The sequence below is a fragment of the Chanodichthys erythropterus genome, chromosome 16 (genome assembly GCF_024489055.1).
Source record: "Chanodichthys erythropterus isolate Z2021 chromosome 16, ASM2448905v1, whole genome shotgun sequence".
Taxonomy (NCBI): domain Eukaryota; kingdom Metazoa; phylum Chordata; class Actinopteri; order Cypriniformes; family Xenocyprididae; genus Chanodichthys; species Chanodichthys erythropterus.
Genome location: NC_090236.1, coordinates 439083 through 580550, shown reverse-complemented (window position 1 = coordinate 580550; position 141468 = coordinate 439083). Strand labels below are relative to the sequence as shown.

General features: G+C 37.8%; 3 protein-coding genes and 40 non-coding genes across 46 annotated transcripts in view; 1 reads left to right on the top strand and 42 right to left on the bottom strand.

Moving 5' to 3' along the window:
• The window catches only part of mov10l1 (Mov10 like RNA helicase 1), a 54172-nt gene extending 39478 nt beyond the window's left edge, over positions 1 to 14694 (bottom strand). For 2 of the 3 annotated variants that reach the window (XM_067362184.1, XM_067362185.1), the window contains exons 1-5: positions 12895 to 13133; positions 12628 to 12815; positions 8814 to 8973; positions 7248 to 7360; positions 3528 to 3715 (exon numbers count right to left, since the gene is read on the bottom strand). In XM_067362184.1, coding sequence (XP_067218285.1) covers positions 3528 to 3715; positions 7248 to 7360; positions 8814 to 8973; positions 12628 to 12815; positions 12895 to 12991 — 746 coding nt within the window. In that variant the 5' untranslated portion in view covers positions 12992 to 13133. Of the gene's footprint in view, positions 1 to 3527; positions 3716 to 7247; positions 7361 to 8813; positions 8974 to 12627; positions 12816 to 12894; positions 13134 to 14601 lie in introns of those variants that run through there. The other variant, XM_067362186.1, reaches the window with a different exon arrangement.
• LOC137002500 (zinc finger protein ZFP2-like) lies at positions 13911 to 17067 on the top strand. The gene is made up of 2 exons (XM_067362201.1): positions 13911 to 14114; positions 15650 to 17067. The coding sequence occupies exons 1-2, from the start codon at positions 14039 to 14041 to the stop codon at positions 16912 to 16914; spliced, it is 1341 nt and encodes a 446-aa protein (XP_067218302.1). The 5' UTR covers positions 13911 to 14038; the 3' UTR covers positions 16915 to 17067.
• A 15419-nt stretch (positions 17068 to 32486) lies between these two features.
• Positions 32487 to 39126, bottom strand: LOC137002502 (zinc finger protein 180-like). Of its 2 annotated transcripts, XR_010891879.1 has the most exons (3): positions 38911 to 39126; positions 38026 to 38078; positions 35728 to 35863 (listed from the first exon to the last, which is right to left on the bottom strand). XR_010891879.1 is itself a non-coding variant. In XM_067362204.1 (2 exons), the coding sequence occupies exons 1-2, from the start codon at positions 39050 to 39052 to the stop codon at positions 34752 to 34754; spliced, it is 1254 nt and encodes a 417-aa protein (XP_067218305.1). In that variant the 5' UTR covers positions 39053 to 39126; the 3' UTR covers positions 32487 to 34751. The 2 variants fall into 2 exon arrangements, 1 of the variants encoding a protein (XP_067218305.1); XM_067362204.1 differs by lacking the exon at positions 38026 to 38078 and having other exon boundaries at positions 32487 to 35863.
• Positions 39127 to 57624: 18498 nt separating this feature from the next.
• On the bottom strand, positions 57625 to 57743 carry LOC137003944 (5S ribosomal RNA). The gene has a single exon (XR_010892043.1). It is a non-coding gene; the product is annotated as a 5S ribosomal RNA (ribosomal RNA).
• A 1793-nt stretch (positions 57744 to 59536) lies between these two features.
• Positions 59537 to 59655, bottom strand: LOC137004015 (5S ribosomal RNA). The gene has a single exon (XR_010892108.1). It is a non-coding gene; the product is annotated as a 5S ribosomal RNA (ribosomal RNA).
• Positions 59656 to 61447: 1792 nt separating this feature from the next.
• On the bottom strand, positions 61448 to 61566 carry LOC137004014 (5S ribosomal RNA). Its single transcript, XR_010892107.1, has one exon. It is a non-coding gene; the product is annotated as a 5S ribosomal RNA (ribosomal RNA).
• Positions 61567 to 63359: 1793 nt separating this feature from the next.
• LOC137004013 (5S ribosomal RNA) lies at positions 63360 to 63478 on the bottom strand. The gene has a single exon (XR_010892106.1). It is a non-coding gene; the product is annotated as a 5S ribosomal RNA (ribosomal RNA).
• A 1798-nt stretch (positions 63479 to 65276) lies between these two features.
• On the bottom strand, positions 65277 to 65395 carry LOC137004011 (5S ribosomal RNA). The gene has a single exon (XR_010892105.1). It is a non-coding gene; the product is annotated as a 5S ribosomal RNA (ribosomal RNA).
• A 1797-nt stretch (positions 65396 to 67192) lies between these two features.
• On the bottom strand, positions 67193 to 67311 carry LOC137004010 (5S ribosomal RNA). Its single transcript, XR_010892104.1, has one exon. It is a non-coding gene; the product is annotated as a 5S ribosomal RNA (ribosomal RNA).
• Positions 67312 to 69108: 1797 nt separating this feature from the next.
• On the bottom strand, positions 69109 to 69227 carry LOC137004008 (5S ribosomal RNA). Its single transcript, XR_010892102.1, has one exon. It is a non-coding gene; the product is annotated as a 5S ribosomal RNA (ribosomal RNA).
• A 1794-nt stretch (positions 69228 to 71021) lies between these two features.
• LOC137004007 (5S ribosomal RNA) lies at positions 71022 to 71140 on the bottom strand. The gene has a single exon (XR_010892101.1). It is a non-coding gene; the product is annotated as a 5S ribosomal RNA (ribosomal RNA).
• Positions 71141 to 72934: 1794 nt separating this feature from the next.
• On the bottom strand, positions 72935 to 73053 carry LOC137004006 (5S ribosomal RNA). Its single transcript, XR_010892100.1, has one exon. It is a non-coding gene; the product is annotated as a 5S ribosomal RNA (ribosomal RNA).
• Positions 73054 to 74848: 1795 nt separating this feature from the next.
• On the bottom strand, positions 74849 to 74967 carry LOC137004005 (5S ribosomal RNA). The gene has a single exon (XR_010892099.1). It is a non-coding gene; the product is annotated as a 5S ribosomal RNA (ribosomal RNA).
• A 1794-nt stretch (positions 74968 to 76761) lies between these two features.
• LOC137004004 (5S ribosomal RNA) lies at positions 76762 to 76880 on the bottom strand. The gene has a single exon (XR_010892098.1). It is a non-coding gene; the product is annotated as a 5S ribosomal RNA (ribosomal RNA).
• Positions 76881 to 78673: 1793 nt separating this feature from the next.
• Positions 78674 to 78792, bottom strand: LOC137004003 (5S ribosomal RNA). Its single transcript, XR_010892097.1, has one exon. It is a non-coding gene; the product is annotated as a 5S ribosomal RNA (ribosomal RNA).
• A 1785-nt stretch (positions 78793 to 80577) lies between these two features.
• Positions 80578 to 80696, bottom strand: LOC137004002 (5S ribosomal RNA). The gene has a single exon (XR_010892096.1). It is a non-coding gene; the product is annotated as a 5S ribosomal RNA (ribosomal RNA).
• Positions 80697 to 82494: 1798 nt separating this feature from the next.
• On the bottom strand, positions 82495 to 82613 carry LOC137004001 (5S ribosomal RNA). The gene has a single exon (XR_010892095.1). It is a non-coding gene; the product is annotated as a 5S ribosomal RNA (ribosomal RNA).
• A 1797-nt stretch (positions 82614 to 84410) lies between these two features.
• Positions 84411 to 84529, bottom strand: LOC137004000 (5S ribosomal RNA). Its single transcript, XR_010892094.1, has one exon. It is a non-coding gene; the product is annotated as a 5S ribosomal RNA (ribosomal RNA).
• Positions 84530 to 86335: 1806 nt separating this feature from the next.
• Positions 86336 to 86454, bottom strand: LOC137003999 (5S ribosomal RNA). The gene has a single exon (XR_010892093.1). It is a non-coding gene; the product is annotated as a 5S ribosomal RNA (ribosomal RNA).
• Positions 86455 to 88250: 1796 nt separating this feature from the next.
• LOC137003997 (5S ribosomal RNA) lies at positions 88251 to 88369 on the bottom strand. Its single transcript, XR_010892091.1, has one exon. It is a non-coding gene; the product is annotated as a 5S ribosomal RNA (ribosomal RNA).
• A 1804-nt stretch (positions 88370 to 90173) lies between these two features.
• LOC137003995 (5S ribosomal RNA) lies at positions 90174 to 90292 on the bottom strand. Its single transcript, XR_010892090.1, has one exon. It is a non-coding gene; the product is annotated as a 5S ribosomal RNA (ribosomal RNA).
• Positions 90293 to 92093: 1801 nt separating this feature from the next.
• LOC137003994 (5S ribosomal RNA) lies at positions 92094 to 92212 on the bottom strand. The gene has a single exon (XR_010892089.1). It is a non-coding gene; the product is annotated as a 5S ribosomal RNA (ribosomal RNA).
• A 1803-nt stretch (positions 92213 to 94015) lies between these two features.
• Positions 94016 to 94134, bottom strand: LOC137003993 (5S ribosomal RNA). The gene has a single exon (XR_010892088.1). It is a non-coding gene; the product is annotated as a 5S ribosomal RNA (ribosomal RNA).
• Positions 94135 to 95926: 1792 nt separating this feature from the next.
• Positions 95927 to 96045, bottom strand: LOC137003992 (5S ribosomal RNA). The gene has a single exon (XR_010892087.1). It is a non-coding gene; the product is annotated as a 5S ribosomal RNA (ribosomal RNA).
• Positions 96046 to 97842: 1797 nt separating this feature from the next.
• Positions 97843 to 97961, bottom strand: LOC137003991 (5S ribosomal RNA). Its single transcript, XR_010892086.1, has one exon. It is a non-coding gene; the product is annotated as a 5S ribosomal RNA (ribosomal RNA).
• A 1800-nt stretch (positions 97962 to 99761) lies between these two features.
• LOC137003990 (5S ribosomal RNA) lies at positions 99762 to 99880 on the bottom strand. The gene has a single exon (XR_010892085.1). It is a non-coding gene; the product is annotated as a 5S ribosomal RNA (ribosomal RNA).
• Positions 99881 to 101744: 1864 nt separating this feature from the next.
• Positions 101745 to 101863, bottom strand: LOC137003989 (5S ribosomal RNA). Its single transcript, XR_010892084.1, has one exon. It is a non-coding gene; the product is annotated as a 5S ribosomal RNA (ribosomal RNA).
• Positions 101864 to 103656: 1793 nt separating this feature from the next.
• LOC137003988 (5S ribosomal RNA) lies at positions 103657 to 103775 on the bottom strand. The gene has a single exon (XR_010892083.1). It is a non-coding gene; the product is annotated as a 5S ribosomal RNA (ribosomal RNA).
• A 1797-nt stretch (positions 103776 to 105572) lies between these two features.
• LOC137003987 (5S ribosomal RNA) lies at positions 105573 to 105691 on the bottom strand. The gene has a single exon (XR_010892082.1). It is a non-coding gene; the product is annotated as a 5S ribosomal RNA (ribosomal RNA).
• A 1792-nt stretch (positions 105692 to 107483) lies between these two features.
• LOC137003985 (5S ribosomal RNA) lies at positions 107484 to 107602 on the bottom strand. The gene has a single exon (XR_010892080.1). It is a non-coding gene; the product is annotated as a 5S ribosomal RNA (ribosomal RNA).
• Positions 107603 to 109399: 1797 nt separating this feature from the next.
• LOC137003984 (5S ribosomal RNA) lies at positions 109400 to 109518 on the bottom strand. Its single transcript, XR_010892079.1, has one exon. It is a non-coding gene; the product is annotated as a 5S ribosomal RNA (ribosomal RNA).
• A 1863-nt stretch (positions 109519 to 111381) lies between these two features.
• LOC137003983 (5S ribosomal RNA) lies at positions 111382 to 111500 on the bottom strand. Its single transcript, XR_010892078.1, has one exon. It is a non-coding gene; the product is annotated as a 5S ribosomal RNA (ribosomal RNA).
• A 1782-nt stretch (positions 111501 to 113282) lies between these two features.
• On the bottom strand, positions 113283 to 113401 carry LOC137003982 (5S ribosomal RNA). The gene has a single exon (XR_010892077.1). It is a non-coding gene; the product is annotated as a 5S ribosomal RNA (ribosomal RNA).
• Positions 113402 to 115271: 1870 nt separating this feature from the next.
• LOC137003981 (5S ribosomal RNA) lies at positions 115272 to 115390 on the bottom strand. Its single transcript, XR_010892076.1, has one exon. It is a non-coding gene; the product is annotated as a 5S ribosomal RNA (ribosomal RNA).
• A 1779-nt stretch (positions 115391 to 117169) lies between these two features.
• On the bottom strand, positions 117170 to 117288 carry LOC137003976 (5S ribosomal RNA). Its single transcript, XR_010892072.1, has one exon. It is a non-coding gene; the product is annotated as a 5S ribosomal RNA (ribosomal RNA).
• Positions 117289 to 119155: 1867 nt separating this feature from the next.
• LOC137003965 (5S ribosomal RNA) lies at positions 119156 to 119274 on the bottom strand. The gene has a single exon (XR_010892061.1). It is a non-coding gene; the product is annotated as a 5S ribosomal RNA (ribosomal RNA).
• Positions 119275 to 121138: 1864 nt separating this feature from the next.
• On the bottom strand, positions 121139 to 121257 carry LOC137003953 (5S ribosomal RNA). The gene has a single exon (XR_010892050.1). It is a non-coding gene; the product is annotated as a 5S ribosomal RNA (ribosomal RNA).
• A 1864-nt stretch (positions 121258 to 123121) lies between these two features.
• LOC137003946 (5S ribosomal RNA) lies at positions 123122 to 123240 on the bottom strand. The gene has a single exon (XR_010892045.1). It is a non-coding gene; the product is annotated as a 5S ribosomal RNA (ribosomal RNA).
• A 1864-nt stretch (positions 123241 to 125104) lies between these two features.
• On the bottom strand, positions 125105 to 125223 carry LOC137003945 (5S ribosomal RNA). The gene has a single exon (XR_010892044.1). It is a non-coding gene; the product is annotated as a 5S ribosomal RNA (ribosomal RNA).
• Positions 125224 to 127022: 1799 nt separating this feature from the next.
• On the bottom strand, positions 127023 to 127141 carry LOC137004016 (5S ribosomal RNA). The gene has a single exon (XR_010892109.1). It is a non-coding gene; the product is annotated as a 5S ribosomal RNA (ribosomal RNA).
• Positions 127142 to 129006: 1865 nt separating this feature from the next.
• LOC137004009 (5S ribosomal RNA) lies at positions 129007 to 129125 on the bottom strand. Its single transcript, XR_010892103.1, has one exon. It is a non-coding gene; the product is annotated as a 5S ribosomal RNA (ribosomal RNA).
• Positions 129126 to 130920: 1795 nt separating this feature from the next.
• Positions 130921 to 131039, bottom strand: LOC137003998 (5S ribosomal RNA). The gene has a single exon (XR_010892092.1). It is a non-coding gene; the product is annotated as a 5S ribosomal RNA (ribosomal RNA).
• A 1870-nt stretch (positions 131040 to 132909) lies between these two features.
• On the bottom strand, positions 132910 to 133028 carry LOC137003986 (5S ribosomal RNA). The gene has a single exon (XR_010892081.1). It is a non-coding gene; the product is annotated as a 5S ribosomal RNA (ribosomal RNA).
• Positions 133029 to 141468: the final 8440 nt, after the last annotated feature.

Here is a 141468-nt window from a genome sequence, read left to right as displayed (position 1 = left end):
TTATAATTAATAACACTGAACAAAATTATAAAACGCAACACTTTTGTTTTTGCCTCCATTTTTCATGAGCTGAACTCAAAGATCTAAGACTTTTTCTATGTACACAAAAGGCCTATTTCTCTCAAATACTGTTCACGAATCTGTCTAAATCTGTGTTAGTGAGCACTTCTTTGCCGAGATAATCCACCCACCTCACAGGTGTGGCATATCAAGATGCTGATTAGACAGCATGAATATTGCACAGGTGTGCCTTAGGCTGGCCACAATAAAAAGGCAGTTTTAATTTTGACCTTCAACTGTCTGGAGGCCATTGAAGTCAACTATAAGGAGAATAATCCTGGAATGTTTTCATCAAAAACCTTAATTTCTTTTCGACTGAAGAAAGAAAGACATGAACATCTTGGATGACATGGGGGTGAGTAAATTATCAGGAAAAGTTTATTTGAAAGTGAACTAATCCTTTAAACTTTATTTGCCACAACCAAGACTAGTGTTATCACGGTACCAAAATTCCAGTAGTCTGTACCGATACCATGACAATTTTACGGTTCTCTGTACCAATTTCGATACCACAGCAAAATCTATTGGAACTATTTTACTATATAGCCTATTTTAAAAACATTAAATATGATTTGGAGTGTGTGTATATATATATATATTATATATATATATATATATATATATATATATATATTATATATATATATATATATATATAAAATATAGGCAACCTCAATTAAATACATTTTTAAATATAAAATAAAAATAAATGCTCAAACATCCATTTTGAACTGTTGAAAAAAACAGCATATGCTGGTTTTGAAGCTGGTATGCTGGTGAAGTGTTGGTCCTAAACTGGTTCTGCTTGTCCATGCTAGTCCTAAACTGGACCTGGACCAGCTCAAACCACCATACCAGCTTCAAAACCTACCTTACCAGCATATGCTGGTTTTTCAACAAGGGTAACAGACGTGCGCGTTTATAAAAAAATTTGCTATTCTGTCAGTGAAACAACACACTTCAGCCTGTAAAACTATGAAATATCAGTAAATAATGGTAACTTAAATAATAAGAAAGTTAAATATTATTCAAAAACACATTTGTTTTTTATTGCCACACAAAAATGCGTCATATAGCCAAAGTCCCGTTATTCTATAGTCTTTGATATAGTCTGCTCTGCACTTGAGAGGGACAGGGACACAAGCAGGAAAGAGACCATTTCTCTTTAATAATATCTTAATGTTATCTCATGATGTTACAAGCAACTGACACTTGTTGTAAAAGGTCTGAAGAGCGAGTTTTATCCTCCCCAGGAGCAAGACATTCAGGCTATGTTTGATTTTGCGCTGTCAGAGAAAGCGAAAGCGAAAGTAAAAAAAAAACAAACAAAAAAAACACGCTATACACGCTATACAAATAAACCTGACGCACCTTATCAAGTCTAATAACAAGCACAAACAGTGTTAAATAGAAATTGACGTGCAAGCAAAAAGCTTTGTCCTACAGAGTTTTTTCTTCTTTACCGCAGTAAAGAATGCGAATATTAATAGGCCTAAATGTGAACGAAAGAAAGAAATGTTTAATCCCCTGAGTGAGTGAAAATTTGGGAAAAGAAAGAGATTTCATGTTCAGTGGAATAACTAATGGAATATTGTTAAATTTCTTTGATAATCAGGTGACCAGATCACGATTCGCAGAACAGAATACAATGCTTAAATTTATGGACTCACGTCTCTCTCTCATTCGGCATGAACTAAAATGTTTCCATGGCTGCGATGTCACATTTAATTGCGAACCTATTATTTCTTCTGTAAACAAAGCTTTGTGCTTCACTCGTGTCATATTCACGTAAATACTGGCACAGCCCTATCAGTGGGTACCGAATATACCCGGATTCTTGGTACTACTGGTACTACAGAAATGCGGGTATCGTCACATTTTCAAAATTTCAGTACCGACTTGGTACAGAAGTACCGGTACTTTTGACAACACTAACCAAGACTTATTAAACATATGTAATGCGCATAAACGTACCAAGATTTTTTTCAACAGCGATATTTTTCAAAACAATTTCACACATATAATGGCGGGAACGCTGAAAATTATTTTAATATGCAAAACTGTTACCCACTCATAGCAGTGGCCGTTTACCTCCAAGTCTTGAATGCAGCATGTGTTCAAAAGAGAAGGTCAAAAACAGGATTGAAAATAGCCTATTTCATTTGTTTTATGTAAAAATCTTGATAAAATTATAATTGGACCTCAGAGAACATTATAAAATAAAAAATAAAAATGAATTTCATGACCCCTTTAAATTGTGTCACAATTTGAATTAGTGATACTTAAAGGTACAATATGTAAATTTTTTGCAGTAAAATATCCAAAAACCACTAGGCTAGTGTTATATATTTTGTCCAGCTGATTACAAACAATATCTCTAATGTTTTCAACTACTTGTAAATCATGAGAAAATTCCCATTCTAAACAGTGACACGGGGCAGTGCAGTCGCCTGTCAATGACGTCAGTTAACTTTGTTACCGCCTTTACTGACGTAGAAACCACATGACAACAGTGCCGTGGACAAATGCAGAAGTAGTGTCTAGCAAACCACTAGCTTGCTTCAAGCAGTTCCTTATTTACTTCTTGCACGTTTTATGGTGGATTGTGTTACTTATTTATGGAACATAATTACTGTTTACCATCTGCCGCTGGTTCTGTCGACAAGGACAGCTCCCGTAAACTCATGACCGGAAAAGCGGAAGCGGCGCCAGCAACTGTGTCATAATAAAAGTCCTGCTGCTCGTGAGGCGTGTGTTGATCAATCGTTCCAGTTCCTCGTTCAGCTCCCGCAACACTCGGTCCTGCTCTGCTTCATACTACAGTAACGTTAATAATCGCATCCACGAACATGAGTTCTTCCAGACTCCAATCCCTATTCTTTTGCACCATCCTTTGAGATGGAGACCACATGTCCCAAGTTTCCGCTCTAAAACTTGGCGTCATCAAACTACGCCTTTGTTTTGAATAGGCTTCTAGCGACCTCTAGCGGGAAAAAATATCACAAATTGTACCTTTAAGTAAAATAATCCCAATTAGTTTTTCAGCCATCTTGACAGCCAAATTAAGAGGACAAAATATGTATAAAACGTCTCATGTGAGTGACAGGTTGCCCCTCCCTCAAGTCAGAGAAGGGATGTCATTGCAAGAGGGATGGGAAGTTATTTTGATTAACAATTATGAGGGACATGAATTTGAAGAAAAATAATGATGTGCACAGATAAATCATTTATAATAAACACTGCAATATTTTGATTTCATGGTGAGAGTGCTCAGAGACCAAAGTGGAGTTGCACACTCCCATTCTGGAAAAGCATTTTACGCCATTTCTATATTATATTACTAAACTCAAATTCTGTGACTGGGCAGCAAAACGCATCTGAAATTCGGCAGTTCTCTCAACTAAATCCAGTTAGGTGCAAATTTAATCATGCAGGTCTCCTCATGAAGGAGCAAGGGAAGGTGTCACCTGTGCTGAACGGGCGTCATGCAGAGAGCTCTCCAGCTGTACAGTGACTGACTGCTCTCCAGCACCACCACATTCACCACGTCACCGCGAGCAGGTCTGAAGCCTGGTGGCACGATCAGAGACTCCAGGCTGAAGAACACGCTGTCTTCCACAACACCACTGTTGCCTTGTGTTCTCGTCACACTGACCTGAGAGACAGACAGCAAGAGAGTCCTGAGGAAGTCACACCTGACATGTGCTTTAAAATGAAATGCTCAATAAAAAAAAAAAAAAATATATGACTTATTAAAATTAAAATCCCATTCTCGTGATGAACTCCGGTTTCTGCATTTTTTTTGTCAAGTCACCATTTTCATCGCACTTTATACAATATGGATTATTTCAAAACAGCTTCATAGTAATAAACAGGAAAATCAATAACGCAAACTTAAAAATATGAAATTCAAATTCTGCTGTAAAGCAATAGTGTCATTATTAAGAAATTAAAATTTGTGCTCAAATTTTTCTGAATGATTTCATGCATATAGTCCTGTTAATAGTGTCCTATGTGAACATGTTCTGCATTTATTTTCCCTTCTTAAATGTATTTGAATGTGCGGCAACTATAGTTGCCGGTGGGCAAATATGTTGTATGCACCCCTCAATGTAAAATTTGAATAGGAGGAGAACATTTATGCATCTAACTCAAAATAACTGCTTTCAACAGATCAACAGATCAATCAAAGTTGAAGAACATTTGATGCAAACACAAAAAAGCTGCATCTAGCTTATAATCTCTTGAATATGAAAACAAAACAAACAACAAATCCATTTGTTTTAAAGTGGTGGAACATAGTGCAGAACAAAGTGCAGCTATTAAGTTGCTCCAACAAAGCATTGTGAATCAAAAAAAGTTAAATTACATTGTTCATTAGAAAAAAAATACTCCTATATGTGATCCTGGACCACAAAACCAGTCAGAAGTCACACAGGTATATTTGTAGCTATAGCCAACAATGCATTGTATGGGTCAGAATTATTGACTTTTTTTTTTTTTTTTTTAAATGAGAAAAATCATTAGGATATTAAGTAAAGATCATGTTCCATGAAGATATTTTGTAAATTTTCTACCGTAAATATATAAAAAAAAATATTTTTGTGAATTGATAAAAGTTGCCAAATGAAGTCCTTAACAACGTATAAGGCGATTTTCTCAATATTTTGATTTATTTTTTTTGCACCTTCAGATTCCAGATTTTCAAATAGTTGAGTCACAGCCAAATATAACAAACCATTCATCAATGGAAAGCATATTATATAAATCTCAATTTTAAAAAAATTTACCCTTGTGTCTGGTTTTGCAGTCCAGGGTCACATATAACAAACAAAAATAAATAAATAAATTAATTAAAAAATAAATAAACAAATAACAATATATGTCAATATAAAATATTATGAAAGTAAAAGGCACTAAACAAGACCAATAACCTTGATTTATTAACCCATTAAACACAGTATACCCCATTTCCCCATAATATATGTACTTACAAGTCATTTGCCCACCGGCAATTATAGTTGCCGCTTGGACTTTTGACTAAGTATACAAAAAACTATAGATCTCTTGTAAGATTTGTTTTGTTTGGATGATTCTAGAGACCCTCATGATTATATAGATATACATGTCAACAAAAAATTCTTAATATTAACATGAAAATTACTTTTCTTTGGGAGGGTTTGCCTTCAATATGCTTCCTGGAAGTAGGGGTTGGAAGTTGATGGCCTCATGTCACATGAAGGAAGTGAATACCTTTTTTTTGTTCTTGAAATCCTTTATTTTGTTGTTTTCTTGCATGTCATTGAGACATAAAACATGGAAAATACAGGTCATTTTCCTTAAAAAAGGAAAATGACAACCATACACTGTGGCAACTATAGTTGCCGGTGGGCTAAAATGGGTTTTAAAGGGATACTCCACCGTTTTTTCATATTAAACTATGTTATTCCCTTAACTAAGACGAGTTGATACATACCTCTCTCGTCTCAGTGCGTGCACTAAATCGCTCTGTCTTGCAGTGAAACTTTGTTAGCACTTAGCTTAGCCCAGTTCATTCAATAGGGGCCAAGCAGAGAAGCTACCAAACACCTCCAAGTTTTCCCTATTTAAATACAGTTACTCGAGTAGTGTAACTCGACCTAGGACGGTGACACAAAACAAAACGTTGCGCTTTTCTAAGCGTGTAAAATGGATAACTATATTGTATGGCGGAATACCATAGCAAGTGCTCGGGAGCACTTTGACTTGGCGCAGTAATATCTTCACTCGTGAAAAGTCCTCTCACCGGCCCCCGCTCCCTCTCCTGTAAAAGTCACGTTGGTTTTATTGACGGAAATGAGAGGGAGGAGAGGGAGCGGGGGCCGGTGAGAGGACTTTTCATGAGTGAAGATATTACTGCGCCAAGTCAAAGTGCACTGGGCTAAGCTAAGTGCTAACAAAGTTTCGCCGCAAGACAGAGCGATTTAGTGCACGCACTGAGACGAGAGAGGTATGTATCAACTCGTCTTAGTTAAGGGTATAACAGTTTAATATGAAAAAAACGGTGGAGTATCCCTTTAAGAAACAAATTCAATTTCAGCTATAAAGCAGCTCGAGAGAAGACAACAGTTTCATTATTCATCGCAATTCAATTCAGGTTTTACACTCATCCTATAGTATCAGTGTAAATCAAATCTATAATATTACTAAATATTAAGTGTCCTTTAAACCCCAAAGGCAAGTTTGTCAGGGTTACCATAGTTTTTGACCTATGGATTTCCAAGCACTGACATTTTACAAAATAAGCCTTGTGATCCAGACTAATTCACTCCAAATTTCCAAGAACCATGGCTTTGATAAGACAGGTGCATTTCGAATCCACTTATTGGTTCCGGTATGTGCACATTTTAATGTGATTTTAAATGGAGATGCACTGATGTATCGGCATATTTTTGGTCAATTTACAACCATTGGCATATCGGCTATAGCAAGAAAAAGGCCGATATAACAAACTGTACAAGCTGTACAATGTCTGTTGCATAATCCAACATTAATCCATAATCTAAGATTCCTACTGTGCTGCTGTCTGCGTTTTAATGTTAATCAAACAACACACAAAAAAATGGCTCACTACTTTTGACTTTTTCTTTTTTCTTTTCTCTTAACTTTTTCTTTTGTTCTTTGATTACAATTAATGAGACAAACAGCAGCAGGTTTATTAGCCTGCTGTAACTTTAAGACCAAATACACAGATCCAATATACTGATACACCTTTTCTTTCTCAGCTGTTTATGTTCAATTAAAACAAAACCAACTGTGTTTATGAGGATTTTTTGACATCATTTTGTGTGTATTTGTCCGTTCAGGCGCAAGGAGGAGCAAAAAAGAACTCAATTCCATGTTCCTGCACTATATTAGAGGCAATTCCAGCATAGAAAACATGCGCGCGAGTGCCAAATTGAGGTCTCTTTCACTTCTCTTTGCATTTGAATGATTTAAAACCACATTAAAATGGACACAAAGGAATCGATAAGTGGAATCAAAATTTTAATTTTATAACAAGTATCCAATTCCAGAATTGAAATCGTTTTTCGATTCCCAAAACTACCCTAGTCAGGACATCACTAAATGTAATCACTCTTTTCCAAGTCTAGAAAGTACAGATTCTTATACAACAGTCCCACATGCACAGTGTGATAATTACTCACCCCATCCATGCGGCGGTAACGCAATGGAGAAACTGCTTGAGCCTTGCTGCTGCATTCTGCAGGGCTGATGACATACTGCGCCAGCACCCAGTCTCCCTTCATTGGCTCGAATCCTAAAACACACACACACACCATCAACATAAACGCTGTGAAACTGATTTTAAAATCACTGTTGCATACCTTTTTTTACCATCTTATTTTTGTATTTTTCCATATATTATTTATTTTTATTTTTTTGTATATTTAACATATACAAAATTATTTTTGTTTTCTTTCCAGATTTCCCTCTTTTACACTCAGCCAGGATCAAAACAAGCTTTTAAAGGGAACCCCTGGTATTAAGACTTGTATGGCTTAATATAAATGTAAATGATGTCTCTTACTGAAATATGTAGTAGAAAACCAATGAAAGATTTACGTTATTTAAAAAAATCCATGACATATATGGGGCGCCATTTTGTTTAGGTGCACAGTGCGTTCTATGTCGATGACATCAAATGGTTGCACTCAATGAGCTACTGACACTATCCTGTTGCTATTTTTACTGCAACACAACTCGGAATATAATATATGATGCCACATTGTGCTGCTTTTGGTTTTAATTTTCAGTCAATGGGCAAGTAAAGCAGAAAGCATATTGTGATTATTGGATGGGAGGCACGCTACACAATGTTTGGGAAAATTGTTCAAGCATCAACTGAAAACAGCATAGACTAAAAGATAGATTTTTGAGAATTAAAGGAACACACCACTATTTTTGAAAATAAGCTCATTTCCCAACTCTCCTAGAGTAAAACAGTTGAGTTTTACCGTTTTCTAATCCATTCAGCCGATTTTCGGGTCAGGTGGTAGCACTTTTAGCTGCAGCTTAGCATAGATCATTGAATCTGATTAGACCGTAAGCATCGCACTCAAAAATGACCAAAGAGTTTCGATATTTTTTCTATTTAAAACTTGACTCTTCTGTAGTTACATCGTGTACTAAGACCAATGGAAAATGAATAGTTGTGATTTTCTAGGCCGATGTGGCTAGGAACTATACTCTCATTCCAGCGTAATAATCAAGGAACTTTGCGTCTCTCACAAATGTCTCCATGGTTGCAAGGCACGCTCCCTGTGCAAGCAGGTGGTCACATTGGCTATGTTGACGGAAGTTAGCCTATTTTCAGGCGCTGCGTAAATGTCATTGTGCCTGCTGCACCCATGGTACAGCAGGAAAGTTCCTTGATTACTACACCGAAATGCGAGTATACTTCCTAGCCATATCAGCCTAGAAAATCACAACTTTTCATTTTCCATCAGCCTTAGTACATGATGTAACTACAGAAGAGTCAAGTTTTAAAAAGGAAAAATATCAAAACTCTTTGGTCATTTTTGAGCGAGATGCTAACGGTCTAATCAGATTTTGGACTGTGGAAAATGTTTTGTGTTCTGAAAGTTACAGATACATAATAAAAAGCCCTTTAAATACTCGCACACTGAGATAAAATGTCGGTCCGTGAGCTGCAATAAAGGCCTGTCACAGCATACTATTGAGCATTAAAGCAAATAAACTGATCTTCTGACCTTCACAGAGAGCAGATCGTGGGAAATATGTTGTCTGGTTTATAAGTCCTCCATCTCGATCACATGATGTCACTGTTCCAATCAGAGGCCTGGGTTTAACAGAGTCCTGTGTGAGTGCTTCTGATCCTCCACTTTCCCACATGTCCTTCTGTCGCTCCACCTGAAATCAACAAAAAGAAATTGTACACATTATTTAGATTTTTATAAATGTATTCCAAAATCAACAACATTTCAAAATAAAAAGAAAAAAGATGCTCATAATATTACTGCTTTCGAGAAGAAATTAATGAACAACATCCAGACTGCATAATCAGTTACTTCACAAGCTCATAACTAAGGAAATCTCTAATAAACCAGTGATTCTCAACTCTGAGCCAGCATGTGTGTGGTTTGAATTAATCTGTTGAGTGCATGATTCAGTGACTCACAAGACACTAGCTGTGATCGAAATTGGGCACTCGTTCACTCATTTACTATTTCCTATATATTGAATGACACAAAGTAAAAATTCTATGAGAAAAAAAAAAGATTTTCTCTAAATATTATAAAAGAACAAAAAGCTTACTTTTGAAAAAAAAACAAAAAAAAAACAAGAAATAATTTGATGTAATTATTTATTATTAATATGCTTAAATAGCATATAAAAAAGCACTTTTTTGTGCTTTTAATAAATTGTTCATTTGTCCCCTGTAATATTTTCATTGGGCAATTGAGTTTTCATGCAGCAATAAATCCAGATTTAAAACTTAGAGACGCCTGACATTTACATGACAACTGTTCATTTGTGTCATGCCAATGCTGACATTCATTACTTGCACTTTATCCAAAATTTAGAGAGGTCACAATGAGCTCAAAGTGACAAAAACCTTTCTCTCCTTTTTCATGATTAAGTCATGTTGCTTTGTATGTCATATGAATTTTGTTGTACAATTATTAATAATTTCTTTTCAAACTACCTAGTTCTATCAATGAATACTTAGCGAGCAATCATAAATAACTAGCTACCCACACAAACATGCACAAATTTTTTTTGTAAACAATGTTCACCTCTAAATTATAGATTTATTTCTGGAAAATAATAAAAACATTAGAAAAACACATTATATACTATTTGTCAATTAATGCAGTATGCAAGTTAAAAATCCAATTAAAATCCAAAGAATGGAGACAGATTAGTGCCATTTGGAGGAAGGGCTGCCGGATTAATCGTATTTTAATCTGATAATGATTTCTGTTTCTATTGATAGATTTAAAAAAAAAAAAAAAAAAAAAAAACATTGAAATATTGGGTGCTTGTTATTTGTCCTGAAAAACTTCTTTAATTTAGACATTTCCAATATCTTGCATTGGTAACAAGCTTCAACTACCTTTCCTGCTTGGGGTTACCAGATGTCAAGAGCATAAATACCCCAAACGGGACTTTTCTCTTAAAGGATTAGTTCACTTTCAAAAAAAAAATAAATAAATTTATTAGCATCCCCGGAGCCGTGTGTAATATGTTAATGATGGATGGATATAGATGGAGGCACTTTCTTCAGCTCATACTCATTGGCCTCGATCACTGCCATTATAAAGCTTGGATGCATACAGGAAGGATATGTATTAATATTTGTCCGATTGTGTTAATCAGAAACTAGGGTGGCTTGAGGGTGAGTAAAGCTTGGGGTAATTTTTATTTGAAAGTGAACTAATTCTTTAAAAGGATATATTTTCTGCCCAGTGTTTTACTTAATTTTCCAAATCTGGCAACCATGCACACCAGCTCTGATGACACTTGCTCACAAAAGCACTGAGGATCTGAAAACGCCAACAAACATGTTCATTGTGAAATTCCTTCATGAGGCAGTGCGTACGATTTTCTGCTACTAAATCTGTGAGCGAACCTTCTCTGTAACAAACTGTAATAAATTCAAACAGGATTCTTGACCATTTTGTTTGCGATAATGGTTGGTGAATGCATGCGGTCTGTGCAACCTCTGTGCTACAATGCAAAGTAAAAATTTAACAATTTGGAATTGTTGAAATTTATATTAGTAGTTTCACTTTTTCACAGTTTTGTTTTCTTAAAGGTGCCATCGAACGTTTTTTTTACAAGATGTAATATAAGTCTAAGGTGTCCCCTCAATGTGTCTGTGAAGTTGCAGTTCAAAATACCCCATGGATTTTTTTTTTATTAATTTTTTTAACTGCCTATTTTGAGGCATAATTAGAAATGCGCCGATTCAGGCTGAGGCCCCTTTAATTGCTCACGCTCTCCACCCCCTCCCGAGCTCTCGACTCTATCATTGCATAAACAAAGTTCACACAGCTAATATAACCTTCAAAATGGATCTTTACAAAGTGTTCGTCATGCAGCATGTCTAACCGCATAAGTATGGTATTTATTTGGATGTTTACATTTGATTCTGAATGAGTTTGATAGTGCTCCGTGGCTAACAGCTAATGCTACACTGTTGGAGAGATTTATAAAGAATGAAGTTGTGTTTATGCATTATATAGATGGCAAGTGTTTAATAATGAATATAGCGACGGCTCGTCTCCGTGAATACAGTAAGAAACAATGGTAACTTTAACCACATTTAACAGTACAATAGCAACATGCTAACAAAACATTTAGAAAGACAATTTACTAATATAATTAAAAATATCATGTTATCATGGATCATGTCAGTTATTATCACTCCATCTGCCATTTTTTGCTGTTATCCTTGCTTGCTTACCTAGTCTGATGATTCAGCTGTGCACAGATCCAGACGTTAATACTGGCTGCCCTTGTGTAATGCCTCGATCATGGGCTGGCATATGCAAATATTGGGGCACACATATTAATGATCCCGACTGTTACGTAACAGTCTGTGTTATGTTGAGATTCGCCTGTTCTTCGGAGGTCTTTTAAACAAATGAGATTTACATAAGAAGGAGAAAACAATGGAGTTTGAGACTCACTGTATGTCATTTCCATGTACCGAACTCTTGTTATTCAACTATGCCGAGGTAAATTCAATTTTCAATTCGATGGCACCTTTAATGTAAAGCAGTTGAAAACTACATAGCCACAATCTGTTTGCAGTGTTTAACCATTTAAAAGATGAAAATGGCCAAAAGAAAAAAAGAAGACAATGAGCATGCATTATCAGGAGTCATACTAATGGTAAGTAGTGTTCAATTAACTGTTATCAATACAAATTATTTTTCTCCAATGTAATGCAATGGTTGCCTCTATAGGCCTATTTATTTATAAACAGGGTTGTGCAATGCCTAGCAGCTTTAAGAACGTTGTTTTCAGACATAATTACTTTCTTTCATGAGATTTTGCATTTGGATATATTAGACATTATCAAAGACTACTTTTTGACAAAGTTTAGATTTTTTTTTTTTTTTTTTAATGTTGTTGCCCTAACTAATCTCACTCTGTCAGAAAATGTTGTTTTCACATATATGTTTTCAAATTAGAATAAAGGTGCTGAGATATGTTAGATTAAACTGTAAATATTTTGTTTTATTTGAACAAACCAGACAGAAAACAGGAAAACGTTCAAACAAGTTTGAAAATGTTGACTGGCACTAAATGTTTAATGCATGCTATTGTTTTACTGATATAAGGTCTTCTTACCTTGACATTTTTGTCAATTCAATTCCATAGAAAATTTGGTATAACCAGGTATAAGGTCTTATTACTCAAAGAGACTGTTTTAATGCTTTATTAAACCAATTAAAGAGAAAGAAGACATAAGAACAGAAGATATTTAAGTCAGATTGCCAACTGTCAATTTGTACCCCTATACTAATGGTCATTCGTGGACTCAGATCTCACCCTAAGCGCTCTCCACTGTCCATGAGCTCCTTCCCGGACGGCCAGAGCCTGAACTGTATCTCCCACACACAGCACGACTCCTCCTAACACAACTGCTGATGTGAAATACACAGCATGATCTATGAGACCATAATCCGCGCAAAGATGCGTCACGATGCCCGTCTGCACCTGTCGGATCTGCGCCACACCTAAACACACAGCAAAGAGCTCAGTCTCACACGGCCTACTTTAGAATATCAATTACGCTGTACACATTTATCCACTAACCCTCAAAATGAGGATCCTGCTCCTCCTCATCCTCCAGAGCTCTTCGCCACAGAGGTGAAAGCAGCTTGGACATGAAACACTGCACGACGCTCACCATGATTAGGCCTACGGTCTGTAACCAAACAGAGCTGTAGGTCACGAATATCACTTCAAAAATAGCCTCAAATATTGTTGTTTAGAGTTCACAGCACCAGATGAAGGACATGTATGTCCTAACAGAGAATTAACGTCGCACGTGTGACAAGTATACGCTTGATAAAGCTAGTACGCGAAAAACACGTGACGTGACGATGAAAATTAAAGTTTGCTGCACACTCCTCCTCCCACATTCTGCATAAAATATGGGTACAGAAGTGTTCAGGCTCAAATATGAATGGAAAAAATGATAATACATTTTTTTTTGTTTGTTTTTTTTAAATAGGCATACATATAGCCTATTTATTTGTCATTTCATCAGAATATCAGCATTTGTGAGAGTCAAAACAGTTTTGTTGTTGATTTAATTTTGTGTCATTGGAAAATAGTGATCTGTGACGTATTATGTTGAATATCAAAGGTTTTTTGTGTCTGTATTGTTTTGTTTTATTTGAACAAACCAGCCAGAAAAAAAAAAAAATTACAAGTATATTTTATAGAAAAAGATTAGATCAGTGAAGACATTGGGATGAGATTAATAACAAATTATATAACAAATATAACAACGAAAAAAAGATAGGATCTTGTGGCTTCAACATATTGAATGAGTTAATGAAAGTTTAAGCAGTCTTTTAAAAGAAGATTTAAGAGTGTTTAACATACTGTACTGAAAATAACATATTTTCAAAAGATATCGATTTAATTTTAAGAAACAGAATTTAAGAGTAGACCTATTTATGTAGTTGTTTTTGTTTTCTTTTCCCCTTCACTTTTCATGACGTATGAGACACACCCGCTTTTCCCCAAACGTCAATGCTCCGCACTCCATTTCAGTAGGTGGCGGATATGCAAGATAAGCTGATTTGCCAACCGACATAAAACACAAACGAAGAAGAGGAGTAAGGCGAACAACAACAATGTACAAGCTTCGAAGCACAGATTGGAAATAAATGTTTAGTAAAAGTTTTACAGAGCATTGATGAAATCTCAAGAATAGTGCAATGTAAAAATGGAGCATATTAAATTGGAGATTGTGGACATGAGTGAGGCAGAACCCGGCAGAGTGAACACCGAGGAGCACAGAGGTTGGTGATCATTCTTGAGTCTCCACTAATTACTGCTGAGGAACATCAAAAGCATGCGTTCACCATATTTCTTCTAAATTAATTCTAAATTTTAATTTCCTTCCAACATTTTCACTGGCCCCATCACAAAGTAATAAAATACAAAAATAATATTATTTTTATAAGTTTTGACCTTTTATTCTAATAAGGTTATTACACCTAAATTTTACTAGTGAAATTTCAATTGAATTTGAATTCAATACCACAATAATAATAATAATAATAATACTGGTAACACTTTACAAAAAGGTCTCATTTGTTAACATAAGTTAATGTAATAACTAACATGAACTAACAATGAACAATACATTTGTTACAGTATTTATTAATCATTGTTAATGTTAGTTAATAAAAAAAAAAAAATCTGTTTATTGTTTATGTTCACAGTGCATTAACTAATGTTAAAGGGTTAGTTCACCCAAAAATGAAAATGTCATTAATTACTCACCCTCATGCCGTTCCACACCCGTAAGACCTTTGTTCATCTTCAGAACACAAATTAAGATATTTTTGTTGAAATCCGATGGCTCAGTGAGGCCTGCATAGCCAGCAATGACATTTCCTCTCTCAAGATCCATTAATGTATCAAAAACAATAAGTTCATGTGAGTACAGTGGTTAAATATTAATATTATAAAGTGACGAGAATATTTTTGGTGCACCAAAAAGTAAAATAACGACCTGTATTGTGATGGCCGATTTCAAAACACTGCTTCATTAAGCTTCGGAGCGTTATGAATCTTTTGTGTCGAATCATGATTCGGATCGCGTGTCAAACCGCCAAACTGCTGAAATCACGTTACTTTGGCGCTCCGAACCGCTGATTCAACACAAAAGATTCATAACGCTTCGAAGCTTCATGAAGCAGTGTTTTGAAATTGGCCATCACTATATAAGTCGTTATTTTGTTTTTTTGGCACACCAAAAATATTCTCGTCACTTTATAATATTAATATTGAACCAGTGTACTCACATGAACTGATTTAAATATGTTTTTAGTACATTAATGGATCTTGAGAGAGGAAATGTCATTTATGGCTATGCAGGCCTCACTGAGCCATCGGATTTCAACAAAAATATCTTAATTTGTGTTCTGAAGATTAACAAAGGTCTTACGGGTGTAGAACGGCATAAGGGTAAGTAATAAATGACATTATTTTCATTTTTGGGTGAACTAACCCTTTAACCAATACAACATTTGATTTCCATAGACCCGGTTTCACAGACAGGGCTCAGCCTAAGCCAGGATTAGGTCTTAGTTCAATTAAGGTATTTAAGTAGCTTTTATAAACATTCACTAGAAAAAAACATTACTGGTGTACATCTTGAGACAAAACAATGGCACTGACATATTTAAGACATGTCAGTGCAAATTGCTCTCAGCTGAAACAGCTCAAACATGCATTTTTGTCTAGGACTATCTTAAGCCTTGTCTGTGAAACCAGGGGAAAATGTAGTAAATGTTGAAATTAACATTAACATTAATGTTCACTTTAGGTCTGATGGAGGTAAAAGAGGAATGTCAAAAAATAAATGAAGTGGAGGGGAAACATCAGTATCCGGAACCTCATAATTTTAAACCTGGAGAAAAATCTTTGACTTTTGAAAATAATTATTTTCAGTTTTTGAGAAGAAGATCTCAAAGAACTGAGGTAGAACATTCTTTCACATGCAAGCAGTGTGGAAAGACTTTCATTCGTAAACAACTCCTTGTTGACCACATACGAATTCACTTGGGGTTGGAGCCCTTCACATGTGATCAGTGTGGAAAGAGTTTTGTGCGTAAAGCACTCTTGAATGATCACATGAGAATTCACACTGGAGAGAAGCCTTTCGCATGCCTTCGGTGTGGAAAGAGTTTTTCTGTTAAGGGAAACCTTAAGATTCACATGGAAATTCATATTGGAGAGAAACCTTACAGCTGTGATCAGTGTGAAAAGAGTTTCAACCGTAAAGGACTTCTCATTGATCACATGAGAAATCACACTGGAGAAAAACCTTTCTTATGTGATCAGTGTGGAAAGAGTTTCATTCGTAAAGCACTTCTGAAAGATCACATGCGAAGTCACACCGGAGAGAAGCCTTTCAGTTGCTCTCAATGTGGGAAGGGTTTCTCACTTAGAGGAAACCTTAATTGTCACATGAGAATTCATACTGGAGAGAAGCCTTACAAATGTGATCAATGCGGGAAGAGCTTCACATTTAAAGGAAAACTTGAGCATCACTATAGAATTCACACTGGAGCGACACCTTTCACATGCAATCAGTGTGGGAAGAATTTTGCACAGTCAGACAGCCTTACATATCATCTGCGCTCTCATGCTGGAATAAAGCCATTTAAATGTGATCAGTGTGGTGAAGCATTTATTTTGGGATCACGTCTGAAAAAACATATGAAAGTTCATGCAAATGAGAGGCCTTACTTTTGTTCTGTGTGTGGAAAGACTTTTTCACGACTGGACTGTTTTAAAATGCACCAGAAAGTTCATACTGGGGTAAAAGCTCATGTGTGCTCTGAGTGTGGAAACAGCTTCGGCAGAGCCGGCGACTTGAAAATTCACCAAAGAATCCATACTGGAGAAAAACCGTACAAGTGCTCACATTGTGACAAGAGATTCAATCAGTTAGGGCAGCTGAAACTACATGAGCGAGTGCACACTGGAGAGAAGCCGTACCAGTGCCCTTCGTGTAGGAAGGGTTTCACCTCATCAAGTGCTCGACTGATTCATGTGAGGAAGCATTGTTCAAAGTTGTCAAAGTGAGCCATCTGATTTAACCCAATTAATTTTATATCCACAACAATGAGCAGATGATGAGCAAAGATGAGCAGTTACATTCAACGGATATTTGCTTTTAAAAAAATTATTATCTGTATTGGTGAATTACAAAATTGATCTAATTAAATTTATTTTGGTCATCCCAATATTTCCACGGTGTCGTCTGTTGCAGTGTTTCCCTTCTCTTCTCCAACCTTCTCCTGGAGTTTTATTGCACTACAGTTTTTGAATGTTTCTCTGGTTTGTACAGCAGCTCTAGAAGAAAATTGTGTCATTGTCCAGCTTAAAGGGTTAGTTCACCCAAAAATTTGTTCGAATTAACTTCGTTAATCTTCGGAACGCAAATGAAGATATGGTAGTTGAAATCCGATGGCTCCGTGAGGCCTTCATAGGAAGCAATGACATTTCCTCTCTCAAGATCCATAAAGGTACTAAAAACATTTAAATCGGTTCATGTGAGTACAGTGGTTATATTAATATTATAAAGCGATAAAGAATATTTTTGGTGCGCCAAAAAAAACAAAATAACAACTTATTTAGTGATGGCCGATTCCAAAACAATGCTTCAGGAAGCATCGGAGCACAATGAATCAGTGTATCGAATTATGATTTAGATCGCGTGTCAAACTGTCAACGGCTGAAATCACGTGACTTTTGGCGCTCCGAACAGCAGATTCGATACACTGATTCATTTATGCTCCGATGCTTCCTGAAGCAGTGTTTTGAAATCGGCCATCACTATATAAGTCTTTTTTTTTTTTGGCGCTCCAAAAATATTCTCATCGCTTTATAATATTAATATTGAGCCACTGTACTCACATGAACCAATTTAAATATGTTTTTAGTACATTAATGGATCTTGAGAGAGGAAATGTCATTGCTGGCTACGGAGGCCTCACGCAGCCATCGGAATTCAACTAAAATATCTTAATTTGTGTTCCAAAGATTAACGAAGGTTTTACGGGTGCGGAACAGCATGAGGGTAAGTTTACTTAACCCTTTAAGTAAATTCAGTACTGATTCATTTCAGTTGTAGAAATCATTAGTTATTCATTTATCTATAGACCCTTTTACAGCCCACGTGATCACATAGTTGCGCGCGCATTTTGGCAACGGAAGTGGTGTTGTTGCCTATTGGTTTTAACGTGTTAGCAACTCTGAAAGTTTTTTAGGGCTCTCAAGTGTAACGCACTGAGCGTGACAGTCACTCATTTCGGTCTTTTGTCACGCACTCCCGCCACACATTGTATTTCTCACGCAGAAAAACTAGTTTTCATAATTTAATATGCCGCTACGCCGGGCAGGAATCAAGCGCGTCTCCCCTGGAGTAGCCTGCCACTTATCAGCCAATCAAAAAAAGAAAGAGGCTACACAGTAGCCAATCAGAAAATAGCACTATTGTATCTAGGTAAAATTTAACGCAACAACCAATGAAAAAAAAAACATATCCTGGAATTGTTCACCATCATCCTCGTTCACCCACAGAGGAAAACACTGGAGCTCTGAGCATCACTTTGAGCACAGAATAAGTCATGATCTCCTATTTTAATGTTACAACAAATTCACAGCTTGTTTGACACAAACAATGACAACTTGACTGCTGTTTCCGAGTGTGACTCTGAACTTAGTCAACAGTTTTACAGCCTGTTCACTGAAAACACCTGCTCAGTAGTCTAGACCTAGTTATATTTTCGTTATCACACGATGACTGACATTTTGTCACATTAAACATCTCTCTCCAAATAGGCTTAATATTTTTATAAGCACTAAATAAATTATTGTGTATTACATCGTCGATGTTATTGGTCACTTTAAAAATCATGTCATGTTTTTGGATATTTGTTATTCTTGCCTGTCTTTAAAACTTGAGAGCCCTGGTTTATGTATATATATCTGGCCACTGTATTTGGGCATCTGCTAACGTCTTCTATCCACTCGACTACACGGATCTGATAGCCGGATACCATTTGATAAAGTCAACTTTTTAAAATAACTTTATCTGTCTGTGTTGCTTAATCCGCTCGCGAAGCTGTAGATATATCACTTTCGGAGTTGCTAACACGTTAGAACCTATGGGGAACAACACCACTTCCGTTGCCAAAATGCGCGCGCATACGTTGCTACGTCATCATTGTGTACAAACAGTAAAAGGGTCTATACAGCAGCTCTGGAGAAAACAGTGATGCCATCGTCCAGCTCAGTTCAGTTCTCATACAATGGTATCAATGCAGGCAGATCACTAATATTTTTGAATATTAAGTGTCCCCAGCTTAGCAAGCCAGAGGCAACAGTGGTAAGGAACCCAAACTCCATCAGGTGAAAAAAATCTTGGGAGAAACCAGACTTAGTTTGGGGGCCAGTTCTCTGGCCAACAATCTGTTTGCCATTTTGTATGTCAATAAAATAAATAATATAAAATGTTGGGTAAACAATCGTATGACTTCTGAATCTCCTTAATTACAGTTACTTAAAATCAGGCATACACACACAAGAGCTGTTGTCCAGTGCACACTTAAAGACTCAGTGAGTCTCATTCTCTAAAAACTGTGTGGATTATTTTGTATTTGTATTTCACAGATTCTTAAAGGGGTTCACAAACTTTCAAGCAGCACTGTATATAAAAAAGTAAACCCTTGTTGAATTCTATGGTTTTACGTTTTTTTTTTATAGTGTTTGTTTTAATAGACTTTTATTTCACATCTAGTGTCATTTTACAGCTCACAAACTGAATGGAAATATGATCAAAATGTTCAAGCATTCTAAAATTCCACTATAACTTGAATGTACTAAGGAGAATATGTTAATATTCTTTTCCCCCTCCAAATTACCATCTATTTGCTTTCAGGTTTTATGATGTCCGTTTTCTTTAAGTTGTTATAGTGTTTTTATGTTAAATGCTTTTGCACAGGGTGAGATAAATGTGACCGTTGATTGAGAAGAAAGGCTGTACTCTGCTCCTGCACACTGGTATCTTTGTAATACTGTGGACTCTGAGAATGTATTTCATCTTTCAATGTTTTGTTTAATAACTTTATTTTGCCATAAATCTTTATTCATTTTTCCTTTCATTTTATCACTGAATTGTCACCTTGGAATTATAAGGTTCTATCTGCATTCTGAGCAGTTTTGAGATATTGAGTTTCAAAGTTTTTGCATCCCATATAGTAAAAATTATATGGGGAACAAGCCTCTTTCATACATGAAAATGACAGTGTTGTGGCAAAAAAATCGACAGCAACTCACGGTGTAAGAAACAAACTCAGACCCAAGAGCCTTTTAACGTTTTATTTCTTGCAAGAAAGATTCAAACAGTCATGACAGCTTCACTTGGAAACCACAGGGTGTAAGAATAACACAATCCTTTTCTTGGGCACCTTTATACTTCCCCTTAACTCTTCAAGGGTAAACTCTCCCTTCCAAATATAGTCATTCTGACCCTTTGTTCCTCCACGAATGTCACTTAAAGATGTTCTTTTTCATATCTTAAAGATGTTCTATTAAAGATCATATCTCTGTCCAGGATATCTTGTACAGATCATAGGTCTGTGTTACCCAAGACAACTCATATCTTTTAGGTAAAAGTCTAACCCACCCAGGTGTATATCTCCCAGATAAGGTTTTGTGTTTCTGAAGATACATAGCACATTATTCAAAAATATGAGTATTACTTAGAAATTTTAAAATTTCCACAATAACAGAGACGTATTCTAGATGTATTCTAACTGTACAATATCAAAATCCTCTCAAATTTGTAAATGGGGATTTTTGGAACGGGTCAAATGCAGATGGAACCTTCTATTGCTAAAAAAATCACTTTTCGCATGGAATTATAAGGTTCTATCTTGCAAAACATTAATTGATGCTGCAATATGTAAGATTTTTGCAGTAAAATATTCAAACACCATATTTTTATATTTTGTTCAGTTGAGTAATTACAAAATCCCAAACTATTTGAAAATCGTGAGAAAATTGCTATATAGGATCCGTGACGTGTGAGTGTCAATGGCGTCATATCCGCGTTAACCTTAGTTACCGCGTAATTCAGTTTTTTAAATTGTAAAATGTAACATTTCATCTCACTTAATGTAGTTTATACACTTTAATCCAGTATAGCGTAGAGCTTTATAGCTACAGCTCAATACAGAGTACACAGGATGGATCAGGAGTTTACAACATAACATTTTTTTCAACTGCTTACACACATTTTTAAAACTTTGCCTCTTTTTTTTACATCTTAAAAGCAAACATTTGTCTTATGTTGCAAACACCTTTGTCATAATATTCTATTTTTGGATATATCATATACACACATTCAAAACTTAAAGCTCTTCTTTCATGAAATCTTATGCACATTTCTGTACAAGAATGAAAGTAATTGGCAGAGAGATGTTGAAAAATTCACATTAAACATGAAAGCAAGATTGAAACAAACTATTTTTTTATGTTTTTTACTGTAAGCATTTGTGGTTGTGAATACAGTATTACACTGTACAAAAAAAAATAAATAAAAAATACATCAACCGTGTGCAGCTGGACAGAAACAATGGTTGTGTTTGAAAAAGGAAATCAAGATACTTCATGTTAGATGATTGTGTGTTACATAGAGAATTGTGTGTTGTGTTTTGCGAAAAGTGTTTTATGAAATTGAAAAGTGAGTCGAAGGCCGAGAATTGGCGTGTTGTTATGGTGTTTTTATTACGTGACAAATAAGGATTTTGTGTGTAAGCAGTTGATATTGCCTATCACATTAATCTGACATTGCTAGCTTTAAATCTAAATCGTTATCACAATGCATTAGCATTGCGCTAGCCTGTTAACTTATCATCTGTGCTTACCATCTTTTTTTTTCCTCTCGCGCACTTCTTTTTCTTAGAGTCCATCAAGCAACTGTGGTAAGTCAGTCAACAAACATAAAGTGAGTCATGTCATCTTCTTCACTGCCTGTCGCATGTTTAGCATAGCCTTCTCTGTCAGTGACGAAGGTTTCACATGTCATAAATGGAGGGAAATAGTCAGGCTGATGGAGAAGATTTAAAAATTAGAGACACACATCCAAACTTTATTCAAGGATAATAAGAATGCAGGGGCTCTAGATACTGTTTTAGATGTGACTAGCTTAGCAAACCCCATACATTGTTCGGTTCTGGCTGTAGAGTAGTGATGTGTCGTTCTTGAACGATTCGTTCATTTTGAACGAATCTTTAATGTGACTCGGGAAGAACGAGTCGTCTCGGGGGGTGATTCGTTCAGTCGCGCATGTGCAATATTCTACAGGTTATGTACTGCTAGTAGTAGTTCACCTGATGATTCAATTGATTAGTTCATTTCATGAGTCTTTCGGGTTTTGAGTCGTTCCTTAATCACGTGACAGGCCCATACGCGACCAATGCATTCTGAGCCGGAAAGAGAATTGATTAGTTCTTTTTATGAGTCTTTCGGGTTTTTGAGTCGTTCCTTAATCACGTGACAGACCCATACGCTATGCTGCAAGCACATTATATTTATTAGTAAATAACGTTAACTCTCCAGTTTTGTTTGAGTTTGTGTTACAACTGTTAAAGCTGAAGTTATCATAACCTTGATGTCTTAAACTAATAATTCAAATTCAAAATGTTATTTGCTTTTAATTTATGTCATTATGTCCTTTTTGAGCAATCTTCTTATACATATATTAGACTAATATGTCAAGTCTGACTAGGAAAAGCAATATAACAGCAAAATCAAAATTGGAGTAAAAATGAACAAACTATAAATACTTTGTATTGTAGGTTTGGATTATTATATTATTATATAGCTTAGTGTTTATTTACAGATAGACAGTCAAAAAGATAAATTAATCAATATTTTATTTATAACAGGACTTTATTTATTTATAATAACACACCACAGATCCCCAAGAAACAGTAACAAAAACAGTGACAGAAATATCAGAAATAGCGTGGGTCTGTCACGTGATTAAGGAACGACTCAAAACCCGAAAGACTCATAAAAAGAACTAATCAATTCTCTTTCCGGCTCAGAATGCATTGGCTTGGTGTATGGGTCTGTCACGTGTTTAAGGAACGACTCAAAAACCCGAAAGACTCATGAAGAGAACTAATCAATTCTCTTTCCGGCTCAGAATGCATTGGCTTGGTGTATGGGTCTGTCACGTGTTTAAGGAACGACTCAAAAACCCGAAAGACTCATGAAGAGAACTAATCAATTCTCTTTACGGCTCAGAATGCATTGGCTTGGTGTATGGGTCTGTCACGTGATTAAGGAACGACTCAAAAACCCGAAAGACTCATGAGATGAACTAATCAATTCTCTTACCGGCTCAGAATGCATTGGTTTAGCATGGGACTGCCTGTCACGTCATTAAGGAATGACTTAAACCCGAAGACTTGTCAGACAAGAGGTGAGGTGAGCTTAATCAGCTTGTCATAAACTGAAGACCCAGGTAAAGAATGAATTAATCATTTCTGAATCTTATAGCATTGTAGTTTTGTATTGTTTGTAGTGGGATCAACGTTTGCATAAGTAGTAGATGTGTTGGGGAAGTAACACGTAACATTTTAATTACATTTTGCTAAAATGAACGAAATGAACGAAATGACTCGAAAAAAGATTCGTTCATTTTGTTGAACGAGACTCAAAAGTCCGAGTCAGTAAAATGATCCGAACTTCCCATCACTAGTAGAGCCCATGCACCATCGTTGGTTTGATTGGTTTGTTTCAGGTTCACGGGCCGTGAATCGTGGCCAATCAGAGTCAGAGGAGGGCGGGACGCCGCCTTCCCAGCTAACACACGACGTAACAGTTACGTAATGTATTCGTACTTTTTGGTAATGTCGTGACTTACTGACAACGTAACTACGACGTCGCATGCCAGTAATTTCATTACCTTCAGATTACCATCTCACAACGGCGTCAGTATACGTTCTCCTAACGTTATAAGATTACCAAGAACGTTCCAGATACGTCCTCTATTCATAATATATTGGTAATTCCATGACTTACTAGTACCGTAACTACAACGTTGTATGCCCGTAATAATATTACCATCAAATAACCATATCACAACGTCGTCAGTACGTTCTCCTAACGTTACAAGATTACCAAGGACGTTCCAGATACGTCCTCTATTCGTAATATAATGGTCATTCCATGACTTACTGGCAACGTAACAGCAACGTCATGTGCTCGTAATTTCATTACCATCATTTACACATTCTTTATATGTTATTATTACCAGAATTTGCAATATAAAACGTGTAATTAAATGTCAGACACAAGACTGAAATGTCCCCTTAAGAAAAAAAAAATGTTTCTTTTCACCAAATCAGAGTATGACTGCTTTACAGCGCGCGCCTCCACAAATGGAGTGCGCGCGCGTGCCCACAGTATGTTGATAAGAGTGTAAAGTTAATTTTTCTGAGAGAAGAATTTATTTTTCCGAGGTGACAACGAATAAATGGCTTTTATAAAAATGTATAAAGTTAACTTTGGAAAGACGCAAAACCTTTTTTTATTGTTATGTTTACGTTAGTGCAGGTGGCCGTTAGAGTTGCCATGGCAACCGGGAAAGCATTCAAGCTGCATTCAAGCAGCGTCAACGTTCCTCCGTGTTTCTCGTCAGTTTTATAGCAATAAAGTTCAACAACTGCGTCAGATTGGTTAAGTAACATTACCCACAGTCTACTTTAAGTACTTTTGTTAATATTTTTACCTCTGTGATTTCCTTGATCGTCTGAAATATATGTTAGCAAAATGTTACGTTAGCATAGCATATGTTTTTAATGATACTGAGAGCAAAACGTCTTGAATGCTTTTATTTTATGTTTCGCTGTAGGCTATATGTTTTTATTTATAGTTTGAGTGTATTTCATTATTTTTATTTGGAGTTTTGTTCATGTTCTGTGTGTTTTTCAAAATAAATGAATTGAATTCATTTCGAGTCTGCATTCATCGCAGCTGTTGGAATAGCCTTTACATTAGTTTGGGCAAATGAGGACATACATTAGGTTAAACTACTGCATAGAAAAATAAATAAATATAAGAATTACCAACTGATGACCAACACACAACTATTGATACACAACGTTGCCACGACGTCGCAGTTACTAACTGGCAACGTCACAAAGTTATACGTTGTGGCGACGTATAGGCACCTTTCACTTTTCCGGTTGCCACGCCACAACGAAAGTTTGGTCACCAAATTACGTTGCAGTTACGTAACAGTCACGTATTTTGGTTAGCTGGGATAGGTACTAGTCCCTATCAATATTTTGATATGACAAATTTGTCCCCACCAATATTTAGCAAGCTCCTTTGAACTGCTGTTTCTAACGGCCAGGACGACGACAGTACAAGAAACGCCGTAATTTGATTGGCGGGGTATCTTACAGGCTACACGCGCGGGCCGGGACTATTTTTGTGCTTGCACTAGCAGCGAGCGGTTGGTGTGTGTGCTAGTGATGGGGTTTATGGCTCTTTGAGGGGATCCGGATCTTTGGCTCTTTTTAAATATTTAGTCAGTTTTAAGAAGCCAGCTTGGGGGTATCTCAGTTTTTCCTGGAAATAATCACTGGGAGGAATGATGAGGTGAGATTTGTATTCAAATAATTAAAACTCGGATATCACACACCAATATCTGAGTTTGAATTATTCGGAAATATTGATTATTACCTCATTTGTCATGTGTGGACTATAATGCACAAATCCCTCTGCTTAGACAGTGACATCACTATTTTGGATTTACCTTTAGTACAAAGTGTGTGTGTGTGTGTGTAAAGCTACGTTGACTTATGTTATTCATACAATACCTACTCACAAATAAACAAACAAAGCCGGCTGCAATGAATTTCTGTGCAAAACAGCTTTTACTACAAACACTTCCACACAAGAACATTGTTATCACACAAGAACATTTTGATAGAAAACAAAAAATATTTAAAGTACATAAAATTAGAATAAATAAAATGGAAATGTCTACATACTATTACTACTGTAAACTTTGCAAATAGGACATCAGCCCCTTCAAGTCAATGAACAATAACAAAGTGGGCTGCAATGAATGTCTGTGCAAAACAGCTTTTAGTGAAAAATTTCAATACAAGAACAGTACGTCATGGCTCCGCTCCTACCCAATGACAGAGGAACGCAGGGTTTTTTCCACTGGAGTACACACGTGAAGGATGCGTGCACAACTAATAACTAATATCATCACGCTATAAAGGGTTGGCCTGCGATGGGTGCGCCCCTCCCCCTATAACTGTTCTGTCTCGCGGAGGCGCTCATTTGTGTGCATCTGTGTGAAACACGCATAGGAAAAAAGAACGACAGAAAGAACGGCTCCCCTCCAGCCGCGACTCGGCTCCCATCGTTCATGTTTATGAGCCGTTCAAAAGAATCGGTTCGTTCGCGAACGTCACAACTCTAGCATGTTGACGACGCCGACGGTAAGTTACCAGGGCTGTCTCTCTGCCACATACAAAGGCCAGAGTAAAAACATTTTAATATTCCGTTTTAACTATAATTAGCTAGCCCCACAAATAAACTAGCAGTAGTGATGACCAGGCTTTCAAATGCAGATTCTACTGTGGGAAATAGTATTAACTGGTGATAGTACCCACCAAAGCTGAGACCAAACCTACGCCCATGTATTTAATATTTAATCAAAATATAGTACCTATGTGAATAAAATAAACAACTATTTGTTATGCTTAACCAATTTAAATAATTGCATCATTCAATACTATAGAATTAACAATAGACTATATAAAAATGGAATAAATACATTACTAATAATAAAAATGTTGTTAAATGTTTTACTTAAGAAATGTTTGTAGATATTATGTCATTTACAGTTATTTAGGTGTGGTTTCACTGTTTGGATGGTGTTACTGCAAACAAATATTTTAGCCAAAATCTTTGTTCACAACAAATGACAATTTACAATTTGTTTAATTTATAATTACTAAGTTATGGATCTGTTCATTTAATAAGTTAATAAAATATGGTTCACATCTCACAAGAGCTTATTTTTTTGTGGTCTCAGTCACACTTTGTTGGCCTATTTATTATTGTCATAGCTGTGTATTCAATATGACCACTTAAGTTGTGATAGTGAGAGACTGCATCTGTTCACACTGATTTTAATAGCAGAGATCTTATTATAATGTCCATTGGTATCAATCTTAATATTTTTATGAAAACATGTTTTAAGTTATGATATACCACCACTGGCACGCCATCGGGACTGTGGTCATCGTAACCCCGAGGGGTGTGACCCCCGCTGCGGCAGGCGTCCCTTATTTTTCTGTATTGAGGGTGGCAACCCTAACTGTAGCAGCCACTGAGAATCCTGATGAAACTGCCCTAGTTATTGCTTCTATTACTAGGGAATGTAAAAATAGAGGCACCAGCTACCATAGTCACAAGTTTTGCTGGAAGTGGCTGACATCAAAGCAAATTTAAAAGTGCTGGCTAATGCTATTAATGCTAACTCTAAGATTATTATTCACGTAGGCACTAATGATGTCGGACTTCCCCAGTCAGAGATCACTAAAATTAACATTAAAGGTGCCATCGAATTGAAAATTGAATTTACCTCAGCATAGTTGAATAACAAGAGTTCAGTACATGGAAATGACATACAGTGAGTCTAAAACTCCATTGTTTCCTCCTTCTTATAAATCTCATTTGTTTTTAAAGACCTCAGAAGAACAGGCGAATCTCAACACAGACTGTTACGTTACGTTAGTATGTTGCTAATGTACTGTTAAATGTGGTTAAAGTTACCATCGTTTATTACTGTATTCACGGAGACAAGAGCCGTCGCTGTTTTCATTATTAAACACTTGCAGTCTGTATAATGCATAAACACAACTTCATTCTTTATAAATCTCTCCAACAGTGTAGCATTAGCTGTTAGCCACGGAGCACTATCAAACTCATTCAGAATCAAAGGTAAACATCTAAATAAATACCATACTTACGTGATTAGACACGCTGCATGATGAACACTTTGTAAAGATCCATTTTGAGGGTTATATTAGCTGTGTGAACTGTGTTTATGCAATGATAGAGTCGAGAGCTTGGGAAGGGGAGAGCGAGAGCAAATAAAGGAGCCCAGCCTGAATTGCCGCATTTCTAATTATGCCTCAAAATAGGCAGTTAAAAAAATGTATTAAAAATTTTGAGCTGCAACTTCACAGACACATTCAGGGGACACCTTAGACTTATATTACATCTTGTAAAAAAACGTTCGATGACACCTTTAAAGATGTGTGTGAACTCACAAGCATGATGTCAGACACTGTAATTTGCTCTCTGTTCATCGGAATGATGAGATACTTAGCAGACTATCACTCAATGGCTGGCTGTCTAAGTGGTGTCCGCAGAATAATATAGGGGCATAGCCCGACAAAGTAGAACTGTCTGACAGAGTGGGAAGAGCATGAAGGGCTGGTCACATTAATGGTGGGACTGAGGGATCAATGAGGGGTTGAGCTTGGCCAAGGAAGGCAAGGCACCATCTATTGGGGAACAGGAGTGTGTGTTAGGGCAGCCTCTGTGGCCATGGCAGGCATATATAAAGGCTTAGGGATAGGAGCAGACTGAAACAGCCTCCAAGGCTATTGGAGTGCACCCTGGGCCATGCACTGGGCCGACTGGGGCAGACTCTAGGATTGACTTTGTAGGTGGTAGTGACAGGACTGGCAGGGAAGGTCAGCAGGTCTGAGGACTGCTGGAGAGAACTGAACTCCAGGACAGCCTCTGAGGATTAGTCTCTGTGGCTGCGAACACCTTAGCAAAGGCCCCCATGTCCAACCCCTACTGCATGCAACGTCAACTGCCAAATCCGGCCCCCCAGAGATTTCCATCCGGCCCCCAGAATAATTCTGAATTCAGGAATAGACTTGTAAGAGGAAAAAGTTTAGGGCTGGTCCGAATACCATTTTTTGAGCTTCGGAGCTTAGGTAGTAATGAACGACTCTTCGGAGAGAGGGGCTGAACATATTTTTCTCTCTAATAAAGGCAGGAATCTGTGTCTGTATGTCCGTTTGCATTTTTATTATTTCGAGAACCGTTCATCCAATCGACTTCCCAAGGGAGTGCAGTGTCGCATTTGGTGCAATATAGATGGACACGCGAGACGCGACACATTCAGAATTAATAAACTTTTAGTAAACTACAGTCAGAACAGCGCGAGCGGGAAGCGGCACCTCATGCGGGCAGGGCTTATGCTCCGAGAACGGACACTGCACTAGTGATATAAAACGCACACACACAGGTCTGTTAAATTAAGCAATACTTTTAAGGTAGTCTAATATTTTTCTGACTAACAAATTGGCACGGTAAGGGTAGATTTAAATAAAGAAAAACGAAATTTAAATAAAGAAAAAACGAAATTTAAATAAAGAAAAACGAAATTTAAATAAAGAAAAACGAAATTTAAATAAAGAAAAACGAAATTTAAATAAAGAAAAAACGAAATTTAAATAAATAAAAACGAAATTTAAATAAAGAAAAACGAAATTAAGTTAAATTAAAAACGAGATTTATTAGATTGATAATAATGGGTAAAAATGCTAATGCATTTTGTTTCTATTATTCTATTTTCCACAATGTCAAAGCAACAAAACACAAGCTCAGACATGCACTTCGGTCCATACAAACTCCGCTGTTCTGCGCTCTAGCCAGAGAACACTCCCGTTGCTGGAACACGCGTCGGTTCTATTTCTAGCATGCAGGCGTTTTCCGCGTGTCTGTGTGCAAACTCCAACCTGTTAAATATGGGAGCCGAAATAAAAACGGACACGCCACGCAGCTGAGACGCTCACGCGGCCAGTGTGTCGCCGGCCTTATTCAAGGGGGAATGAGAACCGTTTCGCGGGGGATCCCAGGTGTGCAAAAAAAAAAACAAACAAACAAACAAAAAAAAAAAAACAAACAAAAAACGAATATTCGAATGTCTAATTTTCAAATCGAATACCAACCCACCAAACAAATATTTGAATATTCGGGTCCGTTCCATATTTATTTATTTTTAAATCTGATGAAAAAAAAAAGCCTTCTGAAAAGTAGCTTGTGCCATAATAGCCTGCCTTCAGTCAAGAATGACGATAAATGCGTAGCTCTCATTGAACATCTTTTATTGTTTCACATGCTCATTTTTTCACAAATGTCAAAATTTTCCTTGCCTGGGATTAGCGCACAATTACGTGACAGTGATGGACAGCTTGACAGTCTCACAAATATGAAGCCTAAAATATCGCTATCGCCCCCTGGTGGCTTGCTGCAGTACAGGTAATATGTAAAAAATAACATGAATTTGGAATTAGAATTAGTATATCAAATAATAACATATTAGGATACAATTCGAATTTTATTTTATATTACGAGTATCTGGCCCTTACAATGTCTGCAGAGAAAAATTCTGACCCTTGGACAAATATAGTTGATGACCCCTGCCCTACTGGCAAAGAGCAGCCAGCCCCTTGTGTTGGGGCATTCGCTCCTGGATAGTGGCAGGTGGGAGAATAACAATGCTCATCTCACTGGGTCCTCCTCTAGCTGGATTGTGATTGTTTGCATAACTTTCTTTTAAAAATAGGTTGGGACAGGAATGTGTGTGGTGGTGGTGGGGGGTGGGGGGGGGGGGGGGGGGGGGGGTCAGTGGTGGCTGGCAAAAAGTGGTGGGGACATATCCCACCCGTCCCACCCACAAATTATGCCTAAGATTCTGATGTCAGGTTTGCGTTAACACAAAGTTTATTAAATAACAAGGGAAGAAAACAAAAGACAACCAGCTGGTCGCCGGGCCCTGAGGAAATCTCCAACTGGCAGGATGAAGGCATAGGCACGGTCAGAAGAATTTGTTATTATTTCAGGAGGAGAGAAGAAGGGCTAGACATGACCTAATACAACGCAAAGTGCTTCACAGAGCCCATTTCACTAATGCTAAACTGGCTTAAATGTTTCCTAACAATCTCCAGCCGATCATCTTCACATGTTCTGTTCTTGTCCGATGCTAACGGACTACCGGTTTGTCGTTTTTAGAACATATTTTTATGCTATTGAAAAAAATGACATACAGCACCTTTAAGTCCATGGTTCTCTGATGTCGGTTAATTGAAATGAAGTGAAGTGACACGTGGCCAAGTACGGTGACCCATACTCGGAATTTGTGCTCTGCATGTAACCCATCCAAGTGCACACGCACAGCAGTGAACACACACACCCGGAGCAGTGGGCAGCCATTACTGCGGCGCCCGGGGAGCAGTTGGGAGTACGGTGCCTTGCTCAAGGGTCTCACCTCAGTCGTGGTATTGACAGTGGGGAGAGCACTGGACATTCACTCCCCTCACCAACAATCCCTGCCGGACCTGAGACTCGAACCCATGACCTTTGGGTTACAAGTCCGACTCTCTATCCATTAGGCCACGACTGCCCCTAATTGTTACATGACATGCAGGTAAATGGTTTTTAAAAAAAATAAAATAAAATATGATTGAATTAATAACTTCATTAAATTCACAAACCACCTGCAGTTCCATCATGAACCCCAGTCTGGGAAACACTGACATAATGTAATATATAATGCACTTCATGTTGTTATAAAAGAATAGAATATATTTTCTTTCTCTTTGACTTTGTATTTTTAAAACAATATGGTACAAGATTATCCTATTCAATGAGTAAGGTCAAAAGTAATGTAAAAGTAATTAAAAAGTAGTCAGATTGTATTACCTTAAATGTGTAATGTAATGGATTGAATTGTTACTAACTACTATTTTTGTCATTTTGGAATCAGCAACCGACTACAATTTGTAAATAATCTACCCAGCCAGCACTGCGATGTAGTAAGACTAAATAGGGGCCTTTGTTGTCTAGCATATACTTTCATGACACAAGGGGTTATTTTTAATAGTAGTGCAATATTGTCCATTCTGGAATGTAAGTGCAGTTCTAGTTTAAAAAAAATGAAACGATCTATCTATTCATTTTCCAAATCAATTGGATGATCATGGGATCGCATGGATTCTGATTGATCAATGTAAAAATGAGAATATGTCTACAATATGTCTTTTATCCATAAATGCATGATACTAATAACTTTGTTTATTAAAATAAATTAATACATTGTATCATGGTGATCTTCACTTTAGGTTGATTTTTATTTCTGTTAATTGCTTTTTTAAAATGTGTAGATTTTATTGTTGCATATCTGTCCCAGAGTTTCAGTCAAACTCAAAATCTATAGAAATATAAAACTATGACCGAAATAAACGAGCCATTTAAAGATTCAATATCAATTTTACACAAATTATGATGATCATGTGATTAACCAATTTCTAAAATAATTTATAGCAGGGGTGGTTTTATTATAATATATTTTTAATAGTCTTTTTTCACCTTTATGAAGTAGCCATGTGGATTTATTAACTACGAGACCATCTAGTTGGAGTGGAACTATGCATTACAGTGGTGCTGCAGCAGGACTGGACATTCCTGATTCATACAGTAACACCAGAGGACATTTATAGTAAATCATATGCATCAGTTTATTAAAGAGACAGTTAAAGACAACTAAATCAGAATTTACTAAGAAAACAAGGTTCATAAACAAAAGTCAAAATGCAAAAAGAAAAAAAGGTCCATGAACATAAAATACATGAAAATGCTCTACTGAAAGAGAAACGGAAACCTAGAGCCCTGTGAAATCAGTTGTAATTTTTCCCAAATTAAGTTATATTTTTTCACCAATTATTTTTATTATTTCATTTTAATTTTTCTGGATTTTCTTTTTAATGGTTAAAAAAATTACTATTTTATATAATGGTTATAAAACTTAATATTTTAAAAGGTCAACCAAAATACATTTTAGGGCCCTAAGAAATCTTTTTTCCCCAAATTCTGTTTTCCCAAAATTCATGTTTTCTACTTTTTGTTTATCTGGATTTCACTTTAATGCTTTAATTAATTTTTAATAATCAAAAAGCATCCATGATCCATTTAATTTATAAAACTTTACCAATGTAATAATTTAGTAAAAATGTACATGTATTAATACATGTACATGTATTTTTTTTCCCAAATTCCATTTTATTTAAAAAAAAAAAATAAAAATAAAAAAAATAAAAAAAGTTTCTTTCTAATGGTAATTTATTTTTCCATATTTTTTTTCTGGATTTTCTTTTTAATGTTTAAATTAAATTTTAGTAATCATGTCTAATTAATAGAAGGCATAAAACTGTTAACAATTTATTAAAAGGCTAACAAAAATACATTTTAGGGGCCTATGAAATCCCTTGTTTTTTTCCAGAATTCAGTTTCCCAGAATTTGTGTTTTCCGCTTTTTGTTCATCTCTATTCTGCTTTAATGGTTCAATTCAATTTTAATAATGAAAAAACACATCAAATTTATTGAATTCATAAAACTTTAACAATTTAATGATTTACTAACTTTTTTTTTTTTTTTTACAATAATAGGGCCCTATGAAGTCAGCTGTATTTTCCTAAATTCCATTTAATTTTCTTTCCCAAATTCCATTTTTCCCCATTTAATTTTTTTTCTGGATTTGGTTTTCATTGGTTAAATAATATTTCAGTAATCATATCCAATAACTGAAGTTATTGCCAAGAAAAAAAAAAAAGACACTGCAATTTTCATGGATTGAGCAGCCTGAGTCAGTAGACTGCAGTGATTTTATCTTTCTTAAAGGGATAATTCACCCAAAAATTAAAAATTATCCCATGATTTACTCACCCATTACTAAGCCATCCTCGGTGTATATGACTCTTCTCTCAGATGAACAGAATCAGAGATATATTTAAAAATATCGCACGTTTTCCACTTGCGGTGGAAGAGTATCCTGTGACCTGACGCACAACGTATTGACAACAGGAGAACAGAGGATAGAGCAACAAAAATTATGTCTAAAATTATCATTTTTAAAGAGAAATGTTGGAGGATTTCGATATAAGAACAGGAGCTTAAATTTGTTTACACAGCCCTATTTTTTTTAACCACGAGGGGTGTCTAAGCTTACAATACTCCAACATCCTGAGTCATACATCGTGTCAGAGGATTACTCATTTGGCACGCAAGTTGACTTTCGCATTCTGCGAACGGTCTTCCACCAGAAGCTAGTTATTTGAGTTTATAAAGTTTCAAATATGGGTATTTTTCTCACAAAAATGCATCGCTTTGCTTTAGAAAGCCTTTATTAACCTCCTGGAGTCGTATGGATTACTTTTTTTAATGGATGGATGCATTATTTTTGGCTTCAAAACATAGCCCCTCCATTCACAACCATTACAAACCTTGGAGGACTAAGGATATTTTTAAATATATCTCCGATTCTGTTCATCTGAAAGAATATACACCTGAATAGGCTTGAGAGTGAGTAACTCCTAGGATAATTTTCATGTTAAATGTTCCTTTAATAAGTGAAGATTATAGAACTTTTACAATTTTAACAACAATTCATGTTTAATGGTTTAAAAAAAAAAAGTATTACTCAAAAAGCATGTCTAATCAGTTCATAAAACTTTTTAAATATACTTTAAGAAATTCTGTGTTGTTTTGAATATGTGTAGTACATTAAAGTGCACCACTCACTCACACAGAGACATGCAGAACATGCAGACTTCATATTTCAATAGCAATCGATTTAATATTCACATACACTAACAATTTGTTTAAGTGTACGGCACTACTTTTGATTTTTGATTTGACTCCAAGATTTTCGCATCATGGAAATCACAGGGCCCTAGAAAACCAATTTCATTAAAACATGGAAATGTTTGGACCGGAGGATGAACTTTGCTCAGTGTAACAACTTTGGACAATGCTGTTTTTTATGAATCTGTAGATTACTTGATGTGGCAAAACCCTTGCCACACTGCGGGCATTTGTAGGGTTTCTCTCCGGTATGCACTCTCTCATGATCTTTCATGTGTCCTGAATGAGTGAAGGTCTTCCCACATGTAAGGCAGTGAAACAGATTCTCTCCAGTATGTATTCTTTCATGCGCTTTCAGGGACCCCGAAACTTTAAAACTCTTATCGCAGTATGAACACTTGTAAGGTGATATTCCTGTATGGGTGTTTTGGTGTTGTTCCAAATAGTTGGCTCTGCTAAAGGCTTTCCCACATTCAAAGCACACATGATCTTTCATACCAGTGTGTGTTTTGTAGTGGTCTTTTAAATTGTGGAACCATACAAAGCTCTTATCACAAAAAGAACATGTGTAGGGCCTCTCATTTGCATGTACTTTCAGGTGTCTCTTTAGCTGTGATGCAAAAAAAAAAGTTTGGCTGCACTGATCACAGCTAAACGGCCTCTCTCCAAAGTGATAAAGCAGGTGTTTTTTGAGCAGTGATGCCCCAGAGAAACTCTTGCCACACTGAGAGCAGTGGTGTAATTTCTCTCCAGAATGTAGTTTTATATGACTCATGAGGTTTCCTTGATTTGTGAAGCTCTTCCCGCACTGCTGACAGATAAATGGCTTCTCTCCAGTGTGAACTCTCATGTGACTCTTAAGGTGGCCTTTTTGAATGAAACTCTTTCCACACTGCTGGCATTTGAAAGGCTTCTCTGCAGTGTGAATTCTAATGTGATCAGTAAGATGTCCTCTTTGAGTGAAACTCTTGCCACACTGGTCACATCGGTAAGGCCGTTCTCCGGTATGACTTCTAATGTGATCCTTAAGGTGTCCATTGTGAGTGAAACTCTTATCACAGTAACGGCACGAGAACAACTTCTCTCCAGTATGAATCCTTATGTGATCACTAAAGAGTTCCTTACATGTGAAACACTTTTCACATTGAGGGCAGGTGAATGTTTGAGTCGGTGGGGAAGATTTTTCTCCACTTATGAAATGTACCTGATGCTGATGTTCATTCAGTTCTTGACTCTCCTCTTTCACCTCCACAAGTTCTAAAATGGGGATAGTAAACAAACAAAAAAAAAAGGGGACAAAATTTAATCAACAAATCTGGCTGATATTATAGTAAATGTATTGAATGAGTTTACGGAGTTGTCTAGATTTAACTGTTGAACCAGGGACAATTAGTAGACATCAGTGTTTATATTTGAACTATAAACTTTTATTTCAGTACTTCTGTGATAATTTGAATTATTGTAACAGAAATAACCAGGGGTGCCGTTAGCGGGGGTGCAGAGTATGCCAGGCATATGGGCCCAGGATGCTAGGGATGCCCAAATCAGGACTTTGGATTGTGTGTGTGTGTGTGTGTGTGATTTTCTTTTACACATGAACACGTTAACTAATAATATTGTAGTAAAATACAATTAAAATCTGTGAATTATAGAATGTAAGAAGCGAATGTAAGCACGCTCTGGGGAACTCTCTATATTCTATGGGCTCTACATAGGCTATTGTAGCCACCAGCATGAGATATTAAGAACATTAATTTTAGAATTGGCGACGCATCATTTAGGCACACAGGCAGAAATGTATCGCGTTTATTTCATTTTTCCTTTTTATTCAAAATATTGAATTATGGCTAACTATATCATGAATTATAGGATATATTCTGATTGTCAAATATGTGGATTTTAGTGTTTTCCTATCCGTTTTGTTTGACAACACTTCGAACGTCAACAGGAAGTTACTCCACCCAGGATCACAGAGCACCTTTAATTGCGCCCCTGGAAATAACAATACTGCACTCTAAAAATGCTGGGTTAAAAACAACCCAAGTTGGGTTGAAAATGGACCAACCTGCTGGGTAGTTTTATTTAAACCAACTATTGTTTAAAAATTGCTATATAACTAGCTTAAAATGAACCCAAAATAGTTGGGAAATTAAAAACCAGATGCAATTAGAGGCAACAATAATAGACAAAAGGTGAAGTTTATTAATAAGCTTTAATATTTTATTAATGTAAATTTAATAGTTTATTAATATAAATGTTTATTGTTTAATAATTATTCATTGAACAGTAATAAATGTTCATTTCCAGCATACTTTGGGTTCATTTTAATTAAGCAATACAGTAATTTTTAAACAATAGTTGAGTTAAATAAAACTACCCAGCAGGTTGGGCAAACATTTAACCCAATCGCTGGGTTAAAACAACCCAATTGCTGGGTTTGTCCATTTTCAACCCAACTTGGGTTGTTTTTAACCCAGCATTTTTTAGAGTGTGTGTGACGTCAGAAACCCTTTCTTCCTAAGTTGAATACGGAAGGCATAGGACGTAGCTTAAAGGGTTAGTTCATCCAAAAATGAAAATTCTGTCATTTATTACTTACCCTCATATCGTTTCACACCCGTAAGACCTTCGTTAATCTTCGGAATACAAATTAAGGTATTTTAGTTGAAATCTGATGGCTCCGTGAGGCCTCCATAGGGAGCAATGCCACTTCCTCTGTCAAGATCCATAAAGGTACTAAAAACATATTTAAATTAGTTCATGGGAGTACAGTGGCTCAATATTAATATTATAAAGCAACAAGATTTCAAAACAATGCTTCAGGAAGCATCGGAGCATTGTGAATCTGTGTGTCGAACCTGCAGTTTGGAGTGCCAAAGTCATGTGATTTCAGTAGTTTGGCGGTTTGACCCGCGATTTGATTCGATACACCGATTCATTTATGCTCAGATGCTTTCAGAAGCATTGTTTTGAAATCGGCCATCACTAAATAAGTCGTTATTTTGGGGGTTTTTTTGCCGCACCAAAAGTATTCTCGTCGCTTTATAATATTAATATTGAGCCACTGTACTCACATGAACTGATTTAAATATGTTTTTAGTACCTTTATGGATCTTGACCGAGGAAGTGAGACCTATGGAGGCCTCACGGAGCCATCGGATTTCAACTAAAATATCTTAACTTGCATTCCGAAGATTAACGAAGGTCTTACGGGTGTGAAACGACATGAGGGTAAGTAATAAATGACGGAATTTTCATTTTTGGGTGAACTAACCCTTTAAACATTTTGAACTGCCAGAGGATTTACACTTTCTTCGTAAATTGAATGCGGGAGGCAGTCTGGCGGAAGCTAGAAATATCACCCACCAATAATCGTGTTAAACAATCATGATTTCAATATTAACCAAAATTTTTACAACCTTCTGTCTTTTTGGTCGCTTATCTGGTTGCGATCACATAAAGGTCCAGAAATCTAAAAAAAAAAAAAAAAAAAAATCTGAGGATGTCATTATATTAGCTATATCAATACATCTGCCCTTTCCAACAGACACAAGAACGCGCAGACAACCTAAAGGCACCATTAATTCAAAATTGACCATTTTTATTTTTTAAAGAATATTGCAGTATTTATTATAGACTAAATGATTTACCAGTGCAAGTATTTTTTTAATTAATGTGCCTAATCTTTAATCACAATAACTCCCTCTTGCAGCGACATCGCTTCTCGGATGACGACGTGTTGCATGAGGTCGTACTACGTTTTTTTTTTTTTTTTTTTTTTTCTTCATTTGAGAAGCCATTGTGGAGACAAATCAGGTCCTCCGTCGAATTCGGGTCTCTGTTAGTACCCCAAGCGATCCCATTGGCTCAAATTACTTTTAATGGGTACTCTCTTTAGCACCCATTTACAATTCTCATAGAATCATGTTATGATAAATGTTGTTGACCATGCCTGTATTAGTTAGCTTTTGTACAAGCATTGCATACAGATGCCCGATTATGGCAAATCCGTAATGCAAAAACTCAATCAGCCATACATAAATTATCAAGATCAGTTCTAGTACAAATAATACCAGTATTTATAATTAACACGTCTGTAAATTAGCCTAATTATCAAGTGTTCCTAAAGACCTTGGTTAGCTGGTCCATGTGTATTTAGGGTTGAAGATGAACTTTGCAAGAAAGTAAATCTCCAGAACAAGTAACACCCCTGAACTGTGATTAACAACAGCGCCTCATATTTTCTTACTACAGCCAAGAAATGTGAAGAAGCGTGCGATGATTTGATATGAACGGACACCAACCTCTTTGTTCCTCAGTATCTTCATCTTTCACTCTGCATTGTTCTAGATCACTCATATCTACAATCTCCACTTTAATAAACTCCATCATTACAAAATTGTCACACATATTTGAGTTGTTAATCCCGGAGATCTCTCCGCTCATTTTGAGTCTTCGTCAAGTTTAAGACAATGCAAATCTATGCATTATCGCAACGTCTCTCAACGATCCCAACTCGCTTCCGCTACTACTCCTTCTTCTTCTTCTTTTTTAACGGCGGTTGGTATCCATCTTAATGGTGCATTACCGCCACCTTCTGTTCCGGAGTGTGGATCAGTCAGTAAATTCACAATATAATCTAAAAAATTTTCAGGAATTGAGGGGGTAGAGTAAAGCCCAGTATCCCTTAAAAAAACCCAACAATTCTCTCACCTGTGCCCTATCATTCATCCCAGCTAACCAAAATACGTGACTGTTACGTAACTGCAACGTAATTTGGTGACCAAACTTTCGTCGTGGCGACGTAACTAGTTACGTTGTGGCAACCGGAAAAGTGAAATTCCCGGATACGTTGCCACAACGTAACTTTGTGACGTTGCCAGTTAGTAACTGCGACGTCGTGGCAACGTTGTGTATCAATAGTTGTGTGCTGGTAATCAGTTGGTAATTTTTATATTTATTTGTTTTTCTATGGGCGGACATGCAGTAGTTTAACCTAATTTATGTCCTCATTTGCCCAAACTAATTTAAAGGCTATTCCAACAGCTGTGAATGATGAATGCAGACCTCAAAATGAATTAAATTCATTTATTGTGAAAAACACACAGAACATGATCAAAACTCTAAATAAAAATAATAAAATACACTCAAACTATAAATAAAAACATATAGCCTACAGCGAAACATAAAATGAAAGCATTCAAGACGTTTTGCACTCAGTATTATTAAAAACATAGCAAAATGTTACGCTAGCATAGCATAACATATTTCAGACGATCAAGGAAAGATACCATATAATCACAGAGGTAAAAATATTAACAAAAGTACTTAGTAGACTAATGTTACTTAACCAATCTGACGCAGTTGTTGAACTTTATTGCTATAAAACTGACGAGAAACACGGAGAAACGTTGACGCTGTCCTCTCCAGCAGCTTGAATGTTTTCCCGGTTGCCATGGCAACTCTAACGGCCACCAGCACTAACGTAAACATAACAATAAAAAAAGGTTTTGTGTCTTTCCAAAGTTAACTTTATACATTTTTATAAAAGCCATTTATTCGTTGTCACCTCGGAAAAATAAATTCTTCTCTCAGAAAAATTAACTTCACTCACTTGTCAACATATATGGGCTCCATTTGTGGAGGCGCGCGCTGTATGTCACGTCACTATATAAAAAGCAGTCATCCATATTCTGACTTAAGGGACATTTCAGTCTTAATTACACATTTTAAATGGCAAATTCTGTTAATAATAACATATAAAGAAGGTGTAAATGATGGTGGTAATGAAATTACCAGCACATGACGTTGCTGTTACGTTGCCAGTAAGTCATGGAATGACCATTATATTACCAATAGAGTACGTATCTGTAACGTCCTTGGTTTTCTTATAACGTTAGGAGATCGTACTGACGACGTTGTGATATGGTAATTTGATGGTAATAATATTACGGGCATACAACGTTGTAGTTACGTTACTAGTAAGTCATGGAATGACCATTATATTACGAATAGAGTACGTATCTGGAACGTCCTTGGTAATCTTATAACGTTAGGAGATCGTACTGACGACGTTGTGAGATGGTAATATGAAGGTAATGAAATTACTGGCATGCGACGTCGTAGTTACGTTGTCAGTTAGTAAGTCATTAAATTACCAAAAAGTACGAATACATTACGTAACTGTTACGTCGTGTGTTATCTGGGATACTTAGTATTGTTTTTAAAGTGAGTTTCTGCACCTACCCAGCAAACACAAAACGTTTTTACAACTTTTCACAACGTTGTATTTTGGTTGCAATTAGGTAATGTTGTAGTACAACGTTTTAAAAACGTTTTAAAAACGTTTTTTAAAATAAAAAAATAATGTAACCAAAATAAAACGTTTTAAAAACGTTGTGAAAATACCAAGCTGGTATGTTTTCTTTAAGTAGTCAAAAAAACGTTAATATCACGTTTGTCTACTACGAAAACGAAACTATACCAAATTGCAACTTTTGGGAGACGTTTTATTCAGGTGTTAAAATAACGTAATCTGCACGTTGGAATACGACGTTTAAAAAACGTCATGACAGTACCAAAATACAACCATGTCAAAACAAAGACTATGCTAGGGCCAAAACACATACATTCTGTTTTTTTTTTAATTATTTGTTGTGCAATAGCCTATAGCCTACTTTTATTTGTACACCACGTTGATCATTTCTGGTATATAAAACATATGTTTTCTTTAGTCAAAAAGAAAAAAAGAAAAGAAAAAGAAAACGTAAGTATTCTAAAGCTATATTATATTATATTAACCCCCCCCCCCCCCCCAATTCAAATCCATCAGTTACAATCCCCCCCCAATATTTCAACATGAAAATTACAGTAGATCTATACTAAAATATGTATAATTCATTTATTTTGTAACAATAATTTTGTTTATAATCGAATATGTGTTTGTCATAATAAATTAGTAAAAAAAAAAACCCCCCCCCCGCCATTGAACCGATTGGTAACGCCCAACCAATGCGCATCGCATTTTCACCAAAACAACGCCAGTGGCGCTCTACTGTTTGAATGAATGAGAGCGGGTAGCACCAAAAAAGAAGAGAACCGCTGCCCAGCCGACTATATTAAACTTCTGTTCAAAGAGGGACGTTAAAAAGAATAAAGCATGTACTGAGAAGGAGGTATGAAAACATTGTAATAGTTAAGTACACTCCACATATATTTTAGCTAGCTAATCCATTGCAATTTAGCCATAACTATCAGTGTAACTGTAACCAATTACTAAAACAGCCATCTATTTTGTTACTTCATTTTTCAATAGCGTCTTATCAGTGAGTAAAGTATTCAAATCGGTGTTTGTTTTCTTCCTTAATTAATCTGATTTTTGAATGAATTGGCTGAATGAACGATTTAAGTAGCTCACTCATTAAAACGTCGAATCGCTGCCACCTACTGGCGGTTAATAACATACTGGCAATAACATAATTTATTTATTTTTAGAATCACTCCGTTATGTTAGAATTTGATGAATATAGTTATATTCCATAAAGTTATGATAGATAGATAGATAGATAGATAGATAGATAGATAGATAGATAGATAGATAGAGAAGAAATAAATTATCCAATAACGCTACACATAAAACAGATTTTTTTTTTTTATTAAAAACACACAAAAAAAACAGGCAGCATACCAACGCTCAACCCCCCCAATGTTGAAACCAAATCTACGCCCTTGACTCCATCAGTATTGTTTTAACGCTGTAATGTAAACGATAGCTGCTTAACTTTTGACATGTTTAATTGGCGTGCGCATTTAACATTTCGAGTCCCGTGAGCAATCGGATTGGAGTCACCATGGAAACGGGGCGGCAACCAGGCGGCAACTCAACCAACTGACAAGTGTCAAGCAAGAGCACGACCGTCTGTCACTGTTATTTTCACTGCTTTCAGGTAAGTTTAGTGCCTAAAATTACACAAATAATACATACAACTGTTCTTGACACGTTCATACATGTAATTGACAAGCTTCTGTTGAATATTTTCTTCATAGAAAAGGTTTGTTGTCTTTGGAAAAAGATCGTTAGAATCTCAACCGTTAGGCTAACTTTAAGAGGTAGACTAACTTGACTTAAACTCTTATTTATGAAAGTTTGGGCTTTTAATCACATTTTATGTGTAGATTAGAGGTTTTGATAGTTTTGTAAATGATTTTCTGGCAATTTGTCAATCGGTCTTTGTCAGACACGTGATTTTGTTGTGTGTGACGTCACCGCGGCGCCATATTTGTGGTATCCCTGCTGACTGTGAGAATGAAAGAGATTACACGAGTTGAGATAACAAGCAAATAACTCGCAAATATGAAGAAGCACAAGAACTAAGTTAAAATTTCATATCGCGATAAACTCACCAAAGATGCCAGGGACCGTTATTTGGAGAAATTTTCATCCATTCATAACATAGATCAGTACGAACTGACTGTAGTAAGTTGGAGTGCTACTGACCCCGCATTGCTACCTAAATCATCATACTTAAATATTGTTAACTGTCTTGTTTATGGCATAAACGCATAGTGAACAATTTAAAAACTATAAATCCCTCGAAGCCCACAGATATTTCACTAATGGGTGCAGGATTTATTTATGTTCTGAAGGAAGGACTGCAATAACACAGTATAGTAACGATAATGATGATGATGTCGTGTTAACTATATAACAAGTGCATGATTAAGGATGGTTTAGTGTTATCAGGAAGAATTTTGAACTAATACTACCCTTTTTTACATGCATTTTATTTTCTTTATTGCATTAAGTACAAACCAATGTATACCACAATAAACATTGTTCCAATAAACAAGGCATCATCAGAGATGTATGTAGAATTTAATAGTGTATTTTATAGTACATTCTGATATAGTATACCTTTTAGAGCCAAAATAATTTGTAAATTATTGTCCTCCATCTACCTCTGTGTTGTCTGGGTCAATGACATTATGAGTCTTTTTTTTTTTTCTTTTTTTTTTTTGTCCAAAGGCCTTAATAATAATAAAAACAAAGGTATGTCATGCAAGTTAAATATCTGATTTACAGATTGTGTAATACTGTTAATACTATAAGTGCATATAACCTAAATCTACAAATCACCCTGAAAAATTTAATTATACATGCTTTATTGTTCATGCAAGACTGGATAAAGCATCAGCACATTTTTACACTACAATTCTACAAAAGATTCAAACATGCGCTGATTGGATGGTTTCTCTGTGAAAATCTAAAAACAGTCAATAATCTCTGCTACTCTGTATTTAAACACAGGAGACATATTTCTGTGCAAATCATCTCTGTCTGCCCATACAGCTGAAAGCTTCAGGTTTGCATAGATATGACAGAGTTTCATTGAATGTTCTGTATACTGTTCTGTATACCGTCTCAGGGGAAACATTAGAAGTTTTGTGCAGGCAGATCAAATCTGAGGTATATTAAGGTTCACAGAAGCATTTGAAATTTGTATTTGTTGCGTCTGGAATCAGAGGCAAAAAAAAAAAAAAAAAAAAAATTTGGAATAACGCCATAAAGGTTCCCAGGTTTGGCAGACCTGTATAGTACATTAACATCATCATCTCCAAAACAAACATCAGACATCCTGTACATATCAAGTCGGTTTACTTCTGCACATGCAGATCACCATCTCCTCCAGCCTCCTGCATCTTCTCAGTGTGAAGATGATCACTCTCTCCAGCCTGACCATAGTGTTAGCTGACTGACTTGGGTAAAGTTGGTTTTATATTCGCACATCCGTATTCAATAGCCTTGTTAATCACACTACATTGGACATTTAGTGGACATTCACAAGTAAATATGCCATTAAACAATACTTGCCTATTTTGATCGACTGTGAAAAATGTTATAAGTTGACAATCGTTGGTTGTCAATATCATGTCGCTGCTTAAAATTCGCAAACATTAATTTATTGCATATTTATTGGAAAGTCTGAATTTATCAGAAGTCTGAATGTGCAAATATAAAACCAACTTTACCCAAGTAGCTGACTGGATTGTTTTTCCTTAGTGTCTGTGTGTGCATCTCAATCAGCTCTGAGCTCTTGAATCAGTATATTGTGTATACAAATTTTGTGACTGAGACAGTCCTGATCAGTGCCCTAACTAATGAACTAGGGAGCTGATTGAGACACAGCCTGTGTTTAATGCTGATGTGGCCTTAATGTAGGGAGGGATGGTGTCCAGTTGGGGTCAGTCTCCATAATCTTTAAGCAGGCTGATCTGCAATGAAATGAAAAGGTCCACAGACCACAGCTGTAAAAAGTAGTCAGAAAATTAGAATCAGTATATGGATACAGAGCAAAAATGTCGTACCTTAAGTATAAAAATGCTGTAGCAAAATTAAGAAAAAAAATGTACGTTAGACATATTCAAGTAAAGGGATTCAGTTTAAATTGACTTGTTTCATAGCACATACAATCCAAAACAATGCGTTGCTATAACGTTTTCTACTTTAGAAAACAGAAACCTCTAACTTACCTTTGTGAAATGTAGAAAGCAAACATACATGAATGGAGATATCTTGACGAAAGTGATGTTTTGCGTCTCACCGCGGCAACCCGTGCGATCCGGCGCCTCTGTTATTGCCTCTAACGTTACATACTCTCCGTACAGCCTTTTTTCAAGTAGGAAACCGACTAAATCTAATCTCGTAGTAAAGTTTTTGACATTTTCTATCGTGGGACATTTTATTGCAGCTTTTCACACAACAAAAGTGTGCCATTTTTACAATGAAAAGTAGCCAAAGAAGAAACAACTCTGCACTGATACAGAGATTGTTTGGATACCTCAGAAATGGCGGCGACACCCATAATGCACTTCGGTTTTCACGAGTGTGACGTCACCTGACAAAGACCGATGGATGATTAGAAAATATAACTTAAAAGTATGCGGTGTACTGTTAATCGGTGACGTCACTTATATGGAGCGTGAAAATGGGGTGAAACTAACGTTATTTCAAACATGTTTTGATATTTCATGGTAAATAAATATTGATTAAAATTGCACTGTGATTTCAGGAGCGTCAGATATATGAATAATTTATATGTATTGCGTCCAAACATAATTAAGTGACATTGTATGAGGAATACTAAATAAGTAAAGCTACAAATGTAAATGCTGGCATCTTAAGACTTTTTTTTACACACACACACACACTCAGACAAACACACATAGCCTATATATACATATATATGTATATATATATACACATATATGTATATATATATACACATATATATACACACATATATATGTTCTGTATATTATTCTTTCTCATTTCTGCATTTCACCTCTATTCTATTTTTTTTTTTTTTTAATAAACCTGACATTGAATACTACATTTTGTTGGCCCTGTGACAACTTGTTTATGTTCCTAGATTCTTCCATGTTAAAGTTTGATCAAAAGTTTATCAAGTATTCAAAAAATTCATCAAATATTTTTTGAGTCCTCTATGGCCATCTTGTTTAACTCTGCATTGAGGACACTTGGTATAGAGTTAGCAACCTACAGTAAGGTCCAACATAATTCAAAATGAGACAGATGATAATAAAAAAAGTACTGAGCATTGTGAATGTAAGAGCCTCACATTATATTAATAACAATCATTGTTGGTGTGTGAATTGCATTTCAGGGCAGTTTGTGAAGACGAGATGCTGTGACAACCTGGACAGAAGTCAGTTCCAGATCCACCTGCAACACCAGACTTCTCATATGGATTGCTGTATACTAGCATATTATTATTTGCTTCAGAATTGGGTGCATGCAGACAAATGTTTATAACATTCTTTCTTTCTGGTGTTGTGTCGAATTCTGTGACCTACCAAATCATATGAGTATAGGCATTGCATTGACCTAATCTGACTAAACCTAACCCTAATCCTACCCTTTTGATAATTAACCATGGTTTTACTATAGTAAAATCTTGTTGTTGTTTTTTTTGTTGTTGTTGTTGTTTTTTTGACGTATTGATTACCATTTGTATAATCACACAAATACCATAGTTAAAACTGTTTTTCTAGCAGAACCATGGTTCATTTGTGGTAACCATGGAATTACTACAATGACTATATTTTTTTGCTTTTAATCAAAAATGAAAATAATATCATTAATTACTCACCCTTGTGTCAGTCTACACCCGTTAGACCTTCGTTGATCTTCGGAACACAAATTAAGATATTTTTACTGAAATCTGATGGCTCAGTGAGGCCTCCATTGCCAGCAAGTTAAAGGATTAGTTCACTTTTTGAATGACAATGTCCTGATAATTTACTCACCCCATGTCATCCAAGATGTTCATGTCTTTCTTTCTTTGGTCAAAAAGAAATGAAGGTTTTTGATGAAAACATTCCAGGATTATTCTCCTTATAGTGGACTTCAGTGGACTCCAGACGATTGAAGGTCAAAATTACAGTTTCAGTGCAACTTAAAAGGCTTTCAGTGATACCAGACAAGGAATAAGGGTCTTATCTAGCAAAACGATCAGCCGTTTTTTTAAAAATACAACTGCATATGCTTTATAAACAGAAATGATCGCCTTGCGAGTGCTTTCATGTTCCGTATTCTTCTAATGCTGTATATCCAATGCCTTCCCTATTCTACGTACGGAAAAAAACTGAACTGGTGCCGGGTTCGTTCCGTAAGTTGAATAGGGAAGGCGTAGGACATACAGCGTAAGCTTTTTGAAGCATACACAACACAGGAGCACTCGCAAGGCGATCATTTGTGTTTATAAATCATATACAGTTATTTTTTTTTTTTTTTTTGGAAATGACTGATCGTTTCACTAGATAAGATTCTTATTCCTTGTCTGGTATCATTTAAAGCCCTTTTAAGCTGCACTGAAACTGTAATTTTGACTTTCAACCATCTGGGATCCATTGAAGACCACTATAAGGAGAATAATCCTGGAATGTTTTCATCAAAAACCTTCATTTCTTTTCGACTGAAGAAAGAAAGACATGAACATCTTGGATGACATGGGGTGACTAAATTATCAGGACATTGTCATTCAGAAAGTGAACTAATCCTTTAATTTACACTTTCAGAGAGGTACTAAAACGTTTAAAACAGTACAACGGGCCTACTAATATTAGTATTGGGTCTTAATATTGTAGAACAGCACAAGGGTGAGTAATAATATTGACATAATTTTCATTTTTGGGTTTACTATGTCATTAAGACAGCTCCTAGCTGCCACCTACTGGCATAACAATGTAACCTGCAATGAAAGCGCTGAAAAGAAAAATCGCTAACATAGTTTCTCAAAATCAGGTATTTATTGAACAATAAACTTCTTATTTAATATATATTATTTAAGTTCCGATGCCTATATATCTGTAATTTGTGTTGAAAAAAATCCTTCAAATATAAGCATTAGTTTTACTGCAACAAGTGATTAAAATATAATTATTATAATCGCAATAAAATAATTTGTATCTATTTAAAATGAAATACTTTACAATTTACAAATTAAATGTTTTTTTCTTCTGTAAAAACATCTGTCCTCTGAAATTTCTTGGAATTTGTTAATGACCCCATATTTAAATTCGCCAGTCATTGCATAATTTTCATGTGTTTTATTTATTTACATATTTACCTTTTTTTCCATATCATGTTACTTTTTTTACATTTTGTGAATAAATATGAGTGACAAAATTTGTGTGTAGTATAAATTATTAGGCCTACATATATGTTAATGTAGGCTTATACAATGGACAACAACCAGAGGTCTGCTCTACAGGTAAGGTAGTGCAATGTAAAAAAAGTTCTGCTGAATATTCAGATTTACAGAAATGTTGTAAACTGACATAATAGCTTATGATGAATTATAAAGAAATATAAAATACACCACTTAATGTATTTATCTTACTATACATTTATGTTTTATATATTTGTTTTATATGGTTTTAGTCATTTTATCTGGAAAGATAACACTAAAAAAAACATTTTGATGGCAGCATATGAAGTACCAGTTTGGACGTGTCAAGTACGTTTTTAAAACGTTGCAAGGAGACATTCAGACCAGTGGTGTAGTCCTAAAAAAATAAGTGGTGTACTATTACCCCCCCCCCCCCCAAAAAAAAAAACAAAAACACAAGTAATTGTACTTTATGTTGTTGTTCACTAGTAACATGCTTCATTAAAAACAAATAAATACAGTGCATTCTAAAATTGGTTGACATTTTTAATGCTTTACAGTTTGACTATTATTTAAACATGTTGCTTTGGAATTATATTCACTGTGAAAAGTGATATCTGAAATTAAAGTTTCATTTTATTCAAAAGGGTGTTAAAAAAGCCAATTATTCGAAATCTAATTTATTAACATTATAAAAATGTGGTCACAAACAAACAAAAACAGTAATCAGGCTGAATGAAAATTTAAACCACTCTCTGTCAGTAGGTGGCGCTTATGGAGCAGCAGAAATAGAGCTGTTTCCCCGGTAACCTCTGTAAACTCAGTTTTATATTATTTATTACTATATAAGCGTATCAGTTTGACAGAATTGTCTACTTCATTGTGTTATAAGAAGTCAAACTATCATTTTCCATTATAAAAGCATTTGTTATGAAAAAAATAGCCTATACACATAGCCTATAGAAACAAGATGTCACAGATGTAATATAAATCTAGTGAATTCCCTTAATAGGTTATAAATTCTACAAGTTAGCCAAATTTACCATAATTACTATAAAACTATATAAATTCTAATAAGGGAGGGTCATGAATAGTTTAAAAAGCTCCCTAATAATTGTTGGGGCAAGATTTGTCGTCCTCTTTTCAGTCTTTTGTTCATTTTGTCCATCAGTCTAGATCACGTTTGACTTTCTCTATAGCGTTATAAAGTGTTTAACTCTCAATAGAATTCAAATGGATCGCACATTTTATCATCAGTGTCGGGATGGCTCGTGGAAATCTTTTCACACTTTTGGAGCTTAATAAGATTCATAGTAGCAGCCTAGTATGTTTCGCTTTTGATTCGCGCACTAATGCATTAAATAAGCAAGGCTTCATTTGCGTTTATGGTCTTTTCAGTTTGTACGGGAACTTAGCGCTTATAAAAGCTCTGAACGCATGATGTAGGCTATATAATTAATGAATAGTCTTATTTCCTCACCACCATTTCTCACGCCGAGATCGCTGCAGTGAGAGAACTGCGCTCAATGCGCCGCTCAAAACACCGACCGGCTTTGATCGGAGTCTCTCACTGCAGCGCGAACACGCACAGCCTGGTTTTTAGCCGATGATGAGCGGAAAAAGGTAGAATGACAGAAGTGCTCATGCACCAATTACAACAAAGAATCGCGAGTTTACACAAAAGCATTGGACACACAGTTAAAGGAGAAGATAACAGGACATTATTTTATGGACTTTCGAAGCAAAAACAAGTGGGTATACGCAAATACTGATCCTAGAAGTCGTAATACGCAAACAGCCCTGAGCAAAAAGTAAGCATACGGCGTATGCGTGCGTATCGCCCCGACTACACTGATTCAGACGTGATAAAAACGTTATAAAGACTTTTCTGCAATGTTGTGAAAAAACGTATAACGTAAAAAAAACCCGACATCTGTCGTATTAAATACGTCCGATTAAAACGTTATCACGACCTTTTCACGACCATTATCACCCTCTCCCTCTGATATTTCCTACAATATAGAATTACATGTTCCACCGATTCCTCTTCCTGACACTCCTCACACATACCTGTCTGATGTTTCCCTACCATTTTTAATGTTTTATTTAGAGCACAGTGTCCCAGCCTTTGTCTCGTTAGTACAGTTTCCTCTTTTCTGTCTCCACCTCCTACCTTATTTACTTTAATACTCTTTTGGATATGGTATAAATGTCCAACACGATCACATGAAAATGCGTATAAATAGTATGAGTGTGTAATCTCGTAGAATATATACGCCAAAATGAGTTTCCAAAATGGGTTTCGTATAATACGCCATAAAGTGCATATCATATGCACGCGAAAAACTGCGTAAGCACGCCAAAATTCATTTTGGCATATATATTCTACGAGATTACACATACTATTTATATGCATTTTCGTGTGATCGGGCTCAAATGTCTCCCTTTCCCCTCACTATCCCACATTTCTTGCCATTTTTGGTTAATTTTTTCCCAGATTATACATTTTCAACGTGATCTCATGAGAATACGTGTGTATTTTTACGTGAAGTGTGGTTCTACCACACGTACATTTACTAACGTTTTCATACACACAAAAACGTACAACATTGACGTATTTATAGCACTAAAGCGTACAAATACTTACGTATTAGCAGCTTAAAAAACGTAAAACATCTAACGTAAAGTGTGAATGTATATGAATTACCATGTATTAATATTAAAATCGTGGCTTTAATGATTCAAATATGTTGTGTTCAATTGTCATTAACGTTACATAAATGTTAAACGAGACTACACTTTGAAACCTTAAAATGAATAACATTTCTATAATCGTTTTGTAATATTTTGCTGTGAGATTTTTTTCCTATGCAGTGACTGACAATACAACCATAAGATACACCAAAGCACAACATAAATTAACAATTCACACCCATTTTATTTGTTTGCTGTACTCCATATCTTTAGAATCCATATGTTTGCGAGGAACAGATTCAAATTCAGCCCTTTATCTGTCGATCTTCACCTTCATTCTCAGCAACAGCGACCGTCACAGTCAAAGCCCGCGCACGTTATGATTCAATTTAAAAAATAGCGCCAATGCGCCTGCGCCACCCTCGAGAAGCGTTACGACATGATTTACGGCACTGATATCGAACGCTCATTGGTTCTCACCTGCTTCGTCGCAGATTGCAATATGCCGTGTTTCAGTGGATTGACATTTGAAATGAGTGCGCGCCTTCACGGAGAGAAGACAGATTCATAATTTCACGGATTAATAAATTATATTCTGCTCTGTACCCTATAAAAACTATTACGTTACAGCCAGAGAGGACTGCGACTGGAACTCATCATCATTTTAACTTTTGGTACCACTTTTGACATATTTGCAAAAAATAAATGATTGTGATTAACGTTACGCTTGTTTGTCTGTTTTTCATTTATTAACAGTAACGTTATGTAGTTTTAAGAAATTGTTATGGGTAGGTTTAGGGGTAGGTGTAGGATAAGTGGCTCAAAATATCGTTTTAATGTCATATTTTTACTAAAATTGTCATTTTCCTACACATTTCTGTCCATTATGATTTATTCTTTTAACATTATGTATAAAATGGGTAGGTTTAGGTTCGGGGTGGGGTTTAGGGATATTAAATTCATCTAAAAATGTTAAAAAGGGAACATTTATATATATTTTATACATATATTTTTATGACATGAAAGATTCGTAAATATTTTACGTTTTATTCGCAGTAAAAACGTATTTATGTTTACGTTTTGGTGCCATAATTACGTCAGTATTTGTACGTTTTAGCACCATTCAAAACGTACAAATATGTACGTTTTGTGTCTTTTAAAGTTACGTATTAATAACTACGTATTAACAATGAGACCAGGCTGACATTTTACTTCCGCTTTACTAATTCTTATTTGCATTTCTAAATTTTCCTTATTTAATGCCTTCTTTGTGACCTTGTCCACTTTTTCATTCCCCTTCACTCATGTGTGCCGGAACCCTTAAAAATGTATAGTCCTCCCTGGTGTGTTACTCTTGTAACTGAGTAGTGATGCAAAAACTTGAGAAAATGAGATCCAGGCAGTAGATAATGTTGCTGATTACAATTAAATTTAGCCTCACACGCAAACTTTAATCGATAATGAAAATACTTAGTAAAACCAAAAGGCAAGATAACCATCATAAAGGAGTAGTCAATAGTTAATAATAAATTTAGAGTATTGTAAAATTTAGAGTATTGTATCTAATAGATGAAGATCAAAAAGAGCAATAATTAAGACATTTGCTGATAAGAGACAAGAAGCCAAGGAGAGCAATGGAGGGAAAAAGCTGAATTATCAATGACCCGGTCAGCTTTATATAGGGAAATTTACATCCCACACAAATGGATGTTTCTGTTAAAATAAAAGGTTAAATGGTTTTACCCAGTGTCAAAAATAGATATGAGTTGTTTTGACCCCCTTTGGGAATTTTGCAAATCTTGCACTATTAAATATCAGCAAACATTAATTCTGAAAAAAACATTACTTCTGCTGTACTTGGCAGGCGTCCAATGTCTAACCACAAACGTGTCAGCATGACCTGGCTGTCACACTGGAACACTTGAAGAACAATTGAACATAGCAATCATACTCATAAATATAAAATAACCATAAGGCTACAATAACAAGTAAATACTTGAAAATATGATAAGAATTAATCTATAAAGTATGAGTACATAAATATATGAAAGCAAAAGTAAAACTGATAAATCATAAGCCTTAAATGATTAAAAATGAATATTAATAAAAGTGCATGAATATGAATATTGACCATTTTGGATCCATCAATAGAGAATGTCATATAGTATATCCTGTCGACTTATGGAACGAGATTAGACTAACTAGAGCTGAAGCTGAGTCTGTACATATTATGATTGTCAATTTTTGCTTTTTCCAACGTAATGCAAATAAACTTGCAACCATCTCCACTGTACATACTGCTAAAATATTAGATGTTCTTCTATTGATTTCAATTCCTCTTGCTGGAACCACCACACCCATTCCTGTTACCCCTGTTTCAGGGTTCTTAGTGCCATCTGTATATATTTGAGTATAGCTTTTATATACTTCAGTAATATATTCATTAACCCTTAAATGCATACCTCGGGTCTGACCCGGGACCTCATTCACTACCCTCCTCCTCGTTCATTTTTTAAATTTGGACATCAACCTTCTTGGTATTCCTCAATCAATTCATTATAAAGAATATAACAAGAATCATAAAATTATAAAAGAATGCCTATTTTTGTATTCATTTTTTGTAAAAAATTGTATAGGGTCGCTATCGACCCGAGGTGTGTATAAGTGTACATATATTTTTTTCTGCACAACAATAATTGAATCTTAGATGACGGAATAAGTGCAATTCACCTTTATTCCACAAGGTGGCAATGTCTGATGCACAATGATGAAGTGACGATCCATTTAGACAAAAAACAAAAGAATAAGCAAAACATGAAATGGCTCAGCGATTTACTGCAGAGCAAGTACTGAACGCAATGAAATATGACTGTAACTGTCATGGATCTGGTGAAGCTGTTAGCGATCAAAACATTGATTTTGAAGATGTTTAAAATTATATCGTTTTGAGAATATGCTTGAGATCTCAAACATAAAACTAGCCTATAATTTGCTGAATTTACTGGGAAATGAGCTCTGACGAGGACAGTGATGATAGCAAAACATCTGCTCAAACTTAACCCTTGCAAGCTCCAAAAGGTAACAAAATATGTGACCCGATCTGGCGAAATGAGTCGGAAGTCGCAACGTTCTATTTTAAGATATGGGCCAATAATGTGGAAAAACAATGAAAAAATCTATTTTTTTAAAGCTAATTTCAAAGAACAGACTTTCAAAAATAATCTCCCAAAGTTTCGTAGTCCAGATAATCGAGTAAAGGTATTTAAATGGCTATTAAATTTGACATGGTTTCACTAAATTAGCTGGAAATGAACTTCTCAATTCCTCTCGTCACTTATGAGCATTTCCCGCGACCACAGGCACGCGATCGGTTCAGCCATCCTGTCAGACTAGCGCGCCTTATAAAATAAAACTCCCATTTGCGTGTCTCTCTTTAAAAGCCAATAAAAATTGAATCCATATAGGTAGCACAAAAATTCTTTTTGCATACAAAACCAAAGACTTTAAACGTTCATATCAAGCCTCCAACATGCTTCTGTTGCGTTATTTTCACCCTCTAATGAGTCTGAGAAATATGCGTTTACAACAAAAATAGCACAGCAGCTAACTGAATACAAGTATGTATTTCACGTGCTCATAACTTCATGAAAAATGCACAGATCATAAAAATCTGATATAATATATTGCGTTTATCACAAGATATTACTCACGAAATGATTTAACATACTTGGCTAAAAACATGTCTCTCATCTCTCCGGGATGCAGTGTGTATCCAATGATCCCGGACCCATCCATGTTCGTTTTCCAACGTGGAATAACACAAAATAGATATCATTTATCATATATATATATAAATGTATTTGGTCAAATTAAGCTGTAAAATAAATAGTTTATCCCTTTAAATGCAATGGATTTTGAAAGATATCAACAAAAAAACAGGCAAAAAACTTTAAAAGCGATTATCACAGGTTTTCAATTGGAAAAAGAGGGCAGACGACCATAATTAAAATGGGTATATCTTTAAAACCATTCAAGGTATGACTTTGACTAGGATATCATTTTAAAGCGTATCTCAATTTTGAAATTTGGGTCACTGTGACTCATTTTGCTGTATCAGGCCACATTTATGATTTATTTTATTCTTCTGTAATTGTTACTCTAATAACAGAGGAGTTTTATATTATCACGACAGGTAGAGATCCATCAGTGTTAGATATAGATCCGGGTCGATAAAGACCAGAATATGTAAGAATGATTGGCGAAACAGTCATGCATTTAAGGGTTAAACACCCCAACAGATCAGCACTTTCTTCGTTCCTTTTAATCTCTAATAGATACCAACCTCTGGACATATCATCTTCCATGGGGCAATGACCGGATGTACTATTGAAGAACTGAATTTCATATCAGATACCCCAAGCTCTTTTGCTGTTTTATTCCCTATATGACCAAAGTTGTCCTTTTTACTTCTCTCTTTCCTCCAGCGTTCCTTCAGCACTTCTTTTGTGGGGTGCGAGTCATTATGCCCCTGCTAGTTAACCCAGTAATTTGCTATATGCCTTAGTTCCAGTTCCATACTCTCCTTAGTTCCAGTGGCATCTCTCCTACCTCTACCTGGATAGCTGAGACAGGCGATGTCTTAAAAGCTCCACTACACACTCTCAACGCCTGAGCCTAAATAACATCCAATTATTTTAAATGGGATCTAGCTGCTGAAGTATACTCTATACTGCCATAGTCCACCATAGATCTTATCAGGGCCACATAAATCTTTTCAGTGCTTGGCAACTTGCCCCCCATTCTCTACCAGTAAGCATCTCATTACATTTATTACTTTTTTCCACTATTCTTCTAATATGATCTGCCCATGTTAAACGGGAATCAAAAAGCACCCTCAGGAATTTGAATGTTCCTCTTTCTATTTCTTTCCCATACATCCTTATTTTCAATCTCTCATCTATTCTTTTATTAGTAAAGAAAACACTTTGGGTTTTTTCCACAGAGAATTTACTACATCCCCATTCTTTCCCCCACTCCACCACTTTACCTACAGTTCCTTTCCCGAACTACATAATCCATATTTTTCCCCCTCTTCCACAGAGCCCCATCCACTACTACTCCTTCTGTTCCTTCTTCTTTTTAATTGAATGACTGATGGAACCAGCTTTGGTGCATTTCCGCCACCTACTGGAATGGAGTGCAAAGCATTCACGACAATCCTGTGGGTGCTCGAGCACCCACGGAAATGGTCGAGCACCCACGAAAAACACGAGATATAACCAATAAAAAAAAACCGATTGCAGCTTTCAGACATGACCTTCTTCTCGTTGTTATATAGCCTATGGAAGTTTTTTCCAAACAAAATCAAAATTCAAATTCAAATGCTTAAAAATATCAAATTCTCAAATTAGCTACTCAAATGATAAATCAAATGCTCAAATTATTAAATATAAATCAAACTCTCAAAACGGCAGCACAAATAAATCAAATGCTCGAATGCAATTTCATTTTCTCATACGGGGAAGCATGAACTGTATCAAAAATAAAATTAAAAATAATTTGTATTTGATATTTAGCTAATTTTCATTATCGATCCAGTATAATAACCTAATAATTAAATATATAATTAATTTCCCTGAATGAGAAAATAAAATTGCATTTGATTTCTCATTTGAGGAGCCATGAGAGTTTGATTTATTATTTGATGAATTTAAGCGATTGATTTTTCATTTTAATTTTGTCAGGAAAAAGTTCCATATGTTGCGCTGCATGTTTCAAAGTGAAAAGCAACACTGTCTGTCATTCAGCTTGTGTTTTCAGCGTCTCCGAGCACCTCGGTTCGCACAATAAATGCTGCTTCTCACCTTACTCCATCTCTGTATGTGCGGTGGTGCATTTTGGGAAGGCAAATATGCGCCAGGTTTACTTCATTTTACACGTTCGCATTTCGCACGATTTCCGACATAGAAGTTAGCTTTCACCAGTATTCGGCAAAATCTAAGCTCGAAGTTCTGAACGTTTGAAAGTGTAGAATTTTAGACATAAATATTAGCATTGTAACTTGCAACATCAAATAAGTATTAGGCTGTTAATTAGGCCTATCAAATATTCCTTTTATTTTAATTCACAGGACAGTTGTCATTTAAGACAACAGCAAGAGGCTCTTATGCTCGCAGCCCTATATATAAATAATATTTTAATAAAACCACTTAGCCTACTAAAAAAAAAGGTGGGGGGGCTCGATATTTCTCTTTCATGTCATCATGTGCCCGTTACAAACATTAAAAAACCATGAACATGTGAATGTGTGGTTTCCATTTTGAAAAATTCATTTAAAAATGTCAGGGTTCGGCTGACAAAAAAGTTAGGCAACCTCTGGTGTAGTTGAAGCTGAGGAGTGGAGGGTTACAAAAGAAGAGGCACTTTAGAGGTCTGCCTCGCTTAGACTGAGAGAGAAAGTCTGTCGATCGCCACCTGCAGGAGAAAGGAAGAATGACGAGGATGAGCTGTCCTGTGCCACAGCGAAAGCAGAGAGAAGCCAGAGATAAAAGCAAAATGAAAGAAAAGAAATGAAGCAATTGAATTTAAAAAAGGATAGAGCCGAGCCATGGTGAACTGAGTAGATAAAGCAAAAGCTTACAGCACCTGGTATTCCCAGGCGGTCTCCCATCCAAGTACTAACCAGGCCCGACCCTGCTTAACTTCCGAGATCGGACGAGATCGGGCGTGCTCAGGGTGGTATGGCCGTAAGCGAGAGTTTCGGTCGATAGCGAGCTATTTAAAGGAAGCACAACGGTGCGGCAGCCCTACACGGCTCGGGCTGTAGCTGCAAGAGAAACAGCCAACGTTTTTTCGTGTCTTTTTAAACTTTTTTTTTTTCTTTTTAAAATAAATACAGTTATTTATTTAAAAAAAAATATTCTCGCTTCAATGAAAGCTGTCTCGATTTTAGATAATGTCGATTAATTCTGCAGCACTGCACATTTAGTATGATTTCACATTTATGTATTAGCCTTTCATCAACTCACAAACCACCGGCATTCCCTCATGAAACCCCATTTGGGAATCCCTGAACTAGAACAATAAAATGAACAGATCGATAGGAATTGACAGCCTTATCTATTTTTCTTTTTTCTTTTTATTTTTTTTTTTTTTTTTACAGTAAAACTAAAAGTTGTGAAACTGGACAACTTTACAAAGAAAAGCTTAGTGATTCATTTTTGAATATTAAAATCCTTTTAACAAACAAGAGCACTGTTTATGTCATGTGGCTATACTTTTGAAACTGTGATTAGTAGATTGGCTCCATTTCCTTCCATTGACTCACACAGAAAATGCCTGTAAACTAAAGTTTGTCCATAATCATCCAAGTTGTTCCCTCAGGAATCCATAGGCCTACATCACACCATTTAATTCATAAAGTAGGCTTAGTTCATTGACAACAAACTCATGACAAATATGTAGGTAGCCCAGTGTAAGGTGAAACTGTTTATTTCATTAATTTAGTTCAGCGTGTCCCAATTGGGAAGTGGGGGGCGGGGTAGAGACTGCAGGTGGTTTTGGTAAAAAGCTAACAATTAAACAGCTTGTAAAATTGTTATCTTAAATGTGACTGCAGAAGTAATCATAATATAATTGTACTTCAGACAGGTTATAGCTGCGACTGAATAGTCTGTTGCGCTGCGTGTTTCAGAGTCAAGAACAACACTGTCGTTCAGCTTACGGTGTTTTCAGCGTCTCCGAGCACCTCGGTTCGCACAATAAATGCTGCTTCTCACCTACTCCATCTCTGTATGTGCGGTGGTGCATTTTGGGAAGGCAAATATGCGCCAGGTTTACTTCATTTTACACGTTCGCATTTCGCACGATTTCCGACATAGAAGTTAGCTTTCACCAGTATTCGGCAAAATCTAAGCTCGAAGTTCTGAACGTTTGAAAGTGTAGAATTTTAGATATAAATATTAGCATTGTAACTTGCAACATCAAATAAGTATTAGGCTGTTAATTAGGCCTATCAAATATTCCTTTTATTTTAATTCACAGGACAGTTGTCATTTAAGACAACAGCAAGAGGCTCTTATGCTCGCAGCCCTATATATAAATAATATTTTAATAAAACCACTTAGCCTACTAAAAAAAAAGGTGGGGGGCTCGATATTTCTCTTTCATGTCATCATGTGCCCGTTACAAACATTAAAAAACCATGAACATGTGAATGTGTGGTTTCCATTTTGAAAAATTCATTTAAAAATGTCAGGGTTCGGCTGACAAAAAAGTTAGGCAACCTCTGGTGTAGTTGAAGCTGAGGAGTGGAGGGTTACAAAAGAAGAGGCACTTTAGAGGTCTGCCTCGCTTAGACTGAGAGAGAAAGTCTGTCGATCGCCCCCTGCAGGAGAAAGGAAGAATGACGAGGATGAGCTGTCCTGTGCCACAGCGAAAGCAGAGAGAAGCCAGAGATAAAGGCAAAATGAAAGAAAAGAAATGAAGCAATTGAATTTAAAAAAGGATAGAGCCGAGCCATGGTGAACTGAGTAGATAAAGCAAAAGCTTACAGCACCTGGTATTCCCAGGCGGTCTCCCATCCAAGTACTAACCAGGCCCGACCCTGCTTAGCTTCCGAGATCGGACGAGATCGGGCGTGCTCAGGGTGGTATGGCCGTAAGCGAGAGTTTCGGTCGATAGCGAGCTATTTAAAGGAAGCACAACGGTGCGGCAGCCCTACACGGCTCGGGCTGTAGCTGCAAGAGAAACAGCCAACGTTTTTTCGTGTCTTTTTAAACTTTTTTTTTTCTTTTTAAAATAAATACAGTTATTTATTTAAAAAAAAATATTCTCGCTTCAATGAAAGCTGTCTCGATTTTAGATAATGTCGATTAATTCTGCAGCACTGCACATTTAATATGATTTCACATTATTAGCCTTTCATCAACTCACAAACCACCGGCATTCCCTCATGAAACCCCATTTGGGAATCCCTGAACTAGAACAATAAAATGAACAGATCGATAGGAATTGACAGCCTTATCTATTTTTCTTTTTTCTTTTTCTTTTTTTTTTTTTTTTTTTTTTTACAGTAAAACTAAAAGTTGTGAAACTGGATAACTTTACAAAGAAAAGCTTAGTGATTCATTTTTGAATATTAAAATCCTTTTAACAAACAAGAGCACTGTTTATGTCATGTGGCTATACTTTTGAAACTGTGATTAGTAGATTGGCTCCATTTCCTTCCATTGACTCACACAGAAAATGCCTGTAAACTAAAGTTTGTCCATAATCATCCAAGTTGTTCCCTCAGGAATCCATAGGCCTACATCACACCATTTAATTCATAAAGTAGGCTTAGTTCATTGACAACAAACTCATGACAAATATGTAGGTAGCCCAGTGTAAGGTGAAACTGTTTATTTCATTAATTTAGTTCAGCGTGTCCCAATTGGTAAGTGGGGGCGGGGTAGAGACTGCAGGTGGTTTTGGTAAAAAGCTAACAATTAAACAGCTTGTAAAATTGTTATCTTAAATGTGACTGCAGAAGTAATCATAATATAATTGTACTTCAGACAGGTTATAGCTGCGACTGAATAGTCTGTTGCGCTGCGTGTTTCAGAGTCAAGAGCAACACTGTCGTTCAGCTTACGGTGTTTTCAGCGTCTCCGAGCACCTCGGTTCGCACAATAAATGCTGCTTCTCACCTACTCCATCTCTGTATGTGCGGTGGTGCATTTTGGGAAGGCAAATATGCGCCAGGTTTACTTCATTTTACACGTTCGCATTTCGCACGATTTCCGACATAGAAGTTAGCTTTCACCAGTATTCGGCAAAATCTAAGCTCGAAGTTCTGAACGTTTGAAAGTGTAGAATTTTAGACATAAATATTAGCATTGTAACTTGCAACATCAAATAAGTATTAGGCTGTTAATTAGGCCTATCAAATATTCCTTTTATTTTAATTCACAGGACAGTTGTCATTTAAGACAACAGCAAGAGGCTCTTATGCTCGCAGCCCTATATATAAATAATATTTTAATAAAACCACTTAGCCTACTAAAAAAAAAGGTGGGGGGCTCGATATTTCTCTTTCATGTCATCATGTGCCCGTTACAAACATTAAAAAACCATGAACATGTGAATGTGTGGTTTCCATTTTGAAAAATTCATTTAAAAATGTCAGGGTTCGGCTGACAAAAAAGTTAGGCAACCTCTGGTGTAGTTGAAGCTGAGGAGTGGAGGGTTACAAAAGAAGAGGCACTTTAGAGGTCTGCCTCGCTTAGACTGAGAGAGAAAGTCTGTCGATCGCCCCCTGCAGGAGAAAGGAAGAATGACGAGGATGAGCTGTCCTGTGCCACAGCGAAAGCAGAGAGAAGCCAGAGATAAAAGCAAAATGAAAGAAAAGAAATGAAGCAATTGAATTTAAAAAAGGATAGAGCCGAGCCATGGTGAACTGAGTAGATAAAGCAAAAGCTTACAGCACCTGGTATTCCCAGGCGGTCTCCCATCCAAGTACTAACCAGGCCCGACCCTGCTTAGCTTCCGAGATCGGACGAGATCGGGCGTGCTCAGGGTGGTATGGCCGTAAGCGAGAGTTTCGGTCGATAGCGAGCTATTTAAAGGAAGCACAACGGTGCGGCAGCCCTACACGGCTCGGGCTGTAGCTGCAAGAGAAACAGCCAACGTTTTTTCGTGTCTTTTTAAACTTTTTTTTTTCTTTTTAAAATAAATACAGTTATTTATTTTAAAAAATATTCTCGCTTCAATGAAAGCTGTCTCGATTTTAGATAATGTCGATTAATTCTGCAGCACTGCACATTTAATATGATTTCACATTTATGTATTAGCCTTTCATCAACTCACAAACCACCGGCATTCCCTCATGAAACCCCATTTGGGAATCCCTGAACTAGAACAATAAAATGAACAGATCGATAGGAATTGACAGCCTTATCTATTTTTCTTTTTTCTTTTTTTTTTTTTTTTTTTTTTTTTTACAGTAAAACTAAAAGTTGTGAAACTGGATAACTTTACAAAGAAAAGCTTAGTGATTCATTTTTGAATATTAAAATCCTTTTAACAAACAAGAGCACTGTTTATGTCATGTGGCTATACTTTTGAAACTGTGATTAGTAGATTGGCTCCATTTCCTTCCATTGACTCACACAGAAAATGCCTGTAAACTAAAGTTTGTCCATAATCATCCAAGTTGTTCCCTCAGGAATCCATAGGCCTACATCACACCATTTAATTCATAAAGTAGGCTTAGTTCATTGACAACAAACTCATGACAAATATGTAGGTAGCCCAGTGTAAGGTGAAACTGTTTATTTCATTAATTTAGTTCAGCGTGTCCCAATTGGTAAGTGGGGGGCGGGGTAGAGACTGCAGGTGGTTTTGGTAAAAAGCTAACAATTAAACAGCTTGTAAAATTGTTATCTTAAATGTGACTGCAGAAGTAATCATAATATAATTGTACTTCAGACAGGTTATAGCTGCGACTGAATAGTCTGTTGCGCTGCGTGTTTCAGAGTCAAGAGCAACACTGTCGTTCAGCTTACGGTGTTTTCAGCGTCTCCGAGCACCTCGGTTCGCACAATAAATGCTGCTTCTCACCTACTCCATCTCTGTATGTGCGGTGGTGCATTTTGGGAAGGCAAATATGCGCCAGGTTTACTTCATTTTACACGTTCGCATTTCGCACGATTTCCGACATAGAAGTTAGCTTTCACCAGTATTCGGCAAAATCTAAGCTCGAAGTTCTGAACGTTTGAAAGTGTAGAATTTTAGACATAAATATTAGCATTGTAACTTGCAACATCAAATAAGTATTAGGCTGTTAATTAGGCCTATCAAATATTCCTTTTATTTTAATTCACAGGACAGTTGTCATTTAAGACAACAGCAAGAGGCTCTTATGCTCGCAGCCCTATATATAAATAATATTTTAATAAAACCACTTAGCCTACTAAAAAAAAAGGTGGGGGGCTCGATATTTCTCTTTCATGTCATCATGTGCCCGTTACAAACATTAAAAAACCATGAACATGTGAATGTGTGGTTTCCATTTTGAAAAATTCATTTAAAAATGTCAGGGTTCGGCTGACAAAAAAGTTAGGCAACCTCTGGTGTAGTTGAAGCTGAGGAGTGGAGGGTTACAAAAGAAGAGGCACTTTAGAGGTCTGCCTCGCTTAGACTGAGAGAGAAAGTCTGTCGATCGCCCCCTGCAGGAGAAAGGAAGAATGACGAGGATGAGCTGTCCTGTGCCACAGCGAAAGCAGAGAGAAGCCAGAGATAAAAGCAAAATGAAAGAAAAGAAATGAAGCAATTGAATTTAAAAAAGGATAGAGCCGAGCCATGGTGAACTGAGTAGATAAAGCAAAAGCTTACAGCACCTGGTATTCCCAGGCGGTCTCCCATCCAAGTACTAACCAGGCCCGACCCTGCTTAGCTTCCGAGATCGGACGAGATCGGGCGTGCTCAGGGTGGTATGGCCGTAAGCGAGAGTTTCGGTCGATAGCGAGCTATTTAAAGGAAGCACAACGGTGCGGCAGCCCTACACGGCTCGGGCTGTAGCTGCAAGAGAAACAGCCAACGTTTTTTCGTGTCTTTTTAAACTTTTTTTTTTCTTTTTAAAATAAATACAGTTATTTATTTTAAAAAAAATATTCTCGCTTCAATGAAAGCTGTCTCGATTTTAGATAATGTCGATTAATTCTGCAGCACTGCACATTTAATATGATTTCACATTTATGTATTAGCCTTTCATCAACTCACAAACCACCGGCATTCCCTCATGAAACCCCATTTGGGAATCCCTGAACTAGAACAATAAAATGAACAGATCGATAGGAATTGACAGCCTTATCTATTTTTCTTTTTTCTTTTTCTTTTTTTTTTTTTTTTTTTTTTACAGTAAAACTAAAAGTTGTGAAACTGGATAACTTTACAAAGAAAAGCTTAGTGATTCATTTTTGAATATTAAAATCCTTTTAACAAACAAGAGCACTGTTTATGTCATGTGGCTATACTTTTGAAACTGTGATTAGTAGATTGGCTCCATTTCCTTCCATTGACTCACACAGAAAATGCCTGTAAACTAAAGTTTGTCCATAATCATCCAAGTTGTTCCCTCAGGAATCCATAGGCCTACATCACACCATTTAATTCATAAAGTAGGCTTAGTTCATTGACAACAAACTCATGACAAATATGTAGGTAGCCCAGTGTAAGGTGAAACTGTTTATTTCATTAATTTAGTTCAGCGTGTCCCAATTGGTAAGTGGGGGGGCGGGGTAGAGACTGCAGGTGGTTTTGGTAAAAAGCTAACAATTAAACAGCTTGTAAAATTGTTATCTTAAATGTGACTGCAGAAGTAATCATAATATAATTGTACTTCAGACAGGTTATAGCTGCGACTGAATAGTCTGTTGCGCTGCGTGTTTCAGAGTCAAGAGCAACACTGTCGTTCAGCTTACGGTGTTTTCAGCGTCTCCGAGCACCTCGGTTCGCACAATAAATGCTGCTTCTCACCTACTCCATCTCTGTATGTGCGGTGGTGCATTTTGGGAAGGCAAATATGCGCCAGGTTTACTTCATTTTACACGTTCGCATTTCGCACGATTTCCGACATAGAAGTTAGCTTTCACCAGTATTCGGCAAAATCTAAGCTCGAAGTTCTGAACGTTTGAAAGTGTAGAATTTTAGACATAAATATTAGCATTGTAACTTGCAACATCAAATAAGTATTAGGCTGTTAATTAGGCCTATCAAATATTCCTTTTATTTTAATTCACAGGACAGTTGTCATTTAAGACAACAGCAAGAGGCTCTTATGCTCGCAGCCCTATATATAAATAATATTTTAATAAAACCACTTAGCCTACTAAAAAAAAAGGTGGGGGGCTCGATATTTCTCTTTCATGTCATCATGTGCCCGTTACAAACATTAAAAAACCATGAACATGTGAATGTGTGGTTTCCATTTTGAAAAATTCATTTAAAAATGTCAGGGTTCGGCTGACAAAAAAGTTAGGCAACCTCTGGTGTAGTTGAAGCTGAGGAGTGGAGGGTTACAAAAGAAGAGGCACTTTAGAGGTCTGCCTCGCTTAGACTGAGAGAGAAAGTCTGTCGATCGCCCCCTGCAGGAGAAAGGAAGAATGACGAGGATGAGCTGTCCTGTGCCACAGCGAAAGCAGAGAGAAGCCAGAGATAAAAGCAAAATGAAAGAAAAGAAATGAAGCAATTGAATTTAAAAAAGGATAGAGCCGAGCCATGGTGAACTGAGTAGATAAAGCAAAAGCTTACAGCACCTGGTATTCCCAGGCGGTCTCCCATCCAAGTACTAACCAGGCCCGACCCTGCTTAGCTTCCGAGATCGGACGAGATCGGGCGTGCTCAGGGTGGTATGGCCGTAAGCGAGAGTTTCGGTCGATAGCGAGCTATTTAAAGGAAGCACAACGGTGCGGCAGCCCTACACGGCTCGGGCTGTAGCTGCAAGAGAAACAGCCAACGTTTTTTCGTGTCTTTTTAAACATTATCTTTTCTTTTTAAAATAAATACAGTTATTTATTTTAAAAAAAATATTCTCGCTTCAATGAAAGCTGTCTCGATTTTAGATAATGTCGATTAATTCTGCAGCACTGCACATTTAATATGATTTCACATTTATGTATTAGCCTTTCATCAACTCACAAACCACCGGCATTCCCTCATGAAACCCCATTTGGGAATCCCTGAACTAGAACAATAAAATGAACAGATCGATAGGAATTGACAGCCTTATCTATTTTTCTTTTTTCTTTTTCTTTTTTTTTTTTTTTTTTTTTACAGTAAAACTAAAAGTTGTGAAACTGGATAACTTTACAAAGAAAAGCTTAGTGATTCATTTTTGAATATTAAAATCCTTTTAACAAACAAGAGCACTGTTTATGTCATGTGGCTATACTTTTGAAACTGTGATTAGTAGATTGGCTCCATTTCCTTCCATTGACTCACACAGAAAATGCCTGTAAACTAAAGTTTGTCCATAATCATCCAAGTTGTTCCCTCAGGAATCCATAGGCCTACATCACACCATTTAATTCATAAAGTAGGCTTAGTTCATTGACAACAAACTCATGACAAATATGTAGGTAGCCCAGTGTAAGGTGAAACTGTTTATTTCATTAATTTAGTTCAGCGTGTCCCAATTGGTAAGTGGGGGGCGGGGTAGAGACTGCAGGTGGTTTTGGTAAAAAGCTAACAATTAAACAGCTTGTAAAATTGTTATCTTAAATGTGACTGCAGAAGTAATCATAATATAATTGTACTTCAGACAGGTTATAGCTGCGACTGAATAGTCTGTTGCGCTGCGTGTTTCAGAGTCAAGAGCAACACTGTCGTTCAGCTTACGGTGTTTTCAGCGTCTCCGAGCACCTCGGTTCGCACAATAAATGCTGCTTCTCACCTACTCCATCTCTGTATGTGCGGTGGTGCATTTTGGGAAGGCAAATATGCGCCAGGTTTACTTCATTTTACACGTTCGCATTTCGCACGATTTCCGACATAGAAGTTAGCTTTCACCAGTATTCGGCAAAATCTAAGCTCGAAGTTCTGAACGTTTGAAAGTGTAGAATTTTAGACATAAATATTAGCATTGTAACTTGCAACATCAAATAAGTATTAGGCTGTTAATTAGGCCTATCAAATATTCCTTTTATTTTAATTCACAGGACAGTTGTCATTTAAGACAACAGCAAGAGGCTCTTATGCTCGCAGCCCTATATATAAATAATATTTTAATAAAACCACTTAGCCTACTAAAAAAAAAGGTGGGGGGGCTCGATATTTCTCTTTCATGTCATCATGTGCCCGTTACAAACATTAAAAAACCATGAACATGTGAATGTGTGGTTTCCATTTTGAAAAATTCATTTAAAAATGTCAGGGTTCGGCTGACAAAAAAGTTAGGCAACCTCTGGTGTAGTTGAAGCTGAGGAGTGGAGGGTTACAAAAGAAGAGGCACTTTAGAGGTCTGCCTCGCTTAGACTGAGAGAGAAAGTCTGTCGATCGCCCCCTGCAGGAGAAAGGAAGAATGACGAGGATGAGCTGTCCTGTGCCACAGCGAAAGCAGAGAGAAGCCAGAGATAAAAGCAAAATGAAAGAAAAGAAATGAAGCAATTGAATTTAAAAAAGGATAGAGCCGAGCCATGGTGAACTGAGTAGATAAAGCAAAAGCTTACAGCACCTGGTATTCCCAGGCGGTCTCCCATCCAAGTACTAACCAGGCCCGACCCTGCTTAGCTTCCGAGATCGGACGAGATCGGGCGTGCTCAGGGTGGTATGGCCGTAAGCGAGAGTTTCGGTCGATAGCGAGCTATTTAAAGGAAGCACAACGGTGCGGCAGCCCTACACGGCTCGGGCTGTAGCTGCAAGAGAAACAGCCAACGTTTTTTCGTGTCTTTTTAAACTTTTTTTTTTCTTTTTAAAATAAATACAGTTATTTATTTAAAAAAAAATATTCTCGCTTCAATGAAAGCTGTCTCGATTTTAGATAATGTCGATTAATTCTGCAGCACTGCACATTTAATATGATTTCACATTTATGTATTAGCCTTTCATCAACTCACAAACCACCGGCATTCCCTCATGAAACCCCATTTGGGAATCCCTGAACTAGAACAATAAAATGAACAGATCGATAGGAATTGACAGCCTTATCTATTTTTCTTTTTTCTTTTTCTTTTTTTTTTTTTTTTTTTTTACAGTAAAACTAAAAGTTGTGAAACTGGATAACTTTACAAAGAAAAGCTTAGTGATTCATTTTTGAATATTAAAATCCTTTTAACAAACAAGAGCACTGTTTATGTCATGTGGCTATACTTTTGAAACTGTGATTAGTAGATTGGCTCCATTTCCTTCCATTGACTCACACAGAAAATGCCTGTAAACTAAAGTTTGTCCATAATCATCCAAGTTGTTCCCTCAGGAATCCATAGGCCTACATCACACCATTTAATTCATAAAGTAGGCTTAGTTCATTGACAACAAACTCATGACAAATATGTAGGTAGCCCAGTGTAAGGTGAAACTGTTTATTTCATTAATTTAGTTCAGCGTGTCCCAATTGGTAAGTGGGGGGGCGGGGTAGAGACTGCAGGTGGTTTTGGTAAAAAGCTAACAATTAAACAGCTTGTAAAATTGTTATATTAAATGTGACTGCAGAAGTAATCATAATATAATTGTACTTCAGACAGGTTATAGCTGCGACTGAATAGTCTGTTGCGCTGCGTGTTTCAGAGTCAAGAGCAACACTGTCGTTCAGCTTACGGTGTTTTCAGCGTCTCCGAGCACCTCGGTTCGCACAATAAATGCTGCTTCTCACCTACTCCATCTCTGTATGTGCGGTGGTGCATTTTGGGAAGGCAAATATGCGCCAGGTTTACTTCATTTTACACGTTCGCATTTCGCACGATTTCCGACATAGAAGTTAGCTTTCACCAGTATTCGGCAAAATCTAAGCTCGAAGTTCTGAACGTTTGAAAGTGTAGAATTTTAGACATAAATATTAGCATTGTAACTTGCAACATCAAATAAGTATTAGGCTGTTAATTAGGCCTATCAAATATTCCTTTTATTTTAATTCACAGGACAGTTGTCATTTAAGACAACAGCAAGAGGCTCTTATGCTCGCAGCCCTATATATAAATAATATTTTAATAAAACCACTTAGCCTACTAAAAAAAAAGGTGGGGGGCTCGATATTTCTCTTTCATGTCATCATGTGCCCGTTACAAACATTAAAAAACCATGAACATGTGAATGTGTGGTTTCCATTTTGAAAAATTCATTTAAAAATGTCAGGGTTCGGCTGACAAAAAAGTTAGGCAACCTCTGGTGTAGTTGAAGCTGAGGAGTGGAGGGTTACAAAAGAAGAGGCACTTTAGAGGTCTGCCTCGCTTAGACTGAGAGAGAAAGTCTGTCGATCGCCCCCTGCAGGAGAAAGGAAGAATGACGAGGATGAGCTGTCCTGTGCCACAGCGAAAGCAGAGAGAAGCCAGAGATAAAAGCAAAATGAAAGAAAAGAAATGAAGCAATTGAATTTAAAAAAGGATAGAGCCGAGCCATGGTGAACTGAGTAGATAAAGCAAAAGCTTACAGCACCTGGTATTCCCAGGCGGTCTCCCATCCAAGTACTAACCAGGCCCGACCCTGCTTAGCTTCCGAGATCGGACGAGATCGGGCGTGCTCAGGGTGGTATGGCCGTAAGCGAGAGTTTCGGTCGATAGCGAGCTATTTAAAGGAAGCACAACGGTGCGGCAGCCCTACACGGCTCGGGCTGTAGCTGCAAGAGAAACAGCCAACGTTTTTTCGTGTCTTTTTAAACTTTTTTTTTCTTTTTAAAATAAATACAGTTATTTATTTAAAAAAAAATATTCTCGCTTCAATGAAAGCTGTCTCGATTTTAGATAATGTCGATTAATTCTGCAGCACTGCACATTTAATATGATTTCACATTTATGTATTAGCCTTTCATCAACTCACAAACCACCGGCATTCCCTCATGAAACCCCATTTGGGAATCCCTGAACTAGAACAATAAAATGAACAGATCGATAGGAATTGACAGCCTTATCTATTTTTCTTTTTTCTTTTTCTTTTTTTTTTTTTTTTTTTTACAGTAAAACTAAAAGTTGTGAAACTGGATAACTTTACAAAGAAAAGCTTAGTGATTCATTTTTGAATATTAAAATCCTTTTAACAAACAAGAGCACTGTTTATGTCATGTGGCTATACTTTTGAAACTGTGATTAGTAGATTGGCTCCATTTCCTTCCATTGACTCACACAGAAAATGCCTGTAAACTAAAGTTTGTCCATAATCATCCAAGTTGTTCCCTCAGGAATCCATAGGCCTACATCACACCATTTAATTCATAAAGTAGGCTTAGTTCATTGACAACAAACTCATGACAAATATGTAGGTAGCCCAGTGTAAGGTGAAACTGTTTATTTCATTAATTTAGTTCAGCGTGTCCCAATTGGTAAGTGGGGGGCGGGGTAGAGACTGCAGGTGGTTTTGGTAAAAAGCTAACAATTAAACAGCTTGTAAAATTGTTATCTTAAATGTGACTGCAGAAGTAATCATAATATAATTGTACTTCAGACAGGTTATAGCTGCGACTGAATAGTCTGTTGCGCTGCGTGTTTCAGAGTCAAGAGCAACACTGTCGTTCAGCTTACGGTGTTTTCAGCGTCTCCGAGCACCTCGGTTCGCACAATAAATGCTGCTTCTCACCTACTCCATCTCTGTATGTGCGGTGGTGCATTTTGGGAAGGCAAATATGCGCCAGGTTTACTTCATTTTACACGTTCGCATTTCGCACGATTTCCGACATAGAAGTTAGCTTTCACCAGTATTCGGCAAAATCTAAGCTCGAAGTTCTGAACGTTTGAAAGTGTAGAATTTTAGACATAAATATTAGCATTGTAACTTGCAACATCAAATAAGTATTAGGCTGTTAATTAGGCCTATCAAATATTCCTTTTATTTTAATTCACAGGACAGTTGTCATTTAAGACAACAGCAAGAGGCTCTTATGCTCGCAGCCCTATATATAAATAATATTTTAATAAAACCACTTAGCCTACTAAAAAAAAAGGTGGGGGGCTCGATATTTCTCTTTCATGTCATCATGTGCCCGTTACAAACATTAAAAAACCATGAACATGTGAATGTGTGGTTTCCATTTTGAAAAATTCATTTAAAAATGTCAGGGTTCGGCTGACAAAAAAGTTAGGCAACCTCTGGTGTAGTTGAAGCTGAGGAGTGGAGGGTTACAAAAGAAGAGGCACTTTAGAGGTCTGCCTCGCTTAGACTGAGAGAGAAAGTCTGTCGATCGCCCCCTGCAGGAGAAAGGAAGAATGACGAGGATGAGCTGTCCTGTGCCACAGCGAAAGCAGAGAGAAGCCAGAGATAAAAGCAAAATGAAAGAAAAGAAATGAAGCAATTGAATTTAAAAAAGGATAGAGCCGAGCCATGGTGAACTGAGTAGATAAAGCAAAAGCTTACAGCACCTGGTATTCCCAGGCGGTCTCCCATCCAAGTACTAACCAGGCCCGACCCTGCTTAGCTTCCGAGATCGGACGAGATCGGGCGTGCTCAGGGTGGTATGGCCGTAAGCGAGAGTTTCGGTCGATAGCGAGCTATTTAAAGGAAGCACAACGGTGCGGCAGCCCTACACGGCTCGGGCTGTAGCTGCAAGAGAAACAGCCAACGTTTTTTCGTGTCTTTTTAAACTTTTTTTTTCTTTTTAAAATAAATACAGTTATTTATTTTAAAAAAAATATTCTCGCTTCAATGAAAGCTGTCTCGATTTTAGATAATGTCGATTAATTCTGCAGCACTGCACATTTAATATGATTTCACATTTATGTATTAGCCTTTCATCAACTCACAAACCACCGGCATTCCCTCATGAAACCCCATTTGGGAATCCCTGAACTAGAACAATAAAATGAACAGATCGATAGGAATTGACAGCCTTATCTATTTTTCTTTTTTCTTTTTCTTTTTTTTTTTTTTTTTTTTTACAGTAAAACTAAAAGTTGTGAAACTGGATAACTTTACAAAGAAAAGCTTAGTGATTCATTTTTGAATATTAAAATCCTTTTAACAAACAAGAGCACTGTTTATGTCATGTGGCTATACTTTTGAAACTGTGATTAGTAGATTGGCTCCATTTCCTTCCATTGACTCACACAGAAAATGCCTGTAAACTAAAGTTTGTCCATAATCATCCAAGTTGTTCCCTCAGGAATCCATAGGCCTACATCACACCATTTAATTCATAAAGTAGGCTTAGTTCATTGACAACAAACTCATGACAAATATGTAGGTAGCCCAGTGTAAGGTGAAACTGTTTATTTCATTAATTTAGTTCAGCGTGTCCCAATTGGTAAGTGGGGGGCGGGGTAGAGACTGCAGGTGGTTTTGGTAAAAAGCTAACAATTAAACAGCTTGTAAAATTGTTATCTTAAATGTGACTGCAGAAGTAATCATAATATAATTGTACTTCAGACAGGTTATAGCTGCGACTGAATAGTCTGTTGCGCTGCGTGTTTCAGAGTCAAGAGCAACACTGTCGTTCAGCTTACGGTGTTTTCAGCGTCTCCGAGCACCTCGGTTCGCACAATAAATGCTGCTTCTCACCTACTCCATCTCTGTATGTGCGGTGGTGCATTTTGGGAAGGCAAATATGCGCCAGGTTTACTTCATTTTACACGTTCGCATTTCGCACGATTTCCGACATAGAAGTTAGCTTTCACCAGTATTCGGCAAAATCTAAGCTCGAAGTTCTGAACGTTTGAAAGTGTAGAATTTTAGACATAAATATTAGCATTGTAACTTGCAACATCAAATAAGTATTAGGCTGTTAATTAGGCCTATCAAATATTCCTTTTATTTTAATTCACAGGACAGTTGTCATTTAAGACAACAGCAAGAGGCTCTTATGCTCGCAGCCCTATATATAAATAATATTTTAATAAAACCACTTAGCCTACTAAAAAAAAAGGTGGGGGCTCGATATTTCTCTTTCATGTCATCATGTGCCCGTTACAAACATTAAAAAACCATGAACATGTGAATGTGTGGTTTCCATTTTGAAAAATTCATTTAAAAATGTCAGGGTTCGGCTGACAAAAAAGTTAGGCAACCTCTGGTGTAGTTGAAGCTGAGGAGTGGAGGGTTACAAAAGAAGAGGCACTTTAGAGGTCTGCCTCGCTTAGACTGAGAGAGAAAGTCTGTCGATCGCCCCCTGCAGGAGAAAGGAAGAATGACGAGGATGAGCTGTCCTGTGCCACAGCGAAAGCAGAGAGAAGCCAGAGATAAAAGCAAAATGAAAGAAAAGAAATGAAGCAATTGAATTTAAAAAAGGATAGAGCCGAGCCATGGTGAACTGAGTAGATAAAGCAAAAGCTTACAGCACCTGGTATTCCCAGGCGGTCTCCCATCCAAGTACTAACCAGGCCCGACCCTGCTTAGCTTCCGAGATCGGACGAGATCGGGCGTGCTCAGGGTGGTATGGCCGTAAGCGAGAGTTTCGGTCGATAGCGAGCTATTTAAAGGAAGCACAACGGTGCGGCAGCCCTACACGGCTCGGGCTGTAGCTGCAAGAGAAACAGCCAACGTTTTTTCGTGTCTTTTTAAACTTTTTTTTTCTTTTTAAAATAAATACAGTTATTTATTTTAAAAAAAATATTCTCGCTTCAATGAAAGCTGTCTCGATTTTAGATAATGTCGATTAATTCTGCAGCACTGCACATTTAATATGATTTCACATTTATGTATTAGCCTTTCATCAACTCACAAACCACCGGCATTCCCTCATGAAACCCCATTTGGGAATCCCTGAACTAGAACAATAAAATGAACAGATCGATAGGAATTGACAGCCTTATCTATTTTTCTTTTTTCTTTTTCTTTTTTTTTTTTTTTTTTTTTACAGTAAAACTAAAAGTTGTGAAACTGGATAACTTTACAAAGAAAAGCTTAGTGATTCATTTTTGAATATTAAAATCCTTTTAACAAACAAGAGCACTGTTTATGTCATGTGGCTATACTTTTGAAACTGTGATTAGTAGATTGGCTCCATTTCCTTCCATTGACTCACACAGAAAATGCCTGTAAACTAAAGTTTGTCCATAATCATCCAAGTTGTTCCCTCAGGAATCCATAGGCCTACATCACACCATTTAATTCATAAAGTAGGCTTAGTTCATTGACAACAAACTCATGACAAATATGTAGGTAGCCCAGTGTAAGGTGAAACTGTTTATTTCATTAATTTAGTTCAGCGTGTCCCAATTGGTAAGTGGGGGGCGGGGTAGAGACTGCAGGTGGTTTTGGTAAAAAGCTAACAATTAAACAGCTTGTAAAATTGTTATCTTAAATGTGACTGCAGAAGTAATCATAATATAATTGTACTTCAGACAGGTTATAGCTGCGACTGAATAGTCTGTTGCGCTGCGTGTTTCAGAGTCAAGAGCAACACTGTCGTTCAGCTTACGGTGTTTTCAGCGTCTCCGAGCACCTCGGTTCGCACAATAAATGCTGCTTCTCACCTACTCCATCTCTGTATGTGCGGTGGTGCATTTTGGGAAGGCAAATATGCGCCAGGTTTACTTCATTTTACACGTTCGCATTTCGCACGATTTCCGACATAGAAGTTAGCTTTCACCAGTATTCGGCAAAATCTAAGCTCGAAGTTCTGAACGTTTGAAAGTGTAGAATTTTAGACATAAATATTAGCATTGTAACTTGCAACATCAAATAAGTATTAGGCTGTTAATTAGGCCTATCAAATATTCCTTTTATTTTAATTCACAGGACAGTTGTCATTTAAGACAACAGCAAGAGGCTCTTATGCTCGCAGCCCTATATATAAATAATATTTTAATAAAACCACTTAGCCTACTAAAAAAAAAGGTGGGGGGCTCGATATTTCTCTTTCATGTCATCATGTGCCCGTTACAAACATTAAAAAACCATGAACATGTGAATGTGTGGTTTCCATTTTGAAAAATTCATTTAAAAATGTCAGGGTTCGGCTGACAAAAAAGTTAGGCAACCTCTGGTGTAGTTGAAGCTGAGGAGTGGAGGGTTACAAAAGAAGAGGCACTTTAGAGGTCTGCCTCGCTTAGACTGAGAGAGAAAGTCTGTCGATCGCCCCCTGCAGGAGAAAGGAAGAATGACGAGGATGAGCTGTCCTGTGCCACAGCGAAAGCAGAGAGAAGCCAGAGATAAAAGCAAAATGAAAGAAAAGAAATGAAGCAATTGAATTTAAAAAAGGATAGAGCCGAGCCATGGTGAACTGAGTAGATAAAGCAAAAGCTTACAGCACCTGGTATTCCCAGGCGGTCTCCCATCCAAGTACTAACCAGGCCCGACCCTGCTTAGCTTCCGAGATCGGACGAGATCGGGCGTGCTCAGGGTGGTATGGCCGTAAGCGAGAGTTTCGGTCGATAGCGAGCTATTTAAAGGAAGCACAACGGTGCGGCAGCCCTACACGGCTCGGGCTGTAGCTGCAAGAGAAACAGCCAACGTTTTTTCGTGTCTTTTTAAACTTTTTTTTTTCTTTTTAAAATAAATACAGTTATTTATTTTAAAAAAATATTCTCGCTTCAATGAAAGCTGTCTCGATTTTAGATAATGTCGATTAATTCTGCAGCACTGCACATTTAATATGATTTCACATTTATGTATTAGCCTTTCATCAACTCACAAACCACCGGCATTCCCTCATGAAACCCCATTTGGGAATCCCTGAACTAGAACAATAAAATGAACAGATCGATAGGAATTGACAGCCTTATCTATTTTTCTTTTTTCTTTTTCTTTTTTTTTTTTTTTTTTTTTAAAGTAAAACTAAAAGTTGTGAAACTGGACAACTTTACAAAGAAAAGCTTAGTGATTCATTTTTGAATATTAAAATCCTTTTAACAAACAAGAGCACTGTTTATGTCATGTGGCTATACTTTTGAAACTGTGATTAGTAGATTGGCTCCATTTCCTTCCATTGACTCACACAGAAAATGCCTGTAAACTAAAGTTTGTCCATAATCATCCAAGTTGTTCCCTCAGGAATCCATAGGCCTACATCACACCATTTAATTCATAAAGTAGGCTTAGTTCATTGACAACAAACTCATGACAAATATGTAGGTAGCCCAGTGTAAGGTGAAACTGTTTATTTCATTAATTTAGTTCAGCGTGTCCCAATTGGTAAGTGGGGGCGGGGTAGAGACTGCAGGTGGTTTTGGTAAAAAGCTAACAATTAAACAGCTTGTAAAATTGTTATCTTAAATGTGACTGCAGAAGTAATCATAATATAATTGTACTTCAGACAGGTTATAGCTGCGACTGAATAGTCTGTTGCGCTGCGTGTTTCAGAGTCAAGAGCAACACTGTCGTTCAGCTTACGGTGTTTTCAGCGTCTCCGAGCACCTCGGTTCGCACAATAAATGCTGCTTCTCACCTACTCCATCTCTGTATGTGCGGTGGTGCATTTTGGGAAGGCAAATATGCGCCAGGTTTACTTCATTTTACACGTTCGCATTTCGCACGATTTCCGACATAGAAGTTAGCTTTCACCAGTATTCGGCAAAATCTAAGCTCGAAGTTCTGAACGTTTGAAAGTGTAGAATTTTAGACATAAATATTAGCATTGTAACTTGCAACATCAAATAAGTATTAGGCTGTTAATTAGGCCTATCAAATATTCCTTTTATTTTAATTCACAGGACAGTTGTCATTTAAGACAACAGCAAGAGGCTCTTATGCTCGCAGCCCTATATATAAATAATATTTTAATAAAACCACTTAGCCTACTAAAAAAAAAGGTGGGGGGCTCGATATTTCTCTTTCATGTCATCATGTGCCCGTTACAAACATTAAAAAACCATGAACATGTGAATGTGTGGTTTCCATTTTGAAAAATTCATTTAAAAATGTCAGGGTTCGGCTGACAAAAAAGTTAGGCAACCTCTGGTGTAGTTGAAGCTGAGGAGTGGAGGGTTACAAAAGAAGAGGCACTTTAGAGGTCTGCCTCGCTTAGACTGAGAGAGAAAGTCTGTCGATCGCCCCCTGCAGGAGAAAGGAAGAATGACGAGGATGAGCTGTCCTGTGCCACAGCGAAAGCAGAGAGAAGCCAGAGATAAAAGCAAAATGAAAGAAAAGAAATGAAGCAATTGAATTTAAAAAAGGATAGAGCCGAGCCATGGTGAACTGAGTAGATAAAGCAAAAGCTTACAGCACCTGGTATTCCCAGGCGGTCTCCCATCCAAGTACTAACCAGGCCCGACCCTGCTTAGCTTCCGAGATCGGACGAGATCGGGCGTGCTCAGGGTGGTATGGCCGTAAGCGAGAGTTTCGGTCGATAGCGAGCTATTTAAAGGAAGCACAACGGTGCGGCAGCCCTACACGGCTCGGGCTGTAGCTGCAAGAGAAACAGCCAACGTTTTTTCGTGTCTTTTTAAACTTTTTTTTTCTTTTTAAAATAAATACAGTTATTTATTTTAAAAAAAATATTCTCGCTTCAATGAAAGCTGTCTCGATTTTAGATAATGTCGATTAATTCTGCAGCACTGCACATTTAATATGATTTCACATTTATGTATTAGCCTTTCATCAACTCACAAACCACCGGCATTCCCTCATGAAACCCCATTTGGGAATCCCTGAACTAGAACAATAAAATGAACAGATCGATAGGAATTGACAGCCTTATCTATTTTTCTTTTTTCTTTTTCTTTTTTTTTTTTTTTTTTTTTACAGTAAAACTAAAAGTTGTGAAACTGGATAACTTTACAAAGAAAAGCTTAGTGATTCATTTTTGAATATTAAAATCCTTTTAACAAACAAGAGCACTGTTTATGTCATGTGGCTATACTTTTGAAACTGTGATTAGTAGATTGGCTCCATTTCCTTCCATTGACTCACACAGAAAATGCCTGTAAACTAAAGTTTGTCCATAATCATCCAAGTTGTTCCCTCAGGAATCCATAGGCCTACATCACACCATTTAATTCATAAAGTAGGCTTAGTTCATTGACAACAAACTCATGACAAATATGTAGGTAGCCCAGTGTAAGGTGAAACTGTTTATTTCATTAATTTAGTTCAGCGTGTCCCAATTGGTAAGTGTGGGCGGGGTAGAGACTGCAGGTGGTTTTGGTAAAAAGCTAACAATTAAACAGCTTGTAAAATTGTTATCTTAAATGTGACTGCAGAAGTAATCATAATATAATTGTACTTCAGACAGGTTATAGCTGCGACTGAATAGTCTGTTGCGCTGCGTGTTTCAGAGTCAAGAGCAACACTGTCGTTCAGCTTACGGTGTTTTCAGCGTCTCCGAGCACCTCGGTTCGCACAATAAATGCTGCTTCTCACCTACTCCATCTCTGTATGTGCGGTGGTGCATTTTGGGAAGGCAAATATGCGCCAGGTTTACTTCATTTTACACGTTCGCATTTCGCACGATTTCCGACATAGAAGTTAGCTTTCACCAGTATTCGGCAAAATCTAAGCTCGAAGTTCTGAACGTTTGAAAGTGTAGAATTTTAGACATAAATATTAGCATTGTAACTTGCAACATCAAATAAGTATTAGGCTGTTAATTAGGCCTATCAAATATTCCTTTTATTTTAATTCACAGGACAGTTGTCATTTAAGACAACAGCAAGAGGCTCTTATGCTCGCAGCCCTATATATAAATAATATTTTAATAAAACCACTTAGCCTACTAAAAAAAAAGGTGGGGGCTCGATATTTCTCTTTCATGTCATCATGTGCCCGTTACAAACATTAAAAAACCATGAACATGTGAATGTGTGGTTTCCATTTTGAAAAATTCATTTAAAAATGTCAGGGTTCGGCTGACAAAAAAGTTAGGCAACCTCTGGTGTAGTTGAAGCTGAGGAGTGGAGGGTTACAAAAGAAGAGGCACTTTAGAGGTCTGCCTCGCTTAGACTGAGAGAGAAAGTCTGTCGATCGCCCCCTGCAGGAGAAAGGAAGAATGACGAGGATGAGCTGTCCTGTGCCACAGCGAAAGCAGAGAGAAGCCAGAGATAAAAGCAAAATGAAAGAAAAGAAATGAAGCAATTGAATTTAAAAAAGGATAGAGCCGAGCCATGGTGAACTGAGTAGATAAAGCAAAAGCTTACAGCACCTGGTATTCCCAGGCGGTCTCCCATCCAAGTACTAACCAGGCCCGACCCTGCTTAGCTTCCGAGATCGGACGAGATCGGGCGTGCTCAGGGTGGTATGGCCGTAAGCGAGAGTTTCGGTCGATAGCGAGCTATTTAAAGGAAGCACAACGGTGCGGCAGCCCTACACGGCTCGGGCTGTAGCTGCAAGAGAAACAGCCAACGTTTTTTCGTGTCTTTTTAAACTTTTTTTTTTCTTTTTAAAATAAATACAGTTATTTATTTTAAAAAAAATATTCTCGCTTCAATGAAAGCTGTCTCGATTTTAGATAATGTCGATTAATTCTGCAGCACTGCACATTTAATATGATTTCACATTTATGTATTAGCCTTTCATCAACTCACAAACCACCGGCATTCCCTCATGAAACCCCATTTGGGAATCCCTGAACTAGAACAATAAAATGAACAGATCGATAGGAATTGACAGCCTTATCTATTTTTCTTTTTTTTTTTTTTTTTTTTTTTTACAGTAAAACTAAAAGTTGTGAAACTGGATAACTTTACAAAGAAAAGCTTAGTGATTCATTTTTGAATATTAAAATCCTTTTAACAAACAAGAGCACTGTTTATGTCATGTGGCTATACTTTTGAAACTGTGATTAGTAGATTGGCTCCATTTCCTTCCATTGACTCACACAGAAAATGCCTGTAAACTAAAGTTTGTCCATAATCATCCAAGTTGTTCCCTCAGGAATCCATAGGCCTACATCACACCATTTAATTCATAAAGTAGGCTTAGTTCATTGACAACAAACTCATGACAAATATGTAGGTAGCCCAGTGTAAGGTGAAACTGTTTATTTCATTAATTTAGTTCAGCGTGTCCCAATTGGTAAGTGTGTGAGTGGTAGAGACTGCAGGTGGTTTTGGTAAAAAGCTAACAATTAAACAGCTTGTAAAATTGTTATCTTAAATGTGACTGCAGAAGTAATCATAATATAATTGTACTTCAGACAGGTTATAGCTGCGACTGAATAGTCTGTTGCGCTGCGTGTTTCAGAGTCAAGAGCAACACTGTCGTTCAGCTTACGGTGTTTTCAGCGTCTCCGAGCACCTCGGTTCGCACAATAAATGCTGCTTCTCACCTACTCCATCTCTGTATGTGCGGTGGTGCATTTTGGGAAGGCAAATATGCGCCAGGTTTACTTCATTTTACACGTTCGCATTTCGCACGATTTCCGACATAGAAGTTAGCTTTCACCAGTATTCGGCAAAATCTAAGCTCGAAGTTCTGAACGTTTGAAAGTGTAGAATTTTAGACATAAATATTAGCATTGTAACTTGCAACATCAAATAAGTATTAGGCTGTTAATTAGGCCTATCAAATATTCCTTTTATTTTAATTCACAGGACAGTTGTCATTTAAGACAACAGCAAGAGGCTCTTATGCTCGCAGCCCTATATATAAATAATATTTTAATAAAACCACTTAGCCTACTAAAAAAAAAGGTGGGGGGCTCGATATTTCTCTTTCATGTCATCATGTGCCCGTTACAAACATTAAAAAACCATGAACATGTGAATGTGTGGTTTCCATTTTGAAAAATTCATTTAAAAATGTCAGGGTTCGGCTGACAAAAAAGTTAGGCAACCTCTGGTGTAGTTGAAGCTGAGGAGTGGAGGGTTACAAAAGAAGAGGCACTTTAGAGGTCTGCCTCGCTTAGACTGAGAGAGAAAGTCTGTCGATCGCCCCCTGCAGGAGAAAGGAAGAATGACGAGGATGAGCTGTCCTGTGCCACAGCGAAAGCAGAGAGAAGCCAGAGATAAAAGCAAAATGAAAGAAAAGAAATGAAGCAATTGAATTTAAAAAAGGATAGAGCCGAGCCATGGTGAACTGAGTAGATAAAGCAAAAGCTTACAGCACCTGGTATTCCCAGGCGGTCTCCCATCCAAGTACTAACCAGGCCCGACCCTGCTTAGCTTCCGAGATCGGACGAGATCGGGCGTGCTCAGGGTGGTATGGCCGTAAGCGAGAGTTTCGGTCGATAGCGAGCTATTTAAAGGAAGCACAACGGTGCGGCAGCCCTACACGGCTCGGGCTGTAGCTGCAAGAGAAACAGCCAACGTTTTTTCGTGTCTTTTTAAACTTTTTTTTTTTCTTTTTAAAATAAATACAGTTATTTATTTTAAAAAAAATATTCTCGCTTCAATGAAAGCTGTCTCGATTTTAGATAATGTCGATTAATTCTGCAGCACTGCACATTTAATATGATTTCACATTTATGTATTAGCCTTTCATCAACTCACAAACCACCGGCATTCCCTCATGAAACCCCATTTGGGAATCCCTGAACTAGAACAATAAAATGAACAGATCGATAGGAATTGACAGCCTTATCTATTTTTCTTTTTTCTTTTTCTTTTTTTTTTTTTTTTTTTTTTACAGTAAAACTAAAAGTTGTGAAACTGGACAACTTTACAAAGAAAAGCTTAGTGATTCATTTTTGAATATTAAAATCCTTTTAACAAACAAGAGCACTGTTTATGTCATGTGGCTATACTTTTGAAACTGTGATTAGTAGATTGGCTCCATTTCCTTCCATTGACTCACACAGAAAATGCCTGTAAACTAAAGTTTGTCCATAATCATCCAAGTTGTTCCCTCAGGAATCCATAGGCCTACATCACACCATTTAATTCATAAAGTAGGCTTAGTTCATTGACAACAAACTCATGACAAATATGTAGGTAGCCCAGTGTAAGGTGAAACTGTTTATTTCATTAATTTAGTTCAGCGTGTCCCAATTGGTAAGTGGGGGGCGGGGTAGAGACTGCAGGTGGTTTTGGTAAAAAGCTAACAATTAAACAGCTTGTAAAATTGTTATCTTAAATGTGACTGCAGAAGTAATCATAATATAATTGTACTTCAGACAGGTTATAGCTGCGACTGAATAGTCTGTTGCGCTGCGTGTTTCAGAGTCAAGAGCAACACTGTCGTTCAGCTTACGGTGTTTTCAGCGTCTCCGAGCACCTCGGTTCGCACAATAAATGCTGCTTCTCACCTACTCCATCTCTGTATGTGCGGTGGTGCATTTTGGGAAGGCAAATATGCGCCAGGTTTACTTCATTTTACACGTTCGCATTTCGCACGATTTCCGACATAGAAGTTAGCTTTCACCAGTATTCGGCAAAATCTAAGCTCGAAGTTCTGAACGTTTGAAAGTGTAGAATTTTAGACATAAATATTAGCATTGTAACTTGCAACATCAAATAAGTATTAGGCTGTTAATTAGGCCTATCAAATATTCCTTTTATTTTAATTCACAGGACAGTTGTCATTTAAGACAACAGCAAGAGGCTCTTATGCTCGCAGCCCTATATATAAATAATATTTTAATAAAACCACTTAGCCTACTAAAAAAAAAGGTGGGGGGCTCGATATTTCTCTTTCATGTCATCATGTGCCCGTTACAAACATTAAAAAACCATGAACATGTGAATGTGTGGTTTCCATTTTGAAAAATTCATTTAAAAATGTCAGGGTTCGGCTGACAAAAAAGTTAGGCAACCTCTGGTGTAGTTGAAGCTGAGGAGTGGAGGGTTACAAAAGAAGAGGCACTTTAGAGGTCTGCCTCGCTTAGACTGAGAGAGAAAGTCTGTCGATCGCCCCCTGCAGGAGAAAGGAAGAATGACGAGGATGAGCTGTCCTGTGCCACAGCGAAAGCAGAGAGAAGCCAGAGATAAAAGCAAAATGAAAGAAAAGAAATGAAGCAATTGAATTTAAAAAAGGATAGAGCCGAGCCATGGTGAACTGAGTAGATAAAGCAAAAGCTTACAGCACCTGGTATTCCCAGGCGGTCTCCCATCCAAGTACTAACCAGGCCCGACCCTGCTTAGCTTCCGAGATCGGACGAGATCGGGCGTGCTCAGGGTGGTATGGCCGTAAGCGAGAGTTTCGGTCGATAGCGAGCTATTTAAAGGAAGCACAACGGTGCGGCAGCCCTACACGGCTCGGGCTGTAGCTGCAAGAGAAACAGCCAACGTTTTTTCGTGTCTTTTTAAACTTTTTTTTTTCTTTTTAAAATAAATACAGTTATTTATTTTAAAAAAAAATATTCTCGCTTCAATGAAAGCTGTCTCGATTTTAGATAATGTCGATTAATTCTGCAGCACTGCACATTTAGTATGATTTCACATTTATGTATTAGCCTTTCATCAACTCACAAACCACCGGCATTCCCTCATGAAACCCCATTTGGGAATCCCTGAACTAGAACAATAAAATGAACAGATCGATAGGAATTGACAGCCTTATCTATTTTTCTTTTTTCTTTTTCTTTTTTTTTTTTTTTTTTTTTACAGTAAAACTAAAAGTTGTGAAACTGGACAACTTTACAAAGAAAAGCTTAGTGATTCATTTTTGAATATTAAAATCCTTTTAACAAACAAGAGCACTGTTTATGTCATGTGGCTATACTTTTGAAACTGTGATTAGTAGATTGGCTCCATTTCCTTCCATTGACTCACACAGAAAATGCCTGTAAACTAAAGTTTGTCCATAATCATCCAAGTTGTTCCCTCAGGAATCCATAGGCCTACATCACACCATTTAATTCATAAAGTAGGCTTAGTTCATTGACAACAAACTCATGACAAATATGTAGGTAGCCCAGTGTAAGGTGAAACTGTTTATTTCATTAATTTAGTTCAGCGTGTCCCAATTGGGAAGTGGGGGGCGGGGTAGAGACTGCAGGTGGTTTTGGTAAAAAGCTAACAATTAAACAGCTTGTAAAATTGTTATCTTAAATGTGACTGCAGAAGTAATCATAATATAATTGTACTTCAGACAGGTTATAGCTGCGACTGAATAGTCTGTTGCGCTGCGTGTTTCAGAGTCAAGAGCAACACTGTCGTTCAGCTTACGGTGTTTTCAGCGTCTCCGAGCACCTCGGTTCGCACAATAAATGCTGCTTCTCACCTACTCCATCTCTGTATGTGCGGTGGTGCATTTTGGGAAGGCAAATATGCGCCAGGTTTACTTCATTTTACACGTTCGCATTTCGCACGATTTCCGACATAGAAGTTAGCTTTCACCAGTATTCGGCAAAATCTAAGCTCGAAGTTCTGAACGTTTGAAAGTGTAGAATTTTAGACATAAATATTAGCATTGTAACTTGCAACATCAAATAAGTATTAGGCTGTTAATTAGGCCTATCAAATATTCCTTTTATTTTAATTCACAGGACAGTTGTCATTTAAGACAACAGCAAGAGGCTCTTATGCTCGCAGCCCTATATATAAATAATATTTTAATAAAACCACTTAGCCTACTAAAAAAAAAGGTGGGGGGCTCGATATTTCTCTTTCATGTCATCATGTGCCCGTTACAAACATTAAAAAACCATGAACATGTGAATGTGTGGTTTCCATTTTGAAAAATTCATTTAAAAATGTCAGGGTTCGGCTGACAAAAAAGTTAGGCAACCTCTGGTGTAGTTGAAGCTGAGGAGTGGAGGGTTACAAAAGAAGAGGCACTTTAGAGGTCTGCCTCGCTTAGACTGAGAGAGAAAGTCTGTCGATCGCCCCCTGCAGGAGAAAGGAAGAATGACGAGGATGAGCTGTCCTGTGCCACAGCGAAAGCAGAGAGAAGCCAGAGATAAAAGCAAAATGAAAGAAAAGAAATGAAGCAATTGAATTTAAAAAAGGATAGAGCCGAGCCATGGTGAACTGAGTAGATAAAGCAAAAGCTTACAGCACCTGGTATTCCCAGGCGGTCTCCCATCCAAGTACTAACCAGGCCCGACCCTGCTTAGCTTCCGAGATCGGACGAGATCGGGCGTGCTCAGGGTGGTATGGCCGTAAGCGAGAGTTTCGGTCGATAGCGAGCTATTTAAAGGAAGCACAACGGTGCGGCAGCCCTACACGGCTCGGGCTGTAGCTGCAAGAGAAACAGCCAACGTTTTTTCGTGTCTTTTTAAACTTTTTTTTTTCTTTTTAAAATAAATACAGTTATTTATTTTAAAAAAAATATTCTCGCTTCAATGAAAGCTGTCTCGATTTTAGATAATGTCGATTAATTCTGCAGCACTGCACATTTAATATGATTTCACATTTATGTATTAGCCTTTCATCAACTCACAAACCACCGGCATTCCCTCATGAAACCCCATTTGGGAATCCCTGAACTAGAACAATAAAATGAACAGATCGATAGGAATTGACAGCCTTATCTATTTTTCTTTTTTCTTTTTCTTTTTTTTTTTTTTTTTTTTTTTTACAGTAAAACTAAAAGTTGTGAAACTGGACAACTTTACAAAGAAAAGCTTAGTGATTCATTTTTGAATATTAAAATCCTTTTAACAAACAAGAGCACTGTTTATGTCATGTGGCTATACTTTTGAAACTGTGATTAGTAGATTGGCTCCATTTCCTTCCATTGACTCACACAGAAAATGCCTGTAAACTAAAGTTTGTCCATAATCATCCAAGTTGTTCCCTCAGGAATCCATAGGCCTACATCACACCATTTAATTCATAAAGTAGGCTTAGTTCATTGACAACAAACTCATGACAAATATGTAGGTAGCCCAGTGTAAGGTGAAACTGTTTATTTCATTAATTTAGTTCAGCGTGTCCCAATTGGGAAGGGGGGGGGCGGGGTAGAGACTGCAGGTGGTTTTGGTAAAAAGCTAACAATTAAACAGCTTGTAAAATTGTTATCTTAAATGTGACTGCAGAAGTAATCATAATATAATTGTACTTCAGACAGGTTATAGCTGCGACTGAATAGTCTGTTGCGCTGCGTGTTTCAGAGTCAAGAGCAACACTGTCGTTCAGCTTACGGTGTTTTCAGCGTCTCCGAGCACCTCGGTTCGCACAATAAATGCTGCTTCTCACCTTACTCCATCTCTGTATGTGCGGTGGTGCATTTTGGGAAGGCAAATATGCGCCAGGTTTACTTCATTTTACACGTTCGCATTTCGCACGATTTCCGACATAGAAGTTAGCTTTCACCAGTATTCGGCAAAATCTAAGCTCGAAGTTCTGAACGTTTGAAAGTGTAGAATTTTAGACATAAATATTAGCATTGTAACTTGCAACATCAAATAAGTATTAGGCTGTTAATTAGGCCTATCAAATATTCCTTTTATTTTAATTCACAGGACAGTTGTCATTTAAGACAACAGCAAGAGGCTCTTATGCTCGCAGCCCTATATATAAATAATATTTTAATAAAACCACTTAATTAGCCTACTAAAAAAAAAGGTGGGGGGGCTCGATATTTCTCTTTCATGTCATCATGTGCCCGTTACAAACATTAAAAAACCATGAACATGTGAATGTGTGGTTTCCATTTTGAAAAATTCATTTAAAAATGTCAGGGTTCGGCTGACAAAAAAGTTAGGCAACCTCTGGTGTAGTTGAAGCTGAGGAGTGGAGGGTTACAAAAGAAGAGGCACTTTAGAGGTCTGCCTCGCTTAGACTGAGAGAGAAAGTCTGTCGATCGCCCCCTGCAGGAGAAAGGAAGAATGACGAGGATGAGCTGTCCTGTGCCACAGCGAAAGCAGAGAGAAGCCAGAGATAAAAGCAAAATGAAAGAAAAGAAATGAAGCAATTGAATTTAAAAAAGGATAGAGCCGAGCCATGGTGAACTGAGTAGATAAAGCAAAAGCTTACAGCACCTGGTATTCCCAGGCGGTCTCCCATCCAAGTACTAACCAGGCCCGACCCTGCTTAGCTTCCGAGATCGGACGAGATCGGGCGTGCTCAGGGTGGTATGGCCGTAAGCGAGAGTTTCGGTCGATAGCGAGCTATTTAAAGGAAGCACAACGGTGCGGCAGCCCTACACGGCTCGGGCTGTAGCTGCAAGAGAAACAGCCAACGTTTTTTCGTGTCTTTTTAAACTTTTTTTTTTCTTTTTAAAATAAATACAGTTATTTATTTTAAAAAAAATATTCTCGCTTCAATGAAAGCTGTCTCGATTTTAGATAATGTCGATTAATTCTGCAGCACTGCACATTTAGTATGATTTCACATTTATGTATTAGCCTTTCATCAACTCACAAACCACCGGCATTCCCTCATGAAACCCCATTTGGGAATCCCTGAACTAGAACAATAAAATGAACAGATCGATAGGAATTGACAGCCTTATCTATTTTTATTTTTATTTTTCATTTTTTTTTTTTTTTTTTTTACAGTAAAACTAAAAGTTGTGAAACTGGACAACTTTACAAAGAAAAGCTTAGTGATTCATTTTTGAATATTAAAATCCTTTTAACAAACAAGAGCACTGTTTATGTCATGTGGCTATACTTTTGAAACTGTGATTAGTAGATTGGCTCCATTTCCTTCCATTGACTCACACAGAAAATGCCTGTAAACTAAAGTTTGTCCATAATCATCCAAGTTGTTCCCTCAGGAATCCATAGGCCTACATCACACCATTTAATTCATAAAGTAGGCTTAGTTCATTGACAACAAACTCATGACAAATATGTAGGTAGCCCAGTGTAAGGTGAAACTGTTTATTTCATTAATTTAGTTCAGCGTGTCCCAATTGGTCCGGGGGGGGGCGGGGTAGAGACTGCAGGTGGTTTTGGTAAAAAGCTAACAATTAAACAGCTTGTAAAATTGTTATCTTAAATGTGACTGCAGAAGTAATCATAATATAATTGTACTTCAGACAGGTTATAGCTGCGACTGAATAGTCTGTTGCGCTGCGTGTTTCAGAGTCAAGAGCAACACTGTCGTTCAGCTTACGGTGTTTTCAGCGTCTCCGAGCACCTCGGTTCGCACAATAAATGCTGCTTCTCACCTACTCCATCTCTGTATGTGCGGTGGTGCATTTTGGGAAGGCAAATATGCGCCAGGTTTACTTCATTTTACACGTTCGCATTTCGCACGATTTCCGACATAGAAGTTAGCTTTCACCAGTATTCGGCAAAATCTAAGCTCGAAGTTCTGAACGTTTGAAAGTGTAGAATTTTAGACATAAATATTAGCATTGTAACTTGCAACATCAAATAAGTATTAGGCTGTTAATTAGGCCTATCAAATATTCCTTTTATTTTAATTCACAGGACAGTTGTCATTTAAGACAACAGCAAGAGGCTCTTATGCTCGCAGCCCTATATATAAATAATATTTTAATAAAACCACTTAGCCTACTAAAAAAAAAGGTGGGGGGCTCGATATTTCTCTTTCATGTCATCATGTGCCCGTTACAAACATTAAAAAACCATGAACATGTGAATGTGTGGTTTCCATTTTGAAAAATTCATTTAAAAATGTCAGGGTTCGGCTGACAAAAAAGTTAGGCAACCTCTGGTGTAGTTGAAGCTGAGGAGTGGAGGGTTACAAAAGAAGAGGCACTTTAGAGGTCTGCCTCGCTTAGACTGAGAGAGAAAGTCTGTCGATCGCCCCCTGCAGGAGAAAGGAAGAATGACGAGGATGAGCTGTCCTGTGCCACAGCGAAAGCAGAGAGAAGCCAGAGATAAAAGCAAAATGAAAGAAAAGAAATGAAGCAATTGAATTTAAAAAAGGATAGAGCCGAGCCATGGTGAACTGAGTAGATAAAGCAAAAGCTTACAGCACCTGGTATTCCCAGGCGGTCTCCCATCCAAGTACTAACCAGGCCCGACCCTGCTTAGCTTCCGAGATCGGACGAGATCGGGCGTGCTCAGGGTGGTATGGCCGTAAGCGAGAGTTTCGGTCGATAGCGAGCTATTTAAAGGAAGCACAACGGTGCGGCAGCCCTACACGGCTCGGGCTGTAGCTGCAAGAGAAACAGCCAACGTTTTTTCGTGTCTTTTTAAACTTTTTTTTTTTCTTTTTAAAATAAATACAGTTATTTATTTAAAAAAAAATATTCTCGCTTCAATGAAAGCTGTCTCGATTTTAGATAATGTCGATTAATTCTGCAGCACTGCACATTTAATATGATTTCACATTTATGTATTAGCCTTTCATCAACTCACAAACCACCGGCATTCCCTCATGAAACCCCATTTGGGAATCCCTGAACTAGAACAATAAAATGAACAGATCGATAGGAATTGACAGCCTTATCTATTTTTATTTTTTATTTTTTTTTTTTTTTTTTTTTTTTTTTTTTTTTTACAGTAAAACTAAAAGTTGTGAAACTGGATAACTTTACAAAGAAAAGCTTAGTGATTCATTTTTGAATATTAAAATCCTTTTAACAAACAAGAGCACTGTTTATGTCATGTGGCTATACTTTTGAAACTGTGATTAGTAGATTGGCTCCATTTCCTTCCATTGACTCACACAGAAAATGCCTGTAAACTAAAGTTTGTCCATAATCATCCAAGTTGTTCCCTCAGGAATCCATAGGCCTACATCACACCATTTAATTCATAAAGTAGGCTTAGTTCATTGACAACAAACTCATGACAAATATGTAGGTAGCCCAGTGTAAGGTGAAACTGTTTATTTCATTAATTTAGTTCAGCGTGTCCCAATTGGTAAGTGGGGGGCGGGGTAGAGACTGCAGGTGGTTTTGGTAAAAAGCTAACAATTAAACAGCTTGTAAAATTGTTATCTTAAATGTGACTGCAGAAGTAATCATAATATAATTGTACTTCAGACAGGTTATAGCTGCGACTGAATAGTCTGTTGCGCTGCGTGTTTCAGAGTCAAGAGCAACACTGTCGTTCAGCTTACGGTGTTTTCAGCGTCTCCGAGCACCTCGGTTCGCACAATAAATGCTGCTTCTCACCTACTCCATCTCTGTATGTGCGGTGGTGCATTTTGGGAAGGCAAATATGCGCCAGGTTTACTTCATTTTACACGTTCGCATTTCGCACGATTTCCGACATAGAAGTTAGCTTTCACCAGTATTCGGCAAAATCTAAGCTCGAAGTTCTGAACGTTTGAAAGTGTAGAATTTTAGACATAAATATTAGCATTGTAACTTGCAACATCAAATAAGTATTAGGCTGTTAATTAGGCCTATCAAATATTCCTTTTATTTTAATTCACAGGACAGTTGTCATTTAAGACAACAGCAAGAGGCTCTTATGCTCGCAGCCCTATATATAAATAATATTTTAATAAAACCACTTAGCCTACTAAAAAAAAAGGTGGGGGGCTCGATATTTCTCTTTCATGTCATCATGTGCCCGTTACAAACATTAAAAAACCATGAACATGTGAATGTGTGGTTTCCATTTTGAAAAATTCATTTAAAAATGTCAGGGTTCGGCTGACAAAAAAGTTAGGCAACCTCTGGTGTAGTTGAAGCTGAGGAGTGGAGGGTTACAAAAGAAGAGGCACTTTAGAGGTCTGCCTCGCTTAGACTGAGAGAGAAAGTCTGTCGATCGCCCCCTGCAGGAGAAAGGAAGAATGACGAGGATGAGCTGTCCTGTGCCACAGCGAAAGCAGAGAGAAGCCAGAGATAAAAGCAAAATGAAAGAAAAGAAATGAAGCAATTGAATTTAAAAAAGGATAGAGCCGAGCCATGGTGAACTGAGTAGATAAAGCAAAAGCTTACAGCACCTGGTATTCCCAGGCGGTCTCCCATCCAAGTACTAACCAGGCCCGACCCTGCTTAGCTTCCGAGATCGGACGAGATCGGGCGTGCTCAGGGTGGTATGGCCGTAAGCGAGAGTTTCGGTCGATAGCGAGCTATTTAAAGGAAGCACAACGGTGCGGCAGCCCTACACGGCTCGGGCTGTAGCTGCAAGAGAAACAGCCAACGTTTTTTCGTGTCTTTTTAAACTTTTTTTTTTCTTTTTAAAATAAATACAGTTATTTATTTAAAAAAAATATTCTCGCTTCAATGAAAGCTGTCTCGATTTTAGATAATGTCGATTAATTCTGCAGCACTGCACATTTAGTATGATTTCACATTTATGTATTAGCCTTTCATCAACTCACAAACCACCGGCATTCCCTCATGAAACCCCATTTGGGAATCCCTGAACTAGAACAATAAAATGAACAGATCGATAGGAATTGACAGCCTTATCTATTTTTCGTTTTTCTTTTTAATTTTTTTTTTTTTTTTTTTTTTTTTTACAGTAAAACTAAAAGTTGTGAAACTGGATAACTTTACAAAGAAAAGCTTAGTGATTCATTTTTGAATATTAAAATCCTTTTAACAAACAAGAGCACTGTTTATGTCATGTGGCTATACTTTTGAAACTGTGATTAGTAGATTGGCTCCATTTCCTTCCATTGACTCACACAGAAAATGCCTGTAAACTAAAGTTTGTCCATAATCATCCAAGTTGTTCCCTCAGGAATCCATAGGCCTACATCACACCATTTAATTCATAAAGTAGGCTTAGTTCATTGACAACAAACTCATGACAAATATGTAGGTAGCCCAGTGTAAGGTGAAACTGTTTATTTCATTAATTTAGTTCAGCGTGTCCCAATTGGGAAGTGGGGGCGGGGTAGAGACTGCAGGTGGTTTTGGTAAAAAGCTAACAATTAAACAGCTTGTAAAATTGTTATCTTAAATGTGACTGCAGAAGTAATCATAATATAATTGTACTTCAGACAGGTTATAGCTGCGACTGAATAGTCTGTTGCGCTGCGTGTTTCAGAGTCAAGAGCAACACTGTCGTTCAGCTTACGGTGTTTTCAGCGTCTCCGAGCACCTCGGTTCGCACAATAAATGCTGCTTCTCACCTACTCCATCTCTGTATGTGCGGTGGTGCATTTTGGGAAGGCAAATATGCGCCAGGTTTACTTCATTTTACACGTTCGCATTTCGCACGATTTCCGACATAGAAGTTAGCTTTCACCAGTATTCGGCAAAATCTAAGCTCGAAGTTCTGAACGTTTGAAAGTGTAGAATTTTAGACATAAATATTAGCATTGTAACTTGCAACATCAAATAAGTATTAGGCTGTTAATTAGGCCTATCAAATATTCCTTTTATTTTAATTCACAGGACAGTTGTCATTTAAGACAACAGCAAGAGGCTCTTATGCTCGCAGCCCTATATATAAATAATATTTTAATAAAACCACTTAGCCTACTAAAAAAAAAGGTGGGGGGGCTCGATATTTCTCTTTCATGTCATCATGTGCCCGTTACAAACATTAAAAAACCATGAACATGTGAATGTGTGGTTTCCATTTTGAAAAATTCATTTAAAAATGTCAGGGTTCGGCTGACAAAAAAGTTAGGCAACCTCTGGTGTAGTTGAAGCTGAGGAGTGGAGGGTTACAAAAGAAGAGGCACTTTAGAGGTCTGCCTCGCTTAGACTGAGAGAGAAAGTCTGTCGATCGCCCCCTGCAGGAGAAAGGAAGAATGACGAGGATGAGCTGTCCTGTGCCACAGCGAAAGCAGAGAGAAGCCAGAGATAAAAGCAAAATGAAAGAAAAGAAATGAAGCAATTGAATTTAAAAAAGGATAGAGCCGAGCCATGGTGAACTGAGTAGATAAAGCAAAAGCTTACAGCACCTGGTATTCCCAGGCGGTCTCCCATCCAAGTACTAACCAGGCCCGACCCTGCTTAGCTTCCGAGATCGGACGAGATCGGGCGTGCTCAGGGTGGTATGGCCGTAAGCGAGAGTTTCGGTCGATAGCGAGCTATTTAAAGGAAGCACAACGGTGCGGCAGCCCTACACGGCTCGGGCTGTAGCTGCAAGAGAAACAGCCAACGTTTTTTCGTGTCTTTTTAAACTTTTTTTTTTCTTTTTAAAATAAATACAGTTATTTATTTTTAAAAAAATATTCTCGCTTCAATGAAAGCTGTCTCGATTTTAGATAATGTCGATTAATTCTGCAGCACTGCACATTTAATATGATTTCACATTTATGTATTAGCCTTTCATCAACTCACAAACCACCGGCATTCCCTCATGAAACCCCATTTGGGAATCCCTGAACTAGAACAATAAAATGAACAGATCGATAGGAATTGACAGCCTTATCTATTTTTATTTTTTATTTTTTTTTTTTTTTTTTTTTTTTTTTACAGTAAAACTAAAAGTTGTGAAACTGGATAACTTTACAAAGAAAAGCTTAGTGATTCATTTTTGAATATTAAAATCCTTTTAACAAACAAGAGCACTGTTTATGTCATGTGGCTATACTTTTGAAACTGTGATTAGTAGATTGGCTCCATTTCCTTCCATTGACTCACACAGAAAATGCCTGTAAACTAAAGTTTGTCCATAATCATCCAAGTTGTTCCCTCAGGAATCCATAGGCCTACATCACACCATTTAATTCATAAAGTAGGCTTAGTTCATTGACAACAAACTCATGACAAATATGTAGGTAGCCCAGTGTAAGGTGAAACTGTTTATTTCATTAATTTAGTTCAGCGTGTCCCAATTGGTAAGTGGGGGGCGGGGTAGAGACTGCAGGTGGTTTTGGTAAAAAGCTAACAATTAAACAGCTTGTAAAATTGTTATCTTAAATGTGACTGCAGAAGTAATCATAATATAATTGTACTTCAGACAGGTTATAGCTGCGACTGAATAGTCTGTTGCGCTGCGTGTTTCAGAGTCAAGAGCAACACTGTCGTTCAGCTTACGGTGTTTTCAGCGTCTCCGAGCACCTCGGTTCGCACAATAAATGCTGCTTCTCACCTTACTCCATCTCTGTATGTGCGGTGGTGCATTTTGGGAAGGCAAATATGCGCCAGGTTTACTTCATTTTACACGTTCGCATTTCGCACGATTTCCGACATAGAAGTTAGCTTTCACCAGTATTCGGCAAAATCTAAGCTCGAAGTTCTGAACGTTTGAAAGTGTAGAATTTTAGACATAAATATTAGCATTGTAACTTGCAACATCAAATAAGTATTAGGCTGTTAATTAGGCCTATCAAATATTCCTTTTATTTTAATTCACAGGACAGTTGTCATTTAAGACAACAGCAAGAGGCTCTTATGCTCGCAGCCCTATATATAAATAATATTTTAATAAAACCACTTAATTAGCCTACTAAAAAAAAAAGGTGGGGGGGCTCGATATTTCTCTTTCATGTCATCATGTGCCCGTTACAAACATTAAAAAACCATGAACATGTGAATGTGTGGTTTCCATTTTGAAAAATTCATTTAAAAATGTCAGGGTTCGGCTGACAAAAAAGTTAGGCAACCTCTGGTGTAGTTGAAGCTGAGGAGTGGAGGGTTACAAAAGAAGAGGCACTTTAGAGGTCTGCCTCGCTTAGACTGAGAGAGAAAGTCTGTCGATCGCCCCCTGCAGGAGAAAGGAAGAATGACGAGGATGAGCTGTCCTGTGCCACAGCGAAAGCAGAGAGAAGCCAGAGATAAAAGCAAAATGAAAGAAAAGAAATGAAGCAATTGAATTTAAAAAAGGATAGAGCCGAGCCATGGTGAACTGAGTAGATAAAGCAAAAGCTTACAGCACCTGGTATTCCCAGGCGGTCTCCCATCCAAGTACTAACCAGGCCCGACCCTGCTTAGCTTCCGAGATCGGACGAGATCGGGCGTGCTCAGGGTGGTATGGCCGTAAGCGAGAGTTTCGGTCGATAGCGAGCTATTTAAAGGAAGCACAACGGTGCGGCAGCCCTACACGGCTCGGGCTGTAGCTGCAAGAGAAACAGCCAACGTTTTTTCGTGTCTTTTTAAACTTTTTTTTTCTTTTTAAAATAAATACAGTTATTTATTTTTAAAAAAATATTCTCGCTTCAATGAAAGCTGTCTCGATTTTAGATAATGTCGATTAATTCTGCAGCACTGCACATTTAGTATGATTTCACATTTATGTATTAGCCTTTCATCAACTCACAAACCACCGGCATTCCCTCATGAAACCCCATTTGGGAATCCCTGAACTAGAACAATAAAATGAACAGATCGATAGGAATTGACAGCCTTATCTATTTTTCTTTTTTCTTTTTCTTTTTTTTTTTTTTTTTACAGTAAAACTAAAAGTTGTGAAACTGGACAACTTTACAAAGAAAAGCTTAGTGATTCATTTTTGAATATTAAAATCCTTTTAACAAACAAGAGCACTGTTTATGTCATGTGGCTATACTTTTGAAACTGTGATTAGTAGATTGGCTCCATTTCCTTCCATTGACTCACACAGAAAATGCCTGTAAACTAAAGTTTGTCCATAATCATCCAAGTTGTTCCCTCAGGAATCCATAGGCCTACATCACACCATTTAATTCATAAAGTAGGCTTAGTTCATTGACAACAAACTCATGACAAATATGTAGGTAGCCCAGTGTAAGGTGAAACTGTTTATTTCATTAATTTAGTTCAGCGTGTCCCAATTGGTAAGTGGGGGCGGGGTAGAGACTGCAGGTGGTTTTGGTAAAAAGCTAACAATTAAACAGCTTGTAAAATTGTTATCTTAAATGTGACTGCAGAAGTAATCATAATATAATTGTACTTCAGACAGGTTATAGCTGCGACTGAATAGTCTGTTGCGCTGCGTGTTTCAGAGTCAAGAGCAACACTGTCGTTCAGCTTACGGTGTTTTCAGCGTCTCCGAGCACCTCGGTTCGCACAATAAATGCTGCTTCTCACCTACTCCATCTCTGTATGTGCGGTGGTGCATTTTGGGAAGGCAAATATGCGCCAGGTTTACTTCATTTTACACGTTCGCATTTCGCACGATTTCCGACATAGAAGTTAGCTTTCACCAGTATTCGGCAAAATCTAAGCTCGAAGTTCTGAACGTTTGAAAGTGTAGAATTTTAGACATAAATATTAGCATTGTAACTTGCAACATCAAATAAGTATTAGGCTGTTAATTAGGCCTATCAAATATTCCTTTTATTTTAATTCACAGGACAGTTGTCATTTAAGACAACAGCAAGAGGCTCTTATGCTCGCAGCCCTATATATAAATAATATTTTAATAAAACCACTTAGCCTACTAAAAAAAAAAGGTGGGGGGGCTCGATATTTCTCTTTCATGTCATCATGTGCCCGTTACAAACATTAAAAAACCATGAACATGTGAATGTGTGGTTTCCATTTTGAAAAATTCATTTAAAAATGTCAGGGTTCGGCTGACAAAAAAGTTAGGCAACCTCTGGTGTAGTTGAAGCTGAGGAGTGGAGGGTTACAAAAGAAGAGGCACTTTAGAGGTCTGCCTCGCTTAGACTGAGAGAGAAAGTCTGTCGATCGCCCCCTGCAGGAGAAAGGAAGAATGACGAGGATGAGCTGTCCTGTGCCACAGCGAAAGCAGAGAGAAGCCAGAGATAAAAGCAAAATGAAAGAAAAGAAATGAAGCAATTGAATTTAAAAAAGGATAGAGCCGAGCCATGGTGAACTGAGTAGATAAAGCAAAAGCTTACAGCACCTGGTATTCCCAGGCGGTCTCCCATCCAAGTACTAACCAGGCCCGACCCTGCTTAGCTTCCGAGATCGGACGAGATCGGGCGTGCTCAGGGTGGTATGGCCGTAAGCGAGAGTTTCGGTCGATAGCGAGCTATTTAAAGGAAGCACAACGGTGCGGCAGCCCTACACGGCTCGGGCTGTAGCTGCAAGAGAAACAGCCAACGTTTTTTCGTGTCTTTTTAAACTTTTTTTTTCTTTTTAAAATAAATACAGTTATTTATTTTTAAAAAAATATTCTCGCTTCAATGAAAGCTGTCTCGATTTTAGATAATGTCGATTAATTCTGCAGCACTGCACATTTAATATGATTTCACATTTATGTATTAGCCTTTCATCAACTCACAAACCACCGGCATTCCCTCATGAAACCCCATTTGGGAATCCCTGAACTAGAACAATAAAATGAACAGATCGATAGGAATTGACAGCCTTATCTATTTTTCTTTTTTCTTTTTTTTTTTTTTTTTTTTTTTTTTTACAGTAAAACTAAAAGTTGTGAAACTGGATAACTTTACAAAGAAAAGCTTAGTGATTCATTTTTGAATATTAAAATCCTTTTAACAAACAAGAGCACTGTTTATGTCATGTGGCTATACTTTTGAAACTGTGATTAGTAGATTGGCTCCATTTCCTTCCATTGACTCACACAGAAAATGCCTGTAAACTAAAGTTTGTCCATAATCATCCAAGTTGTTCCCTCAGGAATCCATAGGCCTACATCACACCATTTAATTCATAAAGTAGGCTTAGTTCATTGACAACAAACTCATGACAAATATGTAGGTAGCCCAGTGTAAGGTGAAACTGTTTATTTCATTAATTTAGTTCAGCGTGTCCCAATTGGTAAGTGGGGGGCGGGGTAGAGACTGCAGGTGGTTTTGGTAAAAAGCTAACAATTAAACAGCTTGTAAAATTGTTATCTTAAATGTGACTGCAGAAGTAATCATAATATAATTGTACTTCAGACAGGTTATAGCTGCGACTGAATAGTCTGTTGCGCTGCGTGTTTCAGAGTCAAGAGCAACACTGTCGTTCAGCTTACGGTGTTTTCAGCGTCTCCGAGCACCTCGGTTCGCACAATAAATGCTGCTTCTCACCTTACTCCATCTCTGTATGTGCGGTGGTGCATTTTGGGAAGGCAAATATGCGCCAGGTTTACTTCATTTTACACGTTCGCATTTCGCACGATTTCCGACATAGAAGTTAGCTTTCACCAGTATTCGGCAAAATCTAAGCTCGAAGTTCTGAACGTTTGAAAGTGTAGAATTTTAGACATAAATATTAGCATTGTAACTTGCAACATCAAATAAGTATTAGGCTGTTAATTAGGCCTATCAAATATTCCTTTTATTTTAATTCACAGGACAGTTGTCATTTAAGACAACAGCAAGAGGCTCTTATGCTCGCAGCCCTATATATAAATAATATTTTAATAAAACCACTTAGCCTACTAAAAAAAAAGGTGGGGGGGCTCGATATTTCTCTTTCATGTCATCATGTGCCCGTTACAAACATTAAAAAACCATGAACATGTGAATGTGTGGTTTCCATTTTGAAAAATTCATTTAAAAATGTCAGGGTTCGGCTGACAAAAAAGTTAGGCAACCTCTGGTGTAGTTGAAGCTGAGGAGTGGAGGGTTACAAAAGAAGAGGCACTTTAGAGGTCTGCCTCGCTTAGACTGAGAGAGAAAGTCTGTCGATCGCCCCCTGCAGGAGAAAGGAAGAATGACGAGGATGAGCTGTCCTGTGCCACAGCGAAAGCAGAGAGAAGCCAGAGATAAAAGCAAAATGAAAGAAAAGAAATGAAGCAATTGAATTTAAAAAAGGATAGAGCCGAGCCATGGTGAACTGAGTAGATAAAGCAAAAGCTTACAGCACCTGGTATTCCCAGGCGGTCTCCCATCCAAGTACTAACCAGGCCCGACCCTGCTTAGCTTCCGAGATCGGACGAGATCGGGCGTGCTCAGGGTGGTATGGCCGTAAGCGAGAGTTTCGGTCGATAGCGAGCTATTTAAAGGAAGCACAACGGTGCGGCAGCCCTACACGGCTCGGGCTGTAGCTGCAAGAGAAACAGCCAACGTTTTTTCGTGTCTTTTTAAACTTTTTTTTTTTCTTTTTAAAATAAATACAGTTATTTATTTAAAAAAAAAATATTCTCGCTTCAATGAAAGCTGTCTCGATTTTAGATAATGTCGATTAATTCTGCAGCACTGCACATTTAGTATGATTTCACATTTATGTATTAGCCTTTCATCAACTCACAAACCACCGGCATTCCCTCATGAAACCCCATTTGGGAATCCCTGAACTAGAACAATAAAATGAACAGATCGATAGGAATTGACAGCCTTATCTATTTTTCTTTTTTCTTTTTCTTTTTTTTTTTTTTTTTTTTTTTTACAGTAAAACTAAAAGTTGTGAAACTGGACAACTTTACAAAGAAAAGCTTAGTGATTCATTTTTGAATATTAAAATCCTTTTAACAAACAAGAGCACTGTTTATGTCATGTGGCTATACTTTTGAAACTGTGATTAGTAGATTGGCTCCATTTCCTTCCATTGACTCACACAGAAAATGCCTGTAAACTAAAGTTTGTCCATAATCATCCAAGTTGTTCCCTCAGGAATCCATAGGCCTACATCACACCATTTAATTCATAAAGTAGGCTTAGTTCATTGACAACAAACTCATGACAAATATGTAGGTAGCCCAGTGTAAGGTGAAACTGTTTATTTCATTAATTTAGTTCAGCGTGTCCCAATTGGGAAGTGGGGGCGGGGTAGAGACTGCAGGTGGTTTTGGTAAAAAGCTAACAATTAAACAGCTTGTAAAATTGTTATCTTAAATGTGACTGCAGAAGTAATCATAATATAATTGTACTTCAGACAGGTTATAGCTGCGACTGAATAGTCTGTTGCGCTGCGTGTTTCAGAGTCAAGAGCAACACTGTCGTTCAGCTTACGGTGTTTTCAGCGTCTCCGAGCACCTCGGTTCGCACAATAAATGCTGCTTCTCACCTACTCCATCTCTGTATGTGCGGTGGTGCATTTTGGGAAGGCAAATATGCGCCAGGTTTACTTCATTTTACACGTTCGCATTTCGCACGATTTCCGACATAGAAGTTAGCTTTCACCAGTATTCGGCAAAATCTAAGCTCGAAGTTCTGAACGTTTGAAAGTGTAGAATTTTAGACATAAATATTAGCATTGTAACTTGCAACATCAAATAAGTATTAGGCTGTTAATTAGGCCTATCAAATATTCCTTTTATTTTAATTCACAGGACAGTTGTCATTTAAGACAACAGCAAGAGGCTCTTATGCTCGCAGCCCTATATATAAATAATATTTTAATAAAACCACTTAGCCTACTAAAAAAAAAGGTGGGGGGCTCGATATTTCTCTTTCATGTCATCATGTGCCCGTTACAAACATTAAAAAACCATGAACATGTGAATGTGTGGTTTCCATTTTGAAAAATTCATTTAAAAATGTCAGGGTTCGGCTGACAAAAAAGTTAGGCAACCTCTGGTGTAGTTGAAGCTGAGGAGTGGAGGGTTACAAAAGAAGAGGCACTTTAGAGGTCTGCCTCGCTTAGACTGAGAGAGAAAGTCTGTCGATCGCCCCCTGCAGGAGAAAGGAAGAATGACGAGGATGAGCTGTCCTGTGCCACAGCGAAAGCAGAGAGAAGCCAGAGATAAAAGCAAAATGAAAGAAAAGAAATGAAGCAATTGAATTTAAAAAAGGATAGAGCCGAGCCATGGTGAACTGAGTAGATAAAGCAAAAGCTTACAGCACCTGGTATTCCCAGGCGGTCTCCCATCCAAGTACTAACCAGGCCCGACCCTGCTTAGCTTCCGAGATCGGACGAGATCGGGCGTGCTCAGGGTGGTATGGCCGTAAGCGAGAGTTTCGGTCGATAGCGAGCTATTTAAAGGAAGCACAACGGTGCGGCAGCCCTACACGGCTCGGGCTGTAGCTGCAAGAGAAACAGCCAACGTTTTTTCGTGTCTTTTTAAACTTTTTTTTTTCTTTTTAAAATAAATACAGTTATTTATTTTTAAAAAAATATTCTCGCTTCAATGAAAGCTGTCTCGATTTTAGATAATGTCGATTAATTCTGCAGCACTGCACATTTAATATGATTTCACATTTATGTATTAGCCTTTCATCAACTCACAAACCACCGGCATTCCCTCATGAAACCCCATTTGGGAATCCCTGAACTAGAACAATAAAATGAACAGATCGATAGGAATTGACAGCCTTATCTATTTTTCTTTTTCTTTTTTTTTTTTTTTTTTTTTTTTTTTACAGTAAAACTAAAAGTTGTGAAACTGGATAACTTTACAAAGAAAAGCTTAGTGATTCATTTTTGAATATTAAAATCCTTTTAACAAACAAGAGCACTGTTTATGTCATGTGGCTATACTTTTGAAACTGTGATTAGTAGATTGGCTCCATTTCCTTCCATTGACTCACACAGAAAATGCCTGTAAACTAAAGTTTGTCCATAATCATCCAAGTTCTTCTCTCAGGAATCCATAGGCCTACATCACACCATTTAATTCATAAAGTAGGCTTAGTTCATTGACAACAAACTCATGACAAATATGTAGGTAGCCCAGTGTAAGGTGAAACTGTTTATTTCATTAATTTAGTTCAGCGTGTCCCAATTGGGAAGTGGGGGGGCGGGGTAGAGACTGCAGGTGGTTTTGGTAAAAAGCTAACAATTAAACAGCTTGTAAAATTGTTATCTTAAATGTGACTGCAGAAGTAATCATAATATAATTGTACTTCAGACAGGTTATAGCTGCGACTGAATAGTCTGTTGCGCTGCGTGTTTCAGAGTATTGTACTTCAGACAGGTTATAACTGCGACTGAATAGTCTGTTGCGCTGCGTGTTTCAGAGTCAAGAGCAACACTGTCGTTCAGCTTACGGTGTTTTCAGCGTCTCCGAGCACCTCGGTTCGCACAATAAATGCTGCTTCTCACCTTACTCCATCTCTGTATGTGCGGTGGTGCATTTTGGGAAGGCAAATATGCGCCAGGTTTACTTCATTTTACACGTTCGCATTTCGCACGATTTCCGACATAGAAGTTAGCTTTCACCAGTATTCGGCAAAATCTAAGCTCGAAGTTCTGAACGTTTGAAAGTGTAGAATTTTAGACATAAATATTAGCATTGTAACTTGCAACATCAAATAAGTATTAGGCTGTTAATTAGGCCTATCAAATATTCCTTTTATTTTAATTCACAGGACAGTTGTCATTTACAACAACAGCAAGAGGCTCTTATGCTCGCAGCCCTATATATAAATAATATTTTAATAAAACCACTTAATTAGCCTACTAAAAAAAAAGGTGGGGGGGCTCGATATTTCTCTTTCATGTCATCATGTGCCCGTTACAAACATTAAAAAACCATGAACATGTGAATGTGTGGTTTCCATTTTGAAAAATTCATTTAAAAATGTCAGGGTTCGGCTGACAAAAAAGTTAGGCAACCTCTGGTGTAGTTGAAGCTGAGGAGTGGAGGGTTACAAAAGAAGAGGCACTTTAGAGGTCTGCCTCGCTTAGACTGAGAGAGAAAGTCTGTCGATCGCCCCCTGCAGGAGAAAGGAAGAATGACGAGGATGAGCTGTCCTGTGCCACAGCGAAAGCAGAGAGAGGCCAGAGATAAAAGCAAAATGAAAGAAAAGAAATGAAGCAATTGAATTTAAAAAAGGATAGAGCCGAGCCATGGTGAACTGAGTAGATAAAGCAAAAGCTTACAGCACCTGGTATTCCCAGGCGGTCTCCCATCCAAGTACTAACCAGGCCCGACCCTGCTTAGCTTCCGAGATCGGACGAGATCGGGCGTGCTCAGGGTGGTATGGCCGTAAGCGAGAGTTTCGGTCGATAGCGAGCTATTTAAAGGAAGCACAACGGTGCGGCAGCCCTACACGGCTCGGGCTGTAGCTGCAAGAGAAACAGCCAACGTTTTTTCGTGTCTTTTTAAACTTTTTTTTTTCTTTTTAAAATAAATACAGTTATTTATTTTAAAAAAAATATTCTCGCTTCAATGAAAGCTGTCTCGATTTTAGATAATGTCGATTAATTCTGCAGCACTGCACATTTAGTATGATTTCACATTTATGTATTAGCCTTTCATCAACTCACAAACCACCGGCATTCCCTCATGAAACCCCATTTGGGAATCCCTGAACTAGAACAATAAAATGAACAGATCGATAGGAATTGACAGCCTTGTCTATTTTTCTGTTTTTTTTCTTTTTTTTTTTTTTTTTTTACAGTAAAACTAAAAGTTGTGAAACTGGACAACTTTACAAAGAAAAGCTTAGTGATTCATTTTTGAATATTAAAATCCTTTTAACAAACAAGAGCACTGTTTATGTCATGTGGCTATACTTTTGAAACTGTGATTAGTAGATTGGCTCCATTTCCTTCCATTGACTCACACAGAAAATGCCTGTAAACTAAAGTTTGTCCATAATCATCCAAGTTGTTCCCTCAGGAATCCATAGGCCTACATCACACCATTTAATTCATAAAGTAGGCTTAGTTCATTGACAACAAACTCATGACAAATATGTAGGTAGCCCAGTGTAAGGTGAAACTGTTTATTTCATTAATTTAGTTCAGCGTGTCCCAATTGGTAAGTGGGGGGCGGGGTAGAGACTGCAGGTGGTTTTGGTAAAAAGCTAACAATTAAACAGCTTGTAAAATTGTTATCTTAAATGTGACTGCAGAAGTAATCATAATATAATTGTACTTCAGACAGGTTATAGCTGCGACTGAATAGTCTGTTGCGCTGCGTGTTTCAGAGTCAAGAGCAACACTGTCGTTCAGCTTACGGTGTTTTCAGCGTCTCCGAGCACCTCGGTTCGCACAATAAATGCTGCTTCTCACCTACTCCATCTCTGTATGTGCGGTGGTGCATTTTGGGAAGGCAAATATGCGCCAGGTTTACTTCATTTTACACGTTCGCATTTCGCACGATTTCCGACATAGAAGTTAGCTTTCACCAGTATTCGGCAAAATCTAAGCTCGAAGTTCTGAACGTTTGAAAGTGTAGAATTTTAGACATAAATATTAGCATTGTAACTTGCAACATCAAATAAGTATTAGGCTGTTAATTAGGCCTATCAAATATTCCTTTTATTTTAATTCACAGGACAGTTGTCATTTAAGACAACAGCAAGAGGCTCTTATGCTCGCAGCCCTATATATAAATAATATTTTAATAAAACCACTTAGCCTACTAAAAAAAAAGGTCGGGGTGCTCGATATTTCTCTTTCATGTCATCATGTGCCCGTTACAAACATTAAAAAACCATGAACATGTGAATGTGTGGTTTCCATTTTGAAAAATTCATTTAAAAATGTCAGGGTTCGGCTGACAAAAAAGTTAGGCAACCTCTGGTGTAGTTGAAGCTGAGGAGTGGAGGGTTACAAAAGAAGAGGCACTTTAGAGGTCTGCCTCGCTTAGACTGAGAGAGAAAGTCTGTCGATCGCCACCTGCAGGAGAAAGGAAGAATGACGAGGATGAGCTGTCCTGTGCCACAGCGAAAGCAGAGAGAAGCCAGAGATAAAAGCAAAATGAAAGAAAAGAAATGAAGCAATTGAATTTAAAAAAGGATAGAGCCGAGCCATGGTGAACTGAGTAGATAAAGCAAAAGCTTACAGCACCTGGTATTCCCAGGCGGTCTCCCATCCAAGTACTAACCAGGCCCGACCCTGCTTAGCTTCCGAGATCGGACGAGATCGGGCGTGCTCAGGGTGGTATGGCCGTAAGCGAGAGTTTCGGTCGATAGCGAGCTATTTAAAGGAAGCACAACGGTGCGGCAGCCCTACACGGCTCGGGCTGTAGCTGCAAGAGAAACAGCCAACGTTTTTTCGTGTCTTTTTAAACTTTTTTTTTCTTTTTAAAATAAATACAGTTATTTATTTTTAAAAAAATATTCTCGCTTCAATGAAAGCTGTCTCGATTTTAGATAATGTCGATTAATTCTGCAGCACTGCACATTTAATATGATTTCACATTTATGTATTAGCCTTTCATCAACTCACAAACCACCGGCATTCCCTCATGAAACCCCATTTGGGAATCCCTGAACTAGAACAATAAAATGAACAGATCGATAGGAATTGACAGCCTTATCTATTTTTCTTTTTTCTTTTTCTTTTTTTTTTTTTTTTTTTTTTTACAGTAAAACTAAAAGTTGTGAAACTGGATAACTTTACAAAGAAAAGCTTAGTGATTCATTTTTGAATATTAAAATCCTTTTAACAAACAAGAGCACTGTTTATGTCATGTGGCTATACTTTTGAAACTGTGATTAGTAGATTGGCTCCATTTCCTTCCATTGACTCACACAGAAAATGCCTGTAAACTAAAGTTTGTCCATAATCATCCAAGTTGTTCCCTCAGGAATCCATAGGCCTACATCACACCATTTAATTCATAAAGTAGGCTTAGTTCATTGACAACAAACTCATGACAAATATGTAGGTAGCCCAGTGTAAGGTGAAACTGTTTATTTCATTAATTTAGTTCAGCGTGTCCCAATTGGTAAGTGGGGGGGCGGGGTAGAGACTGCAGGTGGTTTTGGTAAAAAGCTAACAATTAAACAGCTTGTAAAATTGTTATCTTAAATGTGACTGCAGAAGTAATCATAATATAATTGTACTTCAGACAGGTTATAGCTGCGACTGAATAGTCTGTTGCGCTGCGTGTTTCAGAGTCAAGAGCAACACTGTCGTTCAGCTTACGGTGTTTTCAGCGTCTCCGAGCACCTCGGTTCGCACAATAAATGCTGCTTCTCACCTACTCCATCTCTGTATGTGCGGTGGTGCATTTTGGGAAGGCAAATATGCGCCAGGTTTACTTCATTTTACACGTTCGCATTTCGCACGATTTCCGACATAGAAGTTAGCTTTCACCAGTATTCGGCAAAATCTAAGCTCGAAGTTCTGAACGTTTGAAAGTGTAGAATTTTAGACATAAATATTAGCATTGTAACTTGCAACATCAAATAAGTATTAGGCTGTTAATTAGGCCTATCAAATATTCCTTTTATTTTAATTCACAGGACAGTTGTCATTTAAGACAACAGCAAGAGGCTCTTATGCTCGCAGCCCTATATATAAATAATATTTTAATAAAACCACTTAGCCTACTAAAAAAAAAGGTGGGGGCTCGATATTTCTCTTTCATGTCATCATGTGCCCGTTACAAACATTAAAAAACCATGAACATGTGAATGTGTGGTTTCCATTTTGAAAAATTCATTTAAAAATGTCAGGGTTCGGCTGACAAAAAAGTTAGGCAACCTCTGGTGTAGTTGAAGCTGAGGAGTGGAGGGTTACAAAAGAAGAGGCACTTTAGAGGTCTGCCTCGCTTAGACTGAGAGAGAAAGTCTGTCGATCGCCCCCTGCAGGAGAAAGGAAGAATGACGAGGATGAGCTGTCCTGTGCCACAGCGAAAGCAGAGAGAAGCCAGAGATAAAAGCAAAATGAAAGAAAAGAAATGAAGCAATTGAATTTAAAAAAGGATAGAGCCGAGCCATGGTGAACTGAGTAGATAAAGCAAAAGCTTACAGCACCTGGTATTCCCAGGCGGTCTCCCATCCAAGTACTAACCAGGCCCGACCCTGCTTAGCTTCCGAGATCGGACGAGATCGGGCGTGCTCAGGGTGGTATGGCCGTAAGCGAGAGTTTCGGTCGATAGCGAGCTATTTAAAGGAAGCACAACGGTGCGGCAGCCCTACACGGCTCGGGCTGTAGCTGCAAGAGAAACAGCCAACGTTTTTTCGTGTCTTTTTAAACTTTTTTTTTCTTTTTAAAATAAATACAGTTATTTATTTTAAAAAAAATATTCTCGCTTCAATGAAAGCTGTCTCGATTTTAGATAATGTCGATTAATTCTGCAGCACTGCACATTTAATATGATTTCACATTTATGTATTAGCCTTTCATCAACTCACAAACCACCGGCATTCCCTCATGAAACCCCATTTGGGAATCCCTGAACTAGAACAATAAAATGAACAGATCGATAGGAATTGACAGCCTTATCTATTTTTCTTTTTTTTTTTTTTTTTTTTTTTTACAGTAAAACTAAAAGTTGTGAAACTGGATAACTTTACAAAGAAAAGCTTAGTGATTCATTTTTGAATATTAAAATCCTTTTAACAAACAAGAGCACTGTTTATGTCATGTGGCTATACTTTTGAAACTGTGATTAGTAGATTGGCTCCATTTCCTTCCATTGACTCACACAGAAAATGCCTGTAAACTAAAGTTTGTCCATAATCATCCAAGTTGTTCCCTCAGGAATCCATAGGCCTACATCACACCATTTAATTCATAAAGTAGGCTTAGTTCATTGACAACAAACTCATGACAAATATGTAGGTAGCCCAGTGTAAGGTGAAACTGTTTATTTCATTAATTTAGTTCAGCGTGTCCCAATTGGGAAGTGGGGGGGCGGGGTAGAGACTGCAGGTGGTTTTGGTAAAAAGCTAACAATTAAACAGCTTGTAAAATTGTTATCTTAAATGTGACTGCAGAAGTAATCATAATATAATTGTACTTCAGACAGGTTATAGCTGCGACTGAATAGTCTGTTGCGCTGCGTGTTTCAGAGTCAAGAGCAACACTGTCGTTCAGCTTACGGTGTTTTCAGCGTCTCCGAGCACCTCGGTTCGCACAATAAATGCTGCTTCTCACCTTACTCCATCTCTGTATGTGCGGTGGTGCATTTTGGGAAGGCAAATATGCGCCAGGTTTACTTCATTTTACACGTTCGCATTTCGCACGATTTCCGACATAGAAGTTAGCTTTCACCAGTATTCGGCAAAATCTAAGCTCGAAGTTCTGAACGTTTGAAAGTGTAGAATTTTAGACATAAATATTAGCATTGTAACTTGCAACATCAAATAAGTATTAGGCTGTTAATTAGGCCTATCAAATATTCCTTTTATTTTAATTCACAGGACAGTTGTCATTTAAGACAACAGCAAGAGGCTCTTATGCTCGCAGCCCTATATATAAATAATATTTTAATAAAACCACTTAATTAGCCTACTAAAAAAAAAGGTGGGGGGGCTCGATATTTCTCTTTCATGTCATCATGTGCCCGTTACAAACATTAAAAAACCATGAACATGTGAATGTGTGGTTTCCATTTTGAAAAATTCATTTAAAAATGTCAGGGTTCGGCTGACAAAAAAGTTAGGCAACCTCTGGTGTAGTTGAAGCTGAGGAGTGGAGGGTTACAAAAGAAGAGGCACTTTAGAGGTCTGCCTCGCTTAGACTGAGAGAGAAAGTCTGTCGATCGCCCCCTGCAGGAGAAAGGAAGAATGACGAGGATGAGCTGTCCTGTGCCACAGCGAAAGCAGAGAGAAGCCAGAGATAAAAGCAAAATGAAAGAAAAGAAATGAAGCAATTGAATTTAAAAAAGGATAGAGCCGAGCCATGGTGAACTGAGTAGATAAAGCAAAAGCTTACAGCACCTGGTATTCCCAGGCGGTCTCCCATCCAAGTACTAACCAGGCCCGACCCTGCTTAGCTTCCGAGATCGGACGAGATCGGGCGTGCTCAGGGTGGTATGGCCGTAAGCGAGAGTTTCGGTCGATAGCGAGCTATTTAAAGGAAGCACAACGGTGCGGCAGCCCTACACGGCTCGGGCTGTAGCTGCAAGAGAAACAGCCAACGTTTTTTCGTGTCTTTTTAAACTTTTTTTTTTCTTTTTAAAATAAATACAGTTATTTATTTTTAAAAAAATATTCTCGCTTCAATGAAAGCTGTCTCGATTTTAGATAATGTCGATTAATTCTGCAGCACTGCACATTTAGTATGATTTCACATTTATGTATTAGCCTTTCATCAACTCACAAACCACCGGCATTCCCTCATGAAACCCCATTTGGGAATCCCTGAACTAGAACAATAAAATGAACAGATCGATAGGAATTGACAGCCTTATCTATTTTTCTTTTTTCTTTTTCTTTTTTTTTTTTTTTTTTTTTTACAGTAAAACTAAAAGTTGTGAAACTGGACAACTTTACAAAGAAAAGCTTAGTGATTCATTTTTGAATATTAAAATCCTTTTAACAAACAAGAGCACTGTTTATGTCATGTGGCTATACTTTTGAAACTGTGATTAGTAGATTGGCTCCATTTCCTTCCATTGACTCACACAGAAAATGCCTGTAAACTAAAGTTTGTCCATAATCATCCAAGTTGTTCCCTCAGGAATCCATAGGCCTACATCACACCATTTAATTCATAAAGTAGGCTTAGTTCATTGACAACAAACTCATGACAAATATGTAGGTAGCCCAGTGTAAGGTGAAACTGTTTATTTCATTAATTTAGTTCAGCGTGTCCCAATTGGGAAGTGGGGGGCGGGGTAGAGACTGCAGGTGGTTTTGGTAAAAAGCTAACAATTAAACAGCTTGTAAAATTGTTATCTTAAATGTGACTGCAGAAGTAATCATAATATAATTGTACTTCAGACAGGTTATAGCTGCGACTGAATAGTCTGTTGCGCTGCGTGTTTCAGAGTCAAGAGCAACACTGTCGTTCAGCTTACGGTGTTTTCAGCGTCTCCGAGCACCTCGGTTCGCACAATAAATGCTGCTTCTCACCTACTCCATCTCTGTATGTGCGGTGGTGCATTTTGGGAAGGCAAATATGCGCCAGGTTTACTTCATTTTACACGTTCGCATTTCGCACGATTTCCGACATAGAAGTTAGCTTTCACCAGTATTCGGCAAAATCTAAGCTCGAAGTTCTGAACGTTTGAAAGTGTAGAATTTTAGACATAAATATTAGCATTGTAACTTGCAACATCAAATAAGTATTAGGCTGTTAATTAGGCCTATCAAATATTCCTTTTATTTTAATTCACAGGACAGTTGTCATTTAAGACAACAGCAAGAGGCTCTTATGCTCGCAGCCCTATATATAAATAATATTTTAATAAAACCACTTAGCCTACTAAAAAAAAAGGTGGGGGGCTCGATATTTCTCTTTCATGTCATCATGTGCCCGTTACAAACATTAAAAAACCATGAACATGTGAATGTGTGGTTTCCATTTTGAAAAATTCATTTAAAAATGTCAGGGTTCGGCTGACAAAAAAGTTAGGCAACCTCTGGTGTAGTTGAAGCTGAGGAGTGGAGGGTTACAAAAGAAGAGGCACTTTAGAGGTCTGCCTCGCTTAGACTGAGAGAGAAAGTCTGTCGATCGCCACCTGCAGGAGAAAGGAAGAATGACGAGGATGAGCTGTCCTGTGCCACAGCGAAAGCAGAGAGAAGCCAGAGATAAAAGCAAAATGAAAGAAAAGAAATGAAGCAATTGAATTTAAAAAAGGATAGAGCCGAGCCATGGTGAACTGAGTAGATAAAGCAAAAGCTTACAGCACCTGGTATTCCCAGGCGGTCTCCCATCCAAGTACTAACCAGGCCCGACCCTGCTTAGCTTCCGAGATCGGACGAGATCGGGCGTGCTCAGGGTGGTATGGCCGTAAGCGAGAGTTTCGGTCGATAGCGAGCTATTTAAAGGAAGCACAACGGTGCGGCAGCCCTACACGGCTCGGGCTGTAGCTGCAAGAGAAACAGCCAACGTTTTTTCGTGTCTTTTTAAACTTTTTTTTTCTTTTTAAAATAAATACAGTTATTTATTTTTAAAAAAATATTCTCGCTTCAATGAAAGCTGTCTCGATTTTAGATAATGTCGATTAATTCTGCAGCACTGCACATTTAATATGATTTCATATTAATGTATTAGCCTTTCATCAACTCACAAACCACCGGCATTCCCTCATGAAACCCCATTTGGGAATCCCTGAACTAGAACAATAAAATGAACAGATCGATAGGAATTGACAGCCTTATCTATTTTTCTTTTTTCTTTTTATTTTTTTTTTTTTTTTTTTTACAGTAAAACTAAAAGTTGTGAAACTGGATAACTTTACAAAGAAAAGCTTAGTGATTCATTTTTGAATATTAAAATCCTTTTAACAAACAAGAGCACTGTTTATGTCATGTGGCTATACTTTTGAAACTGTGATTAGTAGATTGGCTCCATTTCCTTCCATTGACTCACACAGAAAATGCCTGTAAACTAAAGTTTGTCCATAATCATCCAAGTTCTTCTCTCAGGAATCCATAGGCCTACATCACACCATTTAATTCATAAAGTAGGCTTAGTTCATTGACAACAAACTCATGACAAATATGTAGGTAGCCCAGTGTAAGGTGAAACTGTTTATTTCATTAATTTAGTTCAGCGTGTCCCAATTGGGAAGTGGGGGGGCGGGGTAGAGACTGCAGGTGGTTTTGGTAAAAAGCTAACAATTAAACAGCTTGTAAAATTGTTATCTTAAATGTGACTGCAGAAGTAATCATAATATAATTGTACTTCAGACAGGTTATAGCTGCGACTGAATAGTCTGTTGCGCTGCGTGTTTCAGAGTATTGTACTTCAGACAGGTTATAACTGCGACTGAATAGTCTGTTGCGCTGCGTGTTTCAGAGTCAAGAGCAACACTGTCGTTCAGCTTACGGTGTTTTCAGCGTCTCCGAGCACCTCGGTTCGCACAATAAATGCTGCTTCTCACCTTACTCCATCTCTGTATGTGCGGTGGTGCATTTTGGGAAGGCAAATATGCGCCAGGTTTACTTCATTTTACACGTTCGCATTTCGCACGATTTCCGACATAGAAGTTAGCTTTCACCAGTATTCGGCAAAATCTAAGCTCGAAGTTCTGAACGTTTGAAAGTGTAGAATTTTAGACATAAATATTAGCATTGTAACTTGCAACATCAAATAAGTATTAGGCTGTTAATTAGGCCTATCAAATATTCCTTTTATTTTAATTCACAGGACAGTTGTCATTTACAACAACAGCAAGAGGCTCTTATGCTCGCAGCCCTATATATAAATAATATTTTAATAAAACCACTTAATTAGCCTACTAAAAAAAAAGGTGGGGGGGCTCGATATTTCTCTTTCATGTCATCATGTGCCCGTTACAAACATTAAAAAACCATGAACATGTGAATGTGTGGTTTCCATTTTGAAAAATTCATTTAAAAATGTCAGGGTTCGGCTGACAAAAAAGTTAGGCAACCTCTGGTGTAGTTGAAGCTGAGGAGTGGAGGGTTACAAAAGAAGAGGCACTTTAGAGGTCTGCCTCGCTTAGACTGAGAGAGAAAGTCTGTCGATCGCCCCCTGCAGGAGAAAGGAAGAATGACGAGGATGAGCTGTCCTGTGCCACAGCGAAAGCAGAGAGAGGCCAGAGATAAAAGCAAAATGAAAGAAAAGAAATGAAGCAATTGAATTTAAAAAAGGATAGAGCCGAGCCATGGTGAACTGAGTAGATAAAGCAAAAGCTTACAGCACCTGGTATTCCCAGGCGGTCTCCCATCCAAGTACTAACCAGGCCCGACCCTGCTTAGCTTCCGAGATCGGACGAGATCGGGCGTGCTCAGGGTGGTATGGCCGTAAGCGAGAGTTTCGGTCGATAGCGAGCTATTTAAAGGAAGCACAACGGTGCGGCAGCCCTACACGGCTCGGGCTGTAGCTGCAAGAGAAACAGCCAACGTTTTTTCGTGTCTTTTTAAACTTTTTTTTTTCTTTTTAAAATAAATACAGTTATTTATTTAAAAAAAAATATTCTCGCTTCAATGAAAGCTGTCTCGATTTTAGATAATGTCGATTAATTCTGCAGCACTGCACATTTAGTATGATTTCACATTTATGTATTAGCCTTTCATCAACTCACAAACCACCGGCATTCCCTCATGAAACCCCATTTGGGAATCCCTGAACTAGAACAATAAAATGAACAGATCGATAGGAATTGACAGCCTTGTCTATTTTTCTGTTTTGTTTTTTTTTTTACAGTAAAACTAAAAGTTGTGAAACTGGACAACTTTACAAAGAAAAGCTTAGTGATTCATTTTTGAATATTAAAATCCTTTTAACAAACAAGAGCACTGTTTATGTCATGTGGCTATACTTTTGAAACTGTGATTAGTAGATTGGCTCCATTTCCTTCCATTGACTCACACAGAAAATGCCTGTAAACTAAAGTTTGTCCATAATCATCCAAGTTGTTCCCTCAGGAATCCATAGGCCTACATCACACCATTTAATTCATAAAGTAGGCTTAGTTCATTGACAACAAACTCATGACAAATATGTAGGTAGCCCAGTGTAAGGTGAAACTGTTTATTTCATTAATTTAGTTCAGCGTGTCCCAATTGGTAAGTGGGGGGCGGGGTAGAGACTGCAGGTGGTTTTGGTAAAAAGCTAACAATTAAACAGCTTGTAAAATTGTTATCTTAAATGTGACTGCAGAAGTAATCATAATATAATTGTACTTCAGACAGGTTATAGCTGCGACTGAATAGTCTGTTGCGCTGCGTGTTTCAGAGTCAAGAGCAACACTGTCGTTCAGCTTACGGTGTTTTCAGCGTCTCCGAGCACCTCGGTTCGCACAATAAATGCTGCTTCTCACCTACTCCATCTCTGTATGTGCGGTGGTGCATTTTGGGAAGGCAAATATGCGCCAGGTTTACTTCATTTTACACGTTCGCATTTCGCACGATTTCCGACATAGAAGTTAGCTTTCACCAGTATTCGGCAAAATCTAAGCTCGAAGTTCTGAACGTTTGAAAGTGTAGAATTTTAGACATAAATATTAGCATTGTAACTTGCAACATCAAATAAGTATTAGGCTGTTAATTAGGCCTATCAAATATTCCTTTTATTTTAATTCACAGGACAGTTGTCATTTAAGACAACAGCAAGAGGCTCTTATGCTCGCAGCCCTATATATAAATAATATTTTAATAAAACCACTTAGCCTACTAAAAAAAAAGGTGGGGGGGGCTCGATATTTCTCTTTCATGTCATCATGTGCCCGTTACAAACATTAAAAAACCATGAACATGTGAATGTGTGGTTTCCATTTTGAAAAATTCATTTAAAAATGTCAGGGTTCGGCTGACAAAAAAGTTAGGCAACCTCTGGTGTAGTTGAAGCTGAGGAGTGGAGGGTTACAAAAGAAGAGGCACTTTAGAGGTCTGCCTCGCTTAGACTGAGAGAGAAAGTCTGTCGATCGCCACCTGCAGGAGAAAGGAAGAATGACGAGGATGAGCTGTCCTGTGCCACAGCGAAAGCAGAGAGAAGCCAGAGATAAAAGCAAAATGAAAGAAAAGAAATGAAGCAATTGAATTTAAAAAAGGATAGAGCCGAGCCATGGTGAACTGAGTAGATAAAGCAAAAGCTTACAGCACCTGGTATTCCCAGGCGGTCTCCCATCCAAGTACTAACCAGGCCCGACCCTGCTTAGCTTCCGAGATCGGACGAGATCGGGCGTGCTCAGGGTGGTATGGCCGTAAGCGAGAGTTTCGGTCGATAGCGAGCTATTTAAAGGAAGCACAACGGTGCGGCAGCCCTACACGGCTCGGGCTGTAGCTGCAAGAGAAACAGCCAACGTTTTTTCGTGTCTTTTTAAACTTTTTTTTTCTTTTTAAAATAAATACAGTTATTTATTTTTAAAAAAATATTCTCGCTTCAATGAAAGCTGTCTCGATTTTAGATAATGTCGATTAATTCTGCAGCACTGCACATTTAATATGATTTCATATTAATGTATTAGCCTTTCATCAACTCACAAACCACCGGCATTCCCTCATGAAACCCCATTTGGGAATCCCTGAACTAGAACAATAAAATGAACAGATCGATAGGAATTGACAGCCTTATCTATTTTTCATTTTTCTTTTTCTTTTTTTTTTTTTTTTTTTTTTTTTTTACAGTAAAACTAAAAGTTGTGAAACTGGATAACTTTACAAAGAAAAGCTTAGTGATTCATTTTTGAATATTAAAATCCTTTTAACAAACAAGAGCACTGTTTATGTCATGTGGCTATACTTTTGAAACTGTGATTAGTAGATTGGCTCCATTTCCTTCCATTGACTCACACAGAAAATGCCTGTAAACTAAAGTTTGTCCATAATCATCCAAGTTCTTCTCTCAGGAATCCATAGGCCTACATCACACCATTTAATTCATAAAGTAGGCTTAGTTCATTGACAACAAACTCATGACAAATATGTAGGTAGCCCAGTGTAAGGTGAAACTGTTTATTTCATTAATTTAGTTCAGCGTGTCCCAATTGGGAAGTGGGGGGGCGGGGTAGAGACTGCAGGTGGTTTTGGTAAAAAGCTAACAATTAAACAGCTTGTAAAATTGTTATCTTAAATGTGACTGCAGAAGTAATCATAATATAATTGTACTTCAGACAGGTTATAGCTGCGACTGAATAGTCTGTTGCGCTGCGTGTTTCAGAGTATTGTACTTCAGACAGGTTATAACTGCGACTGAATAGTCTGTTGCGCTGCGTGTTTCAGAGTCAAGAGCAACACTGTCGTTCAGCTTACGGTGTTTTCAGCGTCTCCGAGCACCTCGGTTCGCACAATAAATGCTGCTTCTCACCTTACTCCATCTCTGTATGTGCGGTGGTGCATTTTGGGAAGGCAAATATGCGCCAGGTTTACTTCATTTTACACGTTCGCATTTCGCACGATTTCCGACATAGAAGTTAGCTTTCACCAGTATTCGGCAAAATCTAAGCTCGAAGTTCTGAACGTTTGAAAGTGTAGAATTTTAGACATAAATATTAGCATTGTAACTTGCAACATCAAATAAGTATTAGGCTGTTAATTAGGCCTATCAAATATTCCTTTTATTTTAATTCACAGGACAGTTGTCATTTACAACAACAGCAAGAGGCTCTTATGCTCGCAGCCCTATATATAAATAATATTTTAATAAAACCACTTAATTAGCCTACTAAAAAAAAAGGTGGGGGGGCTCGATATTTCTCTTTCATGTCATCATGTGCCCGTTACAAACATTAAAAAACCATGAACATGTGAATGTGTGGTTTCCATTTTGAAAAATTCATTTAAAAATGTCAGGGTTCGGCTGACAAAAAAGTTAGGCAACCTCTGGTGTAGTTGAAGCTGAGGAGTGGAGGGTTACAAAAGAAGAGGCACTTTAGAGGTCTGCCTCGCTTAGACTGAGAGAGAAAGTCTGTCGATCGCCCCCTGCAGGAGAAAGGAAGAATGACGAGGATGAGCTGTCCTGTGCCACAGCGAAAGCAGAGAGAGGCCAGAGATAAAAGCAAAATGAAAGAAAAGAAATGAAGCAATTGAATTTAAAAAAGGATAGAGCCGAGCCATGGTGAACTGAGTAGATAAAGCAAAAGCTTACAGCACCTGGTATTCCCAGGCGGTCTCCCATCCAAGTACTAACCAGGCCCGACCCTGCTTAGCTTCCGAGATCGGACGAGATCGGGCGTGCTCAGGGTGGTATGGCCGTAAGCGAGAGTTTCGGTCGATAGCGAGCTATTTAAAGGAAGCACAACGGTGCGGCAGCCCTACACGGCTCGGGCTGTAGCTGCAAGAGAAACAGCCAACGTTTTTTCGTGTCTTTTTAAACTTTTTTTTTTCTTTTTAAAATAAATACAGTTATTTATTTTTAAAAAAATATTCTCGCTTCAATGAAAGCTGTCTCGATTTTAGATAATGTCGATTAATTCTGCAGCACTGCACATTTAGTATGATTTCACATTTATGTATTAGCCTTTCATCAACTCACAAACCACCGGCATTCCCTCATGAAACCCCATTTGGGAATCCCTGAACTAGAACAATAAAATGAACAGATCGATAGGAATTGACAGCCTTGTCTATTTTTCTGTTTTTTTTTTTTTTACAGTAAAACTAAAAGTTGTGAAACTGGACAACTTTACAAAGAAAAGCTTAGTGATTCATTTTTGAATATTAAAATCCTTTTAACAAACAAGAGCACTGTTTATGTCATGTGGCTATACTTTTGAAACTGTGATTAGTAGATTGGCTCCATTTCCTTCCATTGACTCACACAGAAAATGCCTGTAAACTAAAGTTTGTCCATAATCATCCAAGTTGTTCCCTCAGGAATCCATAGGCCTACATCACACCATTTAATTCATAAAGTAGGCTTAGTTCATTGACAACAAACTCATGACAAATATGTAGGTAGCCCAGTGTAAGGTGAAACTGTTTATTTCATTAATTTAGTTCAGCGTGTCCCAATTGGTAAGTGGGGGGGCGGGGTAGAGACTGCAGGTGGTTTTGGTAAAAAGCTAACAATTAAACAGCTTGTAAAATTGTTATCTTAAATGTGACTGCAGAAGTAATCATAATATAATTGTACTTCAGACAGGTTATAGCTGCGACTGAATAGTCTGTTGCGCTGCGTGTTTCAGAGTCAAGAGCAACACTGTCGTTCAGCTTACGGTGTTTTCAGCGTCTCCGAGCACCTCGGTTCGCACAATAAATGCTGCTTCTCACCTACTCCATCTCTGTATGTGCGGTGGTGCATTTTGGGAAGGCAAATATGCGCCAGGTTTACTTCATTTTACACGTTCGCATTTCGCACGATTTCCGACATAGAAGTTAGCTTTCACCAGTATTCGGCAAAATCTAAGCTCGAAGTTCTGAACGTTTGAAAGTGTAGAATTTTAGACATAAATATTAGCATTGTAACTTGCAACATCAAATAAGTATTAGGCTGTTAATTAGGCCTATCAAATATTCCTTTTATTTTAATTCACAGGACAGTTGTCATTTAAGACAACAGCAAGAGGCTCTTATGCTCGCAGCCCTATATATAAATAATATTTTAATAAAACCACTTAGCCTACTAAAAAAAAAGGTGGGGGGCTCGATATTTCTCTTTCATGTCATCATGTGCCCGTTACAAACATTAAAAAACCATGAACATGTGAATGTGTGGTTTCCATTTTGAAAAATTCATTTAAAAATGTCAGGGTTCGGCTGACAAAAAAGTTAGGCAACCTCTGGTGTAGTTGAAGCTGAGGAGTGGAGGGTTACAAAAGAAGAGGCACTTTAGAGGTCTGCCTCGCTTAGACTGAGAGAGAAAGTCTGTCGATCGCCACCTGCAGGAGAAAGGAAGAATGACGAGGATGAGCTGTCCTGTGCCACAGCGAAAGCAGAGAGAAGCCAGAGATAAAAGCAAAATGAAAGAAAAGAAATGAAGCAATTGAATTTAAAAAAGGATAGAGCCGAGCCATGGTGAACTGAGTAGATAAAGCAAAAGCTTACAGCACCTGGTATTCCCAGGCGGTCTCCCATCCAAGTACTAACCAGGCCCGACCCTGCTTAGCTTCCGAGATCGGACGAGATCGGGCGTGCTCAGGGTGGTATGGCCGTAAGCGAGAGTTTCGGTCGATAGCGAGCTATTTAAAGGAAGCACAACGGTGCGGCAGCCCTACACGGCTCGGGCTGTAGCTGCAAGAGAAACAGCCAACGTTTTTTCGTGTCTTTTTAAACTTTTTTTTTTCTTTTTAAAATAAATACAGTTATTTATTTTTAAAAAAATATTCTCGCTTCAATGAAAGCTGTCTCGATTTTAGATAATGTCGATTAATTCTGCAGCACTGCACATTTAATATGATTTCATATTAATGTATTAGCCTTTCATCAACTCACAAACCACCGGCATTCCCTCATGAAACCCCATTTGGGAATCCCTGAACTAGAACAATAAAATGAACAGATCGATAGGAATTGACAGCCTTATCTATTTTTTTTTTTTTTTTTTTTTTTTTTTTTTTTTTTTTTTTTTACAGTAAAACTAAAAGTTGTGAAACTGGATAACTTTACAAAGAAAAGCTTAGTGATTCATTTTTGAATATTAAAATCCTTTTAACAAACAAGAGCACTGTTTATGTCATGTGGCTATACTTTTGAAACTGTGATTAGTAGATTGGCTCCATTTCCTTCCATTGACTCACACAGAAAATGCCTGTAAACTAAAGTTTGTCCATAATCATCCAAGTTCTTCTCTCAGGAATCCATAGGCCTACATCACACCATTTAATTCATAAAGTAGGCTTAGTTCATTGACAACAAACTCATGACAAATATGTAGGTAGCCCAGTGTAAGGTGAAACTGTTTATTTCATTAATTTAGTTCAGCGTGTCCCAATTGGGAAGTGGGGGGGCGGGGTAGAGACTGCAGGTGGTTTTGGTAAAAAGCTAACAATTAAACAGCTTGTAAAATTGTTATCTTAAATGTGACTGCAGAAGTAATCATAATATAATTGTACTTCAGACAGGTTATAGCTGCGACTGAATAGTCTGTTGCGCTGCGTGTTTCAGAGTATTGTACTTCAGACAGGTTATAACTGCGACTGAATAGTCTGTTGCGCTGCGTGTTTCAGAGTCAAGAGCAACACTGTCGTTCAGCTTACGGTGTTTTCAGCGTCTCCGAGCACCTCGGTTCGCACAATAAATGCTGCTTCTCACCTTACTCCATCTCTGTATGTGCGGTGGTGCATTTTGGGAAGGCAAATATGCGCCAGGTTTACTTCATTTTACACGTTCGCATTTCGCACGATTTCCGACATAGAAGTTAGCTTTCACCAGTATTCGGCAAAATCTAAGCTCGAAGTTCTGAACGTTTGAAAGTGTAGAATTTTAGACATAAATATTAGCATTGTAACTTGCAACATCAAATAAGTATTAGGCTGTTAATTAGGCCTATCAAATATTCCTTTTATTTTAATTCACAGGACAGTTGTCATTTACAACAACAGCAAGAGGCTCTTATGCTCGCAGCCCTATATATAAATAATATTTTAATAAAACCACTTAATTAGCCTACTAAAAAAAAAGGTGGGGGGGCTCGATATTTCTCTTTCATGTCATCATGTGCCCGTTACAAACATTAAAAAACCATGAACATGTGAATGTGTGGTTTCCATTTTGAAAAATTCATTTAAAAATGTCAGGGTTCGGCTGACAAAAAAGTTAGGCAACCTCTGGTGTAGTTGAAGCTGAGGAGTGGAGGGTTACAAAAGAAGAGGCACTTTAGAGGTCTGCCTCGCTTAGACTGAGAGAGAAAGTCTGTCGATCGCCCCCTGCAGGAGAAAGGAAGAATGACGAGGATGAGCTGTCCTGTGCCACAGCGAAAGCAGAGAGAAGCCAGAGATAAAAGCAAAATGAAAGAAAAGAAATGAAGCAATTGAATTTAAAAAAGGATAGAGCCGAGCCATGGTGAACTGAGTAGATAAAGCAAAAGCTTACAGCACCTGGTATTCCCAGGCGGTCTCCCATCCAAGTACTAACCAGGCCCGACCCTGCTTAGCTTCCGAGATCGGACGAGATCGGGCGTGCTCAGGGTGGTATGGCCGTAAGCGAGAGTTTCGGTCGATAGCGAGCTATTTAAAGGAAGCACAACGGTGCGGCAGCCCTACACGGCTCGGGCTGTAGCTGCAAGAGAAACAGCCAACGTTTTTTCGTGTCTTTTTAAACTTTTTTTTCTTTTTAAAATAAATACAGTTATTTATTTTTAAAAAAATATTCTCGCTTCAATGAAAGCTGTCTCGATTTTAGATAATGTCGATTAATTCTGCAGCACTGCACATTTAGTATGATTTCACATTTATGTATTAGCCTTTCATCAACTCACAAACCACCGGCATTCCCTCATGAAACCCCATTTGGGAATCCCTGAACTAGAACAATAAAATGAACAGATCGATAGGAATTGACAGCCTTATCTATTTTTCTTTTTTCTTTTTCTTTTTTTTTTTTTTTTTTTTTTACAGTAAAACTAAAAGTTGTGAAACTGGATAACTTTACAAAGAAAAGCTTAGTGATTCATTTTTGAATATTAAAATCCTTTTAACAAACAAGAGCACTGTTTATGTCATGTGGCTATACTTTTGAAACTGTGATTAGTAGATTGGCTCCATTTCCTTCCATTGACTCACACAGAAAATGCCTGTAAACTAAAGTTTGTCCATAATCATCCAAGTTCTTCTCTCAGGAATCCATAGGCCTACATCACACCATTTAATTCATAAAGTAGGCTTAGTTCATTGACAACAAACTCATGACAAATATGTAGGTAGCCCAGTGTAAGGTGAAACTGTTTATTTCATTAATTTAGTTCAGCGTGTCCCAATTGGGAAGTGGGGGGGCGGGGTAGAGACTGCAGGTGGTTTTGGTAAAAAGCTAACAATTAAACAGCTTGTAAAATTGTTATCTTAAATGTGACTGCAGAAGTAATCATAATATAATTGTACTTCAGACAGGTTATAGCTGCGACTGAATAGTCTGTTGCGCTGCGTGTTTCAGAGTATTGTACTTCAGACAGGTTATAACTGCGACTGAATAGTCTGTTGCGCTGCGTGTTTCAGAGTCAAGAGCAACACTGTCGTTCAGCTTACGGTGTTTTCAGCGTCTCCGAGCACCTCGGTTCGCACAATAAATGCTGCTTCTCACCTTACTCCATCTCTGTATGTGCGGTGGTGCATTTTGGGAAGGCAAATATGCGCCAGGTTTACTTCATTTTACACGTTCGCATTTCGCACGATTTCCGACATAGAAGTTAGCTTTCACCAGTATTCGGCAAAATCTAAGCTCGAAGTTCTGAACGTTTGAAAGTGTAGAATTTTAGACATAAATATTAGCATTGTAACTTGCAACATCAAATAAGTATTAGGCTGTTAATTAGGCCTATCAAATATTCCTTTTATTTTAATTCACAGGACAGTTGTCATTTACAACAACAGCAAGAGGCTCTTATGCTCGCAGCCCTATATATAAATAATATTTTAATAAAACCACTTAATTAGCCTACTAAAAAAAAAGGTGGGGGGGCTCGATATTTCTCTTTCATGTCATCATGTGCCCGTTACAAACATTAAAAAACCATGAACATGTGAATGTGTGGTTTCCATTTTGAAAAATTCATTTAAAAATGTCAGGGTTCGGCTGACAAAAAAGTTAGGCAACCTCTGGTGTAGTTGAAGCTGAGGAGTGGAGGGTTACAAAAGAAGAGGCACTTTAGAGGTCTGCCTCGCTTAGACTGAGAGAGAAAGTCTGTCGATCGCCCCCTGCAGGAGAAAGGAAGAATGACGAGGATGAGCTGTCCTGTGCCACAGCGAAAGCAGAGAGAGGCCAGAGATAAAAGCAAAATGAAAGAAAAGAAATGAAGCAATTGAATTTAAAAAAGGATAGAGCCGAGCCATGGTGAACTGAGTAGATAAAGCAAAAGCTTACAGCACCTGGTATTCCCAGGCGGTCTCCCATCCAAGTACTAACCAGGCCCGACCCTGCTTAGCTTCCGAGATCGGACGAGATCGGGCGTGCTCAGGGTGGTATGGCCGTAAGCGAGAGTTTCGGTCGATAGCGAGCTATTTAAAGGAAGCACAACGGTGCGGCAGCCCTACACGGCTCGGGCTGTAGCTGCAAGAGAAACAGCCAACGTTTTTTCGTGTCTTTTTAAACTTTTTTTTTTCTTTTTAAAATAAATACAGTTATTTATTTTTAAAAAAATATTCTCGCTTCAATGAAAGCTGTCTCGATTTTAGATAATGTCGATTAATTCTGCAGCACTGCACATTTAATATGATTTCACATTTATGTATTAGCCTTTCATCAACTCACAAACCACCGGCATTCCCTCATGAAACCCCATTTGGGAATCCCTGAACTAGAACAATAAAATGAACAGATCGATAGGAATTGACAGCCTTATCTATTTTTCTTTTTTCTTTTTCTTTTTTTTTTTTTTTTTTTTTTTTACAGTAAAACTAAAAGTTGTGAAACTGGATAACTTTACAAAGAAAAGCTTAGTGATTCATTTTTGAATATTAAAATCCTTTTAACAAACAAGAGCACTGTTTATGTCATGTGGCTATACTTTTGAAACTGTGATTAGTAGATTGGCTCCATTTCCTTCCATTGACTCACACAGAAAATGCCTGTAAACTAAAGTTTGTCCATAATCATCCAAGTTCTTCTCTCAGGAATCCATAGGCCTACATCACACCATTTAATTCATAAAGTAGGCTTAGTTCATTGACAACAAACTCATGACAAATATGTAGGTAGCCCAGTGTAAGGTGAAACTGTTTATTTCATTAATTTAGTTCAGCGTGTCCCAATTGGGAAGTGGGGGGGCGGGGTAGAGACTGCAGGTGGTTTTGGTAAAAAGCTAACAATTAAACAGCTTGTAAAATTGTTATCTTAAATGTGACTGCAGAAGTAATCATAATATAATTGTACTTCAGACAGGTTATAGCTGCGACTGAATAGTCTGTTGCGCTGCGTGTTTCAGAGTATTGTACTTCAGACAGGTTATAACTGCGACTGAATAGTCTGTTGCGCTGCGTGTTTCAGAGTCAAGAGCAACACTGTCGTTCAGCTTACGGTGTTTTCAGCGTCTCCGAGCACCTCGGTTCGCACAATAAATGCTGCTTCTCACCTTACTCCATCTCTGTATGTGCGGTGGTGCATTTTGGGAAGGCAAATATGCGCCAGGTTTACTTCATTTTACACGTTCGCATTTCGCACGATTTCCGACATAGAAGTTAGCTTTCACCAGTATTCGGCAAAATCTAAGCTCGAAGTTCTGAACGTTTGAAAGTGTAGAATTTTAGACATAAATATTAGCATTGTAACTTGCAACATCAAATAAGTATTAGGCTGTTAATTAGGCCTATCAAATATTCCTTTTATTTTAATTCACAGGACAGTTGTCATTTAAGACAACAGCAAGAGGCTCTTATGCTCGCAGCCCTATATATAAATAATATTTTAATAAAACCACTTAGCCTACTAAAAAAAAAGGTGGGGGGGCTCGATATTTCTCTTTCATGTCATCATGTGCCCGTTACAAACATTAAAAAACCATGAACATGTGAATGTGTGGTTTCCATTTTGAAAAATTCATTTAAAAATGTCAGGGTTCGGCTGACAAAAAAGTTAGGCAACCTCTGGTGTAGTTGAAGCTGAGGAGTGGAGGGTTACAAAAGAAGAGGCACTTTAGAGGTCTGCCTCGCTTAGACTGAGAGAGAAAGTCTGTCGATCGCCACCTGCAGGAGAAAGGAAGAATGACGAGGATGAGCTGTCCTGTGCCACAGCGAAAGCAGAGAGAAGCCAGAGATAAAAGCAAAATGAAAGAAAAGAAATGAAGCAATTGAATTTAAAAAAGGATAGAGCCGAGCCATGGTGAACTGAGTAGATAAAGCAAAAGCTTACAGCACCTGGTATTCCCAGGCGGTCTCCCATCCAAGTACTAACCAGGCCCGACCCTGCTTAGCTTCCGAGATCGGACGAGATCGGGCGTGCTCAGGGTGGTATGGCCGTAAGCGAGAGTTTCGGTCGATAGCGAGCTATTTAAAGGAAGCACAACGGTGCGGCAGCCCTACACGGCTCGGGCTGTAGCTGCAAGAGAAACAGCCAACGTTTTTTCGTGTCTTTTTAAACTTTTTTTTTCTTTTTAAAATAAATACAGTTATTTATTTTTAAAAAAATATTCTCGCTTCAATGAAAGCTGTCTCGATTTTAGATAATGTCGATTAATTCTGCAGCACTGCACATTTAATATGATTTCACATTTATGTATTAGCCTTTCATCAACTCACAAACCACCGGCATTCCCTCATGAAACCCCATTTGGGAATCCCTGAACTAGAACAATAAAATGAACAGATCGATAGGAATTGACAGCCTTATCTATTTTTCTTTTTTCTTTTTCTTTTTTTTTTTTTTTTTTTTTACAGTAAAACTAAAAGTTGTGAAACTGGATAACTTTACAAAGAAAAGCTTAGTGATTCATTTTTGAATATTAAAATCCTTTTAACAAACAAGAGCACTGTTTATGTCATGTGGCTATACTTTTGAAACTGTGATTAGTAGATTGGCTCCATTTCCTTCCATTGACTCACACAGAAAATGCCTGTAAACTAAAGTTTGTCCATAATCATCCAAGTTCTTCTCTCAGGAATCCATAGGCCTACATCACACCATTTAATTCATAAAGTAGGCTTAGTTCATTGACAACAAACTCATGACAAATATGTAGGTAGCCCAGTGTAAGGTGAAACTGTTTATTTCATTAATTTAGTTCAGCGTGTCCCAATTGGGAAGTGGGGGGGCGGGGTAGAGACTGCAGGTGGTTTTGGTAAAAAGCTAACAATTAAACAGCTTGTAAAATTGTTATCTTAAATGTGACTGCAGAAGTAATCATAATATAATTGTACTTCAGACAGGTTATAGCTGCGACTGAATAGTCTGTTGCGCTGCGTGTTTCAGAGTATTGTACTTCAGACAGGTTATAACTGCGACTGAATAGTCTGTTGCGCTGCGTGTTTCAGAGTCAAGAGCAACACTGTCGTTCAGCTTACGGTGTTTTCAGCGTCTCCGAGCACCTCGGTTCGCACAATAAATGCTGCTTCTCACCTTACTCCATCTCTGTATGTGCGGTGGTGCATTTTGGGAAGGCAAATATGCGCCAGGTTTACTTCATTTTACACGTTCGCATTTCGCACGATTTCCGACATAGAAGTTAGCTTTCACCAGTATTCGGCAAAATCTAAGCTCGAAGTTCTGAACGTTTGAAAGTGTAGAATTTTAGACATAAATATTAGCATTGTAACTTGCAACATCAAATAAGTATTAGGCTGTTAATTAGGCCTATCAAATATTCCTTTTATTTTAATTCACAGGACAGTTGTCATTTACAACAACAGCAAGAGGCTCTTATGCTCGCAGCCCTATATATAAATAATATTTTAATAAAACCACTTAATTAGCCTACTAAAAAAAAAGGTGGGGGGGCTCGATATTTCTCTTTCATGTCATCATGTGCCCGTTACAAACATTAAAAAACCATGAACATGTGAATGTGTGGTTTCCATTTTGAAAAATTCATTTAAAAATGTCAGGGTTCGGCTGACAAAAAAGTTAGGCAACCTCTGGTGTAGTTGAAGCTGAGGAGTGGAGGGTTACAAAAGAAGAGGCACTTTAGAGGTCTGCCTCGCTTAGACTGAGAGAGAAAGTCTGTCGATCGCCCCCTGCAGGAGAAAGGAAGAATGACGAGGATGAGCTGTCCTGTGCCACAGCGAAAGCAGAGAGAGGCCAGAGATAAAAGCAAAATGAAAGAAAAGAAATGAAGCAATTGAATTTAAAAAAGGATAGAGCCGAGCCATGGTGAACTGAGTAGATAAAGCAAAAGCTTACAGCACCTGGTATTCCCAGGCGGTCTCCCATCCAAGTACTAACCAGGCCCGACCCTGCTTAGCTTCCGAGATCGGACGAGATCGGGCGTGCTCAGGGTGGTATGGCCGTAAGCGAGAGTTTCGGTCGATAGCGAGCTATTTAAAGGAAGCACAACGGTGCGGCAGCCCTACACGGCTCGGGCTGTAGCTGCAAGAGAAACAGCCAACGTTTTTTCGTGTCTTTTTAAACTTTTTTTTTTCTTTTTAAAATAAATACAGTTATTTATTTAAAAAAAAATATTCTCGCTTCAATGAAAGCTGTCTCGATTTTAGATAATGTCGATTAATTCTGCAGCACTGCACATTTAGTATGATTTCACATTTATGTATTAGCCTTTCATCAACTCACAAACCACCGGCATTCCCTCATGAAACCCCATTTGGGAATCCCTGAACTAGAACAATAAAATGAACAGATCGATAGGAATTGACAGCCTTATCTATTTTTCTTTTTTCTTTTTCTTTTTTTTTTTTTTTTTTTTTTTACAGTAAAACTAAAAGTTGTGAAACTGGACAACTTTACAAAGAAAAGCTTAGTGATTCATTTTTGAATATTAAAATCCTTTTAACAAACAAGAGCACTGTTTATGTCATGTGGCTATACTTTTGAAACTGTGATTAGTAGATTGGCTCCATTTCCTTCCATTGACTCACACAGAAAATGCCTGTAAACTAAAGTTTGTCCATAATCATCCAAGTTGTTCCCTCAGGAATCCATAGGCCTACATCACACCATTTAATTCATAAAGTAGGCTTAGTTCATTGACAACAAACTCATGACAAATATGTAGGTAGCCCAGTGTAAGGTGAAACTGTTTATTTCATTAATTTAGTTCAGCGTGTCCCAATTGGTAAGTGGGGGGCGGGGTAGAGACTGCAGGTGGTTTTGGTAAAAAGCTAACAATTAAACAGCTTGTAAAATTGTTATCTTAAATGTGACTGCAGAAGTAATCATAATATAATTGTACTTCAGACAGGTTATAGCTGCGACTGAATAGTCTGTTGCGCTGCGTGTTTCAGAGTCAAGAGCAACACTGTCGTTCAGCTTACGGTGTTTTCAGCGTCTCCGAGCACCTCGGTTCGCACAATAAATGCTGCTTCTCACCTACTCCATCTCTGTATGTGCGGTGGTGCATTTTGGGAAGGCAAATATGCGCCAGGTTTACTTCATTTTACACGTTCGCATTTCGCACGATTTCCGACATAGAAGTTAGCTTTCACCAGTATTCGGCAAAATCTAAGCTCGAAGTTCTGAACGTTTGAAAGTGTAGAATTTTAGACATAAATATTAGCATTGTAACTTGCAACATCAAATAAGTATTAGGCTGTTAATTAGGCCTATCAAATATTCCTTTTATTTTAATTCACAGGACAGTTGTCATTTAAGACAACAGCAAGAGGCTCTTATGCTCGCAGCCCTATATATAAATAATATTTTAATAAAACCACTTAGCCTACTAAAAAAAAAGGTGGGTGGGCTCGATATTTCTCTTTCATGTCATCATGTGCCCGTTACAAACATTAAAAAACCATGAACATGTGAATGTGTGGTTTCCATTTTGAAAAATTCATTTAAAAATGTCAGGGTTCGGCTGACAAAAAAGTTAGGCAACCTCTGGTGTAGTTGAAGCTGAGGAGTGGAGGGTTACAAAAGAAGAGGCACTTTAGAGGTCTGCCTCGCTTAGACTGAGAGAGAAAGTCTGTCGATCGCCACCTGCAGGAGAAAGGAAGAATGACGAGGATGAGCTGTCCTGTGCCACAGCGAAAGCAGAGAGAAGCCAGAGATAAAAGCAAAATGAAAGAAAAGAAATGAAGCAATTGAATTTAAAAAAGGATAGAGCCGAGCCATGGTGAACTGAGTAGATAAAGCAAAAGCTTACAGCACCTGGTATTCCCAGGCGGTCTCCCATCCAAGTACTAACCAGGCCCGACCCTGCTTAGCTTCCGAGATCGGACGAGATCGGGCGTGCTCAGGGTGGTATGGCCGTAAGCGAGAGTTTCGGTCGATAGCGAGCTATTTAAAGGAAGCACAACGGTGCGGCAGCCCTACACGGCTCGGGCTGTAGCTGCAAGAGAAACAGCCAACGTTTTTTCGTGTCTTTTTAAACTTTTTTTTTTCTTTTTAAAATAAATACAGTTATTTATTTTTAAAAAAATATTCTCGCTTCAATGAAAGCTGTCTCGATTTTAGATAATGTCGATTAATTCTGCAGCACTGCACATTTAATATGATTTCATATTAATGTATTAGCCTTTCATCAACTCACAAACCACCGGCATTCCCTCATGAAACCCCATTTGGGAATCCCTGAACTAGAACAATAAAATGAACAGATCGATAGGAATTGACAGCCTTATCTATTTTTCTTTTTTCTTTTTCTTTTTTTTTTTTTTTTTTTTTTTACAGTAAAACTAAAAGTTGTGAAACTGGATAACTTTACAAAGAAAAGCTTAGTGATTCATTTTTGAATATTAAAATCCTTTTAACAAACAAGAGCACTGTTTATGTCATGTGGCTATACTTTTGAAACTGTGATTAGTAGATTGGCTCCATTTCCTTCCATTGACTCACACAGAAAATGCCTGTAAACTAAAGTTTGTCCATAATCATCCAAGTTCTTCTCTCAGGAATCCATAGGCCTACATCACACCATTTAATTCATAAAGTAGGCTTAGTTCATTGACAACAAACTCATGACAAATATGTAGGTAGCCCAGTGTAAGGTGAAACTGTTTATTTCATTAATTTAGTTCAGCGTGTCCCAATTGGGAAGTGGGGGGGCGGGGTAGAGACTGCAGGTGGTTTTGGTAAAAAGCTAACAATTAAACAGCTTGTAAAATTGTTATCTTAAATGTGACTGCAGAAGTAATCATAATATAATTGTACTTCAGACAGGTTATAGCTGCGACTGAATAGTCTGTTGCGCTGCGTGTTTCAGAGTATTGTACTTCAGACAGGTTATAACTGCGACTGAATAGTCTGTTGCGCTGCGTGTTTCAGAGTCAAGAGCAACACTGTCGTTCAGCTTACGGTGTTTTCAGCGTCTCCGAGCACCTCGGTTCGCACAATAAATGCTGCTTCTCACCTTACTCCATCTCTGTATGTGCGGTGGTGCATTTTGGGAAGGCAAATATGCGCCAGGTTTACTTCATTTTACACGTTCGCATTTCGCACGATTTCCGACATAGAAGTTAGCTTTCACCAGTATTCGGCAAAATCTAAGCTCGAAGTTCTGAACGTTTGAAAGTGTAGAATTTTAGACATAAATATTAGCATTGTAACTTGCAACATCAAATAAGTATTAGGCTGTTAATTAGGCCTATCAAATATTCCTTTTATTTTAATTCACAGGACAGTTGTCATTTACAACAACAGCAAGAGGCTCTTATGCTCGCAGCCCTATATATAAATAATATTTTAATAAAACCACTTAATTAGCCTACTAAAAAAAAAGGTGGGGGCTCGATATTTCTCTTTCATGTCATCATGTGCCCGTTACAAACATTAAAAAACCATGAACATGTGAATGTGTGGTTTCCATTTTGAAAAATTCATTTAAAAATGTCAGGGTTCGGCTGACAAAAAAGTTAGGCAACCTCTGGTGTAGTTGAAGCTGAGGAGTGGAGGGTTACAAAAGAAGAGGCACTTTAGAGGTCTGCCTCGCTTAGACTGAGAGAGAAAGTCTGTCGATCGCCCCCTGCAGGAGAAAGGAAGAATGACGAGGATGAGCTGTCCTGTGCCACAGCGAAAGCAGAGAGAGGCCAGAGATAAAAGCAAAATGAAAGAAAAGAAATGAAGCAATTGAATTTAAAAAAGGATAGAGCCGAGCCATGGTGAACTGAGTAGATAAAGCAAAAGCTTACAGCACCTGGTATTCCCAGGCGGTCTCCCATCCAAGTACTAACCAGGCCCGACCCTGCTTAGCTTCCGAGATCGGACGAGATCGGGCGTGCTCAGGGTGGTATGGCCGTAAGCGAGAGTTTCGGTCGATAGCGAGCTATTTAAAGGAAGCACAACGGTGCGGCAGCCCTACACGGCTCGGGCTGTAGCTGCAAGAGAAACAGCCAACGTTTTTTCGTGTCTTTTTAAACTTTTTTTTTTCTTTTTAAAATAAATACAGTTATTTATTTAAAAAAAATATTCTCGCTTCAATGAAAGCTGTCTCGATTTTAGATAATGTCGATTAATTCTGCAGCACTGCACATTTAGTATGATTTCACATTTATGTATTAGCCTTTCATCAACTCACAAACCACCGGCATTCCCTCATGAAACCCCATTTGGGAATCCCTGAACTAGAACAATAAAATGAACAGATCGATAGGAATTGACAGCCTTGTCTATTTTTCTGTTTTCTTTTTCTTTTTTTTTTTTTTTTTTTTTACAGTAAAACTAAAAGTTGTGAAACTGGACAACTTTACAAAGAAAAGCTTAGTGATTCATTTTTGAATATTAAAATCCTTTTAACAAACAAGAGCACTGTTTATGTCATGTGGCTATACTTTTGAAACTGTGATTAGTAGATTGGCTCCATTTCCTTCCATTGACTCACACAGAAAATGCCTGTAAACTAAAGTTTGTCCATAATCATCCAAGTTGTTCCCTCAGGAATCCATAGGCCTACATCACACCATTTAATTCATAAAGTAGGCTTAGTTCATTGACAACAAACTCATGACAAATATGTAGGTAGCCCAGTGTAAGGTGAAACTGTTTATTTCATTAATTTAGTTCAGCGTGTCCCAATTGGTAAGTGGGGGGCGGGGTAGAGACTGCAGGTGGTTTTGGTAAAAAGCTAACAATTAAACAGCTTGTAAAATTGTTATCTTAAATGTGACTGCAGAAGTAATCATAATATAATTGTACTTCAGACAGGTTATAGCTGCGACTGAATAGTCTGTTGCGCTGCGTGTTTCAGAGTCAAGAGCAACACTGTCGTTCAGCTTACGGTGTTTTCAGCGTCTCCGAGCACCTCGGTTCGCACAATAAATGCTGCTTCTCACCTACTCCATCTCTGTATGTGCGGTGGTGCATTTTGGGAAGGCAAATATGCGCCAGGTTTACTTCATTTTACACGTTCGCATTTCGCACGATTTCCGACATAGAAGTTAGCTTTCACCAGTATTCGGCAAAATCTAAGCTCGAAGTTCTGAACGTTTGAAAGTGTAGAATTTTAGACATAAATATTAGCATTGTAACTTGCAACATCAAATAAGTATTAGGCTGTTAATTAGGCCTATCAAATATTCCTTTTATTTTAATTCACAGGACAGTTGTCATTTAAGACAACAGCAAGAGGCTCTTATGCTCGCAGCCCTATATATAAATAATATTTTAATAAAACCACTTAGCCTACTAAAAAAAAAGGTGGGGGGCTCGATATTTCTCTTTCATGTCATCATGTGCCCGTTACAAACATTAAAAAACCATGAACATGTGAATGTGTGGTTTCCATTTTGAAAAATTCATTTAAAAATGTCAGGGTTCGGCTGACAAAAAAGTTAGGCAACCTCTGGTGTAGTTGAAGCTGAGGAGTGGAGGGTTACAAAAGAAGAGGCACTTTAGAGGTCTGCCTCGCTTAGACTGAGAGAGAAAGTCTGTCGATCGCCACCTGCAGGAGAAAGGAAGAATGACGAGGATGAGCTGTCCTGTGCCACAGCGAAAGCAGAGAGAAGCCAGAGATAAAAGCAAAATGAAAGAAAAGAAATGAAGCAATTGAATTTAAAAAAGGATAGAGCCGAGCCATGGTGAACTGAGTAGATAAAGCAAAAGCTTACAGCACCTGGTATTCCCAGGCGGTCTCCCATCCAAGTACTAACCAGGCCCGACCCTGCTTAGCTTCCGAGATCGGACGAGATCGGGCGTGCTCAGGGTGGTATGGCCGTAAGCGAGAGTTTCGGTCGATAGCGAGCTATTTAAAGGAAGCACAACGGTGCGGCAGCCCTACACGGCTCGGGCTGTAGCTGCAAGAGAAACAGCCAACGTTTTTTCGTGTCTTTTTAAACTTTTTTTTTTCTTTTTAAAATAAATACAGTTATTTATTTTTAAAAAAATATTCTCGCTTCAATGAAAGCTGTCTCGATTTTAGATAATGTCGATTAATTCTGCAGCACTGCACATTTAATATGATTTCATATTAATGTATTAGCCTTTCATCAACTCACAAACCACCGGCATTCCCTCATGAAACCCCATTTGGGAATCCCTGAACTAGAACAATAAAATGAACAGATCGATAGGAATTGACAGCCTTATCTATTTTTCTTTTTTCTTTTTCTTTTTTTTTTTTTTTTTTTTTTTTTACAGTAAAACTAAAAGTTGTGAAACTGGATAACTTTACAAAGAAAAGCTTAGTGATTCATTTTTGAATATTAAAATCCTTTTAACAAACAAGAGCACTGTTTATGTCATGTGGCTATACTTTTGAAACTGTGATTAGTAGATTGGCTCCATTTCCTTCCATTGACTCACACAGAAAATGCCTGTAAACTAAAGTTTGTCCATAATCATCCAAGTTCTTCTCTCAGGAATCCATAGGCCTACATCACACCATTTAATTCATAAAGTAGGCTTAGTTCATTGACAACAAACTCATGACAAATATGTAGGTAGCCCAGTGTAAGGTGAAACTGTTTATTTCATTAATTTAGTTCAGCGTGTCCCAATTGGGAAGTGGGGGGGCGGGGTAGAGACTGCAGGTGGTTTTGGTAAAAAGCTAACAATTAAACAGCTTGTAAAATTGTTATCTTAAATGTGACTGCAGAAGTAATCATAATATAATTGTACTTCAGACAGGTTATAGCTGCGACTGAATAGTCTGTTGCGCTGCGTGTTTCAGAGTATTGTACTTCAGACAGGTTATAACTGCGACTGAATAGTCTGTTGCGCTGCGTGTTTCAGAGTCAAGAGCAACACTGTCGTTCAGCTTACGGTGTTTTCAGCGTCTCCGAGCACCTCGGTTCGCACAATAAATGCTGCTTCTCACCTTACTCCATCTCTGTATGTGCGGTGGTGCATTTTGGGAAGGCAAATATGCGCCAGGTTTACTTCATTTTACACGTTCGCATTTCGCACGATTTCCGACATAGAAGTTAGCTTTCACCAGTATTCGGCAAAATCTAAGCTCGAAGTTCTGAACGTTTGAAAGTGTAGAATTTTAGACATAAATATTAGCATTGTAACTTGCAACATCAAATAAGTATTAGGCTGTTAATTAGGCCTATCAAATATTCCTTTTATTTTAATTCACAGGACAGTTGTCATTTACAACAACAGCAAGAGGCTCTTATGCTCGCAGCCCTATATATAAATAATATTTTAATAAAACCACTTAATTAGCCTACTAAAAAAAAAAGGTGGGGGGGCTCGATATTTCTCTTTCATGTCATCATGTGCCCGTTACAAACATTAAAAAACCATGAACATGTGAATGTGTGGTTTCCATTTTGAAAAATTCATTTAAAAATGTCAGGGTTCGGCTGACAAAAAAGTTAGGCAACCTCTGGTGTAGTTGAAGCTGAGGAGTGGAGGGTTACAAAAGAAGAGGCACTTTAGAGGTCTGCCTCGCTTAGACTGAGAGAGAAAGTCTGTCGATCGCCCCCTGCAGGAGAAAGGAAGAATGACGAGGATGAGCTGTCCTGTGCCACAGCGAAAGCAGAGAGAGGCCAGAGATAAAAGCAAAATGAAAGAAAAGAAATGAAGCAATTGAATTTAAAAAAGGATAGAGCCGAGCCATGGTGAACTGAGTAGATAAAGCAAAAGCTTACAGCACCTGGTATTCCCAGGCGGTCTCCCATCCAAGTACTAACCAGGCCCGACCCTGCTTAGCTTCCGAGATCGGACGAGATCGGGCGTGCTCAGGGTGGTATGGCCGTAAGCGAGAGTTTCGGTCGATAGCGAGCTATTTAAAGGAAGCACAACGGTGCGGCAGCCCTACACGGCTCGGGCTGTAGCTGCAAGAGAAACAGCCAACGTTTTTTCGTGTCTTTTTAAACTTTTTTTTTCTTTTTAAAATAAATACAGTTATTTATTTTTAAAAAAATATTCTCGCTTCAATGAAAGCTGTCTCGATTTTAGATAATGTCGATTAATTCTGCAGCACTGCACATTTAGTATGATTTCACATTTATGTATTAGCCTTTCATCAACTCACAAACCACCGGCATTCCCTCATGAAACCCCATTTGGGAATCCCTGAACTAGAACAATAAAATGAACAGATCGATAGGAATTGACAGCCTTATCTATTTTTCTTTTTTCTTTTTCTTTTTTTTTTTTTTTTTTTTTTTACAGTAAAACTAAAAGTTGTGAAACTGGATAACTTTACAAAGAAAAGCTTAGTGATTCATTTTTGAATATTAAAATCCTTTTAACAAACAAGAGCACTGTTTATGTCATGTGGCTATACTTTTGAAACTGTGATTAGTAGATTGGCTCCATTTCCTTCCATTGACTCACACAGAAAATGCCTGTAAACTAAAGTTTGTCCATAATCATCCAAGTTGTTCCCTCAGGAATCCATAGGCCTACATCACACCATTTAATTCATAAAGTAGGCTTAGTTCATTGACAACAAACTCATGACAAATATGTAGGTAGCCCAGTGTAAGGTGAAACTGTTTATTTCATTAATTTAGTTCAGCGTGTCCCAATTGGGAAGTGGGGGGCGGGGTAGAGACTGCAGGTGGTTTTGGTAAAAAGCTAACAATTAAACAGCTTGTAAAATTGTTATCTTAAATGTGACTGCAGAAGTAATCATAATATAATTGTACTTCAGACAGGTTATAGCTGCGACTGAATAGTCTGTTGCGCTGCGTGTTTCAGAGTATTGTACTTCAGACAGGTTATAGCTGCGACTGAATAGTCTGTTGCGCTGCGTGTTTCAGAGTCAAGAGCAACACTGTCGTTCAGCTTACGGTGTTTTCAGCGTCTCCGAGCACCTCGGTTCGCACAATAAATGCTGCTTCTCACCTACTCCATCTCTGTATGTGCGGTGGTGCATTTTGGGAAGGCAAATATGCGCCAGGTTTACTTCATTTTACACGTTCGCATTTCGCACGATTTCCGACATAGAAGTTAGCTTTCACCAGTATTCGGCAAAATCTAAGCTCGAAGTTCTGAACGTTTGAAAGTGTAGAATTTTAGACATAAATATTAGCATTGTAACTTGCAACATCAAATAAGTATTAGGCTGTTAATTAGGCCTATCAAATATTCCTTTTATTTTAATTCACAGGACAGTTGTCATTTACAACAACAGCAAGAGGCTCTTATGCTCGCAGACCTATATATAAATAATATTTTAATAAAACCACTTAATTAGCCTACTAAAAAAAAAGGTGGGGGGGCTCGATATTTCTCTTTCATGTCATCATGTGCCCGTTACAAACATTAAAAAACCATGAACATGTGAATGTGTGGTTTCCATTTTGAAAAATTCATTTAAAAATGTCAGGGTTCGGCTGACAAAAAAGTTAGGCAACCTCTGGTGTAGTTGAAGCTGAGGAGTGGAGGGTTACAAAAGAAGAGGCACTTTAGAGGTCTGCCTCGCTTAGACTGAGAGAGAAAGTCTGTCGATCGCCCCCTGCAGGAGAAAGGAAGAATGACGAGGATGAGCTGTCCTGTGCCACAGCGAAAGCAGAGAGAAGCCAGAGATAAAAGCAAAATGAAAGAAAAGAAATGAAGCAATTGAATTTAAAAAAGGATAGAGCCGAGCCATGGTGAACTGAGTAGATAAAGCAAAAGCTTACAGCACCTGGTATTCCCAGGCGAATTCTCCTCCAAGTACCTAAGCGATCGTCAGCCGTCCAATGGTTGAGCGATGCTGAGCAGCGATCAGCCAATGGTTGAGCAATGCTGAGCGGAGCTCAGCGCTCAACAGACCAATCATTGAGCGAGGATCGGAGAACGTCATCTAGCTGTCTAGCTGTGTGAGCGGTTATTATACTCTGAGGTAAGTTACGTTTGGTATAATTATGTGCTAAGTAATGAATGAAACTCGATATATTTTTTTGATAATTTGCCTGATATTCAAGATTTTACATGATAATGTCGCAGTAGCGCACTGCGGTCAAGTGGGCCGCGCGTCGAAAATACACGGTCAAGCCAGCCGCACTTTTTTTTTAGGTCGCTCGTCTATTCCTGCACTTACGGTATGGGTGCTGGAAACGGTCTAAATGCATTTAAAGACGGCAGTTTCCTTTATACTCTTGCAGTTAACCGTAAAAAGGACAAGAACGTAAAGAGACATCAGATAAGTTATATATTGCTTTTTTCCCCATCTTATTATGTCTCTATATGTGCTATACATCATATGTTAATGTTAATATTAATGGTAATTATTATGAATCATTTATTAATTTGATTTTTTTAATTATTTTTTTTATTATTGATTTTAATGTTTTATAAATATTATACATTAATTATTATACATTATGCATATTAATTAATGCTAATATGAGTTTTATACATAATTTATTAATTTTATTACTTTTTTTGTTGTAATGTTTAATATTCGTTTATTGTTCTACATTATTAATGTTAACATTAATCTTAATAGTAATGTTAATTAATATTGATCATTAATTTTACTATTAAATTAAAATTTTTGATTTTAGTGTTTTTATATATACAATAATTATTTAAACATTATTTATTAATTTTAATGTTAATTATCATACATGCTTAATGTAAATTGTTTTATTTTTATATATAAAACATATACACATCAAAAATAAAAATTGTAAAAAGTACCTTCATAGGTTAGCTCATTCTGTCAACTGATATTTATTAAGTGTTACTCTGGCTATTACTGTACTCATTTTTGTATCATTTTACTGTACAGTATGGGAGAAAATTAAAGTCAAACTCACCTATAATATCAAAGTGCATTCAAGCACTTGCACTGTAGCCCATATTCAAACCCTCATAAAAATCTTTTCTTTATAGGTTAGCTCATTCTGTCAACTGATAGTTATTCAGGGTCACACTGGCTATTACTGTACCAATTTTCATTTCATTTTACTGTACAGTTTGCGAGAAAATTAAAGTCAAACTCACCCACAATATCCATTTTCAAACACTCATAAAAACTTTTTCTTTACATATTTGCTCATTCTGTCAACTGATATTTATTAAGTGTTACTCTGGCTATTACTGTACTCATTTTTGTATCATTTTACTGTACAGTATGGGAGAAAATTAAAGTCAAACTCACCTATAATATCAAAGTGCATTTTAGCACTTGCACTGTAGCCCATATTCAAACACTCATAAAAAATATTTTCTTTATAGGTTAGCTAATTCTGTCAACTGATATTTATTCAGGGTCACCCTGGATATTACTGTGCTCATTTTCATATATTTTTACTGTACAGTTTAGGCAAAAATTAAAGTCAAACTCACCTATAATATCAAAGTGCATTCAAGCACTTGCACCGTGGCCCATTTTCCAACACTCATGAAAATCTTTCCTTTAAAGGTTTGCTCATTCTGTCAACTGATATTTATTAAGGGTTACTCTAGCTATTACTGTACTCATATTCGTATCATTTTACTGTACAGTTTGGGAGAAAATTAAAGTCAAACTCACCTATAATATCAAAGTGCATCCAAGCACTTGCACTGTAGCCTATATTCAAACACTCATAAAAATATTTTCTTTATAGGTTAGCTAATTCCTTCAATTGATTGTTATTCAGGGTCACCCTAGATATTACTGTACTCATTGTTGTATCATTTTACTGTACAGTATGGGAGAAACTTAAAGGCAAACTCACCTCCAATATCAAAGTGCATTCTAGCACATATGGCCCAAATTCGAACACTAATAGGTTTGCTCATTCTGGCATATCATTTTACTGTAGAGTTTGGGAGAAAATTAAAGGCAAACTCACCTTCAAACATCAAAAGTCATTCTAGCACTTACATCATGTCTTATTTTCAAACACTCATAAAAATCTTTTCTTGATAGGTTTGCTCATTTTGTCAACTGATATTTATTCAGGGTCAACCTGACTATTACTGTACTTATTATCATATATTTTTACTGTACAGTTTGGGAGAAAACTAAAGGTGAATTTACCCTAAACATCAAAGTGCCAACGTATCCCATCAGATGGTTGATGTGCCAATTCATCAAGGGAGTCGCCCATGAGCTGAAGGCTATTCTGCAGTCACACAGGGCCCCAAACCCATCTTGGAGATGTCTGTCATGACCACTTTCCTTCTGGAAACAGAGCCCAGCATTATCCTGTTCTAATAAAAATGGGACGATTTCAAGGGGACCAAGAACACAGTGGTGGCGAACTCTAAGAAGGTGCAGGCCTGTGTGCCACTCACGAGGTGGAACACGTCTTTCAACCAGTGCTGTAGTGGTTGCAAATGGCCTTGCCGCTTCTGAAATCTATTAAGGGGAAGAATAGATCCCAACTTGAAAAAGGCTGCCATGCTCCCGATTTTCTGTTCTGTTGCAAAAAAGAGAGGGCCGCATCTACACACTTCATAAAGTTATGCGGAGCTCTAGAGAGTATGAATGGAAGGAATTTAGGAATTCGTATACCACTCCCTCAAAGGCAAATCTCAAGAATGGCCTTTTGTGGGGGGCTTTCTAGATATGAAAGTCAGAGTCTTTCAGATTGACCAATATAAATTAATCTCAGGAGGATCCGGTTCAGACGTCACAGATCAAGAATGGGCCTGAGACCGCCATCATTCTTTGGAACAAGGAAGTAGCAGCTGTAAAAGCCTGACTCTCTGCATTCTGAGGGAACTATCTCCACATCACCTTTTTCTAGCAGAGACTGCACTTTGGCTTGGAGGACATGAGACCTGTTGCCGGAGACTGAGGAGTAAATCATGCCCAAGAAGCGTGGTGGTCTGCGAGCGAAATGGAGCTAGTAGACTCGTTCTGTTATTTCTGATATCCAGCTCGACAGCATGGGGATGGCCTGCCATGCCCGGAGTTGAGTGGCGAATTATTAAAGTGCTACTGGCTGTGTTTCGCACTGAAGCAAGTAAGAGGCACCTGTCACAGCATTGAGAGGAGGGGAATGCTATTTTCATGAGAATGCCAAAATTTTGCTTGATGTGTTACAGGCTGCATCTCATGCTGGAGTGGGAGAGCGTTGAGAGGAGGAGGAATGTTCTTTTCAATGACATTTGTCTTTTTGATGAACACAATCAGAGTTATATTAAAGGGTTAGTTCACCCAAAAATCACATTTGTTTCATGTCAAATTATGATATTTATGCAAAATCCAAGAGGTTTTTTCATCCTCCATTGAAAGCAACAAAGTTGCAACAGTCAAGGTCCAGAGTAGTAGTAATCTATTACTATTAAGTAGTAATAGCATCAATAAAATTGTCAACATGACTACAGTGTCACATGTCTGCTGTGTTGTGTTTCTTAGTTTGAACAGTCTGTTAATTATGTAATTAGTTTCCTCCAGTGTTCATTTACTCCCTTATTAGTTCCTTTGTTTGACTTCACCACCAGTCCCACTCCAGTGCCAGAGGCCAGCCAACCACCACCAACGATGAACGATGTGACGGAGATGCTGTTTGAGCCCACCGCAGACAGTGGAGACCGGCCACCATGAGAGACAAGCCCATACCAATGATAAGGACAGAGTGTTTTGTAGCTCAGACCACCTACAGAGTCTTACCAGGTGTGCAAGCTGGCAACACCATTCATCACTGAGTTAGTGATTGTGGAGTTTGAGGGCTGGGAAAAAAACTCTGCCCACAACACCACTGCTGTGGAAATGTGTATGTAAAACTCTGGCAAATATTTTGATGAACTGAAGGATTTGTTGAAGTGATCTTGATAGACTTTTTTGGAGAGGTGATTCTACCCTGTATTTCCAATGGGGCGCTATTCTGCCTCCCACCTGCGACTCCACCCTTGGGCCTCTTCCTGTCTGGTCTCTGGTGTACCATCTGTATCTCCAGCACCTGTATCTGTAGTGTCCCTTGTATTTCCTGAATTCCCACCCAGCCTCCCTCTCACACCTCTTCATTCAGCCAGTTCCTCAGCCCCACCATCACCTTCTACATCCTCCACATGCCAGCAAGAGATGCCAAGTGTCTTCAGGCCAACAGCTCCTTCTCACACAGAAGATCCCCTGTTTCCACCTCCAGCCTCTGTGCCCACTGCTCCACTTCGGCCCTTCGACACTTCAGATCCACCATCGGCCATATAGCTTATCTGGGTTCCCTCATCCCTCAGGCTCCCCCTTGGTCAAGCATTGACCTGCCTACACCTACAGCTCCATCTGGCTCTACCTTCCCCCCAGCTCTGCCTCCATCCTCAGTCCCACCGACTCAGTCTCTGTCCTCAGGATTCCCAGCTCCACCTCGGTCACCGGGACCATCGGCTGCACGTGAGCTCATCAGCTCCATCTGGGTCTCCATCTTCGGTTGCATCTCTGTTGGTTGTCCTCAGGGTGTTGTCTGCCACCAAGTCGACTGGGTGCTGCAAGAGTTAGAATGCACTTATATAGTGGAGTTTTGCCTTTAATTTGATTAAAAAATGTACAGTAAAATGACATGAAAATAATTACAGTAATAGCCATTGCCATTCTGAGCAAATACCTATTGACAGAATGAGAAAACCTCTAAAGAAAAGATTTTTATGAGTGTTTGAAATCGGGACATTATATGTGCTAGAATGAACTTTGATGTTTGGGGGTGTGTTTAACTTTAAATTTTTCCCAAACTGTACAGTAAATTGATAAGACAATGAGTACAGTAATAGTCAGGTTAACCCTTGTAGTGAACAGCACATTCTAGGGCCCAGTTTATGGCCGGGCCCCTCTCTATCTGTAACAGTGGACAAAGGTTTGCTACATTTTTATTGGATCTTGGTGGCCTAACACATACAAACTGTCCAACGCCATCAGATAAAGATGTAAGGACAACATCCAGACCTCTCTTAGAGGGCAAGAAGAAGACCTCTTGTACCAAGCCTGGGAAGGACAGGACTTCTCATTGGTCCATAGGCAGTTTCAGCCCTTCACCCATCTAGAGACTACTTCCTAAGGTTGGCCACAGACCTGCCATAAAAATTCCTCGGGACCTTAGCAGTAATGGGTGAAACAAAGAGAGATCACAAAGATCCATCCAAATCCATTCAAAACTATGTTTGAAAACCTTAGAACTGATGCAAACTACACATCCATTTCACGGAAATAAGTATTCTCAGTGACAGCTATTTGCCAAATGTATTCTGGTGGTGGTTTGGAAAGTGAGAAATGCATTGGTAAACTTTAAAGACATTGTAAAGACTTCCAACTTTGTGCTTTATGCAAATGAGTTCCACAGGAGAAAGAAGGGTGGGCCACACTCTGTGTGTCCCCCCTGATGCCAACAGCCAATCACAGCACTCGAATGAAGAAGCGCCAAAATGCAATCTCCTCCTCATCAGAAAGGGACAAAGGGTACCCTCTCAACAGACACTCCCATCGGGTGAGACACAACAGATATGCCGTTCTGAGTCTGTCCTGCACGGAGACAGACATTAACAGACACAACACCGTTCTGAGCCTCTGGTCCATCCAGAAGAGACAACAACAGATCCTGTGATCTGAGTCAACAGCTTGTGAGGCAGCAACAGAGACGACCACATTCTAAGCCTCCAGCTTGTGAGGAAAGAAACATTGACAAACACTACATTCAGAGTTTCCGTCCATCGAGTAACGACATCTGCAACAAGGTTAAGCTCAGGAGAGCAAACCTTCACTACAAGGTATCTTCATCTGTGTGTTCCATATTGTTAAGGACCTTCTGCACCTACACCAGGGCCTCCTCTGCATGTTCCAGATTTTAGGACCCTTTGGTGCTTCAGGAGATCAGCATCCCACAGAGCTTCGTGTTCAAGACTGTTGAAACAGATTCTGGCTCCTCTCCCCACTGCATCGTCCCCCAGCACAACCAGTGGAGGACGTCAACGTCGTCGGACTCAACCAAGTGGCATGTAAATATCACTTAACCAAACCTCTTTCCAGAGACCTTGGCATTGTTGTATATTATCAGTATATAATTTCCTAATTTCCATTAGATGTAATATAGCTGATGTTAGTTAATAACAAATAATCTTTCGTTTATTTGTTTGGTGCATAATAAGGTTCTCCACCTTATTATTTTCAGAAAAACACTTTATCTTTCCATAAGATAATGTAACTCTTCCATAGCCACACCCAACTTAATCCCTTGTATTCTATGTATCTTATGCACTTTATTCCTTTATCATTCATAGTATTCATTTAGTTGTTGTGTTAGTTATTCTTGTTTATCTTTTTGTTAATAAAATTTATTTTATT

What these genes read in the sequence shown, in the direction of transcription:
- LOC137002500 (XM_067362201.1), top strand. Translation starts at nt 14,039, where the DNA reads ATGGAGCATATTAAATTGGAGATTGTGGACATGAGTGAGGCAGAACCC. An exon ending in GAACACCGAGGAGCACAGAG is followed by an intron (nt 14,115 to 15,649) that starts GTTGGTGATCAT and finishes TGTTCACTTTAG; the next exon opens with GTCTGATGGAGGTAAAAGAG.
- LOC137002502 (XM_067362204.1), bottom strand. Translation starts at nt 39,052, where the DNA reads ATGAGCGGAGAGATCTCCGGGATTAACAACTCAAATATGTGTGACAAT. An exon ending in AGATACTGAGGAACAAAGAG is followed by an intron (nt 35,864 to 38,910) that starts GTTGGTGTCCGT and finishes TCCCCATTTTAG; the next exon opens with AACTTGTGGAGGTGAAAGAG.